The sequence below is a fragment of the Dreissena polymorpha genome, chromosome 13 (genome assembly GCF_020536995.1).
Source record: "Dreissena polymorpha isolate Duluth1 chromosome 13, UMN_Dpol_1.0, whole genome shotgun sequence".
Taxonomy (NCBI): Eukaryota; Metazoa; Mollusca; class Bivalvia; order Myida; family Dreissenidae; genus Dreissena; species Dreissena polymorpha.
This window is the reverse complement of record NC_068367.1, coordinates 27345532-27464741: the sequence shown is the minus strand read 5'-3', so window position 1 is coordinate 27464741 and position 119210 is coordinate 27345532. Positions and strand designations below refer to the sequence as shown.

At 35.4% G+C, this 119210-nt stretch overlaps 4 protein-coding genes, 2 long non-coding RNA genes and 1 pseudogene across 14 annotated transcripts in view; 3 read left to right on the top strand and 4 right to left on the bottom strand.

The window, feature by feature from the left end:
* Positions 1-5030, bottom strand: part of LOC127855869 (uncharacterized) — an 8748-nt gene extending 3718 nt beyond the window's left edge. The window contains exon 1 of one of the 2 annotated variants that reach the window (XR_008037782.1): positions 4960-5030. This is a non-coding gene — a long non-coding RNA (uncharacterized LOC127855869). Of the gene's footprint in view, positions 1-1563; positions 1961-4959 lie in introns of those variants that run through there. The other variant, XR_008037781.1, reaches the window with a different exon arrangement.
* A 923-nt stretch (positions 5031-5953) lies between these two features.
* On the bottom strand, positions 5954-14797 carry LOC127855868 (uncharacterized). 6 transcript variants are annotated; one of them, XM_052391755.1, is made up of 6 exons: positions 13862-14797; positions 12209-12384; positions 11366-11546; positions 10521-10754; positions 10007-10133; positions 5954-9479 (listed from the first exon to the last, which is right to left on the bottom strand). In XM_052391755.1, the coding sequence occupies exons 2-6, from the start codon at positions 12259-12261 to the stop codon at positions 9163-9165; spliced, it is 912 nt and encodes a 303-aa protein (XP_052247715.1). In that variant the 5' UTR covers positions 12262-12384; positions 13862-14797; the 3' UTR covers positions 5954-9162. The 6 variants fall into 6 exon arrangements, with proteins under 6 accessions (XP_052247715.1, XP_052247717.1, XP_052247719.1 ...); XM_052391757.1 differs by having other exon boundaries at positions 14593-14797; XM_052391759.1 differs by lacking the exon at positions 13862-14797 and adding an exon at positions 13000-13563.
* A 2525-nt stretch (positions 14798-17322) lies between these two features.
* On the top strand, positions 17323-20656 carry LOC127855529 (uncharacterized). The gene is made up of 3 exons (XR_008037580.1): positions 17323-17380; positions 17869-18028; positions 18679-20656. It is a non-coding gene; the product is annotated as an uncharacterized LOC127855529 (long non-coding RNA).
* Positions 20657-23981: 3325 nt separating this feature from the next.
* LOC127855198 (trafficking protein particle complex subunit 4-like) lies at positions 23982-35245 on the bottom strand. Of its 2 annotated transcripts, none has more exons than XM_052390612.1 (5): positions 35014-35245; positions 31207-31378; positions 29767-29870; positions 25082-25208; positions 23982-24620 (listed from the first exon to the last, which is right to left on the bottom strand). In XM_052390612.1, the coding sequence occupies exons 1-5, from the start codon at positions 35192-35194 to the stop codon at positions 24548-24550; spliced, it is 657 nt and encodes a 218-aa protein (XP_052246572.1). In that variant the 5' UTR covers positions 35195-35245; the 3' UTR covers positions 23982-24547. The 2 variants fall into 2 exon arrangements, with proteins under 2 accessions (XP_052246572.1, XP_052246573.1); XM_052390613.1 differs by having other exon boundaries at positions 35020-35242.
* Positions 35246-35255: 10 nt separating this feature from the next.
* Positions 35256-87677, top strand: LOC127855197 (uncharacterized). Of its 2 annotated transcripts, none has more exons than XM_052390611.1 (21): positions 35256-35409; positions 35895-36088; positions 36431-36552; positions 38072-38165; positions 39420-39640; positions 42157-42283; positions 50066-50208; positions 53288-53513; positions 54294-54480; positions 55554-55690; positions 56820-56883; positions 58223-58425; positions 58781-58961; positions 62924-63098; positions 65530-65758; positions 66265-66372; positions 67398-67586; positions 74438-74992; positions 77028-77102; positions 82564-83611; positions 83904-87677. In XM_052390611.1, the coding sequence occupies exons 2-21, from the start codon at positions 35909-35911 to the stop codon at positions 84608-84610; spliced, it is 4971 nt and encodes a 1656-aa protein (XP_052246571.1). In that variant the 5' UTR covers positions 35256-35409; positions 35895-35908; the 3' UTR covers positions 84611-87677. The 2 variants fall into 2 exon arrangements, with proteins under 2 accessions (XP_052246571.1, XP_052246570.1); XM_052390610.1 differs by having other exon boundaries at positions 77025-77102.
* Positions 87678-91902: 4225 nt separating this feature from the next.
* Positions 91903-94119, bottom strand: LOC127854536 (uncharacterized; annotated as a pseudogene).
* A 2074-nt stretch (positions 94120-96193) lies between these two features.
* Positions 96194-107097, top strand: LOC127855760 (cytochrome P450 20A1-like). Its single transcript, XM_052391563.1, has 11 exons — positions 96194-96403; positions 97211-97260; positions 98218-98387; positions 99003-99148; positions 99376-99543; positions 100009-100072; positions 100386-100562; positions 102602-102725; positions 104096-104207; positions 105799-105863; positions 106411-107097. Exons 1-11 carry the CDS (start codon positions 96332-96334, stop codon positions 106658-106660), a joined length of 1398 nt encoding a protein of 465 aa, XP_052247523.1. The 5' UTR covers positions 96194-96331; the 3' UTR covers positions 106661-107097.
* The last annotated feature ends 12113 nt before the right edge of the window (positions 107098-119210 follow it).

The following is a 119210-nucleotide window of genomic DNA, read 5'->3' as shown; positions in this document are numbered from 1 at the left end:
TTATTACTTACAAGTTAATGTTTTGTTAAAATGCTGTTTTGTATTGACCGTCTTGCATATTATATGCGATTCGTCTCAATATAAGATGGTAACACAAATTGAGCCGCGTTCTGGGAAAATAGGGCTTAATGTTTTGCGTAAAGTCTCATCGCATATTAGCCAGCGTACAGGTTTATAAGGGACGGCATTTTCCGCTTTGATAGACTTGTTTTGTTTAAATGAGGTCTATTACACAGGTGGTTAGCGTGTGGCTATGATATTGATTAGTAAAAAACATCAATTTGAATTAAAAATAATCAAATTATAGCGAAAGATCAAGTTTTCTGAAAAAAATAATTCACTATCAAATATATACATGTATATATATCAAGGTATTCAACTAAAAATGATCCGAAAACATTGTGCATCGCTTTCAACAGCTATAACTTCATCCTTGTTCAGCGATTTCCATGTGCTATTTCATATTCAACGCAGAAATGAATTTCCTTTTTGGAAATGTACATATCTTGCAATATGTTTACAAATGCTATGTCAAATTTTAAGTAATAACACGATACACAACTTGCGTGACTACTCGTCATCGAGCTCACCCGATCCAAGACTGAAATCTTCACGAGGTAAAGGGCATTTTCCGTGCAAAGTTCACGGACACCGGTACCATAATTAAATTACACGTATGAAAACACATTCTTACCGTTCTTGCCGTTACATTATGCATCAAAACTAACTGTCCAGTGCCGTTTGAAATCTTTGTTTACATACATTTCAACTAGCCGACATTTTAAACACACGATTGATTTCATTGGTCCTACGCGAAGGTGTGTCTTTACTCCGGAAGATTTTATAATTGAATCGGGTCTGATCGATGACGAGTAGGTGACGCGAGTTGTGTTTGATGTTTTTACCAATTCATATCATAACCATACGCTTACCACCTGTGATTTAATCTAGATGCCTCGATATTTTATTTTATTTTATAATTGAAACACCTGCGCGCATACTAGCTGTAAAAGTACTTTTTCCTCAATTAGTGCGAATACGCGTGTTTTTTTTTGCCCATTCCGACAAATGGTACATCAGGCGACTTTCAACCACGGCACACGATTATACGAACGTTGACGAGTGACGTCACGCGCACCTGCTAAATGACCCGAGTTTCTACTGGAGGGCAAAAAGCGCATATACAGAAGCTCTATCTCAATATCTATCTCATAGTACTGCCTTGACAAAATCAACGTTTTTGTTGATAATCATGCATAATATCAAATATAATTTTAATTATGATGTCTGAAAAGACATAAGCATGCAAGGAACTTTATTTTTGAATAATATTGTTATTATTTGTTTTTACTTCAAACGAACTCGGGAGTGGAAAACCATTTAAGAGCACATACGGTATATGGTTACCACAAAATTTCTCTACTTGCACTTCTTTGCGACCATTTGAAGTTAAAACACGTCTCAGAAATTGTAATTCTTTCAGAATAAAATAGATTTAATGAACGAAAACAATTGAGGATGAAGACAAACAACAAATAGATAGATTTTATCTTAGCAACATACCTGTATGCATGTAGTAACCTCTATATGTCTAAAAAAACTAACCTTGTTACACATTAAATAAATTTTATCGATTAATGTAATTGATTTATTTAATTGTTACACCAGTTTTGACACTCTGTGTTGCAGCATAGGTGTTAAATTGCACCTTTGTTCATCACAAATCGATTATCTCGTTATGATCGGAGACCGTCCAGACAAAGACAACAGGGTGTCATAAACCAAGGCACATTGGGTCCATGCCATAAACCACATGTAGCAGACGATTGTCTGTTCATTAAACACAATTCACGATACCTCCATGACATCTCTTGGCATTTTGAGAAATCAGTAAAGCCAAATTTTAAAGCAAAAAAGAAAAGTGGCTTCAATAAAATATTTCAACATTACAAAATGACGAAATCTGTCAGAAATGGATTAACAGGAACTAGTGCATTATATTAGCCAGTTAATTGAATCATTATAATACAGTGTTCAATAAATATAATTTTAACATATTGTGCAGTATTACCCTACGTAATTAAGGGATCCGGCAAATGTAAACTTCGCTAGTACGTGTACAGATTTTACGTTACTTCAGTGTACACAATACCATCGTGAAAAGAAGCTATCACAATATGGTAAACAAGAAATATCTTTAAAAAAAGATATACGGCGTTGATTGTGGTCGATGTTTATGAACGATCAAAAGTTATCTCTATGAGATAAAAAGTAGCGGATGCCTTTTTTCTGCGCAGTTGTTAGCTACATCATAAGCAAATCAATTACGGGGTGTTGCGCCAGATTTCGTGGCTTATTTTGCTTTATGTGATATTATTACTCAGATATCTATATTTACAGAATAGAAAAACACAAGAAACATGAAAATAAACGAGTGCATATAGGTCAGCCGGCAATACTCGAATCTTATTTAATTGCATAATTATAGTATAGCGAATTATTGTGGTCATGCTTAATAAACTGGTCTAAATGGATAAATATTTCTAATTAATTTTATCAAAATCGGTCCTTATCATGCAAATTTTGAAACCATATTAAAAATCGATGATTGACATACCACAATGATATCGCCGAATATCTTTATTTAGTATCTTTCTGATCAAAACAGACTTCAAGTGCACAAAGTTTACGAGACGGCGTTTATATAAAGATTTCTGCAACTGACCGCAAACTGACCTTGATACCTTGCGGATTGGAATGCAATGCATTACAGTCACTACGTTATTGTCAGTAAGACACAATGATCGCAACCCCTTTTGCGAACTCCGGTGATGAACTGTATATAAACTCTGACTTTCACAAAATGACCGCGTATTGACCCGAAACATCGCGGGTTGAAATGCAATGCAAGTAAGTACTAAATATGACAACATAGCCTTTAGTTTAACGCTTTTGCGCTGGTAATTATCTGAAAATAAAAGGTGAACGCACAAACTGTATTTATGTCGGAAATTGATTGTAAAACTGTTCTATCTATTGGGCCTTTTCATTAGAGATAAAATTGTTTCATGCAGTAAAACAGTGTTACAAAGACGCGGATATTTTTCCAATGTTCTGGTGTTATACTCAAATCAGCCAATGGAATAAATGAAGTGTATTCATTTGTACCAAGCCGCGGGAAATTTTATTTGAGTATTATTGGACACTAACAAAGGTCAAGTCAGGGTGAAAAGCTGGCTTATTCAGCTTACGCCGAAAAATACTTGCGTTAAAGAAATGAAATTTATAATGTGTTTATAATAGAATGCTAGACTTTAAATTATCACTAATTATCACTAGCACGGACTCTAGATGACAATATACGCTCCGTGTCACTAGTAAAGAGATTTCAATATACATGCAAAGACAATTCAATTTGCATAATATGCAGTTTTTTTTTCCGCGTTTGTATGATAAAATTTATTAACATTGGCATTCAATGTTAACGAAACGAAAATTTATTGATTGGAAAAGTATATTACCATAACATTTAAATTTTTTATGTATTCCGTTTTTGGCTTTGTTTGATAATTGATTAAATGCACCTCTTACAAGCTGATGAAAAAAAACCTATCCATACCACTAATAATTATTATCAAATTAATAAGTGTTTTATTATTTTTGCAATATCATTTATTAAAGTCTTACTATCAGAAACAATAAGGCAATTTCATTGTTTTGTTTTGTGGGATTGTCAGTATTTAGTATTCCCACCACGTTTACTCTGATGCTTATAACTACATTGTTTTTATGAAGAGGGATCGATATATATATGTGAATATACATTTATTGGTACTAAATATAATATATTAGCACTATTTTTTTTAAAGATATTCATTTTTATTTCGCATTTGTTATCAAAATATTGACGAAGCAAAAGCCCTTTATACATGCTTTACGTTACTGTAACCAGTGTTTTTGCCCTCCAGTCAATGCGCATGCGCGGAAATATCGAAATGTAAACAATAACAATCAACGTTCGTATTGACCGTGGGATGCAATCTCCCATTCGGACCCCTCGCAGATTATCATAATCGGACTCGAGAGAAATACGGATTGAATGAAGTCCGCCCACGTGATACCATTCTAAGAATGTTACAACAACAAAAACAATAACAACGATGGCGTCCATAATTCCTGTAGAGTTTGTACTTGCTCTGGCTTCAGAGCATAGAAAATCCCCATTTTCATCTTTGCAAAATGTAAACAACTCGCAAAACCGGCCATGTTTGTTTTTACTATGTAATTTTGATTCGCGTAGGCCCGCGTAGGTAGACCGCAATACCGCTTCCGAAATGTGTATTCATACTATCTCCTTCGCATTCAATCTCCTACGCAGTGGTCTCCCTTATACTAGAAGAGACCTCTGCCTCCAATCTCCATGCAGAGTTGTCGTTCCTTGCTCTCACATACAACCTCTGCCATCACAAGAAAATCCTACCAGATTCGGTAGGACGTCATTATTTTTCTATAAGTGTTATATTATGAAAAGTAGTATCGTTCTCTTTTAGATTTTCAACATATTGAATTAGTTTAGGTTCATAATAAAAAAATAAATTACCTAAATTAAAAAAGTAAAAATAACGACGGGACATTTTTTCGATTTGGTAAACATGGCGTTCACTTCTGAAATAACGAGAGCTTTTATTGAATTTTGTCCATCTTTTCAGCCTTAAGCGAAACAGATTGAATGTTTGGAACATTTTTTAGCAGGGAGAGACATAATTGCTAACCTTCCTGTAGGTTATGAAAAGAGTTTGGTGTATCAGATAATTCCAAAGTTGTTGTCAATTGTGAAAAAAGATGAACCGCAACTTGGCGCAAGCGACGATATTAGTCATCTCTCCATTAACAATCATTCAAAATGAGCAGATTGAAACTCTGAAAAAGTATGATGTAAAGGCCTGTAGGCTTTCTTACCATGAATGTGATGGAGAAGTAGAGGTAATTGCATTGCATTATCATTATTACTATTAGAAATATTATGAAGACCTCTTACCAGGAGACTTTGCATACCTTTTTGTGACTATTTTATACCAATATTTTCAACAAAACAAAATATATATGTACCTTTTTGTTTGTGGCATTTAAACATCTCTTTATGTGTGGAATGTATGTATCCCGGAAAAGTAACCTCTTGAAAAAACCCACTAATCTTTTGGTACAAATAAATCTGACCCATTCATAGTACTTTCAAAATCACACACGGTATCAACAGTTATAAGTTAAATCAAGATATCATTAGTTGATATAATGGACCAGCGTTGTTTTTACCGGTATGATAAGTGTTTTTTTTTTAAATGATCATAACATTCATATTACATTAATTTTAAGTGGTGGAATTTTAACACTTTTTAGTAGATCCAGCAATAATTGTTAATAAGTACATGTAACACTGACTAGCCTTAATTCATTGTATGACGTATTTCAAATTATTTTTAATTCTGCTTGAATAAATGATATTTTAGAATAAATGATAGATATTTATATAACATGTATATGCTTTGCTGTACTGATATAAAGCCATTGTAATTGTATTTATAGTCCGTATATATACCATATTATTATTATTCAAGAAATATAATATATATATAATAATCGATAATTATACCAGTAAACGTAGTACCATATTACTTCCACTCGGACTTGACCAAGAGTGAAAGAAGAGTTATTATTCACATCATATAATCTGTAAGTTAGCAACTATTGGTATATTTATTTATAGCTTATGGAGAAAGATATGATCCAGAATATTGCAGAAGGGGAATTCGCAGTTGTGTTTGCTCATCCTGAAGCACTTCTTAACAGTCAGTGGAAAAGTCTTGCTGAGCAAAAGACAATTCATTGATCATGTAAACGGGGTAGTGATAGATGAATGTCACATTGTAAAAGAATGGTTAGTAACTAAGTAAGATTCAAGATTTTATTAACAGCATTTTTAGAAGGCCAATTGCCCATGTGGACAGATGTTAATACATGCAATATGATAATAACATTAATAGACATATATACATTATTTTAACAAGCACTTGAAATTATGATTAAGCAAGGTTAAAAAACGTTTAAAATAATAATAACATAAGTAGTACAAGCAGTGTGCGAAATTCAAATTTTAAAGTAATATCCCAAATTCTTTTACACATTTGTATTGTATAGAAAAGTTAAATTTCTTACTGGCCCGACTATATACATTTTTAAATTCCCACTACCTCGAAAGGATTTTCACTAGCCAAAACCCTTCAAGCTAGTGCGAATTTCGCACACTGAGTACATGTATCAATAAATAATTTACATCAGGAAAAACATATTAACTGTAATTATATTTAAGAGGAGTACTCATACTTATCAGTACATAAATTAATGCATTGATTTTAACATACGTTTACTCTATAAACTAAATCTAATGTGGCGTAAACAAGAACTCACACAAAAATACTGTTTATACAGGATTTCACATGTATTCACATACACAATCAAAAACAGCAGTAAGTGAGTAGGGAATATGGGCCCCATAGAAGAGTCAAGACATATATCCTCTTAATTTCATATACAATTTATTAGCCTTTGTAGTTCAATGTAAGAACACTTCCCCTGCTCTGTGGGAAGAAATCTGGGTTCAACTCCCAGCAAAGGCCATAATTTACACATGTGTTATTTTGAGGATAAAATTTTTTTGCAGGGCATTTGTATATTTTGATCATTAATGTATTGATAATTTCTTCCAAGAATGATTTTTATTGGTATTTTTTCCCCTTTCATTATTTATGCACAAAGACAATTTCAATAGCTAAATATTAACCGTTGTGATGTAGGTATACATGTTTAATTATATATGTACACCATTTTATATGAATTCAGTCAACTTCATGTAAAATGTTTTGTGCTTGAGCTGTGAGTGCTTGTACAAGTTAATGATCACAGAAGAAGTAGACTACTAAAATTTCTAGATTGCCATTAAAAATGGAAACTTCACTGATGCATTTAGGTTTGTTTTAGTCTTTGCCTTATCTTCACTTAATACATGTATATAAAATTATGTTCATCATATTTTCTCTTTATAATCTTCAAAGCACCCTACTGATATTAATGGTTCTAAAAATGTAAAAGAGAACTCTAGTATAGTTATAATAATATTACGACTTTTGTTGTTTAAATCTTCTTTCATTATTAGGGGAAAGGAATTCAGGACAGCCTTTCAAAAGCTGAAGACTCTTCCTGCAGTGTTTAATGATGTCCCATTTATGGCATTAAGTGGGACATTACCAACCAGTCTGATGAAGGAGCTGCCAAACATATTGGGTCTCAACAACCCGTGACAGTCCAAGAAAGCCCTGACCGTACGAATATAATTCTGAAAAAACTTCACAAGTCGAAATCTGGCGACACTAATGAAATTTATGAATCAATTTTCAAAACAGGAAGCAAAAAACTGTTTAATTAAAATAATAACATTTTTCCGTACTCCAATTTCTGATAAGTATTATAAATTAATTTTAAAAACAAAACATCGAAATTGAGATGTATTTTGGCAAACAATTAATAATTAAGAAAGAAGCATTTACCATAATTTTAACGCCGAGATATTTTGAATGCAAAAAATTTAAATATGTGCTCTTTATGTATTTTGGAAAATATGTACTCCTGAACAATTTACAAAATGCCAGTTACACATGTTATAACATTCAGTAGACAACATAGTTTATGTCTTGTTTTGCACTGGAAAATAATCCAGAGCTGACCTAAAACAAATAATACTGAATTAAAAAAAATCACATGACTAGCCTGTTGGTAAATGTACATAAACTGTAAATCTTCAGTGTACAGACAGAACATATTTGTGTTCTACATAAACATGTGTTCTTGAAATGAGTAGTTGATTAAAAACACAGGTGATGTGAATGTACCATGATATTAAATTACATGTTATTTGTATGGTATTTTGTTATGCATATTTGTTCTTGCTAGGCAAACATTAACTCTTTCAGTGCGGGAACCGAATTTTGAAGGCCTGTGCAAACAGTTTGGATCCAGATGAGACGCCACAAAACGTGGCGTCTCATCAGGATCCAAACTGTTTGCTATTCAGATAGTATTCTTTGAAAAAAATCGAAGAAAATGCTAATTTTAGAAATTTAGCAGACAACATTTTAGCAGACGACAAATTTCCCAGCATGCAAAGGGTTAATGTAGTTCAGTTTGAATTATACATGTAGTCCCAATCAACAAAATACTACGCACATTTGAACGTAAAAAGTATTTCTTCTGACAACTGGCGTTTATAAAGAAACACTTTGTTTAATGTCTATATTTAGAATATCTTGATTCAAATGGAATGCACACTGAAGGTTGCATAAAGTACTGTTATAACTTGAGCACAACAACCAGCAATCCCAATACAGAATATATGTCATATAAATGTTATCAAAATGATGTTTTTTTCAATTTTTAAGCATTTTTTGCTTGCATTGTGGTTAATAAGATGTCCATAACAAACAATTTCAAAACTCTTAGTTTCAAATCAACTAATATACAGGTCTGAGGTTTAAAATTGTAGGGCACACTTATTACGTCACTCCATGTAACACACCCTAGCAGTCCTCCTCAGACGATTCATGGTCAAAATTGATAGTATGTCCATAATACAGCCTGTCTACTACTTGCTTGATCCTGAACTTAAGATCAACAGAGTTAATTTTTCTGACTGGTGAGCACAGGACATTTGGCATGCCTTGACAACTCTTCCTATTGTTTTAGAAAAAGGTCGCAAGTCCCTCAAAGAATTGGCAATAACTTCATTATCTTTTATTCTGGCTGGCGTTTGATGCCTACTAGAAACTTTCCTTACTGATGTGGAAATCTCTATTTTCTCGAAAATGTTGGACACAGTGTCTGCGGCTCTGCAACTTCTTGGCCTCATTCTTAAGCAGGTTTTTTTTCCACTTTTTGGGAAGATAGCCCATGGCTTTGGAATTGGGAATTTTATCGGCATTTACATGAAATTGGGAAAATAAAATCATTAGCTTTTTTTTCCACATGAAAAGTCCACTGATTAGGGAAATACTAAATTTGATATAACTCTTTATAATCATTCAAATTAAAAGAACTAAATCATATAATACTTTGTTAGATGTAATTGAATTGAAATTGAGATGAAATACGCATTAGACTTCTTTCTAAAAAAAAAAAAAAAAAAAAAAATTGTTTTTTTTTTTTAATTTGGAATTTTTTGCCACATTTTGGGAAAAAAAGTATACTTTTTGGGATTGGGAACATAGCCGAATTTCGGCTATAAAATCGGGCCAAAAAAACCCTGTTAAGGATGATTGGTAGCTGAAAAACTTCAGTTTTTTGCCTCATCTCAGCTTGGTAAGGATGATAGATGTGGGCTGGGAGCACTTTTTGAAGCCAGGAGAAGTCTTTAAACTCAGCCAGTATTCTTCCTGGAGTAAAACAACATAATAAACAATAAATACAGTAGTTACAACTATTTTCTATACATAACAATTCTTGCTATTGTGTATTACTTGTTTATCTAGCACTCTTCAGTGTATTACTTTAATGATTATACAGTAATAACAACAGATTTAAGGAAAACATGCATAAGCAACTTAACAAAAGAAAATTGTACATGTTATGAAATCGGGGGTTTCCGTTAACTTTTGAAATCTGTAAGTCTCTGTATTTTCCACTTTGAAGTGTTGGATTTGGGAAGTTTTGAGACTTCCTGGGATGCAATTTTGAAAGTTTTTATGAACACAACTGGGAGTAAATTACTCCCAAACTTCCTTTAACAAAAGCCCAGTCTACTCAATATAAAAACTATATGTTTTAAGACTATTTTATTAAATTATAGTGCCTGTACAAAAATTGTTTAGCTTATAGATAGATTAATGCTCAACCATAAACAATAAATAAAAAACACTTCACATGTCAAACAATACCAGCACTCAAATAATTTGAATTTTACCTAACAATACACAGTAGGTGTTTGTCAAAGTGTCTCTGTGGTGACCATTGGGAAAGAACTTCTCTGGAGAAAGTGTTCCAAGTGATGGCATGGTGAAACTAGTGCTGAACGATCCTTGTTGTGCAATCTGAAATACAAATAGACATACACATGTTTTTGATTTACAACATTTTTGAACACCTTTTAATTGAGTGTTTTTTTCCGTATAAATTTAATTTACTGTGTTTGGCACTTTGTATTAAGTGAATCAGAATCATGATATTTTTTTAGAAAGAATACCTGTTGTATTCATTCATTCATTTTAACTAATGAACAATGTTCCCCTGTACACATGTTTAATAGTGTGGAAAGCTTCTGATACCATCAATGTGAACAAAAATGCATTACTTCTATTTGCTCAGTATATTGTTAACAGATCATAATATCAACAGTTTAGTGATGCTATTGTTAACATCACTAATCAAGCCAGACAAGAAGGGGTGTAATTTTAACCATTAGCTCAAACATTACCTACCCTGCTGAACATGATATTTGAGGCAAACATGTGGAGGTCCTTGTTGTGTCTGTCCAGTGAATGATGTCCTGTTCTGACATAGATGTCCAAATTGTCACCCGTGATTTTGACAAGTGGGTTTTTTCTTAGACTTCTGGCGATGTTGTCTTCCAGCATTTCACCAGCTTCATCCAGTAGGCGCAGTTTGGATGATGTCCACATTGTCAGCCCCATGCGGTTGAAAAGTGTTAGTGCCTGCCAGTAGTCAATTGTAGAAATGATCCATATATTAACAGTAAGAGAAACTAATTAGAATAAGCCACTTTATAACTTAAAGTGTTCATTATATCATTTTATTTTCATCTTAAAACCTAAAAATGCTAATGGATTTATGCAGCAGATATTAATGATTTTGAATAGTATACAAAATCAAATGCTTTCAATAACAGATAATAACAATAATGGAAAAATCCTCATTTTTGGGTCAGGTTCCAAATGGCAAAACAAATGTATATCCATAGGCATATTGTGTAATTAAAATTTCAGATTGTTGTGAAAAGATATAAAATAAGTCCTGTTAATATTTTTGTGGTCAGAATTTGCATAAATACATAATTTGAACCACACTGTTAAAATACTTTAACGACAAATTTAGTTTAATTCCCAACCTCAATGATCATATTCCTACAGTTGTAAAAACCAAACTAGGGCCATCTTTTCCTTTATTTTTTAGCTGTGATGAGGCCACATATATAAATATCCCCCATTTTTTATTCCTTTAAATTAGTTTTCTGTCTACAGCTCGTTTAACCCCAATATAAATCCCTGTCTTAAGAAAATGTGCTTGTGCCAACTATAGAGCTTACCGAGTTATCCAAGTGCCCTTCGATGGATACAACTGTTGTGAGTCTGGGCCACGCTGACAACTTCTCATTCCTGGCATTCATGAGGATGGCATAGGCAGCAACAATCATGGCAATCTTATTGGCCGATGGGTTTTTCTCAGCTATTGCCATTGTGCAGAACAGGTCAAGGACGAACGGAAGGCTAAAAAACAACAACAAGGCAAGATGCATGTCAATTTATTATTGTGATTTATTGTGAATAAGACCTGTCAACAGAGAGGAATACTGACAATTTCTTTTGCTCTTATTTGAACAAAACGTGTAAAACGAAAAAAGAAAAAGAACGCAATTCTAAATACATCCACTTCTGACAGATAAATATTATGAAAAAGTTTTTTATATTCTGTATTTATCACACAAAAGTGAAAATGATGATCCAATAAGATAATGTGGAAGCTTTCGTTCTAATCATAAACTCACACAAAAAACAAACATGTATATAGTAATGTATACAACATATTAGAGGGAATTTTCACAATATAGAAGAAAACCTTTTAAAGACTTTTAAGATGCATAGTCATGATTGGTAGAATATACACTTCAACAAGGTATTATTTAAATGTTAATGTTTTTGTAATGCCTAAAGAATCCACTTTGATGAATGAAAATATCCTAAACAGAAGTAGGGTTATAACTTAGGAAGAACAGCTAGTGTGCTTGCACATTCAGGTGTACTTTCATGTTCTTTTCATTCATAAAAAATTACTTCGACTAGAGTTCTATGCACCCATAGGATCAATTTTTACAGTTTCACATTTTTTGTATAGATTGCTCATTAATGTATGGTAAAATTTAAGTCTTTACCTTTCTGAAATTTCCTGTAATATTTCTGGAATAATGTTTTCCCCATTCTGCATCAACTGTGAGACACTTTTCTTTTTCAGAAGAATGCTGTTAAATGCAGCATTTCTAGAGGACAATCAAGCGCAGACATTGTTGATTTGTTCCAAGAATCTTGCTTGAACTCGATTGGATAATATCTACAATAGACCGAAAGGTTACTGGTATATTAAATAACATAGTTGCTGTCTGTTTACAGAAAAACGTTTATTGTGGAAAAGGGAAATTATCTGTTTAATTTTATAGCTGGTCCTTAGAAGAATATGTACAATTTATTTGGGATTATTCTACATTTCCTTTGAGGAATCAACACCAGTTCAAATAATTTGTAAAAAATATAATTATCCCGCTGCTATTTTAAGCCCATGTTTTCATTCTACCATGATTTTAAAAATGTGACAAAAATCCACATGGTGACTTTGAAACCAACAAAATAAAATAATGCCTAATACAATATATCTGAAAGTATTTGCATTTATTTTCATGTTACTAACATGTTTGATGACAGCATAATTGGGTAAGTAGCTATGAATAAATGTGATGAGTGGTGGATACAAATTAAGACTTTCATGCTGTGGAATGTCCCTTAAGCCTCACACCATAAAGTTCATCTCTATCTAACACTATAAATCTTATATTCAATACAGATCCTGATTTAAAAAATTGTATCAATACTTCCAATATGCAGATTTAAGTTGATAAATTGGTACAAATTATAAATGAAGAAGCAAATTATTATCAGTAATTGTTAGTACAAACTAGGGCTGCAACAATATACCGGTATATCGGTATATATCGCAATACGCAATCCGCATATTGTATTGCGATATGATTTTCATCATACCGGTACGAAAATTTTACAAAAATTCATTCACATTTCGTCCAGAAAAGCCATCCGAAATAATAATAAAAAGGTCAACAAAACAAAGCAGTGAAAATTATTTTTTACGTAAAAATAGCATTCTAAAAAGTGTATTATACGGAGTAGCGTTGTTACATGGGAGCATTCATTCGATGCTTTTGAACAGATTATCGTTGAATTAATTGCGCACAGCTGTAAATGTTTCGTTCGATTCTGATTTGAGCATTATTTGTAATCCGAATTTCGGAAACACGCTTCCAAATTTGAATGCTAACGCGACAATAAAAAATTATAGCGTCAAATAAAAAGTGCTTTATCCTTTGTCTCAATAAAAAGCGCGCGAAAATTATACAGACATGTAGAACGTCGCATGGAAAGTATGGGTGTATTTTGTGTTGTATAAAAACGGGAACATCACGTCAGCTGAATTACGTGGGTTCAGTGGAAAAAACGCCCCGGTTAGGACGTTATTTCATCACATCTTTAAATAGCAACGATTGCAAAAATGTATTTGATACTTAAGAAAATTTGCGAATGTTTGTGTTTCTTATTATTCTTGAGCACATTTATACTTTATAGTAAATATTTACCAGAATTTGCGTTAAAATTTGAATTTATGGGATTATCGGGTAATTGGCAAGTTATAATTTTGGAACAAGTTAGCAATATATTGCGATATATTGCAATACGGGTTTTTGAACTGACAATATATTGCAATACGGTTTTTGGCGTATTGTTGCAGCACTAGTACAAACCTTGTTATTGGCGACAATATCCACTATTTCGTCCACTATTTCAGTGCTCCCACTTGTCTCACACAAATGCTGCTTGATTATGTCCATGGCAGTTATTGTATGGATGGCATGAATGTCATGTGGTTTCATATCTGTGTTTAAAGCCCTGGTGTAGTCATGATCTGACCCAACGGCTTTGGCCGTATAGTCATGATCTTTTGTGAGCACAGAATGACCTACAACAACTTCAACCTCTGAAGTCTCCTTGGAAGGACCTGGTATGGCCATGTCACCAAGTGAATGCCTTGCAGGTTTTTTACCAGCAGTAGGAGCATGTTTGCAACGCTTCACAGTTGAAGATAATTTTGGGGTTATGGGCGAGACTGTGCCACGCTTAAATCGAGTTGAGTCTGATATTTGAACGCCATCATTCAAAGCCAGGTCCAGTTTTTTTTACAATTTCATGAGCAGATTTAATTTTGGCGTCACACCCTCTACAAACTCCTAATTCAATTTGTGCCTCTTGATTTGCAGATACAAAATCCTTAAATGGACGCTTTAATAAATAAGAAATTGCTTCATTATAATTTGATTCTTTTTTTCCAGTCAAACTAAAAACTCTTTTGTTTTCACAAAGGAAACAATTCTCCGTCACTTTCTTCTTCGGCGTACACATGGTTATCTATCATTTCTACGTCGTCTGCCTGGATTTCGATGAGACATAACATATTTTAACATAGTTCTAAACTTACTTTATTAGCGGGCGCACTCGACTTTATTCTGTCCACTTTCCTAGTTATCAGTTATTGGTTTACACTTATAACTAACTAAGTTACAGACAATTGCTAAGGCTTAAGGAACAGAAATAAAGAAACACTTTATATTGTAAGGCGCCATTATTTTTTATCGTATCACGTTGCTCGACTATCATCACGTGGTTTCTTATGATGGCAGGGTTTTGATCCAGCTATGCTGGTTCCCGTCAAATCACTGCGCGGAGGTTGCTCTGCCTCCACAGGTTGTTCACGTTGGTCCATATTTTGGACCAACGTGATTCCAAAATATTTTACTGGTTGAAAATATATTTTTAGGTACGCACTTTGTAAAAAGTTTGTTTATGTAAAAAAATGAAGGTGGTTATGTAAAACATAAAAAAATAAACAATATTGAAAAAATGAATTTCGTTTTCCCATGACGCGTAACGGTAATCAACATGGCGGACACATTGCAACGGGACTATCGTTACCTATCTCGGTAAGTTTTATTTGTATGTTGTTTATGTATGCGATGCAATGCAAAATATCGTAAAAACATATGTCTAGCTAATGTTACATATTTTGCATTAAACCAACTGTTACTAAAATTTGTCTTGGGTTAATAATGATTTGTTTTTATTCAGTTGTTATGTGTCGCGTTGTATCAATTAAACTATCAATGCTGTGAATAGACTAAAGTAAGGTCAAAGCTCTCCCTGTAGTACAATGTAGTACACTATCCAGCGATGCACTGGTTAGAGATGCGAGTTCAAGTCTTGCCAGGGAATTGGCCTTCTTTAGTTACTTTTGATGCATTGAATAAGCAACGAAGAACATTTAAAAAAAAATTGTGTGATGATTATTTCCCTTAGTTTTCATTTTGACATTAAAATTAAAATGTCTTCTGCAACAACATTACAACATATTTTAGATGCCGTTCAAATTTTTGACCCAAATGTTACACCCAAGACAAAACAAATTGAATGTTTGCAGACAATATTGTGTCATAAAGATGTAATTGTCAATTTACCTGTTGGCTATGGTAAAAGCCTTATTTATCAATGTTTGCCAATGCTTTTATCATCTGTATCCAGTTCAACCAATGTAGTTGTTTTAGTTGTTTCTCCACTTACAATTATTCAACAAGATCAAATGCAGATTCTCGCTGAACATAACATTAAAGCTTTCCGTTTGCCTTTTGGTGATGAGTCTGTTGTCAGCAAAGATGATCAGCAAAAACTTTGTAAGGGAGAATATTCCATAGTCATGTGTCATCCTGAATCTTTACTTAATAATACCTGGGGAAAAGCTCTTCTGAGAAATGAAGACTTCACTAGCAAAGTTCATGCTGTCGTGATCGACAAGTGTCACATTGTAGAAGATTGGTATGTAGTTTTTTTCAATTTAAAGTTTGTACAATTATATTTGATCGTGATACATCTGTGAACTGAAGTACCTCTGTTTGTTTTTTGTATACAATTCTTAGTTAAATCAAGATGTTTAGTCACAATTTAATAATGCCTATGGTCTCGGATTCTGTACTAGTTAATTAGCAAAGCAGTTTTTTTCACCGATTTGAGAATGTCGTTGATTTTATGCTTACAAATACTATGCAATTTAAGTAATCATTTTAGTCTAGAATCATATTTATTTATTTACCATCAGATTATATCAGAACATACAAAAATATCCTACCTATGGACTCATTTTTTGAGAATGTAAACAGAAAAGGACACGTTTTTTTAAGCAGGCCTTTTCTGCTCCATTTTTGGAAAACGCCACACTGGAATTTTGCGTCGTAAATAACATTTTGGGATAAAAATACTTGCAAAACTGGCTAATCGCATGTAAATAGTGTTTCTTTTGTTTCTAAGAAGACGTTTACTGATAAATAACGACTATTTTTATAACATAATATAACAATTTAACAAAATATTATGAACAAGTGTGATAAGTGCAGTTTTTTTATCTGTTTTTTGAGAAAGGGCCTGGCCTTTTGGAGGTGAAACAAATCTTGTGAAACGCCAGATTTTGAGGAAATAACATTAGTCTTAAATAATCAATTTAACATATTTTACTGTTTTTAAAACAAATTCGAGACAACAGATATTTTAATTATTCCATGTTTTCTATTTTTTACACTGTATCAGGTTATCTGATATATTAAAAGGTTTACAAAAAAAATATTTTTAGAATTGGGAAATTTCTTCTCAATTGGGAAAAAAAACAACCAGATTTGCATTGGGAATGGCGCCAAATTTTGGACCCATTTCATAGTGCAGAAAGGGCGAATGCCCAAGGGAAGTAACTGCTGTGAGGAGTTTGCTTCGCATTGTGTCACATCGGTCTTACTGACAATAACGTAGTGACGTCACCATTTATGTATAGAATGACCGTTGCTTCCCTTGGCCTACTCTATCTGACCTACTCTGACTTAAAACAACTTTTATCTCCTGAAAGGTCACAGGGGCAGGTCGAACCTCAAAGACCTCGTGAAGAGGCCGGTAGGACCTGTAAATAAACTCTGATTCAAAAAAAAAGCTTCCCTTGGCTCTTGTGCAGTAAATCTGCACAGGCTTTGGAAGTAAACAAAATAAAGTATGCCAACTAAATTTATATCACATAATGTTATAAAATACCTTTCATTTAATAAATATATTTGTCATATTACTTTTTATGTAAATATGCGTTTGAAATATTTGACTTTAAAATATATTCAGTCCTGTATGATCATACAAATAGGCGCGCGACAAAGCTGTATTGACTCAATTTCGAAATTATCAAGGTAGAACTATTCTGTCCTGGATTTTTTTTATTTATTTTTGTTCGGAAACAATTTTATTTGTTTATTCACAAGATCAGACCATTTTTAGAGTGCTGTTTTTCTGAAATTGCTATCTGTCATCAAATGTCACATGTTTTCGCGACTGTTCAATGTTTGTTTAATTTCATGAATGAATAGCTAGTCAGCTATAAGTTGTTTCATAAAATTCTTTCTAATAAATTTTGGTGAAACTGAGAACACTCCGTGTATTATATTAGCAATGTCAAAATCAAGGGATAAAACATACTGGCACTCCTACAGACAGGTAAAAAAAATTGTTTCTATACACTTAAATCATGTTTACAATGCTGAGGAATCATGTTCCAGTACGCCCAATGCAACAGGCCATTTGGCAGCTATTTCTTAGGTAAATACTTATTGTTCTTTTAGTATGCAACATAAATTAATGAACTGAGAGCTGTGTACAGATGCTTTGTGTTTCTTTTCAGGTAAGCCATTTGTCTGTATAGGGTGGCCGAAACCGCGCTGATGTGTGCCGGCGCATTCTGAAGCATTGCATTTCAAATGAGATGGCCAACCAGTACAGCTGGCATGGGAGGAAGAAAAAGGCAGTATTTGGAAAACTTCCATTGGCTGATGCTGTGCAGAGTAAGTTGTCATAGTATGTGTAAAAAGATAAGGTCACAGTTAGAACTAATACATAGTGCCAGTTACGCAGTCTCGGTAGTTTTCAGACTTTACTTAAGGGGTCAATATAAAAAACTGGTTCTGTATACAACCCCGCGTTCTAGGCACCTTTAATAACTATGAGGGGGGTGTAGGGGAGTTAATGCAATCAAATGTCACAATAAGGTCTTATATCGAAAACCACAATCACGTCTGAAATTGAAATTTCATGTACCTCGTAATTAATGTCGCTATATATTTCCTTGTATGAGACGTAAAATAAATGACGTATTTATATATTATACTATATAAGGTACCCCTATACACCTTAATTCGTGTTAATATCGGGTAAAAAAGGGTATGGAGATACATGTATTTAAAGTGGGAACCCCATGACCCATTTCTTAATCAGAGACCCCGTAACTGGCCATATGTGTGAATATATATATATACATACAGAATTGCATCCGGCTGTTTTCCTTTTTCAAAAGTAGTCTTCATATTGAAATTTAAAAAGGGTTAAGAAATAATATTGGTTTATAAACTGCCCAGTATCGTTAATTCTTGCAACCCTGCTTGAACATATAATGGATATAGAATAATATGAGCCTACATGTCATTACCATTTTCAGAATCTGTCATGCGGTCCTTTAAATGCACAGCTGCAGAAGTTGAACATGAGTGCAGGGAATGGTTTAGAACAGCCTCTGACCGTGACGGTGGAAGAAAACAGAGGACAGCCAAAAAAAGTGATGAACCGTCTTAATGAATTTTAACTTGTGTGTGTTTTAACTTTTAATTTAGTCTCCTGCTGCAATTTGTTATGATGTAAAGGTCTCTTTGAACTTGAAATTAATTATTTTACACAACTTTTCTTTTAATATGCATAATGATGGAAGCAGTGTATATATTTTTTTGTTTGTTTTTTTGCCTTTATTACCTATATAGCTGTAACTCTGTGTGTTACTTAGGTAAACGTAACTTTTCAATATATTCTTGTTCTAATTGTTTTCATTTGTCTTTTTTGAAGAAAACAAGTTTCATGTAGTTTGTATTAATATTGAAGACAATATTCTCGTAATATTTTTTATTCAAAACTTTCTTGAAATGCCCATAATTTATGTCTAAGTTCAGGGGACATACAAGGTGTTTATTTCTGAAAATACTCAATTATAAAAACCAATTCCCTCAATTCATTTTGAATTTGATAAGTGACAGAACTCAATTATTTTTATTTTCAAGTGATCATTTCCTGGTGAAAACAACAAATACTTTTAATATAAGTTAATTTAAGGTATTTATAACCATATGTAAATAAGTCCCAGTAAACTACTCAATTATATATCATTCAGCAATCTATTGCTCTGTCCTACTGCAATGTATTCATTAACAAATACTGACTGCTTTATACTGCATAACATTATTAGTTCTCTTTAAAGGAATGGTCTGACTTAATGGCTTTTTTTCAGTATTTTGGGAATGTGACCCCATTCCATGAAATTGGGAAATGTTGCGTCAATATATATATTTACCTGCAGTTCAGAAAAAGTACAACTGATTAACTACAAGTCTTATTCCACATTTCACAGCTAGTATTTACCATTTAAGACTATTCAACAATAAGGAATTGCTTGACTTGATTTAGGGGGAAAAAATGTGTTCTGCCATTGAGAACATGGCCCATTACCTTAAAGTGAGCTTTCTAGTAACTTGTACATTTACATTTTGTGCCATTACTATGTTGTGTTTTTTTTTGCTGGATAGCAATTTGCTGAATTTACTTGTTACAATTTTTTTTGTGTATCGTATGACTGCTATGTTGTATTTTGCTGACAAGTCTTGTTACTATTTTTTGTGTATCATATGACTACATTGTTGTATTTTGCTGACTAGTCTTGTTACTATTTTTTGTATATCAAATGACTACATTGTTGTATTTTGCTGACTAGTCTTACTTGTTACTATTTATTGTGTATCGTATGACTACTATGTTGTATTTTGCTGACTAGTCTTACTTGTTACTATTTTTTGTGTATCGTATGACTACTATGTTGTATTTTGCTGACTAGTCTTATTTGTTACTATTTTGTGTGTATCTTATGACTACTATGTTGTATTTTGCTGACTAGTCTTACTTGTTACTATTTTTTGTGTATCGTATGACTACTATGTTGTATTTTGCTAACTAGTCTTAATTGTTACTATTTTATGGGTATCGTACATTATCCAGTTTAAAGAAAGGGTTATTTTATTAATTGCCAGGGTATATAGACCAGTTTTGATAATATGGGTGATATGAACCATTTATACATGCATGTTTGGTAATTTTCCATGTATACAATATGCGTGTTGGATACGTTGGTTTTCTTCATAATTCTCTTATTTTATTTTCATTTGCTGAATATTCTATTACCATAATACAAAACTCAAGTCATTTGGTCATTTAACATTTTGTTTCAATGTGTTACTTTTTCAGTTTCTGTACCTGTAGAATTATAGAGACTGTTTAAATAATTTCTTTTACATTTGTTGTTAGTCAATGTATATATTAATTAATTTTACACCATTAGAATAAAAATGTTGGAATTAGTAATAAATCAGTTTAATATTTTCAGTTTCAAGACAGTAGTATAATTAGCAAATACTGTGTTCCAGTTTGGTTGAAAAGAATGTAAAAATAAAATGTTGTCTGAAGAAAATTTTCTTTCATTTATTTAAGAAACTGTTTTAGGCCCTTAACACTACCAACAATTAAAAACAATTGAGGCTAGACAGGGACTGAGGAATGGTTAAAAGTATGTCGGCACCATGCTGGCTCAAGAAGGTATCGCCGATATACATACCAATGTCGGGCCAACATCGAGCCGTGTTGCACTCCCGATCTCGGGCTGATATACATACAAATGTCGGGCCAACATCGAGCCGTGTTGCACTCCTGATCTCAGGCCGATGTAATTACCGATGTCCGGCCGATATACATACCGATGTCGGGCCAACATTGCGCCATGTTGCACTCCCGTTGTCGGGCCGATGTAATTACCGATGTCGGGCCGATATTGAAATAAATATCGGGCCGATATCGGACCGATTTAAAATGTTTGCTGGGTATGCTACCATTAAATAAAACAAAGTAGAAATGTACTGTAATAAATATTGTGTATACCAAACCTACATTGAAAATGATTTTCGTTGATGTATTTTCTCGTTGGTTCATTTTGATTTATAATTTATAGAGAGAGCATTCCAGTTACTTTCCCGACTTGAATAAGGAATAATGAACCCGTTCCTTATTCAAACTGAACAGGAACTGGATTATCATTACTTAAAACTAAGTAGAAATGTATTGCAATAAGTATTTTAAATATACAACCTATATAACGTTTCATACAAGGAAATATATAGCGACATACATTGCGAGGTATATGAACTTTCAATTTCGGACGTGATTGTGGTTTTCGATATTAGACCTTATTGTGACATTTGATTGCATTACCTCCCCTACACCCCCCTCATAGTATTTAAAGGTGCCTAGAACGCGGGGTTGTCTACAGACCCCGTTTATTTATATTGACCCCTTATAGTATAGTCTGAAAACTACCGAGATCGCGTAACTGACACCTATTAGTATATATATATATATTTATTTATTGATGTTAAAGTAAGAATATGCCAGTAGATAATTCAGCTTGACTGGTTCCCTTTTTCTTATTCAGCCGCGAAAAAAAGAACTGGATTATAAATAAAATCAAACATGTTGAAATGTACTAGATTGCACTTATGTATCACATAAATGTAAAATAATGTTATATGCTTTAGGTTTTGTGGATGTGAAGTTAGTATTTGAAGTAGAAAATGCCGGTTCGGTATAAACAAGAAATCCTATGTAAGCGCTAAGAAGAAACACGAATATATAATGTAATAGTATTGAATTATTTTGTTTTGATAACTTAAGAATTGTATGCATTATTTTTCTTTAAAACCCTATATCAAATATGTTAAGCTTGAATAAGGAACGAGGAACTGTTCATTATTCCTTATTCGAATAAGGAACTAGGAAAAAGGAACCAACCTACTCTCCATTGAAAAGTTACACCATTATACACAGACAACAAAAGACAATAACTCTTATATAAGAAGCATAAGGTTCTTGTTCATGGGGGTTATGCTCATTGATATCTATACATCAATCAAGTTTCATGTTAAAATCGTATACACTTTCTGAGATATAGCCCTGGAATGGTTGTGACAGACATCATACAAAAAACGAAATGGGCAATAACTCTTTAAAAGTAAATTAAAGGTTATGGCTCTTGTGTATGTCACCTATCATCGATATATATGTATACACCCATTAAGTTTTAATATTAAAATATTGTGTAATATCTTAGATATACCCCTGAAAAGTTACAATTATATAATACAACAAAGGGCAATAACTCTTATTTAAGTAAGTCAGGGGTCATAACAGGACCAGATTGCCAATCCTGAAAACAAGCCAGGGGTCTGGCTCTGCAGGCCACCAGCGGGGTCAAGGGGCAGCGCCTTTGTCAGGGGGATAAAGGGGGGCTAAGTCCCCCGGACAAAAATTGATTTAAATCATTTTCAGACTCTTCTAGATTGCATTTCCAAGCAGTTTTAATTGCATTTTATTATAGCAAAAGAAAGATTTTTTTCCAAGAATTTACTTATATTTTTCAGCATAATATTATACTACATTAACCAAATATTTATAAAAAAATCAATACAGGAAAAATTGAAATAAAAAAATAATCATTAAAAAGTACAACCTTAGCCCATAATATAAACAGCACTAAATAATATCACATAAATATATATAATATTAACGATTTCCGCCTAAAAACTGATGCTGTTACAATAAAAAGTAATCATAAATTATTCGTCAAGTGGCCTAATTTACCAACCCCCACACACCTGTTCACGCAAAGTAAGATTCACGGTTGTTTTCCTATGTTCCAATGTCACAGTTTATCAAATTAATCGTTTATGTAAAGAAACAATAAAAATATAAAAAAGTAATAACGTTTATAAGCTTCTAAACATAGGTTACGTGGTCAAAATTTACCTTAAAACTTAGGATTTTTTCGTTGTTACTCCATGTTTATAAATGCATTGTTGATTGGAATTCACAGGATAAATACTTATGTGTCTTGTTCTGATAAAACTGGGCATAATACATGTGCGTAAAGTGTCGTCCCAGATTAGCCTGTGCAGTCTGCACAGGCTAATCAGGGACGACACTTTCCGCCTAAACTTGATTTTCGGTAAGGAGACTACACAGGCTAATCTGGGACAACACTTTAGGCACATAAATTAAGCCCAGTTTTCTCAGAACACGACACTAATAAATTTTATGATATCAGCGCAGGAGTTATCTTCTGTAGAACCGAAATAAACCAAGAATCACTCCTTACCCCCCCCCCCCCCCCCCAACAAAACTCGAATTTTTATTGATCTCAAAAGTGACCCTGGTGCCTTGAAATCCGGATTTCCAGATCAATTCGGAATATTACAACCCCTGGTAAGTGCTTGGAAATGGTTCTTGTGCATAACGCTTCACCTCACTGATATCTATCTACACATGAAGTTTCATGTTGAAATCTTACAGAGTTTTGAAGATATAGCCCTGAAAGTTTTTGACACACAACCTCACAGACTGACAACACCAAAACTATATCCCTAAGCCTTTGGCGGGTGATAATAAACTTTTGACTTTTAAAAGGTAAAAATACACAAATAAGATCTGTCATTAAGGCTGGTTTTGTGGTGGAAAGTTTCATGTGTATCTGTCACACAGGATTTCTGTACATAATAAATTGGAGGTTTCCAAATATATCACAGAGTTACTTAATTTTAAAACACAATTATTTTATCTTTAAATGGAAGAATAAATAACAAAAGTGGCAATTAACACAACTACAAAGAACAAAACATTTTATTTTATATTTTAATGATGATACAATTATTGCACACATTTGGTCCAATTTACTGACAATACAAATAACTAACATGAGAGCAGTGCGCAATGATTTATTGAAAGGTTACCATACAGTCATCTAGTAGTACAATAATTACTTCTTGACAATTCACCTGTATACATTCTCAATTATTGTAAAAACAAAAACATTGCCCAAAGCATTTCTAATTATTGAAGATCTTTAAGAATTACTATTTGTTAATATTTAAAAACGCATCTTCAAAAAGTAGAATTTAAAATTAAAATAATTTATACCACACAAAGGCTTATTTCAGGTCTGCTATGATTGGATTTTTTACTAGTACTGTTTTAACATAATTGTTTAATAATCATCAGTAAGTTTAAATAAATTCCATGCATTCATAATTAAAGTTGATTACGTTCATGTATACCCATATGCAATAAAACAGACACAAGCCCAGGTGGCACATGGCAACACTGAATATTTTAATCGCATGACTTCAGTTCAAAAGAATTCTTCTAAGCACGTCTCTAATAACAAAGTCTCACACATTACTTATTCCCAACTTTTCTGTTTGTTCAATTGCTGCTTGTAAATTACTGTCAAATAAATCACACCTGAAATGAAATAGAACATCAAGTTTAACATTCTAGGTACCAATGAGAAGATGACAGATCCAACTTATTAAATCAGTTAATTGATTTTAATTGTTCCAAACCAATGACACAATTATTTGCCCAAAAGCATGGAGAAACAACCTTTTTATGAAAGGGAATGCCTATTTATTTAATAAGATTTATGTTATGGTGTGAGTTCTTATGTGACTACTGATCATAGAACTGAAGAAGATGAGATCTGCTGTAACCCTTCTCATAATCACTTTGAAAACAACATTTTAAGCAGCTCAGAAAAAAACCGAATACATTTATTTTGTTTTGCCACAAGGCAAAATATGTTCCTTGGATGTGCTAATATAAAACAAACACATTGCTAGTATGTATTATGTTGTATTGAAAATTGAAAGTTTCATTTGGCTTTATCTAGTTCTACACATATGCAAAAAATGGTCAGCGCTTACCTTATGGGCATGTCAAGGGAGTAGAATGGGTTTTTCAGCGCAAAGTCTGCATAGACCTCATATATCTTCTTGAGTAAAATATCCACGGCTGCCTGTTTGGGGTCACCTATCACTATGAACTTTAGACCTGAAAAGAATGCACTTCAGATGGAGTGAGTGTGGACACAAGACAAAACAGATTAGATCTCAGAGTGGAATAGTGGATATGTTGTCCGCCTGTCAACATGAGATCCCAGGTTTAATTGCCACTCTTGGAGAGTCCTCATGACATTTTCTTGTGACATCAAGTACAACAAGTACTTATTCTACCCAAGAGATAGACTTGAGAGCCTGTCACTTAATCACATGCTTCAATGCAATTGAGCTTAAAATAATAGGTGCACGCTTAGACCTAACAGATAGACTTGAGAACCTATCACTTGATCAAATCCTTCAATGCAATTGAGCTTAAAATAATAGGTGCACACTTAGATCTAACAGATAGACTTGAGAGCCTATCACTTTGTCAAATCCTTTAATGCAATTGAGCTAACAATAATAGGTGCACACTTAGACCTAACAGCTAGACATGAAAGCCTATCACTCTGTGCAGCAAAAGATGTCATTCGAACAAATGTTCTAACCAACTTTCATGAATAGTGAACACCCTGGCGGCAACGTTTTTCAACAAAATGGATACATTTTCGTACACATCGAAAATATCATTAAAACAAATATCCAAGTTTCATGAACATTGAACAAAAAAGTGACTTAAAGCGTGTAAACATGTTTTTACCCTAGCCCTATAAGAAACAAGAGCACCGCCTTGCGGGTGCAGACCGCTCATCTATTTTCTTTTTAAAGGTGAAGGGACTCTCATTTTCAATCACAAAGGAGAGAGGGGCGGATTGAAGAGGGGTGTATAGTGTGGGCGTGTGGAATTTATTACATTATCTTCCAAAAATGGGAAAAAAAAAACGCAAAAAAAAAAATCGGGGGGGGGGGGGGGGAGTGAGGGGGGGGGGATTTTTGGGTGCGATGGTTGGAAACCGTTTAACAAAAAAAAAATTGGGGGGGATAAAGTATGAGGGTGTGGTGGTAATTTGTAAGATGATCTTAAAAAAAAAAAATAGGGGGGGGGGGATTCGGGTAGGGGGAGGGGGGTGTTGGGGGGGATTCTTGGGTGCGATGGTTGGACGGTATTTCAAACATTCAATAATAAAAATAAATATTTGTGTTTTTTAAATGTTTCAAAAAACAAATTTGGGGGGGGGGGGGTATAGTGTGAGGGTGTGGTGGTCATTTGTTTAGGGGGGGGGGAGGGGGGGGAGGGGAGGTTACAGGGGTGGAGTCTATTGTGGTATGTCAGGTAAGAGTAGTTTTGTCAAAGTATCAATCAAATCTAATCATAAATAAAGAAGTTATGGCAATTTTAGCAAAATTTAATAATTTGACCTTGAGAGTCAAGGTCATTCAAAGGTCAAGGTAAAATTCAACTTGCCAGGTACAGTAACCTCATGATAGCAAGAAAGTATTAAGTTTGAAAGCAATAGACTTGAAACTTAAGAAGTAAAGTGGATCGAAACACAAAATTTAACCACATATTCAAAGTTACTTAGTAAAAAAAGGGCCATAATCCCGTAAAAATGACAACCAGAGTTATGCAACTTGTCCTTTTACTGTACCCTTATGATAGTTTGCGAGTGTTCCAAGTATGAAAGCAATATCTATGATACTTTAGGGGTAAAGTGGACCAAAACACAAAACTTAACCAAATTTTCTAAGTATAAAAAGGGTACATAATTCTGTCCAAATGCCAGTCAGAGTTACATTACTTTGCCTGCACAGTCCCCTTATGATAGTTAATAAGTGTTGCAAGTATGAAAGCAATAGCTTTGATACTGTAAGAATAAAGTGGACCTAAACACAAAACTTAACCAAATTTTCAATTTTCTAAGTATAAAAAGGGCACATAATTCTGTCCAAATGCACGCCAGAGTTATATAACTTTGCCTCACCAGTCCCCTCATGATAGTAAGTAAGTGTACCAAGTTTGAATGCCATAGCATTGATACTTTATGAGAAAAGTGGACCTAAACGCAAAACTTAACCAAAATTTTCAATTTTCTAAGTATAAAAAGGGCACATAATTATGTCAAAATGCACGCCAGAGTTATCTAACTTTGCCTGCCCAGTCCCCTCATGATAGTTAGTTAACTTTGCCTGCCCAGTCCCCTCATGATAGTTAGTAAGTGTACCAAGTTTGAATGCAATAGCATTGATACTTTCTGAGAAAAGTGGACCTAAACGCAAAACTTAACCGGACGCTGACGCCAACGCCGACGCCAAGGTGATGACAATAGCTCATTTTTTTTTTTTTTAAATAGATGAGCTAAACATGCCCTTCCACCTGGTGGCCATGTTTTTCAACCTACTGGAACAATTTTTCAACTCATCCAAGATATAATTGGGACAATTCTTGTGACCAAGTTTCATGAAGATCAGACAATAAATGTGGCCTCTAGAGTTTTAACAAGGTTTTACTATAGAAAATAGCATATATAATGAAAAATGCACCACCCACTGGTGCCCATGTTTTACAACCAACTGTAACTATTTTTCAACTCATCTAAGATATCATTGAGACAAATCTCCTACCAAGTTTCATGATGGTCGGACAATAATGTGGCATCTAGAGTGTTAACAAGGTTCAACTATAGCCATATAAGGAAAAATGCCCCGCCCCCTGGTGTACATGTTTTTTAACCAACCTGAACCATTTTCAAACTCGTCCAAGATATAATTAGGATTAATCTTTTGACCAAGTTTCATGAAGATCAAACAATAAATGTGACCTCTATAAAACTTTACTAAAGCCAATGAGGAAAAATGCCCCGTCCCCTGGTGGCTATGGTAGAACCATAGAAGGGAATAATCTACATGTGCGTTCCGCGTCTATGACGCACAAATATCGAAATAGACGCATCGTTTTGAAATATGTGCGTCCACTTGGACGCATTGCTGAACTGTATCCATTAACGCATATGCAAATCACGATAAGTACGAACCATCTTGTGTACGAGTCAAGAGTGTAGCAATGAACGCTGAGTTTAACCGAATGAGGCTTGAAGACTCCAAGTCTTTTGATTGGCTCTAGTCGAGCCGCTGCTGTATAATACTAACCAATTAGAATTGATCTTTTAAATAGAATGTGTTATGATATTTTCTAGAGTCCCCGGATGAAAACCTGCTTTAACTTTGTGTAACTTAGTCATAAATAATACAGAAAAAATGCCTCCGAAATAAGGTGTTGAAGCTAAATCCAAAACAAACAAATCTAAACTTTAATAACGGTAGGTCAACGGCTCGCAATTCAGACGTAAACAACAATATTATCAAGCTCGCAATTCGAATGTTAACAATAATATTATCATCGATTTGAATCAATTTGAAATGTTGTAACAGGTTACATTTATGTAACAGATAATGTTAAAGCCTATTGTTGTGAAGGCAAACAATATAATGATAACCATGAATTTGTTTTTTTGGTTTCAACAAGTTTTTGAGATAATTAATTAAATTAATGCAAGTATAGTTATTGAGCTAGTGTGATTTAGACATATTTTCTTCGCTACTTGGTATCTTGCAAAATTTGTGACCCATTCTTTTTCAAGGTGGGCTCATTAATTTTGGCCTGGGACTCATTGGTCTAAAATCTGCAAGTTCAGGGACCCAAAGATAGTAAATTCTAGATTATTTGCTGCCATAGCCGGTACCATTTTCAAACTTGTCCATGGTATCATTGGGACAAATCTTCTGACTAAGTTTCATGATGATCCGAAAATAAATATGGCCTCTAGAGTGTTAACAAGGCTTTACTATAGCCATATAAGGAAAAATGCCCCACCCCCGGCGGCCATGTTTTTCAACCAACTGGAATCATTTTCGAACTCATCCAAGATATTATTGGGATGAATCTTCTTACCAAGTTTTATGAAGATCGGACAATAAGTGTTGCCCCTAGAGTTTTAACAAGGTTTTACTATAGCCATATAAGGAAAAATGCCCCCCCCCCCCCCTTGGCAGCCATGTTTTTCAAGCAAATGAAACCATTTTTGAACTCATCTAAGATATCATTGAGACCAATCTTCTGGCCAAATTTCATGAAGATTAGACTATAAATGTGGCTTCTAGAGTGTAAACAAGGTGTTACTTCAGCTATATAAATAAAAATGCCCTGCTCTGTTGGCGGCCATGTTTTTTAACCAACCAGAACCATTTTCGAACTCATCCAAGATATAATTGGGACAAATCTTCTTACCAAGTTTCATGGAAGATCGGACAATAAATGTGGCCTTTGAAATGTTAACACGGTTTTACTAAAGCCATTTATAGCCATAAAAGAAAAATGCCCCGCCCTCTGGTGGCCATCTTTTTTAAGCAACCGGAACCATTTTCGAACTTGTACAAGATCATTGGGATAAATCTTCTGACCAAGTTTCATGATGATCGGAAAATAAATGTGGCCTCTAGAGTGTTAACAAGGTTTTACAATAGCCATTTAAGGAAAAATGCCCCGCTCCCTGGCAGCCATGTTTTTTAACCGGACAAAAGGCGATCACAAAAGCTCTACATGAGCACAATGTGCTCAGGTGAGCTAAAAACACTGAAAATGTGCCACACAAGAAAAGAACTTGAACACTGACCAGTCATCGTCTGCATACAGTGAAGTTTGAATGTATCTGTTTCCATCATTTCGATACCAGAGCTACGGAGTTCTGGTGACAACTGGGAACCGATGGCAAACAAGCTGCAAAAGTGAAAGAACCAATGTATAGACTATACAAGTTCATGGCATGTTTAAAATTAATAGGCTACAAGCATTCTCTTTATAATATTTGCCTAAAATATCCTTTTGTTTTGGTATAAGCTTTTCAGACAAATATACAATTTTATAGATGATCATTCATGTTCTACAAATTCCGACAAGAGGGCAATATGCCCTAGTTCGCTAGTTTGCTCTTGTGAGATCTTGGGAACTGAACAATTCAAAGCAACTTTTGTGATGTTTACAAACATTTCTTAGAACTTGGTCGAAATTTCATAAGAATAAATATTATCAGCAAGTTTCATGATGATTGGACAAAAAGTGTGACTTCCAGAGTGTTAACAATTTTTCACTTAAGTCTTATAATTTGGTTGCCATGTTTTTAAATATACAGCAACCATTTTCAAACTTAGCAGAGATATCATTAAAACAAGTTGATTACAAGGTGGATTCTATTTCTTAAAAAAAAACACTTGACAAGGGACTGTGAGTGAAGGGACCGCAATTTGATGTTACATCCCGAATTCCAAACCTCTTTACGTTGTTGTTTCAAGGGACAAGCAATTTTCACTCTATCAGTGTAGAGGAAACAAGTAAACTCTAGGGCAAGAAAAGTATTAACTTAAGGGACATGATTTGAACAAAATTGGCATATGATCACCATATGATTTTACACGCCACATACCACCACATACCAGGCTTCTGGACCTGGAGCAGATTTAGAGAAGAATGTTAACAATTTTAACTACATAAATATATGAGAAACACTAACCACCAGGGCCAGGTCAGTTTTGACCCCAGGGGCATGATTTGAACAAACTTGGAAACAAGAAAGCCACCAGGAGGGGATAATTTTGACCCCAGGGGCATGAAAAACTTGGTAGACTAGAGAACGACAAAATGATTTATGACCAATATTCACCATACAAAGACGAGTAACATGCCAAATATGTATTACTTCTATGTGCGTTCGCATTAAGAGACGATAATTAGATATTGAAGTTGTTTTGCAATATAAGTCTATTTACATAATGCCACCTCTGGGATATCATCATTTTTTACCCGAGTGACATGCTTTGAACAAACTTAGCAGAAGACCACTTGACAATGTTACACACTAAATATTTAAACCCTGACCCTTGTTTTTACAGATAAGATTTTTATTTTTAATATATTTTTGCTCTAAAAATGCCCTAAAAATGCCATGAACCAGAACCATTTAAACAAATTTGAAACACGATCAACCAAGGATCACTCCTTTTTTCAGTGAAAGTTCAAAGAAAAACTCATTTACATGTATCATGTGAAATTAACTTACGAATGGAACATGCTTGCTAGCATGATTTTTTCATTTGTCGTCAACTTAGGTCTGCCAAACTTAAGGTTTATAGGAAAGTTTTCTTCATGGGAGAGCAGTTCCAAGATGTCCCTGCCATCCCAGTATTTACCATCAGTCTGGATTCCATTGATGGCCAGCAAGGTATGTCCCACTGAAAATCAAAAACAATCAAGAATTACACCACATTATATGAATTCTTTCAATGATTAATTAACAAGATCTTTTTATAATAAGCCTTTGAATTGCTTTTGCATAGGAACAACTTGAAATACAACTTTAGTATTTATCATAACCATTAACCAATGTATATGATAAGTAAATAACTCGATATTTTACAGAAGTTTACAAAACATGTGCCAAATAATTGTATGATTTAAATAAGGCCTTCAAGTGAAACAATAACACCACTGAAACAAAAAACATCTTGTATCTGAATGAACAATAAGCAGTATAGTATTATTGAGAAACAACAATAACACAGAAAGGGAAATTAGTTTTATTCATAGATATGATCCAAGATCTGTTTCATGTTTTCTGGGATAACATTACCTTAATTTTTAGGGGAACAATATTTACAAAACTGAAGAAGAGGGAAAACATGTCCAAGGTTAACTTGAACTTAGGAGAAAATTGCATGGGAAGGGGACTCTATAAGGTCCCGACTAAAGTAAAGAATAAAAACAGCCCTGAATGTTATTGGTAATACATACATGTGCACACTGTGCAGAAAAAAGATTTCAGTTTGAGAAATTGTATAACATAATCTTATTGCATGTTTATAGTCATAAATAAAAAAACATCAATTTTTGTACAAACACAATTTATTATTGGATTAATTTGTTTGACGTTGTTGCAATTGACGTCATGTGATTGTGACGTCATTTCCTTTATTTAATAACAAAATGTTTACTCCTGATGAAGGTCTAAATTGACCGAAACGTTGAGTGAATAGATTTTTTTAAAAAACAAAGAAGTTGTTTCTCTGTTTTATATAATTATTTATTTTACATAAGGGGGAAGTTATTACTGATCATTAGTTCTTCTTAAATGCTCTGAGCTTTTATGGTTACGTACAGCTCAGCGTTATTCCTGATTAACCCAAATTGAATGTAAAAAGAATAAGTCTCAAGTATAAAATCGAATTCAATCAACTTCTAAGGATTAGTTGATTAGACACGAGATCTATCTTGCAGGGGATTCCAGTGATAATCGATAGTGCATTTTTGAATATGGAATATTCTGCTTTTTCCATTGCAAAAACTTACACATTTTCATGAACCGTTGACGTGTTTGAAACTTTGGATGGATATCATTATTATGCAAGCACACCACGTCACGTAAATTGTTTTAATTTGCTAATAAGTGATCTATACATGATCTGTTTATTTGTGCCAGAAAATAGTTTATGTTGCTAATATTACCGATTTAAGTACAGCCCAGATTCTGGGCAGAAGACTTGACATTAAATATGACCTAACTAGTTGCAACTCCCAGCGACCCGTGGGGTTCATATCTGGGAGTTGGATTATTTCAACTACATGTATACTGATCATAAAAGAGGGTGGAGTCATTACATTGCCGTTTACAGTTGTCCAGTTTGATACTTTTACTTGTGAACATTAAACACCTTTGATTTAAATTAAGGCAGAGGCTAGCCATACAGCCACGTACGACTAGCCAATAGGCTGTATTGGCTAGTCGTATGGCTCTGTACGTAAAGCCTTTCCTATGAGGATTGTTTGTTGAAGCTCCTAAAAGTACACAAATTCTTCATCTGTTTCTGCTTCCTTTCATGTAATACGGTTTCTAATTTGATTCTTTATTAATTAGTCGACGTTCCTAATAAGTAAGGTGTGAACAACTGTTTTAATGAGTTTCGGCATAGATATCATGAAATTCAATGACAGCAGCCATCAAAGGTAGGTCTTAGAAATTGAGTTACACAAATAATTTAATTATGCTTTAGACAATTGATAAATACATGGTTTTATCATTTTATTCTTTCATGTTAATTTTCCTTTTATTTGTTTAAGTTATAACTTTTCTCATTGGGATGTCGCAATTTTCATTGACTTAAGATTATTTACTATATATTTGATGCATACATTTGATATTTGCATGTACAATGCGTATTTATATACTCAATAACTGTGATTTATATTGATTGCTGTAATTGTTGTTATGCGAAATAAATCTACATTTTTATATCTCCCTTTTTTACACCCTTTATATACTATGCACAAATCGCATTTCCAACCATGACCAAACATAAACCAGATTGCAAATTCTGTGACGACGACAACACGAGCCAGTCTAAAGGGTAGATTTCTTGGAATTTCACCACCTAAGTAGCTAAAGAAAATGCCTTTATTATTTTTTGGAAGGTTCATGTAGTGAAAAATAATTATCATCTGATCAGACTGTGTGGTCGCACAAAATTGTAAGTACATATATTAGCACGTTTTCTCATGACACATGGCAAAGATATCTGCACATAGATTACTCCTATATATATGAGGTTGATATAGATTATGTCCTGTAGATAATACCCGAAAAGGAAGTTAGACAGTATATATAGATAGATAGCAGGGGTGGCGAAATCTCAAAAAAATATACTTGTCCACGGACAACCATTTAGGAAATTTAACTTGCCCATTGCTGAACTACACTTGTCCGTTAATGTTTATATAAATTATAAACGCATTTATTGATTAATGTTAAATAATGTGGAATATATCAAAATGAGTATGATTAGCTTGTTTGTTTATAATTGTATTTCAATGGTACATTCATTATAGCAGTATATTATAAACAATATAAAGACTTTCTCAAACTTTAAATCTTGCGAAGCTAGTGTTATTAAAACATGTGCTGAACATAAGTACATTGTAATCTTAACAAATTAAACTAGTCCAATATATGTGGACCTCATCAGACTGAGGCTCCGCTACTGGTAGCAATTTGATTATACATGTATAAACTGGTAACCATTGAAAATCTGTTAGCCAAGTTTCTTGAAAAGTTCTGGTGCGTTAACTTAGATCATATTATTTATCATAATCTTTCTTAGTTTTTTGGGAGGTGGGCTGCTCAAAGCTTTGGGTTTCTGCTCCGTTGTTGAAGATTTAAAAAAAAAGGTTTCATCTTTACCATTAAAGTCGTCTTAAATAACAAGGAAGACCGTGTTTTGATTATCTTAGATTGATACTTTTTATTTCCGTCTGATTGTAAAAATAAAGAAACCAGTCTGTACACTGTCTAACAGTCGGGCCAAATGTTGAAAATGCAGCATGCTCCCCGTTTTTGCAGAATAAGGGAGATCACTGCGCAGGAAAGTGCACGTGTTTTAGCTTGATTGCTCCGCAAATAGCACTGACAATGTAATCGCGTGTCAACATTCGGTTTTGTAAAACTTAATTACGGCTTTAATAGAATGTATTTTTGTATACCTGGACTCGACTTTTAAAAAACTTGTTGTCCACAGACAACTTAATTGAAAAAAGTCAGTTGCCCAGACAAGCAAATGTACGACTCGGGCAACTCGGACATTTGATTTCGCCACCCCTGGATAGATGTTTTAATATTCGACTACATTTAGATCAATAAATAACAGGGCCGTACGACTAGCCACTGCCTTAATGTTTAGATGGATAACCTACCAGGCTGTTAACCCTTTCCTACTAAGAAGCAAAGAAAAAATGACTATCATAGTTGAAAAGCTGGTTTAAACAAGTGAGCCGTTTTTTGTTATTTGACTTATTTAATTAATTTTATTCACCGACTCACTCCCACCTTTGATGCCATCTCTTTCTCCAAATGCAACCACAATTTTTTCATCAAACACTTTAAGTACTAGTTCTAGTGGATAGCTAAATGTTTTCTCGACTTCTGGGCGCGTTATATTGTGGTCGTGCTGGTAAATTAAGCCACCAGCTTTGTTGATAATGTACACACTAAAAATTGTCATCTTGTTGACATTTTGTGGAGGTTTTGAAGAGTTTTTGTGAAGGGAGATAATGTCCGAGTGACGTCCCTTTATTTGGATTCGTCCTCCTTCGAGGGCGCTGCAATTCGCATGAGGTACCGCTTGTGCGCGTTACTTGTCGACCCTAGCTTCTTTTGCAGAAAATAAGCTCAAAGAACCGCATTTAGTGGGACAGATTCATGCCAGCGTCTGCCAAAGTAAGTAGTTTAAATGGATCGATGAGATTTTTATCACGGTTTCATTATATTTTCAACCCAACTTAATGCAAATCACTTTCGTTTGTTTGGTGAAAATGGCGGCCATTTGGTACCCGAATTATTTCGTACCCCACCCACTCTGTAATGACTATTGAATATGTGTATGCTTGGACTGTATCTTAATTTTCACTGATATGAACTACAATTACTAAAAAGCTTCACGCAAATATTACTTTTTTCTAGATTTGTGAAACCCCTTAATTTATTTTTAAATTGTTTGAACACTGTCTTTGGTATTGGATGAAGAATCTCTTTAAAAACTTGAAAGTTAATTAAGTACATGTAATATTGGCAGTTTGTTGTCAAAGTTTAACATATAAATGAACAAAGTAAGTGAATATTCGTGAGTAATGTTTTATATTTTTTAATCAGTTTTTAGTTTAAACATCTTTTGAATACAATTAAAATATGTTTTGGACCCTTAGAGAGAATTAACAGCATGGCAAGTGCAGACGACATTGTGACTGTAAGCTTCGGTGATGGCCAGATGCACACATACGCTCTGGACTCCGATGCTCAACAGATTGGTGCAGCAGGAAACTATGGACAGCTGAAACCCATAATCATGACCATGGCAAACATGGCTAATGTGTCAGAGGAAGTGTCTGTGTCAACACAGGTTTAACTTTTATTAATACTTCAGTTTGGCAGATGTTTGCTTTATTGTTTTTTTATGAAGTTGTTAAGAAAACTACCATTTGTACTTATTTCAGCTTCTTACTTCATGTATTATACTGTGTGGTTATATTCAGTATTTTGTATTTTGCTGTGGCTGTGGATAAAAGTTGGCATGTATGAAGGTCTACAATCTTAATAAAATATACATAGGTATATGCATAACTGTTTATGAACTTTGTGTTATAAATGACCATAGGGCAATTATTTGTTCTCTACCAGATTTTATTTTGTTTAAAGAAGAATTGTGTTGCAAGGTCCAAAAGTCTTTTTTCTATTTAAACAGGAACAAGAACTAGTGCAACAGGAGCCAGATTTGTCCGACAACATATTGAGAAGTCATCTGCTCTCCTCTAAGATTGTACGAGAAATGAGGAACCCACAGCTGTCTGAGGTGTTTGAGGATGAGTAAGTAAAAAATGCTATAATTCCTCATGAAATAATGCTTATTTAAAGAAAATGATAAGAGGTAAAATTCAACACATTATGAAGTGCAGTAATTACTCTAAGTTTTCAGACACTTAAAAATAAATATTTTTGTTTGTGTCCGAAAATTTAGATACGAAAAATATTCAAAAAGTACAAATGTCCGAAAAGTAAGAGAAATATATGTTATGGTTGTTTATCAAATATTATAATGAAATAAGACCAATTAATAAATGTGCAATAATTATATTGTGTTGTACTCGCCTTTCTTTGCTTTAAATAAAATACAACTTCACTTATTTGCAATCTCTTACCTGAAATGGTCTATAACAACGTTATAAAAATCAACCATTCTGCTTTCTGAAGACAATACCAAATGCTTTTGGGTGAAACCATTGTTTATTACAGGTATACAAGGTAATTTACCCAATAACCCACTTGTAATGGTCTATTGCCTTCAGGGCATTCTATGCCAGGTTTTATGGCCATAATCTGGTTGTAAAACTCCATGATCTAAGGTTCCCAGAAAAGAGAAAAAAGGGCAGAAATCTAGTAAACTAGAGCTGCAAAATTTACTGTCCTAAAAATTGGAGTCATTAATTATGGACGAAAACCTGTATGTCCGAAAATATAGTTACAAAAAATAATTATTGTGGCTAAAAAGGTGGTGTCCGAAAACTTAAGTGTCCTTAAACTTAGAGTAATCACCAGAATTTGAATTGGTCAACAGCTGATTGTTTTTTTTACAATTTGTGTCTATAAACACACAAGTCCAGTTCTTTAAGCCCTTGGACCACACAAGGTCCAACAGGAATACTCCCTTAATGTTCAATAGAAAATTCAGGTCAGTTATAAATTTGTAGATTTTTGGTGTGAAAATTAGACTGCAGGCGTGTAACAGTTACAAATTTACCAGACTTTGTGGTAAGAAGGTTTTGAGACTTTTGGCAGACTGATAAGACTTAACATTACCGGGTACACCATTGATACAGATAATTTTAATTTTAGGTAAATTGTTTAATGCAATATTGCAAGTGGTATTCTTACCAGACAATTTGGAAAAAAAACACAAAAAAAGACTGACTTCTGTATTGTGTTGATGGCGAGAATTTAACTAGGCAGTGTTTTTTTTCCACCATTTTGTGAATGGGGCCAGGTCCCTTTGGATTGTGAAATTTTGCGGTGTATTGACTTAAATTGGGAAATTAGTGTAGTTGTTTTTCTAAAAAATGCTTCAAAATAAAATTGAGTAAACAGTTCTTTCTGTAGTATATTTACTGAGGTTGAACTTATATGGATGGGAGATGAACAAATAATGAGAATTGGAGATCTAAAAAAAAAGATTTTTTTTGGAAACCTTATATTAAGAATTTTTAGCTCCCATTTGGGAAAAATATATACTTTTTACCATTGGGAATGGGGCCGATTACCGGACCCTATTTTGACTGAAAAAAAACACTGGTAGGTCACTACAAAAAGGTCTCTTGTTGTTTTATCCCAGAGAAACAGGTGTGTCTTATGAAATTCTGAGAGGTGGGACAAAGAGAGGCGGGGACCGATTGCTTGACAGCCTGGGATTCATGTATAACCATAAGGTAACATCAGCTGCTACACAGGCTTACCTTATAAAGCACCGTTGATTGATAGTTAGGAGCATCATTAGCTCATCATGAAAATTTTCAGGGGTGTGATTCCTTCTTCTTTGAGCTGATTTCCTCACTTTCAGTTCCAAATTTATTTTACAAATAGTTATGAACTTTGCTTAATCTATGTACAAATACACTTATCAAGAGTTGTTGTTGAACCCTGTATGGAGGGGGGTAGGGCATTTTCCTCCCCTGAGATGGTTCCTAAATATCTACCCTGATTTTAAAACTGAGCTTGATTTAAGAACTTGCTCACTTGCAAAATGTCAGCGAAAATTGTGTTGTGATTTTTTAGCTCGGCTGTTTTCGGAGAAAACCCGAGGTATTGGCATAGCCAGCTCGTCTTCCGCTGTCTGCAGTGATAAAACCTTTACATTGGCTCTCAAATCAAAGTGCTACCACCTACAACTTTAAAACTTCATATGTAGATGCACCTTGATGAGTTCTACACGCCACACCCATTTTTGGGTCACTAGGTCAAAGGTCAAGGTCACTTTGACCTCAAAAAAACTAATTCTGACCAGCTTTCATTTATTCAAAACTGCAACGCAGCCAAGCCTTGGCATCCGTTTTGCGGTTCTGTTGTTTGTTGCTGCTTCCAAATATTTGCAACAAAATTTTTGTATTGTAACTGTACTTTTCTCCATTATACATCGTAGCCTGTCTGTACAAAATTATTGCGCCTCAGGCCCTGTTTAAAAAAAAAATTAATCACAATGTGTGAAAGTAAAAAGCCCCATGCCTAATCTAATCTGTTTGTAATATAATAGTATATAACAATATGTTAAGGGTAAAATTCCTCTCATAATAGTTTGAATACATGTACAAAATTATTTGCAATTTACATTTATCATCAAATCTTTACTATTTAAATAATGAATAACAATACACAATGGTTTCATCATGCTTTATTGATGTTGTTTCATGCCTTTTCATTAATGGTGAAATTGTACGATTGCAGTAAATTACAGTGTATAGATGTATTTTAAAACATGTTTTAGCAAAAAAGGCTTTAAGGGGGAATCAAGAAGATTTTTCAAATGTTAATTAAAATTGCTTTTTTTCCTAGTGGCAAAGAAAGTTATATTCAAGCCCTGTTAAAAATATATTCTTTGATTTTATATATCATCAATAGAGTTTAAACAAAATTACGTATATGTATTAAGTTTTTATTTAAAGCTGTATAATCCTATTGGATTTCAGAGGTCCACATTGTCTGTGACTCAGCAAGGCAGGAAGGACACAGTTTACTGGTGGTGTGCGGTGCGCAACTCAAAGCTGCGGTGCCCCGCGGTTGTGGTACAGCGCGGCAAGAGTTTTATGCGTGGCAAACACAAACACGAGCATCTTGTGGGCCAGAACACGCCCAAGCCTCACATGCACAGGGTCGGGGCATTACCTTCCGATCCTTCCACACCCACAGGGTAAAGAGATATCATAGCCCCATTGTAAATCACGCTACTTAACCCATTACCACTTAGATACGTATTGTGACGCATTTGTAGTCCCTAGCTTCAAGTTTTCAAGTTTCATTTCCAACCCTTAGATACTGATGAGCAGCAAACAGCATGAAATATGAACAGACTGTGAGTTATTTGCAGGCTGTTCTGGTTTTATGAACTTTGCTTCTGAGTGGGAAAGCGTTAATCTACTTGGATAAGAATAGTTCAAATGTTCACCAAAGTGATATTAAAACTGCAATATTTTATTCCATTGGAGATCATTGTTTATGCCCACTTTAAAGAGGTCGGGTTTATTGCTTTGTTTGTTGATTGGTTAGCTGAAATGTACGTTGGATCATCATTGTTTGTACCATTTTGTTTCTTCACTTCATCTTAAGAAAAAAATGTGTAGACTGGTTACTTCGTAAAAAAGGAAGACACCTATTGAATTTGAGGTCCAAGGTCAAATTCATAGGAGCTTTTTACATGAAATTAAATATTTACAATTGTGATTTTAAATACCCAGAAAACGTCCCTTAAGAAGACTTACAAATGCCATTAAACACCATCTGAACATCCGAATCTAAAATTCATAATGATTCGAAAGATGATAGTGCTGTCAGCAATACATGGATTGTCAATTAGATTTTCTTTGCTTTCTTATTTATAAATGTGAGGAGTTGACAGCGTTTATGTTAATGATTTTCAATAAATTAAAATTCATCTTTTGATAATGAATGGGGATTAATGGAGATTAGTTTTGACCACATGGCAAAACACAGATCAATACCTCTTTTTACAAGAAAATGACATCAAATTTTCATGTCCCCAAAAGAGGGCATATAGTGATCGCACTGTCAGTCTGTCCATCCTGCTTTGCGTTTAGGTTTCGGAAAATGCTCATAACTTCTATGTTGCTTCACATGTAACATTCATATTTGGTATGCATGTGTATATGGACAAGGCCTTTCCATACACACACAAATTTTGACCCCTTTGACCTTGACCTTGAACTTAGGGTCCGCGTTTAGGTTTCGAAATATTGTTTAGGTTTCGAAAATGCTCATAACTTCTATCAAAGCGTTTATCGGGGCATATGTCATCCTATGGAGACAGCTCTTGTTAACTGATTAATCAATTGAAATGATTTTGTTCTTAAAGGGACCTTTTCACAGACTTTGGCATGTATTGAAGTTTTTCATAAAATTCTTTAAATTGATAAATGTAAACATTATAACTAAATAGCTCCAGTAGAAAAGAAGAAAGAAAACAAGTAAGTTTCAACTCGGCTCGAACTGCTGAACCTTGCATTAATAGAAAAGCTTTTTTACCACTCTGCCATCCGTGCTGTTACAATGAGTGGTGTTTTTAACCAGGTTTTCCGAAGGAAAAAACTGGTTATTAGATTGGCGAATGCGGGCGGGCTGGCTGGCCGGCTGGCTGGCTGGCGGGCGGGCGGGACAACCTTGTCCGGGCCATAACTTTGTTGTTCATTGTGAGATTTTAAAATTATTTGGCACATTTGTTAACCATCATTAGACGGTGTGTCATGCGAAAAAATTACGTCAATATCTCCAAGGTCAAGGTCACACTTTGAGTTCAAAGGTAAAAAATAGCCATAAATGAGCTTGTCTGGGCTATAACTATGTCATTCATTATGAGATTTTAAAATTATTTGGCACATTTGTTCACCATCATGGGACGGTGTGTCGCACGAAAGAATCACGTCAATATCTCCAATGTCAAGGTCGCCACGACTAAAAATAGATTTATTTTAAAACAATCTTACAAAGAGGGTTAATTTTGTTTGTTCATTTCAAAAGTTCAGTTTGAGTTGTCTCCCTTTATCAGATTTTTTTTCACAATGAAAACCTGGTTTTGTGACAATTTTGTCCCTTGTTAATACTTGATATAATAAATCCTCGCAGTGTCACAAAATATAACAATAACAACAGAACTCTCCAAATTATTCAATCGTTTCATGTTTCTAGCGCTTTATTATCTTCGTTTTTTTAATCTTGAAAAGATGCACACAATGGATATTTTAGAGCATGGTAAATGTTCAATATTACTGTTTCCTTTCACTTATCATAACTACATCAAAATTTTGTGAATCTGAAACAAAAAAATCAATTTTGTCAATGTACCAAAACGTGAACAGGTCCCTTTAAAAGTTGATTTTTGAACAGGATTTTTTTTTTGTACAATAATATTTTGTGATATAATTGTATGAATCATGATGTAAATACTTCTAATTTATTTAAACATGCCATTTATAGCCTTTCTCGATTGAAAATGTGAATTATGTGTTGCATATCATAACCCACATTAGAAGGATTAATTGATTCTGGTAAAATAACATTATGAAATAAAGTGGATTACATTTCATGGTTCAACAAGTGCTTTGGTTTCAAGAATTTGCAAAGCACCCAACCAAAACAGACATGTGCTAAAACAACTTAAAGACAAAGACTGATAAACCGATGTCTGTCCATTAGGCGGCGGGTGTCCAAGCAGCAGAAGCCAGTGTTTGGCAGGCAGGACTATGTGATCATCAAGGAAGGCTCCAAGGCTGGCCTCGATCTTCTCAAGGACAAGTTTGGATACCAGTTCACACAGAAAAAGGTACAAACAATGGCAACTATGCTAGTGTCTTGATGTATAATAGGTTTACATTTCCGTGCTTGAGTACAATGTATGTATCAAGATGAGTGAAAGTGAATGTCACCTATTATATCAAAATTCCTGTCTTTTGCTGACATATATTCATGAACATGTTTACGTAAAGAAATTCTGTACAATCAATATATTCTATTTCACTGAAGAAGGCTTTTTAGTATGAAATAAATATGTGCATTTACAAACTGCAAAAGCAATGTGACTCATTTAGTTTTTTTTTCTGCAATGTAAAAAGGCCGTAAAACGGACCCGATCCCAAAGCAAACAGGCCCAATCCCAAACCAAAACTCTAAAAAAAATCCCAATTTAAAAAAAAACAACAGGAAAACACCTGTTGTGTCAGTATTTGTTGATAAAAAAATAACCAAATTTGCCACTTTTATCAATAAAAAAAATCCCAATTCAACCAGACTCATTTCCCCAAAATTGCTACAAAAACCCCAGTCATTACATAATAATGTTTCATAGATTTGTGTGGGTGTGATCAACCATGAAACCAGGGATCTTCTTCTAATATAGGACTCTATCAATGCTTGCTACAATCACCTTCCTAAATAACTGGTCATGATTTTATCGTAGAAAAGTACACTGTAGAGACTGAAAATGGTAAGTACAACAAAGCCAACAATTTGCTAAAAATGTAGTGACTGGAAAATTTAAGAAGAATTGTTGTACGGAATGCCAGTAATTTCTTTGGTCTTTTTATATGCCTCATTGGTCTCAGACCTGCAATATGAAATCAAGATTGATCAAGTATATTCTACAAATGTTATCATCCAAAGTCTTATATTTGACTTCAGTAATAAAAACCAACAAATATGTAATATTCAATAACATTAATGTGTCTAAAGTTATCAAGCAAACTTCAAGGTTTGAGTGTCATTTTTTTCTGCTTAACTGATTGAGATATAGAGAATACTAGGTTAGCGTTGAATACAGAGAAGTTTATGTTGCAAGGCTTAGAACGCCGGAAGCGCGAGCCTTGGCGATTTGATTTTTTCAACGTGACATTTAACATAAATAGATCTAATAACCTTAACAATAATTTTAATTCAGTCATAAAAGCGCTTAAAATCTGACAAATGTAACCATGCGTAGTGATATACATGTATTTGTTCTGGTACGCAAAATAGTCTTAAAAAAATTCACACACAAACTGTAAAACAAGTAAAAATATCACCATATGCCTACATTCAATTTTACGCAGTATGAGAATTTTAACACATTACGACCGCGAAAAGAAGATTTTACTTTACTATAATTCATTTTATTTTCGAAAGAAAATGATCAAAATCCAATATGGCGGCGATTGCTCCTGACAAAATGCTGTCGATGTCAACATACATGTACACCATCGACGACCTAGTTCTGGCTACCATAACTTTAAATGTCGCTTTTTATGATTTTTAACTGGCGCGACTTTGTACAGGTCTGTCAATACTAAATAAACTGTACGCTGAAGTTTCTTTAGCTATGGAAGACCTTGACAATTTTGACGAGTAAACAGACAATTGCAGCGACTGACACTTCATTTGACAAAATATACAGGGCAATACGTTTTCCGACTTCGGACGACGAATTTAAGGACGCGCAGAACGTGTTTTTTATAAAATGTTATGGGTATGCCGTGTGTGATCCGATGCATCAATGGCGCCCATGTTAAAATCATTTCCCCAAGAACAGGGAACGACAAAAGTACAAACAAAAATCAAAACACGTAAGAACTAGTATCTTACCTTTAATAATCCTTTAAAATCCATCTAATAATCCATTTAACTCAATAATTGACGATATTGCATCTAGGGTCTTAAATAATTATTTTAGCATAGTTAAATAAAGACCCTTATGCCATTCTATCACTTCATTCAAATGAGTTTATGAACGCGATAAACTTTCTTCTTCGTCACACGCTACGTCATGTACTCTACATTACTGCTGTTCAAATGAACCGGAGCAGTTTATCTAATAATAGCCGTTGGTAAACTCGGTTGCATTTGCAGATTTCTGCATACAAACATAATTATGTTTAAACTTGCACAATGTTTTATTTATCTATGGTAAATGCCCTTATTGTACGAGAAAATAATTTAATATATAAATACACAAAGAATGGCAAACATTCCAGTACACAACAGATAAATGATTAGAAAATACCCGTGTACAAAATGGGACGTTCCCAATTCCAGTGTGGTGCTATTTTTACCATCTTATACTTTACACAGCTCTATGCCTAACGTGAATTAAATAGGAAAGCAAACATAGCAGATTATTCATGAACTGTGCGATATGTGTATGGCTTGTTGTACATTCTTAATATTTAAGTTAAATGTCAAAAGTATATGCTTTGGTTATAAACAATGCACATTACACGAAATAAGGAAAATGTGATCAATTGACAATTCAGATATGTCGACATACAGTACATGTAGAAAACATGTGAAATAAGTCGCGTTTATAATAAATCGTAAAAAAAAATGGGGAAAATGACGCAATAAGTATGTCATTTTATGACGCCATCAATCAGCTGATTCATTATATGGATGGCGAAAAATTATGTCATATGACCAGATTTAAAGGTTGAAGGTCGTATAATTTTGAAGCTTAAGTTTTGTCGACTTTGTTTCTTATGAAAAATAATTCAGTGGTAAAGTAAATATAAATAAAAAAACAACAAAACAAAAATCGTGTAATTTTATATTTTATTTCAACATTTCTTTCGGGGAATATGTCATATATATATATATATATATATATATATATATATATATATATATATATATATATATATATGGGCCGTGTCGCGGCAAAACCTGTATTCGTGACATCAGTTATGACGTTGGTAAATTCTCTGTAAAGTGACGTCAACATTTTATTTAATTTGCGCGATTTCGTCATCACTGCAACATGTGGATCTGTGTAGCTGTTTTGGACAGTTTTATATTTGTATTAAATATGAAATGATGTGATATGGATAATGAAATAGAAGTAAGTAGTATATTTTATTATTATTGGCTATTTTGCAAAATTGGTTTGATCCAAATATTTAATAGAATATAGCGAACTAGACGTGTTTACAAATTAACCACCATGTTAAACGTTGTTAAGATATTCAGTGAACGAAAATTTATTTACGTTATAACTTATCAGACTAAAAGTTTGTTATTTTTATTTGTATATGAATTATTGTAAGAGTTTATCCCAACCTTTTATTGCAACCATGGGGTTACTACAAAAACCAATATTGAACCCGATCGATTCTAATTTGTTGTGCCGATCCTAAAGGCTAAACAGTTTTTATAATTCAAAGCAAAATAGCATTTGTTATTTGTTAGTTTTTGTTTTCGATTTTTATTATAAACTCGACCATAGTCTCTAAATTATTATTTATCCAACTTCTTTATAGATTTAAATAGATTAATATGCAGGAAAGATTATTGCATAGAAGTTTGGAAGATTTTTGTCACTTATTATCCTTGTTTCGGTAGGAAATAGCTTGCATATCGCACATATAGATCTACATTGTCTACTTTGATTCAATGACTGAGTGCAAAAACAAATTTCTGTAATTTCGCGTATAGAAACACATATCGATTATTTAATGTTTGAATAATTGGCATAGACTATATACGTTTCCAGGAACTGGAAATTTATTGTCCGACCACATTGGGCGAACTCCATCGGCATCTCAGGTGAGCTCAAATTCCGATGATGGGACTTATATAAATTCCCCAAATTATCATTCATTTAGTGAGGAGGAAAACAGTTCAGCAGCAAATAGTGTTGATTGTAGAGCCAGAAATTTAATTCACCAACATGGCATTGTATGTAACAACAGTGATGAGTATGAAAGTGATGTGGACGATACATACATTGTCAGTGGTGCATGCGCCAGTGGTGACATGGACGCTGACTATGCAACTGTCAGGCAGTTTCTCGAGATCGGATGTGGTTGCAAGAGTAAGTGTACTGTTAATTTTGAAATTGGCCAGGTATACCATCATATATTGAACATGAAAGAATTGACAAAGGAAGAGAAGGATAGTATTGTCATGAGTAATCTTAAGTGTGGAAATGGCCTGACTACAAAACGAGGGAAGCCAAGGAAACGTTCGATGGTTTCGTACAATGCATTCCAAAAGCCAGTTTGCAAGAAAACGTTTATGCTGGTTAATGACATTGGTAGATCAGCTTTAGAAAATCTTGTAGACCATTATAAGCAGAATGGTCCATTGCCAAGAAACATGGAAACGTAGGAAAGAAACCATCACAAGCCGTCAATTATGATGATGTAAAACGCGTGGTTGAATTTTTGCAAAATTATGCGGACTCGTATGGTATCCCCAACCAGCAGCTCCCAGAGGAAGCGACAATACTCCTCCAATTTATCTTGACAGTGGTAAAACAAAACTAACCATTCATAAAGAGTATATAGAAAGTTGTCGCGAGGCTGGGGTTAGATCTTTACAGCGAACTGCTTTCTGTGAAATTTGGAAAAGCTGTCTGTGTCACATTAGAATAGCTTCGCCTAGGGATGATGTATGCGCAACATGTAAAGGCCATAGAAATAACATTATGAAGGCAATAGAAGAGAGTGAAAAGTTAGAGGCTGCCGAAAACTTCAAACAACATGTGATAAATGCCCAAAAAGAAAGAGAACTTTATAATGACTGTGTAAAGCGTGCCAAGGAAACAGGCATATTAAGTTCTGATACAAGAACAAACCACTATACTTTTGATTTTAGTCAAAATGTATCCATTCCTCACTTCTCGCGGCAAATGGGGCAAATTTCTTTCATGTCCCTTCGCAAAGTACAGATTTTTGGTGTAAGGATAGATGGACTGCATAAACAGCTCAATTTTTTGATTGATGAAAGTGAAACTATGGGTATAGATGGTACCCAAACACACGGACCCAATGCTGTCATCTCGATGCTGGATATGGTGCTAGACACCCACGGGCGTGGTGAATCGACATGCTCCATCCATGCGGATAATTGTCCAGGTATTATTTTGTAAAATTATCCAGTGGTAATCAATCATATGATTCATTTAGTTATATTTGAATAAATATTTCAAACATATGAGTAAATATTGTGTTCTTAACAAGTAAACATTATTTATATCTATGAATATATAGCATATGGTAATAATTGTTTGATTTTTCTTTTAAAGTTGGCTTAATAGAATGCGTAACGTTACCTTAATAACAAAGAAAAAAAATATAGTAACGTTTTAGTACGTGTTTTTAGAATGTAAACATATGGTCTGCAATATTTTACAGGTCAGAAGAAGAACCGCTACCTAATTGGCTATTTCACATGGCGTGTGATGACCGGCAGACATGACGTGATAGAATACCACATGCAAATACCAGGACATGCCAGGTGTCTGGTTGACAGTGGATTTGGGAATTTAAAGAAACTTTACAGGTACCTAAAAGTCGCCTTTGTTGTATGTGTAAGAATTTAAAAAAAGGTAAATTTTCCTTGTATGAAGTGTGTTATTTATTTAGCATGTAGAATAAGATCGAGTTTACATTTCTTCTCCTGACAATACTAGCAATCTGATCATTGAAATTCAGGAGGTCGAACATTGAGACAATGGACTCATTGACCCAGATGGTGAATATGTCCTCAGCATCCAATAAAGCAGTGAGGTATCCGGCATGGAACTGGCGGGATTGGAAAGGTTTTTTGTCCCGACTGTTTTGTCCTGTACCAGCGATAAGGTGTTTACTAACGTAGGCATATGATAATTGGTTGAAAATGTTCACACCACTGAGTAGAATTGTTAATAGTTTTTTTTCTGTATAACGGTTTTATACTGATGTTTAACGAAAAGTGTAAAATTCCTAAAGTGCAATACAAAGCGAAAGAATGCAAATGAATATTATTCGCAAATGCATCATAATTTTGTGTCCTATCCAAACGTATTAAAATGTTTGCCAAAATAGTATTTATTTTTATTTTCAGACAATATCAGTACTTCCGCATGACGACGAAAGAGCCAGGTGTGGTCACCATGCGCACGAGAGTCGGATGTCCAGAGGTCAAGGTTACAGTGGCTATGGATGGCGTCCATATTCCATACCAACGACCGCAGATTGTAGAGGCCAAACGACTCAGCCGAAACAGACATGAGTACTTGTACAAAGTTGTCAGGCCATATCTCAGCGATGCTAACAAGGATGCTGCTTGCCCTTGCCCAGAAACATAACTATAGTTATGTCGTCGCATCTATCGCATCTACGGCGAAAGTTTACACACATTATAATGTCAATATTTACAGGCGAATGACAAATAACTTCAAACTTATTCTTCACTTCTTTTTGAATATCCTTTAATGTCTGTTTGAATACATTGGTTTATTTATAACACATTTAAATAGCACTTTTTCATATCAAATGAAATATTTGTATTCACTTCTGCTCGTTTCTATAGAATTCATGGCAAACGAAGAATTCTGCATACAATATAAGCTGTACGATAAATAAATTGTGAACATGCTAAGAATAATTATAAAAATTATTAAAGATTACTCGACTCTTAATTTTTAGGAAAAGCACTTTTGGGAAATAAAAATCTAACATTTCAACACAATGATTTTTTTTTATTATTACTATTATTGGATATTGTTGGTTTATGTATTAATGGTTTAATTGATAATGTTTGTTTTGATGTGTGCATTCCTATGAAAAACTGAATGATATGTTGTGAAAATATGTGAGATTGGTTTAGAAAAAAATGATTTAAACTGTATGGTTTGCTGGTCGATGTAAATATAAGTTGACTTTGTTGCTAAGCAACGTATGTTAAATTACAGTTTAATGTTAATCACAACTATTTTTAGAACAAATAGATACCTGATAATATATTTTTAACAAAATAAATGTGTTCTTAAATGTTATTTCATGTCTTGTTTATAGGTGTGGATTTTGATGTAACATACATCTGAATGCGGTTTACTTGAAAACGTTGTTAACGTCAAAACACCTCTGCAGTGCTGTTACTAAAATAAAAATTTCTCAGTAAGTAATGGGGCTATATCTATAAATTTGGTATAATAACAAGCACAGAACAGTCTTTATCAATCCATAGAAAACAAAAAATGTGAAATTTTGTCACGAATACAGGTTTTGCCGCGACACGGCCCATATATATATATATATATATATATATATATATATATATAAATTATATATATATTTCTGCAAAATATGCACATTTTCTTCTAATGGGTGACCTTAAAATTCGATCAATGAACCAAACAATATAGACCTAATTTTAGCGCATATCGCATGACGTCATTTAAAAAGTAGTTCGTGCACGAGACAGGTATATTCCACAGTGTTGAATACAAGCAAGTATATTCCACAACGTGTTATACCGTCAATGTCGCGGTGAAAATGGGATAAAAAACATTATCAAGCACAACCCTCAAAATATTGAGGATTCAAAGACATAATTTATAGTTATAGTCCCTGAATGTTACTCAGGTCATTGCGTACAATTAAGATTGATAAAATTACTGAAATGTTACTTTCTGCTTTGAAATTGTGTTCAGAGACCTGCCATGATATCGACTTGTATAATAATATTCAGCGAAGAAAAAATCTTCCTCGAGCAAAGTGTTTGGGGACCTTTGCAATATTTTAACAACAGTTTTCCAAAAAAATGACTGATACATTTTTCTATCTAGATGTTTGCCTCAATATCAAAATGTTTGCAGGTTCTTAAGGATGGCAGGAGGTACTGGATTTGCTCCGTACGTAACAAGACAATACGCTGTCCGGCGATGGTAATACAGGACAAGAATCAGTTTACAGAAGGCTCCTTGGAACATAAACACATGCCTGGAGTCAGCCAACCTCTGTAAGATAATTTGAGTCGCGTTTTGAGAAAACTGGGCATAATGCATGTGTGTAAAGTGTCGTCCCAGATTAGCCTCCCTATGCAGTCCGCATAGGTTAATCAGGGACGACACTTTCCGCCTAACTTTGAATTTTGCTAAGAAGAGACTTCATATAAGCCAAAAATAACATTAAAGCGGAAAGTGTCGTCCCTGATTACGCACATGCATTATGACCATTTTTTTTCAGAACACGACTCATTTGTTCAGATTGGTCCTCACCCATTTTAAACCTATTTTTTTAGCTTGATTTTGTCAAAATCCTAATCCTCACCATGACTTTTTATCACCCTTCGCCCCCCTCCCCCCCCCCCCTCTCCCCCAATATAGACTTGGCGTTTTCTGTCAGACGACTGTTTGTCTGTCAAAAAACATTTTAGGCCTATATCGCAGAATTTATAGAGAATATCAACATGAAATTTCATAGATGTATAGATATCAATGGAGGAAGTGCCATGCACAAGAACCATAACCCTACATTCTCTTTAATACGAGTTATTGCTCTTTGTTTGTTTGATTGTATGATGTAACTTTACAGGGCTACATCTGAAACTATACAATGCAAGACTTACATGAAACTACATGGTTGTATATATGTATATATATTAATGAGGAGAAGTGCCATGGGTAAGAAACATAACCCGTCACTTTTTTTAATAAAAGTTATTGCCCTTTGTTGTTTTTGTATGATGGAACTTTTCAGAGCTGTAATTTAAATACAATGCAAAATTTCAACATGAAACTTCATGGGTGTGTAGAAATCAATGGGAAGAAGTGCCATGCACTTTTTAAAGTAGAGTTATTGCCCTTTGGTGTTTTTGTATGATGTAACATTTCAAGGCTGTATCTCAATTACGCTACAAGATTTCAACATAAAACTTCATGGATGTATTGGCATCAATGAGTAGAATTGGAAGTCATAAAACAATTACTATTCACTATTTAATGACTTCCATACATCAAGGGATTTGAACCCATCCATAAACAAAGTTGATTTGCCGGGGATATCAATACAACAAATTTGCTTGTTTGATTCGGTTTCCTGTGTAGACACAGTTTGTGGTGTCTTTAGAGATCTTTAGAAAACTTTAGTGCTCAAACAGGTACCCGAAAAAACCCAAATCCGCAGGTCAAAAAAATATTCAGGGATCCGGGTCAAAGTTCTGCAAACAACACTGGTTCGGGTCACAAGCTACGAAGTACAATATTTACATGTTGTACGTGTAGTCAAATAACTTCTTTTAAACAAGTGAAGTAAAATCACACCCGTTATCAGTTTAAGCAGTGTTGTTATTACAGAAAGTCATACATGAATAGAAGTGACGCTCCAAAAGCAGAAATGTCGAGTTTAATTTGTTATTCATATCCCAAAATGGTGACGGTAAAATACGAAACTTTTTAATTCTAAAATATATTGACTTCAAAGTAGAAAATGCAGTTAGAGCTTACTGTGAAAGTTATTTTGGCTTCTCTCCTCAAAATAAAACAAGCTTGATATTTGCTTGACAGGTTGTTTTTCCTGAACAACTACAAGCACTTTTGATCGCTATTCCAAGTAATACTTCCGTTTGCTAATTAAGTTCAACACGGTTGTATTTTTATTTTATTTAACTTAAGTCTTATCTGACCCGACTCGACCCAAATTTTCTCCGGCAGTGTTTTTTTTCAGTTTTGGGGGGAAAGGGGTCGGGTCCCCTGAGGGGGGGGGGGAAATTCGCGCGTAAATGGGGAAATTTAAATGCTTAGCTAGTAACAGTACAAAATCAAGTTTTACCACTATAATTCAACATACATAGAGAGAAAAACATTATTCCAAAATATATACGGCAAAACAACATTTTTTTAAATCCAATATACACATAGTAACGTAGCAATCTTGTATGCTTTTGTGTGTAAATGCTCTTGCAACATTTGGCCATTGATAATAGTAATACTATAGAATATAATACACCGATAAATATTTTATGTCATTTCAATGTTGAAGTTCGTACAGGCAATATAATTCTACCAAAATCTTCCTCATTCTGTCCCTTGTGTTTAAACCATTTCTGAGAACATCTAAAATGCGTGATTTAAAAGAATTCTGTGTTTCAACTACCATTTAAGTTAAAACAGATTGTCAAATTTATTTCCGATAGCTTTTGCTGTTGTGGGACATGGTGGAATACGTACGGTTTAAGGTAGATATCGTAAGCGAAAGTCGTGATAGTGAACTATGTACTGTTTGCGTTAAAGGAGTAAAAGGCTAAAAGAAAGTAAACACTTGGATATGGCAGTTCAGGAAAATTATAGTAAATAAATTAGTAAATAAAGACGTATTTAAATGCGGTATTGATTAAAATTGAATAACACTTCCGAGAGGGGAATTTTTCTAATATTTGAGGGCAAAATATATATACTCTAGAGATGGGAGAATGGGGCCGAATAACACCCAATATTTCATTAAAAAACCCCACTGTGTCGGGTATTTAAATTTTGACCCGCCGACCCGACCTGAAGAATATTTTTGACCCTTGTGAGCCCTAGAAAACTCCCAGAGTGGGGAATAATCCCACAACCCACTTATTGCTAGGGAGACACTATATTTGCTTTGCCACTGCAAGTATTTTTGGTTTTAATTTGGTTGACAGAAAATATTTTATGTGTTGTTAAATCGTTATGTTGACTTATGTAAAATACTTGTATGTTTGATAGCAAAGATACTCTAGCTGTCTGCGGTCTTTTTTTCCTGTTTTTTTAAGCGGCCTTTGCCCCGGCCCCATTTTGTGAAAAATAAGATAGGAACTGTTCAAATTGTGAAAAATGAGATAGGAACTGTTCAAAATTGTGAAAAATGAGATATGAACTGTTCAAAATTGTGAAAAAATGACGTGGTTGTTGAGTGAGTTTTTACTGTGCAAGGATGTGCAATAATTTTATCATGTGTTATTAATGTATAGATGTGAAATTCACATGGATTTTATGCACAATTATAGTAATACTGTTCTGTTGAACAATCTCTGAAAATAAATATTACAAAAGCACCATGTACATGTATCTCAGTCGACCAGGGGAGGTGATCCCCAGGCATGGAGTGCATCAGCAGTACACTGCCCCTGATGATAATGAAGACGAGTATGAGAATGAAGATGCAAGTGATGCGGGCGAATTAGACGACTCATCATTCAGTGAGACCCCAACACGAGGCAGTGGTGTCACGGGAAACTGGTCCAGTCATGTTCCAAAAGTTTCACAGAAACAGCGCATGTATGCTCGTGCCAGAAAAAGGGTAAGTTTGTACTGGGTACACATGTAGGAGGACATCGGGTAATCCCTGGCTGACAACTCAATGTTCAATACTAATGTGAAGGTGTAGAAAAAGGCTTATTTCCACATGTTTGTATCTCTTCGGTACACTTTGTATTATGTTTTTGCAAGATAAATTAACATTGATGTGCGTCTCTTATTGATTTGTTGTGCTGTAGCAAAAGATGCTTTTGAAATAAAGCACACTAGCCTTAAGCTCAGCATATATCTGAAAAATGTAATCATAGCTCTGTTTATCATAAGTGGAATGCACTTTTCCCTTGGTAGCTTAGCATGGAATCTTGGCTTGTTAGTCTTTTTACCATCAACTTGTCTTCACACTTTGATCTAGTGATACTATTATAGTGGTTTTCCAAATTTCCTGAAGCAATTTTTTCCCAATAGGTCTGTTCATCTGAATTATAACCTGCCCAAAACACATTTATTTATCAGTTACTAAACATAATGTAAGATAAACAGAAAGATAGATAATTAGTGGTTTTCTCTGGGCGGGAGAGAATAGGCTGTGGATAGAGCAATATAGCAATTACTTTGTAATGTCGAGCAACTAGACTTATAAAAAATACTTAACATTGTATTTTGACAATGAGGAGCAGCATATCTGCAGTGAACACACAATTTGTCATTTTGACTGGAATTTGAACAATATTAATTGCTTTTGTGAAAGGTCTAAAGACAGTTTTGTCCCTCTTTCTCACAGTCACAGTCAGTATTTCACAGTAAGTGCCCCTGTCTCATTCAGAAGGATCATCCCACGTTCCTGGGCCCGAGCTGCACCATCAACCTCACCAAGTGTGATGTGCCCACATGTAACTGCAAGATGGTCCACTGTCCGTTCTGTGACCCCAGTCACTTCATACCTGCCAAGGCAGGGCGTGTACAGGATCATCTGGAGCTGACGCACTTCGCACACGGCGTGCAGTATGATGGTAGGGGGTCTTATAACAATTGTGTCTTGCTCTGTGAAAATGGGTTTGAAAGCATGTGGGTAAAGTGTCATCCCAAATAAGCCTGTGCAGTTTGCACAGGCTAATCAGGGATGACTTTTTCGCCTTAACTTGATTTTCGGTAAGGAGGGACATCCTTTAAAACTAAAAATACCATAAAAGCGGTCTGCACAGGCTAATCTGGGACAACACTTTACGCACATGCATTATGCCCAGTTTTCTCAGAACCCGATTCAATTCAAGGGAGACATATTGTACAGCACAGGGTTGCAATACAGCAATTTCATTAATAGTATGCAGAGAAAATTGCATATTTGCACAGAAGTTTCAGAATTCCAGCACTTTTTGTTTGATATTTAGCGAAATAAGAGATAGTGATAGGCCAGTGCATAACTTTAAAGTGCTCTTCTGCTGTTTGTGTTTAAAAGCACCCAGTGTGTAAAAATAGATGAGTGAAATAAAATCGAGAATATTTGTTTATAAAGCACATGATGCGTTGTGCAATAGGTATACAATGTGGTAGTACTTGTGTTTGTTGAAATGAATGAAATTGAATTAACAGGTTTTATTGGATCTTTAATATCTCAAATAAAAATGTTTGTGGTAAAATCATATGGTTTTTATGCCCCCCCCCCCCCTCTTCAAAGAAGTTGGCATAAAGCAATTGCACTGAGTGTCTGTATGTCTGCAAGGCAAGTGTCCAGATGTCCTTTTGAGATTTTGTGTCTAAGCCATAACTTTGCCATATATGGATGGATTTTAAAGTTACTTGGCCCGAATTTTAAACATCATAAGACGTAAAACCTCTTTTGCTACAACGGAGGTTAATGTCGCACTTAGAAGTTAAAGGTCAAAATTGTGTGTTACGATACATAAGTTAAATGTGGGGGGCATCTGTTCCCTATGGACTCGTATCTTGTTTTGTGAAGTTCCCGAAATTTATTTTTATAGCTGTATTATATGCCATTTAATTTCTATGTCAAACTGGAATATCAGTGATCAAAGGCTAGCCTTTGTTTCTCTCATCATACATGCTTTACATTGCCTATGTGCAGATCTGATGATAGTGAAGTGTTTCCAAGACTGCAGTGCGGAGAGGACCTATGGCCACTACCACTGCGTGTTCTGCTGTCAGCAGATACTCAAGAGGAACGCATACGCCAGACACATGTTGAGGCATATGAGGAAACTGGTACTTACATCCAATACTCACTAACACCCTCTCAATCCTCATCTGCATGTGTTCATCAAGATCCTCATCCTAATCCTCAATATCATCATCATAATCATCATCATGATGATCATCATCCTCAATATCATCAACATGATCAACACTCTCAGTTTCATCATCACTTTCATCATCAACATCCTTGTGTACCCAGTACTTGTTTTTTCCCCGGCCATAGGGGGAGGGGTATTGTTTTGGCGTTGTCCAACGTCTGTCTTTCCGCCTGTCTGTCCGGCACTTTTGTGTCAGGAGCCATATCTTGGAAGTGCTTTGGCAGATTTCATTGAAACTTGGTATGAGTATATATATAGATAAGAGGATGTTGCACGCCAAATGGCATTGTACACCATCTGTTAATAACTGAGTTATGGCCCATTGTATCTTGAAAAAATGCTTTTTAATATAAGCTTAGAGCTTTATCTCCATTAACACATGAGCCAGAGCCAGGAAACTTGCCATAGTTGTTTCAATCATCTGGGGGTGCTTCACATTCAACACCCATAAACCTAGGGGCTAAGGTCATGGCCCTTTGTATCTTGAAAAAATGCTTTTTAATATAATCTTAGAGTTTTATCTTCATTAACACATGAGCCAGACCCATGAAACTTGCCATAGTTGTTCTCAATCATCTTGGGGTGCTTCACATTCAACACCCATAATCCTAGGGGCTAAGGTCGAGGTCACACATTGAGGCCAAAGGTAAAAAATTTGATGAATTATTCATTATTTAGTCATTCCTTTGCTATGCATCAAGGGATTCTGCATTTTATTGTCTGCAAACCCATCACAGGTTCAAATGAGATAAAAAAAAATTGATTAAAGGCACAACCCTTCACTTATACCTTTTCTTTTAGTTCTACACCTAACCATAAACAAAATTTATTTGGTGGGGGATATCAATAAAACAAATTTGCTCGTTTGTTTAGTAGTCTTACAAACAGCTTATGAAACTTAAATAGGCATCAAACTATTGATTTGATATTGTATTTCTTTTGTGTCAGGCGCAAAGAATTATTGGACCACAGTCCAATAAATAGTTCACTCCAGAAATGAAACTTTGATTTTTAGCCCTAATTTGATCTGTGTGTTTCAGGGAATACCAGACCGACTGTTAGTCCTCCCAGACTCTAAATTCCCAGATGTCATCAATGCTTATGGTAAGATAAAATTTGCTTTCTACTTACTACTTGATTAGGACACAATTAATTTGTTTACCGATACAATTCTGTTTATGGGAAATATCAGTGTGAACTTGTCTGTCTGTTGGTCAATCGGTCCGTATTAAGTGTCCGCTCTCTCATTCAAGTTGTTTTCATCTGATCTTCACCAAACTTGGTCTGATGATGTATCTAGATGATGTCTAGGTCAAGTTCGAATATGGGTCATGCCGGGTCAAAAAATTGGTCACAGGGTCACTTAGTGCGTTTTAAACATTGAGCATGGTGTCCGCACTCTAATTTTAAGTAGTTTTCATCCGTGCTTCACCAAACATGGTCAGAAGTTGTATCCAGATGATGTTTAGGCCAAGTTCAAACATGGGTCATGGCAGGTCAAAAACTAGGTCACGGGGTCACTTACTGCTTTTTAAACATTGAGCATGGTGTCTGCTCTCTAATTCAAGTATTTGTCATCCATTCTTCACCAAACTTGGTCAGAAGTTGTATCTAGATGATGTCTAGGTCAAGTTTGAATATTGGTCATGCTGGGTTAAAAACTAGGTCACGGGGTCACTTAGTGCGTTTAAAACATTCAGCATCTTGTCAGCTCTCTAATTCAAGTAGTTTTCATCCAATATCTTCACCAAACATGGTCAAAAGTTTTATCGAGATAATCTCTTGAACATTGGCCATGCCAGATCAAAAACTAGGTCACTGGGTCACTTACTATGTATTACACATTCAGCATGGTGTCCGCTCTCTAATTCAAGTAGTTTTCATCCGATCTTCACCACACTTGGTCAGAAGTTGTATCGAGATGATGTGTAGGTCTAGTTTTAACATGGTCCATGCAGGGTCAAAAACTAGGTCACGGGGTCACTTAGTGCATTTTAAACATTGAGCATGGTGTCCGCTGCTTTCTGTGAAGAAAACATGCAAAATATTTTGTGTTAATGCGGCATGTGGGGGTATTTGTCACGTCTGTGACAAAGCTCTATTTTATATATTAGAACCACTGCAATGTTTCAGGGTTTGAGATCCCAATCTGCAATTTCTAGTGTATGTGCATCATGGACAATAATTATCACCGTGGACAATGCAAAAGTAGTATTACATTTATGAATAAGAGTCCCTGCAATGTTTCAGGGTTTGAGATCCCAATCTGTAAGAAGATCCAGTGTTATAAATTAGAGTCCCTGCTATGTTTCAGGGTTTGAGATCCCAATCTGTAAGAAGATCCAGTGTTATAAATTAGAGTCCCTGCTATGTTTCAGGGTTTGAGATCCCAATCTGTAAGAAGATCCAGTGTTATAAATTAAGAGTTCCTGCCATGTTTCAGGGTTTGAGATCCCAATCTGTAAGAAGGTCCAGTGTACAGGTACACGTGACAAGCACTACCACTGCCCCCAGTGCCAGAGCCTGTGCAAGGAGCGCAGTCTCACTGTGAACCACTTGTGGAGATGTCTACAGCGCAAGACAGAGGCAGAGGCAGTCTCAGATGAAGAGGAAGCCATGAATTCTATTGACGAAAACCAACTCAATGTGAGTTTACTTTAAAAGCCATTAAATCATTTTAATTTGTGCGGTTTTATTTTTGAGTATTAGTGCAGAACAGGCATTTATGATTTGTCTTATTTGTGAGACGCATCAGGCTGGAAATGATCCCATATTATCTGCATGATCTGAATATTTTTCTGTAAAAATTTCTGTATTTTGCCCTGAGATGTTGCAAAAAAACATCATTCTTTTCTAGGTAGAAGATTTTTATTGTTGATCTCATACATTGTATTGAACTTTGGCTTACATTTGATATATCTTAAATCAAATGTTTACAAGAGGAACCACATAGAATTGCCTTCAAAATTACTCAACCATATTTTCTCCCATTCCATTTCAGCTGCATTTCTCTCACTACAAGAATTTCAATGAGTTGCCGCTGACCAAGTGTGATCAGCCCAACTGCTGTAGTGGCATGTATCACTGCAGACTGTGTCCACCACGCCAGTTTGTACCCACCTACAAGCAGCATCTTGTAGCGCACTATATCACACACTGGAAACAGAGGGTGCCATATAAAGGTCAGTCTGGGGTAGTGACTTTAGCATTTAATTTGAAGGTAAATGTAACAGATTTTGATTAAGGATTGTAATTGTAAATTGTAACGGTAATTGTAACCGTTTTTCTTTTTTTTAAGAATGTCCCCTCCCCCCCTCCAAAAAAAAACAACAACAAAACATCAAAAACAAGCAAACATTTATTCAATTTTTTATCACATCATAGATGTTCCTGATTTTTTGTATGTGCAAAATTCAAAAAGAATGTTGTACACTATTACATTTTTGTACTTGTATTAATATTTGACTTTTTGTACCTTGCACAATGTCTGTTGGGTTGTGTGGTAAAATAATTGATCAGTATTCAGTCGTAAAAATATAATCCTTAGTGTTTTTATTCAAGCACAGTGTTGGACATTAACGGGAGTCTGGTAGTGAGAGACTCCTTCACGTGAAACTCATACTCCTTGTATTTGAGTCAAGGGAGTTCGTCTGACTTTTACAAAATCACATTTGAATTATAAAAAAAATCTGTTTGTTTACTTATTCCTTTTGTGAAATCAGAATGTCCAAATGTTTGCGCATCTGAACAATATGGCCCTCATCATTCTGCTTGAACACATCGAAAAGAAAAGAAATATTGATAAATTATTTATTTTGGTTCCCTGTTGCAATTTTATTTTTGCATAAAAACTTTGCAGCACAGAGACCATTAAGATATTTTAATTTTTGTTAAAAGTTTCGAAGTTTATTCTAACAAAATTATACCACAAATAATATTAACATTTCACCTAAATAAATTTCAAAAACATGCTGTTACGTTCTTTACGCAAACTAATTATTGAAACATTTCATAAATTGAACACTGATTAGGCAGAAAATCGGGACATAACTGAAATTGGCATTATGAAAACATGCTCACACTCTGTGTAGACTGCGATGTTTGACATACGTGATTACAATGTTCAAATGCAACTCTTTGCTGATATGGTCAATGATAGCCTGCAATACTTTGTTCAGAATCTCATCATTTTTAAAATAAATAGATTTTTATCCCGCCGAAAAAAAATTCGGAGGGGATATAGTTATTTGGTCCTGTCCATCCGTCTGTCTGTGCGTCCGTCCGAAACTTTGTCCAGAGCATAACTCCAAATCAGGGATCATATTTTTTTTCGGTTTTGTCGGTCCTAGATCGATTGGGGTCATGAAAGACCGATTGAAAATCCCAAACAGTCGGTCAGATTCTGTTTGCTAAAATTCCCATGTCATGAAATCGAATACACAGTGCACATGCAAACACACCCTTATGACATTCTTATCTCGATTAGGTGTGATTAACCATTCGCTGCAGTCTCTAAACAGGTCAGGACCGGTTTATTGCACGTCAGACCAAGAATCAAAACCTTGTGAACAGCGGATTGAAGACCCATCCGGACCTTATATACTGAAAGCACGCCCTGTACCTAAACAAAACATGCCGATACATTTTCCACCAGCGTTATAATCCGGTAATATAATTATGAATGAAGGTCGAGGATCTGATCGACAGAACAGCCGAAAGTTATTTTTATGTGCGAAACTTCACATAAAATAGTACACAAGAAAATTGATATACATTGTATAAATCTTTAGTAAAAAACGTGTTAGAATCGATATAATTTGCGTACTTTGTAGTTTGTTGTTGAATAACCCACAACCGGAAAATTAGATGCGTGGTTTCAAATCACTCATGCTTTGCACTCGTGATTTAATCCATACGCATCTAAACTATCGGCCGTGGGTTATTTTGACAACAAACTATAATGTACACACATTATTTCTTAATTATTTGGTTTTGTTATTGTCAGTAGCCAACCTACGCACAGACATCGGTATAGACTTACACAGATTAATAATGTTGACAACGTTCGATGAAAAAAGTCTGATAAAAAAGCACACGAAACAACAATGAAATAGCAAATGATAAAACCAGTTGAGAAAACTCGTATGTTTCGTTAAAAAAAAATGCCTAAGGGAATTTTACTTGTACATTTATTATACCACCTTCATGAATGGCAAAATCAATGGTATATATTTTAACGTAATTTGTCATGATTTCGGACATAAATTTTCGGATACTTTTTCCCCCATTTATATCCAGATTGATGTTGCGGGAAAATATGATCCCTGCTCCAAATCTATGCAATGGATTTACTTTAAACTTAGAATATAAACAGATGGCAACTAGGAGAAGTGCAGTGACCAAGAAGCATAACTCTATCTACCTTAGTTTTTTAATTATCTCCCCTTTTATATAACTTGAAAGTAATTTTTTTTCCGGAGCATAACTCTAAATCTACTAAAGGGATTTACTTGAAACTTATATATGAAACTTGAAATATAAACAGATGGCAACTAGGAGAAGTGCAGTGACCAAAAACCATAACTCTATCTACCTTAGTTTTTTAATTATCTCCCCTTTTATATAATTTTAAAGTAAATTTTTGTCCGGAGCATAACTCTAAATCTACGGAAGGGATTTACTTGAACCTTAAAATATAAACAGATGGCAAGTAGGAGAAGTGGAGTGATTAAGAACCATAACTCTATCTACCTTAGTTTTTTAATTATCTCCCCATTTATTAATTTCAAAGTAAATTTTTGTCCGGAGCATAACTCAAAATCTACGAAAGGGATTTACTTGAAACTTGAAATATAAACAGATGGCAACCAGGAGAAGTGCAGTGACTAAGAACCATAACTCTTTCTACCTTAGTTTTTGAATTATCTTCCCTTTTATATAATTTTTAATTAAATTTTTGTCCAGAGTTAACTCTAAATCTACTGAAGAAATTTACTTGAAACTTAAAATTTAAACAGATGGCAAATAGGAGAAGTGCAGTGACTAAGAACCATAACACTCTCTACCTAAGTTTTTGAATTATCTCCCTTTTATATAATTTCAAAGTAAATTTTTGTGCGGAGCATAACGGAAAATCTATTAAAGGGATTTACTTGAAACTTGAAAAATAAACAGATGACAAGTAGGAGAAGTACAGTGACTAAGAACCATAACTCTATCTACCTTAGTTTTTGAATTATCTCCCTTTTTTTTAATTTCAAAGTAAATTTTTGTCCGGAGCATAACTCTAAATCTACTGAAGGGATTTACTTGAAACTTTAAATATAAACAGATGGCAAGTAGGAGAAGTGCAGTGACTAAGAACCATAACACTATCTACCTTAGTGTTTGAATTATTTCCCTTTTTTTAATTATAAAGTAAATTTTTGTCCGGAGAATAACTCTAAATCTACTGAAGGGATTTATTTGAAACTATAAATATAAACAGATGGCAACTAGGAGAATTGCAGTGAACATGAACCATAACTCTTTCAGCCATAGTTTTTGAATTATCTCCCTTTATTTGTTTTACAAATATTATTCTACTCTCTAAAACAAATGTTGTCATACAAGCAAACACATTTCGGCGGGGATTTGGCACTACTGTGACAAGCTCTTGTTTAAAATAAAATTGAGAAAATATATTAAGAAAATAAAAATATGTTACTCCCTTACAATGAGAACATTTAACATTTCATGGATAAACATGTGTTATTACCAAAAAATACAGAATATAAAAAAGTGTCTTAATTTTTGGACTCTCTAAAATCAGTTTTAACTCCTTAAATTCAAAAGTAGGGAGTACACAGAAATCCTTAATCAGATAAGTTATATCACTGAAGAATGGGTGTGATTTCTTCTCTTTTCAAATGATTTAATTTCTATTAATTCCAGACTTTGTTTTTCAAATTAGTCATAACTTTGTTGGGTCAAATTAAAAATAGTTTTCATAACCATTTGAAGGTTGTTTGGGATGTGGTAAGGTATTTTCCTCACCGGAGATGTTTCAAAATCACATTTCATGGTCTATGCCATTAATAGCAGATTTAGCACTGATTTGTATTTATATATTATAGTTGCTAATCCCCTATATCTGTTTGTCCAGGGTACAGCATGCTGCGTTGTTTCCAGTACTGTAACGGCGTGGACCGTAGCTACCACAAGGTGCGCTACCACTTCCACTGCCCGATATGCTGCAAGATGATCCTCACCAAACCCTCGTTTGAGGACCACCTAAAGGGCTGTCATCTGTTCAAGTTTGGAGAAAACCTACTACATGAGTAATTACCATCTTAAATGTTTACTATTTATGCCCCCCTTCGAAGAAGAGGGGGTATATTGCTTTGCACATGTCGGTCGGTCTGTCGGTCCGTCCACCAGGTGGTTTCCGGATGATAACTCAAGAACGCTTAGACCTAGGATCATAAAACTTCATAAGTTGATAGATCATGACTCGCAGATGACCCCTATCGATTTTTATGTCACTAGGTCAAAGGTCAAGGTCATGGTGACCCGAAATAGTAAAATGGTTTCCGGATGATAACTCAAGAACACATATGCCTAGGATCATGAAACTTCATAGGTAGATTGATCATGACTTGCAGATGACCCCTATTGATTTTGAGGTCACTAGGTCAAAGGTCAAGGTCACGGTGACTCAAATAGTAAAATGGTTTCCGGATGATAACTCAAGAACGCATACGCCTAGGATCATGAAACTTCATAGGTAGATAGATCATGACTCGCAGATGACCCCTATTGATTTTTAGGTCAAAGGTCAAGGTCATGGTGACCCGAAATAGTAAAATGGTTTCTGGATGATAACTCAAGAACACATATGCCTAGGATCATGAAACTTCATGGGTAGATTGATCATGACTCGCAAATGACCCCTATTGATTTTGAGGTCACAAGGTCAAAGGTCAAGGTCACGGTGACCCGAAATAGGTAAATGGTTTCCGGATGATGACTCAAGAACCCTTACACCTAGGATCATGAAACTTCATAGGTACATGTACATTGGTCATGACTCGCAGATGACCCATATTGATTTTTAGGTCACTAGGTCAAAGGTCAAGGTCACGGTGACCCGAAACAGTAAAATTGTTTCCGGATGATAACTCAAGAACGCTTACGCCAAGGATCATGAAACTTCATAGGTACATTGATCATGACTCGCAGATGACCCCTATTGATTTTCAGGTCACTAGGTCAAAAGTCAAGGTCACAGTGACAAAAAATGTATTCACACAATGGCTGCCACTACAAAGGACAGCCCATATGGGGGGGGGCATGCATGTTTTACAAACAGCCCTTGTTATTATATGCTTTTCAATTTAACTGAATTTTATAGGTGATAGAAAACTGGGTTTGATTGAAAATATAAGATTAAGTAAAAATTTTAGAAAAATTCCAATATTTTCCCATCAATAACATTGGTCTACCAGTGTCAGTTTTTTTTCCTGACTAATGAAAGTGTGTGTAGAATATTTACAAGCCATGAATCAAGGTGAATATTATAATTATTAAACAATCATGTACCTACAACCATGCAGATTGTTACACTTTTTACAGCCACATTCATTTGTGATAGTGAGTACATATTTTGATGACTAGCATGTGACGTTTAAGTATTTTGTCTGTTTTAGTCTATTTACTCCACTAAAGCATAAATAAAACAGAATATTTGTTCATTTAGTTGAATTACCGTAATTACTCTTTAAGTTTTTGTCCACTCTTAAGTTTTCGGACACCCTCTTTTTTAGCAAAAATATTTTTTTTTTCGTGACTAAGTTTTCGGACATTATTAATGTCTCTAATTTTTGAACAGTATATTTTACTGGGCTTTTCTACAGACTTTGGCCCTGTTTTTGCTTATCTCGTTACACTTTGATCATGGTCATAAAACCTGGCAGGTTGCCTGAGGGCAATGGACCATTACATGCGCTTAATTGGGTAAATAACCAAGTATACCGTTAGAAAATAATGAACAGCATTTGAAACAGTGTCATACTATTAAGGAAGCAGAATGTTTTCTGTTTTTATTTTTTTGTTCTTAATCATTTCAGGCAAGAGTTAGCAAAGCTGTGAAGTTGTATTAATTTCTAAAAGCAGAAAAAGAAGAGTTACTCACAAGAAAATAATTGTACTTTGATTTATTGCATTCATTTTAAAATAAGTATAATTTTCAGACACCTTAATATTTGTCCCTAAATTTCGGACATGAACAAAGTTAACTAATTTTAAGTGTCCAGGACATAGAGTAATTACGGTATCGAATATTTATTTCACCCGTGTTTATCGATAAAAAAAGTGTATACCCATTTGTGTATTTTTTATTTATTTTTTAATGTTATCTTACTCTGAAATCAACAAAATTCAATATATAGTTTTGCTTTTGCTTAGAGGACATCACTTGTTTGCTTAAAATTAAGATCATGGTCTTCGATAAGACCCAGAATCATTCTGCTATTTTTGCCTGGATTCATTCTGAAGCTTAAGTAAAAATAGATTTGAATTCAAATCCACTTGTAGTTAAAATTTACCTATTTTTAAGTTGATGAAACCCCTGTAAGGTCCTAATAGGTAAAAATATGTTTCTAAAGTGCTATTTTACACTTTTAATATATCAAACAAGTGAATTGTTCCCCATTGTTGAAATGCTGACATATATTCACTGGCTGACATTTTCAATGATCCCAACATGGTCAGGAAAACTAATGAGGCAGATCAGTCAATGGAAGACGACATGGAGCTAGCGGCAGAAATGTCCCATTTCCATGACAATGTGGATTACATGGAGGAGAAGCTCACTGCGCAGGCTCAGGCACGGGCCCATGAACGCAGAAAGGGCAGCGCTAAGGGATGGACCTCCACTTATGGGGGCAAGTTCAGAACCCCTAAACAGACCCCCAATAAGGACCTCGGCAAGATGTTGAAAGTATGTTTATTATGTTGTTTTTCGTTGTTGTTGTTTTCTTTTGTAAACTGTGCTTTAGTAGTATTCTCATTTGAACCTTTTTTGGGGTGATAATGGATGAAATATGGCTCTGTTTGATAAATCTGTTTCCCTACTTTCAGAAAAAGCTCATTCAAACTTCACATTATGGTGATGATTTTGGGGATGTCATTTCATGTTATTTAGTATGGTTTAGTATGGATTTTCTTTTCTTGTTTAAGCTAAAGACAATAATAGGAGTTGTAAAATTCCAGGCAACATTATGCAAGACAGTTTGGGTTGGATAAAATGTCTTCTTTATTTGTTACTAACCTGCGTAGATCATTTTAGTTTATTGATTGTATGCAGTTTTCAAAACGGGAAGTCATGACATTGGGTTCCAACCTCTTAATGCCGGTTGACTGAAATAAATGAAAGTTTTAACATTACATTAATAAATATACGCATCATATAGAAGAGCAAACACCACATTAGTTTTCTGTTGACAGGTGATCAAATCTGAGATGTTGGCAGGGCAAGACACTTCACATGATGACACAATGCAAGACACGGACCTGGAGGATGACATCTTTGGTCTGAACATCAAGGCAGATGAGGTAACTGAACAGAGAACAAGCAAATATGGACAGTCTTCAAATATTTGACTTTGTGACCATGTTAATGCCTATCTTTAAATATTTGAAATTGAGAATAAACTTGTTTGTCCATAAGTAATTGAAATTTGAACTTTTTCCTAAGTTTTTCAATTGAAATTATGCTAATGACATTGATACTTAACTACATTCTATCTTCATATATTTGACATTGGGGCAAATTTTTGACATTGGGAATTTGTTATTGCCTGAAAATTAACATTGTCCTTAGATATTTGACATTAAGACTAAGCTGTTTTTTGTGGTTTGATAATATTTGATATTTTACTTTGCTATTGTCAGCCTTTGATTTTTGACATTTAGACTTTGCTATTGTTTGCCTTAGATATTTAAAATTTGGGCTTAGCTGTTGTTTGTCTTTTGCTGTTTGACATTTGAATTAAGCTTTTGTTTCTCCTTAGATATATATGACATTGGGACTACACATTTTTCAGCCTCAAGATATTGGACTATTTTCAATAAATATTTGAAATTGGGACTAAGCTGTTTCCTGCCTCTATATGTTGACATTTTGCTTTCGGTATTGTCCATTTATATTTTTGTCCGCCAACACGTCTGTCACAAAACTTTTCAGGACCATATCTCATAAACTATATGATATCAACATGAAACTTTATGGGTGTATATATATCAATATGGGAAAGGGCCATGCACAAGAACCATAACCATACACTTTCTTAAATCAGAGATATTGCCCTTTGCTGTTTTGTATGATTTAACTTTTCATGGCTCTATCTCAGATACGTTATTAGTTTCAACATGAAACTTCATGGGTGTATTAATATCAATGAGGAGATGTGCCATGCTTAAGAACCAAAACATTGCACTTAATAATATTTTTAAGATTATACCATATCTCGAGGGATTTGCACCCATCCATAAACAAAACTTTATTGTTGGGGGATATCAATGCATCGAATTTGCTTGTTTATATTTGATGTTGGAACAATGTTCTTGACTATTTATAGATATTTGACATTGGTACGGGGGTGTTCTCAGAGAAGCTGATTAAAGCGCTGACCTCGGCCGCTTTGGTTACCACGGTACTGGAGAAGGTTGCCCTTCTCACCAACACTCGCCTTACCCAGGAGGACGGCAGGTACATGCTCTGTGGCAAACTGGAGGACCTGCTGGCAGCAAAACAGCTTGTCATCAAGGTAGGCTACACACTGTACATCAGCCAAACAGCTTGTCATCAAGGTAGGCTACACACTGTACACCAGCTTGTCATCAAGGTAGGCTACACACTGTACACCAGCTTGTCATAAAGGTAGGCTACACACTGTACACCAGCTTGTCATAAAGGTAGGCTACACACTGTACACCAGCTTGTCATCAAGGTAGGGATAACACTGTACACCAGCTTGTCATAAAGGTAGGCTACACACTGTACACCAGCTTGTCATCAAGGTAGGCTACACACTGTACACCAGCTTGTCATCAAGGTAGGCTACACACTGTACACCAGCTGGTCATAAAGGTAGGCTACACACTGTACACCAGCTTGTCATAAAGGTAGGCTACACACTGTACACCAGCTTGTCATCAAGGTAGGCTACACACTGTACACCAGCTTGTCATCAAGGTAGGCTACACACTGTACACCAGCTTGTCATCAAGGTAGGCTACACACTGTACACCAGCTTGTCATCAAGGTAGGCTTAACACTGTACACCAGCTTGTCATCAAGGTAGGCTACACACTGTACACCAGCTTGTTATAAAGGTAGGCTACACACTGTACACCAGCTTGTCATAAAGGTAGGCTACACACTGTACACCAGCTTGTCATCAAGGTAGGCTACACACTGTACACCAGCTTGTCATCAAGGTAGGCTACACACTGTACACCAGCCAAACAGCTTGTCATCAAGGTAGGCTACACACTGTACACCAGCTTGTCATCAAGGTAGGCTAAACACTGTACACCAGCTTGTCATAAAGGTAGGATACACACTGTACACCAGCTTGTCATCAAGGTAGGCTACACACTGTACACCAGCTTGTCATCAAGGTAGGCTACACACTGTACACCAGCTGGTCATCAAGGTAGGCTACACACTGTACACCAGCTTGTCATAAAGGTAGGCTACACACTGTACACCAGCTTGTCATCAAGGTAGGCTACACACTGTACACCAGCTTGTCATCAAGGTAGGCTACACACTGTACACCAGCTTGTCATCAAGGTAGGCTACACACTGTACACCAGCTTGTCATCAAGGTAGGCTAAACACTGTACACCAGCTTGTCATCAAGGTAGGCTACACACTGTACACCAGCTTGTCATAAAGGTAGGCTACACACTGTACACCAGCTTGTCATAAAGGTAGGCTACACACTGTACACCAGCTTGTCATCAAGGTAGGCTACACACTGTACACCAGCTTGTCATCAAGGTAGGCTACACACTGTACACCAGCTTGTCATCAAGGTAGGCTACACACTGTACACCAGCTTGTCATCAAGGTAGGCTACAAACTGTACACCAGCTTGTCATCAAGGTAGTCTACACACTGTACACCAGCTTGTCATCAAGGTAGGCTACACACTGTACACCAGCCAAACAGCTTGTCATCAAGGTAGGCTACACACTGTACACCAGCTTGTCATCAAGGTAGGCTAAACACTGTACACCAGCTTGTCATAAAGGTAGGCTACACACTGTACACCAGCTTGTCATCAAGGTAGGCTACACACTGTACACCAGCTTGTCATCAAGGTAGGCTACACACTGTACACCAGCTTGTCATAAAGGTAGGCTACACACTGTACACCAGCTTGTCATAAAGGTAGGCTACACACTGTACACCAGCTTGTCATCCAGGTAGGCTACACACTGTACACCAGCTTGTCATCAAGGTAGGCTACACACTGTACACCAGCTTGTCATCAAGGTAGGCTACACACTGTACACCAGCTTGTCATCAAGGTAGGCTAAACACTGTACACCAGCTTGTCATCAAGGTAGGCTACACACTGTACACCAGCTTGTCATAAAGGTAGGCTACACACTGTACACCAGCTTGTCATAAAGGTAGGCTACACACTGTACACCAGCTTGTCATCAAGGTAGGCTACACACTGTACACCAGCTTGTCATCAAGGTAGGCTACACACTGTACACCAGCTTGTCATCAAGGTAGGCTACACACTGTACACCAGCTTGTCATCAAGGTAGGCTACACACTGTACACCAGCTTGTCATCAAGGTAGGCTACACACTGTACACCAGCTTGTCATAAAGGTAGGCTACACACTGTGCACCAGCTTGTCATCAAGGTAGGCTACACACTGTACACCAGCTTGTCATAAAGGTAGGCTACACACTGTACACCAGCTTGTCATCAAGGTAGGCTACACACTGTACACCAGCTTGTCATCAAGGTAGGCTACACACTGTACACCAGCTTGTCATCAAGGTAGGCTAAACACTGTACACCAGCTTGTCATCAAGGTAGGCTACACACTGTACACCAGCTTGTCATAACGGTAGGCTACACACTGTACACCAGCTTGTCATCAAGGTAGGCTACACACTGTACACCAGCTTGTCATCAAGGTAGGCTACACACTGTACACCAGCTTGTCATCAAGGTAGGCTACACACTGTACACCAGCTTGTCATCAAGGTAGGCTACACACTGTACACCAGCTTGTCATCAAGGTAGGCTACACACTGTACACCAGCTTGTCATAAAGGTAGGCTACACACTGTACACCAGCTTGTCATAAAGGTAGGCTACACACTGTACACCAGCTTGTCATCAAGGTAGGCTACACACTGTACACCAGCTTGTCATCAAGGTAGGCTACACACTGTACACCAGCTTGTCATCAAGGTAGGCTACACACTGTACACCAGCTTGTCATCAAGGTAGGCTACACACTGTACACCAGCTTGTCATCAAGGTAGGCTACACACTGCACACCAGCTTGTCATCAAGGTAGGCTACACACTGCACACCAGCTTGTCATAAAGGTAGGCTACACACTGTACACCAGCTTGTCATCAAGTCAAGGTAGGCTACACACTGTACACCAGCTTGTCATCAAGGTAGGCTACACACTGTACACCAGCTTGTCATAAAGGTAGGCTACACACTGTACACCAGCTTGTCATAAAGGTAGGCTACACACTGTACACCAGCTTGTCATAAAGGTAGGCTACACACTGTACACCAGCTTGTCATAAAGGTAGGCTACACACTGTACAACAGCTTGTCATAAAGGTAGGCTACACACTGTACACCAGCTTGTCATCAAGGTAGGCTACACACTGCACACCAGCTTGTCATCAAGGTAGGCTACACACTGCACACCAGCTTGTCATAAAGGTAGGCTACACACTGTACACCAGCTTGTCATCAAGGTAGGCTAAACACTGTACACCAGCTTGTCATCAAGGTAGGCTACGCACTGCACACCAGCTTGTCATCAAGGTAGGCTACACACTGTACACCAGCCTGTCATCAGGGTAGGCTACACACTGTACACCAGCTTGTCATCAAGGTAGTCTACACACTGTACACCAGCTTGTCATCAAGATAGGCTACACACTGTACACCAGCTTGTCATTAAGGTAGGCTACACACTGTACACCAGCGGCAGTGGAAAATTATCAACCTAGTGCCCTTCCATTGAGAAATATTAATGATTTAATTTTAATTTACTTAAAATAATGAAACGCAAGTACTTAAATTTTATATCCTTAATAAAAATCAACAAGGTACGCAACACACTGTACACTCAGGGCATAGTCTCAAAAATGAGGTAATTTATCATATTGTGTAATTTACTTAAAATTATATATCCTTAATGAAAATCAACACAGGATATGTATTGATAGCAATTAAATACTTGTTTTACTTAAGTTTATTAACCATTATTACTGATTTTTGAATCTTTCTCAAATAATCTGAGAGAAGTTATATGTGTGATATCATAGATTTTGTTGAACAAAGTGTATCCATTTTGCTAATAAATGGAAAATCAAAGCCATATTTACCAAATGTAAACATCTTCATAACGTAATATGACAATTGCACAACTAATGTGGTTTTACTGCACTGTATAATGAAGAAATTAATTGGTTGTCAAGATGTTTGATCGCCCGTTTAAGAACATGCCTTTAACTGAACTATTTCTTTGAATTTCTCCAAATACTTTTCCAACATAAGGCTCTGTCCAATTTTTTACAGAATAGCACACAATTACTTTTTTTCTTTATCTATAGATAACAAGTGACGGATCATGTTTTCATTTCAATTCTGGTTAAAAATCTAAATAATGTTCCTTTTACAATATACAGGATTTCTAATACAAAAAACTTGAATAGATATTAGAAGTTGTTTCTTGGAGTATTACTTATAGTAAGATTTCTGTTGGGAGTTTTATGACTGATGGACCTGTGCTCCCAATGTGTTTTTACTAGATGATATATGTACGCTCATCCAAGAATGTATTTGGGTTGAGGGGTCCAGTTTTTTGCACATTCTGCACTTTGTGTGTAAGAATATAAGTTCTACAAGTTGCAAACTTGTTGGCTTTTAAATCTTGAAAGTATAATAAAAAGGCTTTAAAGTACAATAAAAAGGCTTTAAAGTACAATTAAAAGACTTTAAAGTACAATACAAATCAATAAGGTAATCTTTAAAACATTTATGGAAGAAACTGTTTGTTATGAATGTGTGTTGCTAGTATTTATAATCTTGAAGCCTTGCCTGGTGATAGTATTTATAAGATATTATGTAATTTTAGCTCACCTGAGCACAATGTCATCATGGTGAGCTTTTGAGATTGTCTATTTTTCCTTGTGCGTTGTGCATCGTGTGGCGTCAACATTTGCCTTGTTAATACTCTAGAGGCCACGTTTCTTGTCTGATCTTCATGAAATTTGGTCAGAAGATTTGTGCCACTGATATCTTGGATGAGTTTGAAAGTGGTTCAGGTTTGTTTAAAAACATGGCCACCAGGGGGTGGGGCATTTTTCCTTATATGGCTATAGTAAAACCTTGTTAACACTCTACAGGCCACATTTATTTTCTGATCATCATGAAACTTGGTCAGAAGATTTATCCTTTTGATATCCTAGACGGGTTGGATATTGGTTACTGTTGCTTAAAAAACATGGCCACCAGTGGGCGGGGCATTTTTCCTATAGCTTATATAAAACTTTGTTAACACTCTAGAGTCCACATTTATTATCTGATCTTCATGAAATTTGGTCAGAAGATTTGTGCCACTGATGTCTTTGATGAGTTCGACAATGGTTCAGGTTGGTTGAAAACATTGCTACCAGGGGGAGGGGCATTTTTCCTTATATGGCTATTGTAAAACCTTGTTAATACTGAAGAGGCCAAATTTATTGTTGAATTATCATGAAATTTGGTCAGAAGTTTTTTTCCCAGTGATATCTTGGACGAGTTTGAAAATGGTTTTAGTTGCTTGAAAAACAAGGCTGCCAGGGGGGTGCATCATTTTAGTCCCCTACCGGTTTCACCGGTGGACTTATGGTTTGCCATCCGTTTGTCAGTCTGTCAGTCAGTCAGTCTGTCTGTCTGTCACACTTTTCTTGATCCTGCAATTGAAAAGTTCTTAATATTTTTCATGAAACTTGGAACATGGATAGATGTCAATATGGACATTATAGAAATCATTTCATTTCGTTCCTACGTCAAAAATTCTGGTTGCTATGGCAACAAATAGACTAGAAATTCAAATACTGCTGAAATGGTGGTTTTCTGGATCCTGCAATAACTTTTAAAGTTCTTAATATTTTGTCATGAAACTTGAAACATGGATAGATGGCAATATGGACATTATGCATGTCATTTTATTTTGTTTCTATGTCAAAATTCTGGTTGCTATGGCAACAAATATAAAAAAAATAATCTGAAAATGGTGGAATTTCTGACAATGGTGGAGCCGGTAGGGGACTTGTATTGCTTGACAATAGTCTTGTTCTTTATATTGCTATGTATGGCTATTGCAAAAACCTTGTTAACACTGGAGTCCACATTTATTGTCTGATCTTCATATAACTTAATCAGAAGATTTGTCCCAATGATATCTTGGATGAGTTTGAATTGGTTCAGGTTGGAAACATGGCCATCAAGGGGCAGGGCATTTTTTATGCCCCTGAAGGAAGGCATATAGTGATCAAACTGTCCGTCTGTCTGTCCGTCACACTTTGCGTTTAGGTTTAAAAAAATGCTCATAACTTCTATGCCCCTTGAGATGTAACCTTCATATTTGGTATGCATGTGTATATGGAGAAGGCCTTTCCATACGCACACAAATTTTGATCCCGGTGACTTTGACGTTGAACTTGGGGTCCGTGTATAGGTTTCAAAATCTGTGTTTAGGTTTTGAAAAATGCTCATAACTTCTATGTCCCTTGAGATATAACCTTCATATTTGGTATGCATGTGTATATGGTCAAGACTTTTCCATAAGCACATAAATTTTGACCCCTGTGACCTTGACCTTGAACTGAGGGTCTGCGTTTAGGTTTCGAAATCTGCGTTTAGGTTTCAAAATCTGCGTTTAGGTTTCGAAAAAGGCTCATAACTTCTATCAAAGCATTTATAGGGGGCATATGTTATCCTATGGTGACAGCTCTTGGTCTTATATGGCTAAAGTAAAAACTTAACAACACTCCCAGAGTCACATTGATTGTCTAATCAATTTAAACTTGGTCAGAACATTTGTTTTAATGATATCTTGGATGACTTCGAAAATAGTTCCAGTCTGTTGAAAACCATGGCCCCCAAGGGCAGGGAAGTTATACTTATATGGCTATAGTTAGACCTTGTTAGTACTCAAAAAGTTACATTTATAGGTCACTCTTCATGAAACTCGGTCAGAACATTTGTTTTAAGAAATCTTGGGCTGCACAGAACTGGTCAGTTCCTTTGTATCTCAGGTGAGCAACTTTTTGCCTTTCAGGCCCTCTTGTTTATACTCATTGCAGCATTGCATTTAAATGTTTGTCATACATTTTGCAGACAATTGAAGGTTCTGAGTCAGATGCTGAGCAGGAAATGCCTTCGTCCCCAGATAGAAAGTCGGGGAGGTCTGCAAAGAAGCCTAAAAACTCATCAGTGGAAGAAACCTCTAAAGCCACCCACAAAGGAAAGGAAAAAAGCAAGAAAGAAGCTGTTGTTGCGAAAAAAAGAACTCCTGGCAGGCCAAAGAAAAAGGCAGACAGCTTTCCATACTCAGAAATAGAAGAAATTATAGAAGCATCTAAGAAAACGGATAAAGGAAAGAAAGGACCCACTAGACCTCCCAAAAAACTACCACTTCCAAAAACACTGAAATCGAAAGAGCCAATCCAGGGAGCTGCTACGCCAACCACCCCAGGACGGTACGGAACAAGGGGAGTGAAGCGTGACTACCTGGAGATGAGTAGGGGCGTGGTGGTGGTAAAACAGGAGGTGATAAGTGATGAGGAGCTGGGAGAAGGGTCTGAGGAGGACGAGGAAGAGGTGGAGGAGGAAATGACACCTCGCAGGAGGAAATCAGGGGAACAGACTGGGGCCAAGAGAGGCAGACCTAGGGTAGGTGTGAACACATGGATTTTGTGTACATCTATTTATTTATTTATTTTTTGTGCAAATGAACACGTTTAAAAAAATATTGCTTGAAGGTCAGTAGGAGCTTTCAGTGCTTATTATCTGCCATGAAGGCAGATTGCTTATTTTAGGTTTAAAGGAGAGATGTTGTTTTTAAAAGAGTGACACAAATGATTGCATTTTATAAGGAGACATTTATTCATGCATTACTTGCTTGTTGAAGTATATGTCTGTAGTTTCTATTTCAGCTGTACCAGTAAGCTGCACTTATTCCACACCTTCTTGTAGTAGAATTCATTTTTCCATGCATTTTTTATGAATGAATAACAGCCGTAATATCAATATAATATTAATTTTCATCAAGCCAAAACTTAATGCTGAAAAAAGTGACACTGTGTGGGTATTGAAATTTGTTGATTTCCAATTTTATTTAAAAAATGTAAATGAATGTATTGTGGTACATGTACTCTGTTCACAACACATTGCTGCCATGATCAACCTTTTCAATTGAGTAAGCAACGTTTTGTTATGGAAACGCAGTGTGTCACTGTGGTTGATAGGTCTGGACTACAAAGTGTTAATCTAACAGTTCACAGATTTGACAAGGAGCACATGTTCAAAAGAATGAAAGTAGTTATACATTAAAGGCACTAAAATTAAATTAGGTAATAGTGTAAACACTTTTTATTATCAATTTACAAGTGTGAATGTCATTTAATTATATCATCACAGCATCAGATCAGCACTAAATCTTAAATGTTAACAGGACAAAAATGAATATACAGCGTTATTGCTTAGACAGCTAAATTGTATAGGTCAAGGGTCAATTAAATACTTCAAAAGATTTTTGGAGTGTGAGCAGTTTAGAAGATGAGAATCCCACAAGAAACAACAGCTTGATATTAAACTATAGCAATTATGACATAAATGCAATCTTGTTTAAGGTTATTTTTATAAGAAATAAGGTCTCCAAACTTAAACAGTAGATGTGTATTCATAGATTGTAGAAAACTACACATGAGGGCCCATATATGGCCATCTTTAAAATCTAACTGAACTATTATTCCTTGGACACTTAAATTGGTGTTTTTTTAAGAATGAAGTCGATGAAAATTATTTTCCCTCTAATTGTAATGGTTTGACAGTGTATGCTGCTTGTATGGTGTCATATTAGTTTAATTAATGTGTGTAAAGTGCAGCTGGCACTGTTGAATCTAAGACATAGGGCCCTCTTTAAATGTATTGTTTGTTCAAGTCTCTAGTTAAAACATTATTTGTAGTAGGCTGAATATGTCATACTTGCGCCATTTTCACAAAAGTTTATGAAATTGGTTATTCTTTTAAGCTGACATTTAATAATGATTTATTATGCCCCCCTTCATAGAAGAGGGGGTATATTGTTTTGCACATGTCGGTCCGTCGGTCGGTCCATCCACCAGATGGTTTCAGGATGATAACTCAAGAACGCTTACGCTAAGGATCATGAAACTTCATAGGTACATTGATCATGACGGGCAGATGCCCCTATTGATTTTCAGGTCACTAGGTCAAAGGTCAAGGTCACAGTGACAAAAAACGTATTCACACAATGGCTACCACTACAACTGACAGCCCATATGGGGGGCATGCATGTTTTACAAACAGCCTTTGTTTAAAGATTAACATTTATTTTTGGATATACTTTTTGAAGACGTAATTGTTGTCAAAATTTTTGATGTCGACTTACCGAAATAGATTTTAGGCACTTTACAGCAAACTTTAGTAAGTCAATGGCATGAAAATAAATGTCGACAAAGTAAACATTAATATCATTTAAAAAGAACAGTGCCACAAAAGTTAACATTAATGGTGCATACAAATTAATGTTGATTGTCAAGTTTAAGTAAGATTCACAACCCATATATGGGGTCAGGATTGGCTTGCACGTACTGCCCAAGCTAATCTGGAGATATTTTACGCACATGGAGTTAATGAAGCCAGGTTTTCTCACCCCACGCCTACTGTGTGTACCTTTCAGAAGCAGGCACTGGAAGATGAAGAGGAGGAAGAGAGTGTTGAGAGTCTGGATGACAGCGAACAGGAGGAGTTGGACCAGGTACGTAGTCACTGCACAAACACACATGGCTCAAGTGTTGGATATGGTGTGATTACGCCGTGGTGAAATGGATATGGTGTCAGCCTAGCGACTGGGAGGTCATGGGTTCGATCCCCACTGTGGGAGCGTTCTTTAGATCTCCCCCAAAGACACCAAGTACTGGTTCTAGGCCCAGGAAACGGACTGGAGAACGTTTCGAAAAAGCCTGAGGCTTTCGATGCAATGGAGCAAAAATAAATAGGTTTAAACTAAAACTAAGTGTCAGAAAAGGTTTAGTTTAAATCTATTTATTTAAGCTAAATTGCATCAAAATGAGTTTGAAACCTTCAAGTCTGTTTCCTAGATAAAACCAGTACTTTTGTCTTTTGGGTAGCTCTAAAGAACGCTCCTGCAGATGGAACCCTTGACTTTCCAGTTTACAGGCGGGACCCCATATCCACTATGCCATGGTGAACTATTGATTGTTTAAATTGAGAGGAATAATTAATGAGCTGTTAATGATGAAGCTTTACATGACAACATTTGCACGCTGGGTATGCGAATACTTTGATGACAGATGGCACATTGATACCAGATAACAACAAAAACCATGCGCGAGAGGTAAGTTCATCATTTTGTTTTGGAGTTATATCATATAGATAAGTTTTTTTAGACAAGGCGCATGGTCGAGTTTATAAATGGTGTATCATTTTCTATTAAAAAGAAAAACATCAATGAAGAATGGTAGATTTTTCTGCAAAAAATAGAAAATTCGGCCGGAAAACAGCATTAACTGGATGAACAGTAAACATTTCAACAAAATAAAACTACTTAGAAATATTGCAAGAAATTGTTTGATATTCCAGCATGTAATCACTGTGCTTCAAATACTGAAATTTTGATAGTATTCAATGAAATATAAACAAAGAAAGAGCATTTTTTAATAGGTGGTATTCATGAAGTTGTGGATACTTTGATTCCTGATATAGGGCACTTCGGATAATAGAGTCATTCAACAAATTGGGCACTCTGATAACCGAGTTTTATCTTCTACCTGAAATGCATTTATGTATATAATGGCTATTCTTTCCAAACATTTTGAAGTACGAATCAATTTGCATTGTCAAGCCCGACACATTGGGAATCTATGCATAACGTAAATTCATACACATGTAAAATATAACCAATGGCTGTGTTTGTTTTCAAAAATCTTATTTCTATTAATTTATATAATTATTATTATTATTGCAAATTTTAAATAAGGTTCAAATGCTTATTTTTGCAGTAATATATTTCAAGTGATGACCGAAAAAAATTGTCTAAATAATAAACTTGTTTTTATGTGGTAAATTGAGATTAAGAGAATTGAAAATACAACGGATCATGTGGATCAACATGATTGTGTTCAATTGAACTTATAGCAGGACTCTAATTAAGGGGAGCAAGGGGTCTTAAAGCGGTCAATACAGCTCATAAAATCCTTTGTCATTGGTGCTCATTAGAATTGCATCATGAAGATGATACTAATGATCAGTAGCCACACAATTTAAAAGAGATTGGAAAACTCGGTTTATATTGAGCTTTACATTTCTCTTTCCCTTTTATTATCATATTCCAAAGGGATAAGAGCATGTTTCGGTAATTCGTTTTTAATTTACGTCAGAACATACATTTTTATTTATTGCCTGCTTACTATATAAGTATTCCACAGCCAATTCTGCATTTCTGATTCACTAAAAAGAGTGTTTTATCTGGTAAAAAGTGTCGAGTTATCTGGAATCGAAGTGCCATTGTCTTTGAGATGATCGGTAAAAGAAGTGTCCATGAAAATTTGGCATCCTACTCTTAAAGCATTTGAATTTTCTCAAATACGTTATTCAACTAAAATTTAACATGTAACATTAATGGACATATTGATCTTTTATTTCAAATAGTTGGCAAGTTCTTGATTTATTTCCAAGTAATTTTATTTTGTTGAAATACGTACTGATCATCGAACTCATGACGATTATCGCTGAAATTGTATTTCTTTTTTATAATCCACTGTTGTTGTTTTCACGACTTTCTTGCTCTGCAACACGAAGTACTATACCATTAATCGACCAAACAATGTAACGTGTCTGAAAACCAAACGAACAGAATATAAATGCAAAAAAGCTGAAGAACTCAACTCTTGCGCGTGACTTTTGTTGTTATCTGGTATTGAAGTGCCATCTGTTATCAAAGTATCCGCATACCCGCCGTGATTTACCTGTAACACATTTGATCTATGCTGATAACATTTAAGAATGTTGTGTTTATTGGGATTGCCATCATGTCTTGTTTGCACAATAGCCTTGTTTCTGTCATGAATATCTTCAAATTCAACAGATAGGGCTATTAAAAAAAAGCAGGGGTTGTGATTTTTAATGAAGTTTTTTTATGCCCCCGGATCAAATGATTGGGGGCATATTGTTTTTGGCCTGTCTGTCTGTCATTCTGTCCCAAAACTTTAACCTTGGTTAAAGTTTTTGATAACTTTTGCAATATTGAAGATAGCAACTTTATATTTGGCATGCATGTGTATCTCATGGAGCTGCACATTTTGAGTGGTGAAAGGTCAAGGTCATCCTTCAATGTCAAAGGTCAAAAAACAAATTCAAGGGAAGTAATATGCTTTAAAGGGAGATAATTATCTGTAACTGCAAAATGATGAAAAAAATTGATAAAGAAAAGCGTTGCAGTAGGGGGCATTGTGTTTCTGACAAACACATCTCTTGTTTTATAGAAGTTGGTGAATAGTAGATAAACAGTATGTGGGGAGGGGATGAACAATAGTTGTGGAGGAGATAAACAACAGATGGGAAAAAGACGAACAGTTTGGAGAAGATTAACAATAGCTGGGTAGGAGACAATAGATGTGGAGATGGAAAACAATAGCTGGGTAAGAGATGAACAATAGCTGGGGAGAACACAAAAGCTGGGTAGGAGATGATTGCTGTGGAGGTTAAAAACTATAGCTGGGGAGGGGATGAACAACAACTGGAGAGGACACCATTGCAATAGCACACAAGTTTAAGGTGTATAGGATGTGGTTCATTTTTAGCTTTACTGCCAAAGGCAGAAGAGCTTATGGGATGGCATGGTATCTCTGTCTGTCTGTGTGTGTGCGTTAGACTTTGCTTGTTTATCCGATAAAGTCCACAGTTTTCATCCGATTCTTTTCAAACTTGTTCAGTGTCTTCATATAAATTAGGACTCGAACCCTATTGATTTTCAGGTCTCTTGGTCAAAGGTCAAGGTCACAGTGACTCGAAATATTAAAATGGTTTCCGGATGATAATTCAAGAATGCTTAGGCCTAGGATCATGAAACTTCATAGGTACATTGATCATGACTGGCTGATGACTCCTTTTCATTTTCAGGTCACTAGGTCAAAGGTCAAGGTCACAGTGACTCAAAATAGTAAAATGGTTACTTTTTCTTGTTTATCCGATAACGTCCACAGTTTTCATCCGATTCTTTTCAAACTTGTTCAGTGTCTTTATAATAATGAGGACTCGAACCCTATTAATGTTCAGGTCACTGAGTCAAAGGTCAAGGTCACAGTGACTAGAAATAGTAAAATGGTTTCCAGATGTTAACTCAAGAATGCTTAGGCCTAGGATCACCAAACTTCATATGTACATTGATTATGACTGGCTGATGACCCCTAATGATTTTCGAGTCACTAGGTCAAAGGTCAAGGTCACAGTGACTCGAAATAGTAAAATGGAAACTTTTTCTTGTTTGTCCGATAAACTCCACAGTTTTCATCTGATTCTTTTCAAACTTGTTCAGTGTCTTAATATAAATGAGGACTCGAACCCTATTGATTTTCAGGTCACTGGGTCAAAGGTCAAGGTCACAGTGACTCGAAATAGTAAAATGGTTTTCAGATGATAACTCAAGAATGCTTAGGCCTAGGATCATACAACTTCATAGTTACACTGATAATGACTGGCAGATGATCCCTATTGATTTTCAGGCCACTAGGTCAAAGGTAAAGATCACAGTGACTCGAAACAGTAAAATGGTTTCCGTATGATAACTCAATAATGCTTACGCCTAGGATCATGAAGCTTCATAGGTACATTGATCATGACTGGCATATGACCCCTATTAATTTTCAGGTCAAAGGTCAAGGTCACAGTGACTTAAAACAGTGAAATGGTTTCTGGATGATAACTCGAGAATATTAAGGCTTAGGATCATGAAACTTTATAGGTAGATTGATCATTACTGGCAGATGACCCCTATTGATTTTAAGGTCACTAGGTCAAAGGTCACGGTCACAGTGACAAAACATATTCACACAATGCTGCCACTACACCTGACAGCCCATATGGGGCATGTTTTACAAACAGCCCTTGTTTAAAAAGAGCAATATTGAAGCAATATGTCCAGAATGACTTCCCCTTGAATATGAAAATTTTGAAATCCAGCTTGTTTACGCAATTTATTCCACAGTTTTCATCCAATTATTTCCAAATTTGTACAGTATTTTTATATCAATGAGAATTTGAACCCTATTGAATATGAGCAGTATTGGAGAAATAAGTACACAATAATCTCCCCTTGAATTTGAGAAAATTCTCCATGTTATCGCGATTAAGTACACAGTTTCCATCTTATTCTTTCCACACTTAGCCAGTGTTTATAGCAGAAGAGCGATTCTGGCCCTCATGGGCCTCTTGTTTAATAAATATCAAATCATAGGTGTGTATTACATTTTCTTCTGACAACCAAGATGAATTTAATGAAGAGTGTGTAGCGATGGACAATAGGAATTACCTGTTTAAGTGAACAGTGTAATGCCTGAGAAAAGTTAAGTGATTCTATTGTCCCCAACTCAAATGATCGAGGATGATGGAAATGATAACAAGGCATTATGTCGAACCACGAGCAAGATTACAGAGTGGCATCTACAGTTTGAGCAATTAAATATTTGCAGATGCTTGTAGTTTTAAATCAAAAGGTTTCAATGAACAATAAGTATGGAGTGGATAAATAGTTGTTAGGGATGAGATAAACAATAGATGGGGAATAGATAAAACAATTGCTGGGGAATATATAAACAATGGCTTGGTAGATGAACAATAGGTTGAGAAAAGATTAACAATAGCTGAGGACATAAACAAAAGCTGTGGGAGAAGAGATAGACAAAAGCTAAGGAATTGATAAACAATAGCTGTGGAAGAGATTAACAATAGCTGGGTAGGAAATTAACAATAGCTGTGGAGAGATAAACAATATGTGGGTAGGAAATTAACACCAATAGCTGTGTAAGACATACTCAATAGCCGTAGAAGAAATAAACAATAGCTGGAGCTGGTTATGAGGTTTTTATGAAAAAAACTAGATTTGTCTATTTTCAGTCATTTACAAAACACATATGTTTTAGGTGTATCTTTTTTAATAAATATCATATCATAAAATGTCATTTTGTGTATCACATTTCTAGTTCTCTGACAACCAAGATGAAGGCGGTGACGAGGACAGAGATATAGAAAATGAGGAATTACCTGTTGTAGAGAATGTAAAGTCTGAGAAAAGTAAAGTGATTCTACTGTCCCCAAGTCAAATGATCGAGGATGATGAAAATGATAACAAAGCATCTGGTGGAGCAATGAGCAAGATTACGGACTCAACTGTACAGAACCTCAAGACATCCAATGTGAAGTCCTCAATCCCACTGATTTCAAAAGTTGGGATTCGGACCGTGAAAGTTGGTAGCCGCAAAGTGAACGAGGAAGAAAAAGTGGCCATGGAGAAAGAAATGGAAAAAGTTGCACAGAGCCTAAAAGGCGATAACCTGAGGTGTTCACTTTGTGATGAATATCAGGCTGAGACTTTTTCTGAGCTCACAAATCATTTGAAAACGTTCCATCATGTTTACGAGCCACCCCGGTGCGATGTTTGTGAGATGGATTTCGACAATTGTCAGTCACTTGCCAATCATATTGAGAAAAAACATGGTCCTAAGATGCAGCAAACGGTGTTTAAGAGCAAAGCGTTCCCATTTCAGCAAGGCCTGATGGCTCATGACAGTAAAGTTCATGTAAATGGGGAAACGTCGTCCAAAGAAAAGAAATATGATTGTGAGACCTGCCATTTCAAAACCAATTCAAGAGCTGACCTGTGGGAGCATAAAAAGATTAAGCATAACGAGGCCATAGAGTGCAAATCGTGCAACATGGTGTTTGTCAACTATCAGACTCTCAAGTCCCACAACGAGGCCAAGCATGTTGACGATGGGGAGCTGAACTGTGAGATCTGCAACAAACATTTCAGAAGCAAATGGACCCTGTTCCGTCACTTAAAGCTGCACAACTCTGCCAAGTACACCTGTACGCACTGTAATAAGAAGATTTCCACAAAGGCCTCGTTTGAGGATCACCTGGAGACACATAAACCTGAGAATGAGCGACAGTACCGCTACCACTGTGTATTCTGTGGCAAAGGCTTCAGGGTGAAAACTAACTACGAAGATCATCTAAATAAGCATACAGGTATTTATGATGTTACAATTCATTGTGAACTAACTTTTTTTTATTTTAAAGGCTCTATAAATCCCATCTATCAAGCAATTAAACAACGCCTACACAATGGATTTCCTTTTTTTATATTTTTTACATTTTAATTTTTAAGGCAATTTTTAATACGATAAGATATGCAAACTAAATGAATCCACCTTTTTGAAAAGTTTGCATAATTTTGGCTTTTAAACGCATGTTGTCACCGTTTGTCAAAAAATATTTCTGAACGATACTTATACTTTTATGTGTATTATTTTGACTCCAGGGAATCGGCCGTATCAATGTGACCAGTGCCTCAAGTCATTTGGTTTCCGCAGCATGCTCAAGAAGCACAAGACTTTCATGCACTCTGCAGAGCGCCCGTTCAAGTGTGGCTACTGTATGAAGGGATTCAAGTTCATGAACCTGTTGAAGAACCACATGACCATCCACACAAACGTGAGCAAACACACATGTTTCTACTGCAACAAGATCTTCTCCACTGCATCCTCTTTGAAGTTCCACATGAGGAAATGTTCCCAGGTGCAGAAGCCACCCACAGAGGCCACACAGCAGTCTGGCATGGTGGTGATCTACCCCAGCGGACAGGGAATCATAACTGTGTCTGAAGCCTCGATGGTGGAGGTTGGCGGTGTCAGGCCAATGGGCATTCCTGTCATTGCTGCAACCCAGGTCCCGTTCCTGCCTGGTGAACAGAATGTCGTGATCACAGAATCTTCAGGACAGATTCTTTCTGGAGATACCCGACTGGTTGTCCCAGATGAAGGCGTTGCAATGGGTAGTAATTTGGTCACCATGGAGATAACGGATCAGTTGACTGATGCCGAAGCAATTGTAGAAGCTACATCACACGTGGCTACCCAGCTGGAGTTATTTGCCTGTAGTGAGTGCAGTGCAACCTTTCACACCTATGGTGAGGCAGAGACTCACATTACCACGGCCCATTGTGCCATCCCCCTCACCAATATGTAGTGGCAGCCTCCAGGGAAAGATCTTGGATATAAATGATACAGAGATTTGATGAAAAGGATTTTTCTAATCCAAGGAATTTCTAAGCTAGGGGCATTGTCTGCCCCCCCCCCCCCAAAAAAAAAAAATGACACCAATAGCAATACCTTAACGTACCTTAAAGTTGTTAAGATATTTGAATTACCTTCAGCTAGTTATTTCTTGACAAACTCTTCTTCACAAAACCTTAAAAAATATTTAAAACAACAAGAATTCTGTAATTAAAAGGTTTATTTTTTTTAAGAAAATGTTCAGCCAGGATATCTTGTGAATAATTTTCAGATCAATTTTGGTTTTTATGGATTGCATTTTGCACGTTCAAATAAAACAAATTAATTAAAAGAAAAAAAGATTACTTTGTGTTTGGCAAGGGCAGCAATGAAAGCAAAAATGAGCAGGATGCAGCATCCCGTTATGTCTCTGTGAATCTTTACCGTAACTTATTGTCCTTTAAAACTAGAATAGCCTATCGGGCTTTGTACACACTAGGCATGTTGTGGGAAAGTGATGTCCAAGATCGGATAGGGGCACTTCAAGATAACGCTTTTAAACTTCAATAAATTTATGTTAAGAAAACCCTTAAAACAAGATTGATCATTAGAGTGCAAAGTGTTCACTTTTATATCCATGAAAATACTGCAAAAAACGATCTTATAGTTGGGTTATTCCTCGACTTCCATTTAAACATCTTATCATGTCAATGACTATTCTGACTTTCAATAGTTTACATTGATGTAATTGGGTAATGAGTACTATATAACAAGCATTATTTCAATAATATTGTACGGCTTTTGTCCATGTTTTATGTTTTGAATGTTATTTTCTGTATAATTGACAGTTAAAATGCTGTCTTAAGACAGCTGTACATTTTTTGTCTGATAGCATTCTTTAGGAATATGTAATCTTCAAACATTTAAACCTATGTTCTGAAGTCACTTAAATACACTTTACATGTTTTCTACAATACTTACGTTTTCTGTCACTGTTGGCTATAGTTAGCACTAAAACACCTTAAATAGACCAATGATTAATATCACAGCGTGCATGAATATACATAAAGATAGAGCTTTCAATATGAAATGACTTGAAATCATTGATATGAATACCACGGACTTGTAAATAATAATAGCTATATGCATATATAGGCGTAAGCTTGATACAAAATGTTTCTTAAGTTTCTTTCGGATTTTCATGTGTGCATGTACACCCCAGTTTCATGTGAGAGTGGAGATAGTGTTTTGCCAATAGCCGTACGTCCTTTCATTGTTACGTCGGTTTTAATATCTGCGTCGCTAGTAACTCTAGAATTATTGCTGCTAGAGGGATGAGACTTAACAAACATATGTTAGAGTACATGAACCTGGGCACCTGCATATTTTGTTTCGGATTGTTTTTGGGACTTAACTAAAGTAATGGCCCTTATTTAACGACATTCTTTAACTTGTGTTGCTTGTAACTCGGTATGTTTCGCTGTCACAGGGATGCAACTTTACAAACCAGCATGTTAAATAAGTATCAACTATGGGTATCGCAATAAATTTGGTTCGGATGTTTTCAATCTTCCAATCTTCATGGAACTTACTTGAACAATTATTGGAAATGGCTTGGTTAAAAACATGGCCGCTACCGGTGGGGGGCTTTAATTTATTTTGATTTATGTAAAACTGTGTGAACTCTCTTGAAGTCGCATGGTTTACCCAATCATGAAACTTGCTTAGATAATTGTACTTAACATATGTAAGCCATGGTTCCGATTCATTGAAAAACACGGCCACCAGGGGTCATGGCATTTTCCCTTGTATGGTTGTAGTGAAGCATAGGGTACACTAGAAGTCGAAGTTTTGCCGGATTATTATGAAACTTGTTTAGATTGGGTATCCTATGTTATGCTTACGTTGCAAAACGTTGTGTGTGTGGGTTTGTGCGCTGTTGCATGCAAGAGACCTGTGAAAAGTTGAGATGGGCAACCGCGTTATATCTTTACAGCACGAGTAGAAACACATATACTCACATTTGATGAATTTAAATCTGACTGCATCGGTAATTGTTTCAATATATTAATTGCAGCTGTTTTTTACCTCGCCTGAGCACAATGTGCTCATGGTGAGCTTTTGTGATCGCCTTTCGTGCGCTGTGCGTCGTCAACATTTGCCTTGTTAACACTCCAGAGGCCACATTTATTGTCCGATCTTCATGAAATTTGGCCAGAAGATTCGTCTTGATGATATCTTAGACGAGATTGAAATATATAACGGTTGCTTGAAAAACATGGCCGTAATGGGTCGGGTCATTTTTCCAAATATGGCTATATATATATATATAAATATATATATATATATATATATATATATATATATATATATATATATATATATATATATATATATATATATATATATGGCTTAAGTACAACCCAATTAAAACTGTAGAGGCCACATTTATTGTTCGATCTTTGTGAAATTTTGCCAGAAGATTTGTTCCAATGATATCGAGGACGAGTTCGAAAATGGTTGAAAAACATGGTCGCCAGGGGGCGAGGTAGTTTTCCTCTATGGCTGTAGTAAAACCCGTTAACACTCTAGAGGCCACATTAATTGTCCGATCATCATAAAACTTTGTCAGAAGATTTTTCCCCATGAAATCTTGGCCGGATACGAAAATGGTTTCGGTTGCTTGAAAAACATGGCCGCCAGGGGACAGGGCATTTATCCGTTTATGGCTATGTATGGCTGTAGTAAAACCTCGTTAGCCCTCTAGAGGCCACATTTATTGTCCGATCTTCATGCAACTTGGTCAGAAGATTCGTCCCAATGGTATCTTTGATAAAATTGAAAATGGTTCCGGTTGGTTGAAAAACATGGCCGCCAGGGGGCGGGGCATTTTTCCTCATGTTGCTATAGTAAATTTCTAGTATTTCTAGTATAGTTTCTCAGGTGAGCGACCCTGGACATTTCAAGCCATCTTGTTTCTTATTTAACATTCTTTAATTGCAATAAAATTGTTTAATAAATAATGTTGACTTATCGGTTAATCTGTTACGTTGTTTATTGAAAATAAATTTGTATGTTTTTAGTTTTAACAAACAGTATTCTAATGAATATTGACGCATAGTTGGCGTTCCACAATCTCTGTCATCACAAGAAAACTCTTCCAGTTCTGTTGTTAAAGTATTTTATTACGAAAAGTGGTATCTTTTTATGCCCCCGAAGGAGGGCATATAGTGATCGAACTGTCCGTCCGTCTGTCCGTCAGACTTTGCGTTAAGGTTTCGAAAAATGCTCATAACTTCTATGTCCCTTGGGATGTAACCTTCATATTTGGTATGCATGTGTATATGGACAAGGCGTTTCCATACGCAGAAAAATTTTGACCCCTGTGACCTTGACGTTGAACTTAGGGTCCGCGTTTTGGTTTCGAAATCTGCGTTTATGTTTCGAAAAATGCTCATAACGTCTATGTCCCTTGAGATATAACCTTCATTTTTGGTATGCATGTGTATATGGACAAGGCCTTTCCATACGCACACAAATGTTGACCCCTGTGACCTTGACCTTGAACTAATGGTCTGCGTTTAGGTTTCGAAATCTGCGTTTAGGTTTCGAAAAATGCTCATAACTTCTATGTCCCTTGAGATATAACCATCATATTTGGTATGCATGTGTATATGGAAAAGACTTCCATACGCACAGAAATTTTTACCCATGTGACCTTGACCTTTAACTTAGGGTCCGCGTTTAGGTTGCGAAATGTGCGTTTAGCATTCGAAAAATGCTCATAACTTCTATGTCACTTTAGATATAACCTTCATATTTGATATGCATGTGTATATGGACAAGGCCTTTCCATACGCATAAAATTTTGACCCCTGTGACCTTGACCTTGAACTTAGGGTCCGCGTTTAGGTTTCGAAATCTGCGTTTAGGTTTTAAAAAATGCTCATAACTTCTATCAAAGCGTTTAATTAAAGGGGGCATATGTCATCCTATGGTGACAGCTCTTGATCTTTTATATTTTGAAAATAATATATAAGTTCAGGTTCATTATAAAGAATAAATTACCTGAATGAAATAAAAGTTTAAATAACGGGAAAATTATTGAACCACGTGGCTCGGTTATCATCACGTGGTTGAGCATAACGGCGGGAATTCGAATCGGCTATGCTGGTTCCAGTCAAATGTCTATGCGGATGTTGAGGATGCTAAAGAAGAGCTCGAAGCAAAGTATCAAGATGAAGGCTTAAACTTATGCCGCGTTGTCTTTTGTTGTGCGGTTACGTCATGATTGTAAGGGTACTATACTTTCAAAATAATCTCGCATGGAAATCATTATAAATTGACTTAGTGAAAATACTCAACATTTTATTATATTATGTACGTACGTATAAAGATGCATTTTCTATTCAAAATAAACAAGTCTTATAAACAGCGGATTTTATAGCCTTGGTAAACCTTATCGTTTATGAAGCAGAATACAATAAATCAGTAAGATGCATATTGTGGTAAGTGACATGACAAAACGTTGAATGCTAGTATACTATCCCACCAGCACACGGGCGTTATCATTCAGTTGCATTGATTTTATACGCAAAATTAATTATTATTCATGGGTAATTGTAAATCATAAAAACGGAATGTTAATGGCATTTTATGTTGCAATTTAAAAATTAATGCAATATTATGTTAGCGCAATTGTGGTTTCTTCCAACGTGTCGGGTCCGTTGTCAAAATATGCATGTGTAACATCAGATGTCTGGCCAGCCCGACTTGTAGTCATTTAATAAGACGTTGTGACAATTGCCTCTAAATGGTTGATCGAAAAATTAATTGGCCTCTATTTTCCTCCCGACAACTAGAAGTCACGGTACTTATTTGAGAGAATTTAGGGCATTCTTTTAATAGCCTCCGGAAACGGAACGAAATTGTATCCGGTGGAATTAGCTCTCAAACCCAGTGGCCTTGACATTTCGCTTGTTTTTACTTTGAAGTCGATGTTTTTTATCTATTCCTCTCTTCCGGGTGACTACCGAATTGAATGATCTAAGATCGAATCGTATCCTAGATACCATGTGGATACAAAATCCCATGTGACCATAATATTTGACCTGTATACCTTAAAATAAAAAGTTGTTTTAGTAACAAGCAAACTAGTCGCCCGGGTGTGATGGCTATACGAGTATATGTGTCGGTGTGTCGGTGTCACATCGAACCCAATTGACTGTTAATCTCTAAGATTAGACTGTAACGCATACTGGTAATAGTATTATTTTTCCACTTGTAAATACAATCGAGATACCCAAGTTTACAACTGAAAACAGTTTGACGTAGAATCTGCAACGTTTTAATCTTTTGAATTAATCACTCATTAATTTATTTTCGTAAGTGCTATATAAAACAGTTCCCCATTTGCCTTATGTTTATTCGAAAAACCAGAAAAAACTTTACTAGTATGAGCACAAATCGGTGTTTTTCTGCATATCTGTCTGATGCTGTATTTTAATTAAATTGCTTTTTTTTAAACATTTACTTAAAATGTGAAAAGAAACCGAACTTGCTTTGTGAATATTCTAATTGATCTTATTAGTTTAACGAAAATCCTCATTACGTGCGCACTTAAAAACTGCACATCTTCAACGTATATGGTTTAGTTTTACGAGAACCAAGTCTTGCTCCAGTTTGTAGGATAGTGCGCTTTGTCTTTTTATACTTCAAGATGTTTCAACCGGAAAATTAAGATACGAGTATTTAGATCTTATTGGAGGAGTGTGTACTGCACATGAACTTTGATTCGTGCATTAATATTCATAATGATAGTTTATAAAGTTTTCCAGAGCATATCAATTATACAAGGTATTCACTTAAAATTTCATAGGTAGGTACATCTGATTTGAACAGCATTCATAACTAGTGAACAGACTTGTAATTGACGAATCTTGTTGTAAAGTTAAAGGTCACGATCCGTAATTATTTACCGATTTTTAGTTATTGTTTTTCATATTTTATTTATAAAGGTTATCAAAAAACAATATGTATATGCAAATGGACATTACCATACAAAAACAAGCAATTCAACTTGTTTTGAGCTCAAAATATAGTGTCCTCCAAGTCTATTGTGTTTACAAACAATCAGTTTATTTACATCGATGTTTACTCGGAAAGTGAAAGTCACTCAGGTCACCAAAAATATATCGTATATTCTCAACGTTTTCCGGTATCACTCACAAAGTTGGTCACTTCTAAATGGTGAAAACGTTTGTAGTAATCTAATAAGTAACTTTCTGCTGGTAAAAAAACTGTTTAAAACAGAATTAAAATTTAATTTTCTTTCGGCTATTTTTAGCATACGTAAACGCTTTGAGGCTACACATCACGTTAGTTGCAAAGTTGTAAACATGTCTACCAATTATGAAACGGGTATATCTTCCATAAGTCTTGACAACGTTGCACTTAAGCTGTGTTATGAGCATTTTTTATGCACAGGAAACTGAAATCCGGTAAAAATTAGACCAGTTTATATGCATAATAATTTACTTTCTCACATTTATAGAGCCTTTAAAATTAAATCCGACCGAATGCGAAATCTTGAAATGACTGTCTGAAACGTAGTACCATTTTCTAACGGTACTGTCCAGTGTCGATTGTTATTTCCCATATTTCAGATAACGTATTTATAAATTAACATTATATCGTGAATACATATTTTCTCCTTATCTTTTTGATAGAAAGGAACACTTGCCCGAATTTGAACATAAACATCGCTCTAGATTATTCTTCCGGTACATATATTGCGTCGATCCGGTTTAAAGTCATGTAAAACTTGGAGTACATTGAAGCTTCAATGAGAATAATTCTTACATACGAGACATGATATTTCTAAAACAACCTTTGGGGCATGTACACACTTTTAATGTCACTTGATGTGTCATTATTTGCGGATTTGTGAATATGGAATACATACGATTTCAAAAAAGGAGACTGCAACTTTTATGCAATCAACGTAGGTCGTTTTGTTTAATATATAATACGGAAAAAGAGTAGGAAAAGCCAGGTTTTTGTTTCGGTCTTCAAGATGTCCTCACTGTGTTGGTATGCATTCTTTTGGATCCAAATACCTGTGCATACAAACACACTCATGCAGTCGCAGACATGATTTGCAGACGACTGGGAACACCATAATGCAAGCATCGAGTGAATTTCAAATTTTCCATTCTATCCAGCTGTTTATTTGTTGTCTTCACTTTAATGATAAAACATACCATTTCACAGATAAATGTGGACAGTTGCTTGATACACTTCACACTGAGGACAAACCAACCACTGAGGACAGACCAACCACTGAGGACAGACCAACCACTGAAGACAGACCAACCATTGAGGACAGACCAACCACTGAGGACAGACCAACCACTGAGGACAGATCAACGACTGAGGACAGACCAACCACTGAGGACAGACAACCACTGAGGACAGAACAACCACGGAGGACAGACCAACCACTGAGAGCAGACCAACCACTGAGGACAGACCAACCACTGAGGACAGACCAACCACTGAGGACAGACCAACCACTGATGGCAGACCAACCACTGAGGACAGACCAACCACTGAGGACAGACCAACCACTGAGGACAGACCAACCACTGAGAGCAGACCAACCACTGAGGACAGACCAACCACTGAGGACAGACCAACCACTGAGGACAGACCAACCACTGAGGGCAGACCAACCACTGAGGACAGACCAACCACTGAGGACAGACCAACCACTGAGGACAAACCAACCACTTAGGACAGACTTATCACTGAGGACAAACCAACCACTGAGAACGGCTGACACCCAGACAGTAGAGACTTCACTACATTTTCTGCGGACATGACACAATAACACACAATGAAAATTTATAATTAATCTCTACTTGTTATAATTATAAATATGCTGATATGTTATTTGACAACTTACACATACACTAAATTATTTCGGATATGCAGTTATGTTTGATTCCAACTGGGCACAAACAAATTACTGAGAACTTAAACACAGACAGTGAGGCCTTTACAAAGCGCTGTCTTGTGACATAACACACTGTTTTTTATTATATCGTTTCTTTTCATATCAAAAGACCGTTTTTAATGATTATGTTTATAATCTTCATAACAAATGTTTAGTTGTTAATATGTTGCAGTGGCTGGAAAAAAGAGGTATTATGGCTCAATAATATCATTTTCATGTTTTTGTATATTTCATTTAAACTTTGTTTAAGAAACAAAATGAAAAAATAGGGCGCAATAATTGTTATTATTCGAGATATTTCATAAATAAAAATACCACGGCATAGTACAAAATGGCTTATATTTTGCAATTATCATACAAAAACACTGCTGTTAGACACACACTGGTAAAAGAACACTAAACACCAATAGAAAGATCATTATTTGACACATACACACATTTTATTTTTGTCCACTTTAGAATGTTTTAAATATTTTTTCCATAGTAAAACAATTAAACAATAGAACAATGGGCGCTAGAGAGCTCGTCTGTGACACTCAAAAACTAGAATATTATGAAAAAATGCGAGCTGATACATAAAGGTTCGAACAAAAAGTGACTACTAGAGTATTAACATGTTTTTTTTTTTATTTGACCCAGTGAATTCGTTTTCGAGATCACATTACCCAGTTTTAATCTCAGCTGAAATTGTATTGGGAAAAATGTTCTGACAAAAGTTTCATGAAGATTTGCGAATAAATGTGGTCAATATAGCATCAACAAGTTTTCACAATAGTCATATAAAGAAAACTGCCTTGCCACACGGTGGCCATGTTTTTCAACAAACCAAACTAATTTTCGAACTCGACTGAAAAGTCATTAAATAAAGTGTTCTATCTATCTATATATACTGCCAAGCGCCCTTTCGAGCATTATAGGCAAAGGGACATTATCGAGTCCGTTTCCTGGAAACGGAACCAGTACTTGGTCTCTATGGAGGAGATAATGAGCACGCTCCCCGAGTAGGGAGCGAACCCACGAACTCCCGATCGTTAGGCGGACACCTCATCCATTACACCACCGCGATCTTCTGTCAAAGTTTTATTCAGATTGCACTAAGCATGTGACTTATAGAGTGTTAACAATGTTTCACTACAGCCATGTAAGGAAAAATGTCCCTTCCGTTCCGGCGATGTTTTTCAACAAACCATAACCATTTTCAAACTCAGCCTAGTTACCATTAAAACAAATGTTCTGATAAACTTCATAAAGATTGGACTATGCATGCGACTTCTATGGTGTTGACAAGGTTTTACTATAGCCATGCAATGAAAATACCCCTTCCACAGGCGGCCGTAATTCTCAACGAAACGGAACCATTTTAAAATCAGGCCAGATATTTTTAGAATTTTTGTTTATAGTGTTAGTTTTAACAAGGTTTAACCAAAGCCATATATGGGGCAATGCCCCTTCCCCTTGGCAGCCATGTTTTTCAACTGACCCGAACCATTTTCGACCACATCAAAGATATCATTAGAACAAATATTCCGACAGTATCATGAAGATTGGAAAATAAGTGTGACAACTAGATAATTAACAAGATTTTGCTATAGCCATATTACAAAAAAATGCCCCTCCCCTGGAAGCCTTTTTATTTTATCCAACCAGAACCATATTGTTTTGGCACATGTTCTGATCAAGTTTCCGAAAGATTGGCCAATAAATATGGTTTTTAGAGTGTTAACAAGGTTTTACATGGCCATATAAGGAAAACTGTCACGCCCCTGGTAGACATGTTGTTTAACCAACAGAACCATTTTCGAACTCGGCCAAGATATCACAAGGACATGTGTTCTCTCCAAGTTTTATGAACTATGGACATTTAAACGTAAAGCAAATATCAATATTATATTTGTGTAAACATGTATTTGTGTTATGAAATAATCCGATTTTTTAATTTGATAATTGATTATTAACAAACTATTTGTGTTTTTGTGTGTTTACAATTTTGAAATAAATTAAATACATCTAAATCATTTAACACTTAAATGATGTTGTTGTTACTTTCATAATAAATATTGTATCCTCTGAACAATTATGTCGTTCAAAATATTTCGCAACTGCTCATTTTCATAGAATTGTGTTTGACCGAAACACCGTCAGACTCAACCGGAATTTATCTCATGCATATCGCAGCAAAAACATTGTTTACGGGTGGTAATTTGAAGATAATGTATGAAATTATGTGCATGTGTCATAAAATATTAACAGCTTTATCAATTGTCACGCACGTGGCATACACCAGAAGTTGTAAGTCAAAACGTGAATAAGCATATGGGGAACGTTTTGCATGCATCAAACTGAGACAACAAATAGGATCACATATTAATTACATACAACAGCATACGAAGCCGTTTTAAGTTTAGTTTGTTTTTCTTGGATCCAAATATCCCGATTCGAATTATTCAAACGGGTTCTGAATATTTGAAACGTAAATAAAATTTAGTACATATGTTACTATATTTAGTAACAAAATTTGCCGTTTTTCGCGAATAACTCGTGGAAACTCGGTATTGAGCAAGTGTGCAAACACCCGGTTATTGGCACACTGTGCCAAAATCGGTTATTTGCAAACTTTCGGCTATCTCGCACCTATTGTCCAGTAACGGCGGATCGTCGGCACGCGTTGACGTTACGTAATTGGCGACCGGAGCCGGCTTTCCGTACTTTTATCTTTCATGCAACTTCAGCGCAATTTATGACGTATATTGTTTGACGTAATTTCTCTGACAAAACACACTGGTTTGAGATAAAATTCTGAATTTTAAGAACATGTTGGACGTGTGGTTTTCAACAGTAAAATATTGTTTAATGCATCGAACAAATGCAAAAAGTATTTTGCATTGCAAAAAGTATTTTGCATTGCGTGTTTATCGTGCATAATTGTAAAACTTCGATAGGAATTCAATAAAATTGTGTGGTTTAAAAGAAGTTTCGATAAAGAGATGGAATAATACAAAATGTAAGTGCAACTCGTTTCAATTTCACTGTTAAAGATATTATATTAAAGTTGTCATTGAGGTAAGCTTGTCGCTTATATTAAATTATGTTTTTATTACGATATTAATAATTTATTTCGATATAGATCTACACGATATTTATTATTAAGTTCGATATACACGACTAATTGCATATGTTAATATATTTAGTAACACAATTGGTCGTTTTTTTTCGCGAGATCAACGCGGTTTTGTTTTTTACATATCTTAAAAAAACACAACATAAACAGAACAGTTTTGTTAATAAACAATACACAAGAAAACAGAAGAAAACAACAAAGCAAACTTGACAGTAATTAAGCCGTATCACATTGCATACGCCAATGTTCGCAATACCATGAACTAAACCTCCCTGTCATACCGATCGCACATTAATTTATACCGGATTTTAATGTATCTAATACGTGCGCTGTCTTACGGGTAAACTGACGTGACCGAAAAGGCCATAATTTAGACCGTGCATAAATATAGACGTGCTACATCGTATAGCAGATAACGACCCACGTATGCTAACGATGTATATTTCAGTAGTATAAGCAACATAAGACCGCGTTCAACTTCATTGAATTGCGGATTTTAAATCGTAAATGCAAGTCTTTATTTAAGTCTTTATTTGATTTTTGCAGTTAGCTATTTCGCAATGGTTGTCATGGAAGCAGCGTTGTTGGTGGCGGTCGTTGGACTGTTGCTGTTTTTGTTTCTACGATCATCGGTAAGCCTTCTTTTTGGTAGTTTGATGATCGACTATAATGCATATTTTTAGTACAGGCAACACGATATTTTATATTAAGTCTGTTAAACATGCTGTATAATTATTTGGTATTTTCCATTAACCTTTAACCAGTTTTCTTTAAACGATAATATAACTTAAAATGAGGCATTGTACATATATTCGTTATTATACTCCGTATCGATGTACAAGGGTAATACCGGATTCACAACGGGCATTGAACTGTCTTTCAAAGCGCAACATTCACCCTTTCATACATAATGACTTATGATATGGAGTCGTACATGTGCCATGATTATATTCCTAATTTTAAATGCTTTGGTTTGTCCGTATGTTGAATAATACTATCTTTAACGTGAGTTTTAAAACTTCGAAGCTCAAAAGTAAAACATTTGGTAAGTATCTTAATTCTGTTCTTTTTAAACATTGTTAAATAATACTTCTGGGATTCAAACTGACGACGCTCAAGGGTGTATATATATATATATATATATATATATATATATATATATATATATATATATATATATATATATATATATATATATATATATATATATATATATATATATATATATACTTAATGAAGCGTCGGTGGGAGATATGCACTATTCGTCGTTACCACCATCTCAAGCACCAGTATCAATTTGATTTAGATAACCATTTGTATGGTTATGAACATTCGTGGTTTAAATGTATAGATGTTTTAAAACCTCAATAGTCTTCAATATTTTCAAAAGACTAATTAGCATGTGCCTGCTTTATACGTCGTGTGTTTGTATTTTACAGAGCAAAAAATCATCACCACCAATTCCTGGTATGCAGCCGAGCTCTCAGAAGTATGTTTTGGTAGCTGGGGTGTGGTGTATTGCAACTGAAACATATCGAGATTATTATAGCAAGCAATACTGCTGTAATGTTGGACTTTACTATTATCTTAGAAAAAGTAGTGAACAATTTAATGTTAAAAATGGGTAAGACAGACAGTCGATCGTGTGGGGGATATGATATCGGTGTTATATACAATACACAGTTGTTAAACATATGATTATGATGTTACGTGCACAGTTGTTCCAACCATTTCGCTGGTTGTATAAGTTTGTAAACGGGCGCGTTTTATAGCCTGTTAAATAGTATGTGCATCCTTGTCAAGGTGTGTCATCTGTATTTCTGATAAAAAGGCGCGTTATCAACAATTATGTTTGTGATCAATTATTCAGAGCTCAATTCTTAACGATTCTGTAGACATACCTGATTTGTGTTAAGGAGCGTGTTTCCACTTTTTCCGACCGTCTTATTTTAAGTCGTTATGACATAGAGTGTTCGTGTGTGTAAAACGAATATCCTTGTTAATTTAAGCATACGTGATGTCTGTTCATGTGATATTTCATTGCCGCGCATAATGTCATTGACGCGTGACATGTATTTGATGAAACTGTATAAGTGGCATTCCTATATGTAAGCAATGTGCATATTATCAGGTAGTTAAACACCATATTTAACCAAGGCAAGTGATTGCTTTTAATGAAACGGAATATGTGGTATCCATTTGGGTTGAATATACCGTTATCGTCAGCTTGTTCCCGTTTTAGTAATTAATTTTAACTATAAAATATGCTTTAATATGCCGTGTTCGGGTTCCGTGTTTCTTTTAAGATGTTTTTGAATGCTAAAACATCAATAATGTTGTTGTTTGTCTGTTTGGTCAGCAGTTTTCAAGTTCAAAATATCATATGTGCATTTCCGTATCTTAAGAAGTACACGCGCACAAAATTACTGCATCATTTTTTTCTCAGGGAGGGTAACCACGGAGACATATCCAAGGCTGGGAGCCTACACCAGTTCCTAGTGCAACTGCACGCGCAGTTCGGCCCGTTAGCCTCGTTCTGGTGGGGCCGCACGCGCATGGTGAGCATCTGTGAGGAGACGCTCTTCAGGCAGCACACGACCGCCTTCAACCGACCTTGTGAGTCGAGGAGTAGGTCATAAACATAGATGCAAATTGCGAACAAAGAGCATTTTTATAAACATAAATTTATTTAGTTTTTTTTTGTTACGTTGAATACGTTTTAATTTCGTATTTCAAATCATTAAAGGAATTAACAATGTTCGCAGTAGGCACTTTCAATTAGTAAAATACAAAAATGTGTTCATTTAAGATGAATATTAAGATAGAATACGTTTTTTAATTTAGAAACTAAACCAAAACGCAGATTCAACAATGTGTTCGACGTAGTATGAAATGCGCGGCATATGGGCCTGATATAGGATTATGAATGACAAATATGTGCCCGAAATATTAACTTACTCCAGAAGATTCGTTGACAAGTTTATACCGCTGCTGGATCTAGGCAGTTGCGAGTACACCAACTTTGATGCCGTATGTGAAACTGAACTATTCTAACTCTTTACTCGACCCTTTTTTGGATGCAGACGTGTTTTTTTTTCAGTATGTTTAAGCCGCTACCGAAAAAGTACAACCCGAGTACGTAAACAACAGATCAACTAGTTTATTCGACCCTGCTTTATTAGGTCAATGTTTGCAACAAAGGCAGGATCAAAATAAAACTATTTGCTTCAGACGAAATGTTCGACTTGTTTATGCCGCTGCTTGGGGCGCGAAGTCTCGAGTACGCTAACGGTGACGACGGCAAGAGCCGACGTAAGGTCTATGACAGGGTGTTCACGCACGGCTCCATCCGAAAATACATAGAACCGTTCCAGGAGGTAAACAGGTTTTCTCTGTCTTTTTTTCATAAATATGAGCCGCTGTAGTGTTGTTGTTATTGTTTGACAACTTTCCTCTGTGCAATTGCATCCTCGCTCAGCACACGCCATTACCTGGTGGCTTAGCGGCTATTCTAACTGAATAAAAAAAAATCATCGATCGGTTCATAATTTAAAACTGTTCGAGCTTATAATTATAATAACGCGCCATACTCGTTTGTACATAGGCAGCAGACGACATCGTGCGGAAGTGGACGTCATATTCGCCCGGTGAGCACGTGCCCGTGTGCTCTCACATGACGGTATTCGCACTGCGGTCTGTGCTCGCGTCGCTGTTTGGAAAGGCAATGAGTACCGACCAACAAATAAGCCAGTTCCGGAAAATATATGAAACGGTAGGCTTTAACACGTGTTTTCTAACAGCACTTGACAGTCGGGTTATATAGCAATAATGAATCCTGAGAGAACGTTTTAGAAGTGTAATTCTTGTAACCCTTAACCAGTATTATACGACAAAGGATTACATACTAGTAAAACAAACATAAGTAAATGTGCCTGGGGCCTGTCGGTGGATGATAAATCTTGAGATGAACATTAAAAAATACGTATTGTCCAAGCCAAAACGTATACACATTTATTGTGTTATACTCTGTGCGATATGCTTGACAATCTATTCAAAATAAATTTTATGAAATATATACGTTTTGCGTGATTCTTCTTCAATTCAAGAAGGGATTTTTTTTGTTATTTTGACAAACAGTAATCCTAAATTCACAATATGTAAACGCATTATGATTGATTGATAGTTTTATTACGTCGATATTTTCACATCTTATTTGTGTTAAACCGCTCATTTTCAGATATGGAATGAGAAGTTGGTGAATTCTACTGATCCGAATGAACAAGAGAGGCAACTCCAAGAAGGTGAGTTGTCGTGGAGTGGTCTCCCTTTATGCTTAAATCGTCGGATTGCCAAAAAGTAATGTCCAACATCGCTACATTTTTTTTTAATTTTAATTTCCTTAACCGACTTACATAAAGCAGCAAATACTGGTTTGTAACATTCTGTATAGTTGAAAGAAGTTTAAATACGCACCACTCAATGTCGAGACGGTCGCATTTCGGGCGTATACTAAACTTGAAGAGTGAGGCGGAAATGGCGATACACATTAATTCGTACTCTCCAGATTTAACTGTTTGCCCTTTCATGGCGGTTTTTGTTTTCCGTATTTGTCAGGCAAGCAGGAGTTATCCTCGGTGTTGCTGCAGATATTTCGCGACCGGAAGCGAAACCCACCACGCGCAGGCGAGGAGCTATTTTTAGATGTGCTCATGGAGTATACAGAGGACGAAGAGGTACAGTTCTGTGACGCGCTCGTGTACACCATCGGGGGCTTCCACACGGCCGGAAATTGTAAGCCCTTTGTTTAGTTTAAACCTATTTATTTTAGCTTGATTGTCAGGGCCGTACCCAGGATTTTTTTACTGGGGGGGGGCCCAACCGGGGAGGGGTCCCCCCTCCCTATATATATACTTTTTTTATTTGGCACTTTGCAAGGTGAATTTTAATGCTTATACAAAACGTATTTTGTGATATGAATTAATGGAATATAACAAGTAAATCAGCACATTTCGGAAGTCTTAAGCTTTAAACAGTGGTGTGAATTCACAACAATATTAAAAGCTTTAGATTTCCGAAACAGGTTTAAACTGACGATTACCAACATCAACTCTCGTATTGCTTCCACCATTTTTTTCACAAATCAATAACGTCACAGGTTTTTTTTAATCTGATTTTTTGGGAAAGACCTTGCCATTTTTGATGAAAAAAATTGCGCGAAACGCCTAATTTTTGGGTGAAATAATGAAAGTCTTAAATAATCAATATAACATTTTTTACTGTTTTCAAACAAATTCAAGGAAAAAGATAATTTAGTTATACAATATTTTTCTACACTGGATCAGGTTAACTTATATAATGAGATCGATTTGTTGTTTCAATTTTCATTTTTTTACCAATGAGCCATTAATAAGTTGATATTACTCAATTCTCGGTACTCAATTATTTTAAATACTGAATTCTGCCAAATTCTTATCTGTTGCTCGGCAAATTTATGAATCTGTTTTTCTTTTAAACAAACATGTTAACATCGTAGTCTTTTTCAGTGATTTCCTTTCAAAAATTAAAAATACTCAGTTTTAATACCTTTGTCAGTGTTTTTGTCCCGGTTCAAATTCAGGGCCCTATTCTCAATGCAAAAAGTATATATTGGGACCTAAAAATTCCAAATAAAAGGTTTTAAAAAAAACAATTAAACTTTTAGAAGGGAAAAATACATCTAGGGCCTTCTCGCAGAAAGAAAAAAACTTGCTTCGGCAATTATCAGACCATAGTCTACGAACTCCTGTAGCAGTTGCTTCCCTTCGCTGCACGTATCAAAATACATGTTACATCAACCATCGATAGATATAGCATTCATGATCACAATGGGGGACTGATCGGGGATGTGTGTACAAGGCGATAAGAAAACATTGCCTAGAGGCTTATCTCGATTGGCGAGCGTTAATCCCCTTGTTTATCAGGGACAATAAAACAAAGATGCTCTTTTGTTTTAAGGGAACGTGTACTGTGGGCCCTTGCACGAGAAAAAAAAATTGCAGTGGGCCGATTAAAAAAAAATCATAGTTCGACAGCCAGCTGGGGGGGCCCGGGCCCCTGGGCCCATGGCCTGGGTACGGGCCTGATTGTGTAGAAAGCCTTAGGCTTATTCGAAACGCTCTCGAGTCCGTTTCCTGGGCCTAGAACCAGTACTTGGTGTCTCTGGGGGAGTTTTAAAGAACGCTCCTATCGAACCCGTGACCTCCCGGTCGCTATATCCACTACACCACGGCTCTTAGTAACTCTCGTGGGCCTTTTTTTAATTTTTGACAGGTAAAGGTTAAATAGGGTGTTCGTGGAATATTATGTAAATGTTGGAATTAACAAGTAAACTTTAATAAATGCGAAATCAGCACATTTACCACAACGAAGTTGCCTTCGGCTAATGGCTTCTGTAAGTTTGTATGTAGTAAATCTAAAAACTAGCTTTCCGATATTAACTTAACTAGTCAGTTTACTTGCTTATTTTACCATTCATTTTTAGCATCCGCAGCTACTGTTTTATACCAAAATTTAAGGAATTCTTAGCTATGAGAACATCTTAAGATCGAATTACAATTTAAATTGTATTTAAAATGGGACGCCGGCTCCTACTCTCAACAGATCTACGAAAAACCTATATAATCCATGTGTAACAACGACGCTGGATCACTTTACTACAAGTGAATTTCAAATGCATATGAACATCTAAACATGTCGTCAATGGGTCGGCTTGGTTCTTTATTCCAAAATAAGTGTTTTTATAAAAGGCCTGGAACACTCCGAAGTAAGCCATCCCGTGTTTCCTCTTGCAGTGTTGTCATGGGCGCTTTACTACCTGGCCCAGTACCCGGATATACAAGAGAGAGTGTACGCGGAGATCCGGAGAGTGCTTGGAGACCAGGGCAACGTGGACCACACCAACGTTGGGGAGTTCCAGTACGTTGTGTATAGCGTTATAATCGTGACGAAGCGTTTATGTAGCCACGAAGCTTTGGTAGTGTTACGTAGTGTAGCTTAAATGTTACTTAATCAATCACTTTATCTAGCGTTACGTAGTGTTACTTGAGTTACCTAGCGTTTCAGTTAATAATCTAGCGCTTTTCTCTCTCGCCTCGTAGCGACATAAACGTTACATAGTGTTACTTAAGTTATCAAGCTGTCTAGTACATCGCGTTACTATCGTTCCGTTTCTTAACTGTTGTTAAGTGCCTTTTCAGTACACTGAATATAACGTATTGCTACATGAAACGTCACTCTTGTTACGTACAGCGTTACTGTATTTGCGCAACGTTAATTTGTTTACGAAGTTTTCTAGTTCGTCCCTTAAAGCATCACTTCCGTATCGTTGTTTTACGTAGGTGACGTAGCATTCAAGTTCGTCGAGTATACAGGACTGTTGTTACGTTGCGCTCATATGAGTCGCGTTCTGGGAAAACTGGGCATAATGCATATGCGTAAAGTGTCGTCCCAGATTAGCCTGTGTAGTCCGCACATGCTAATCAGGGACGACACTTTCTGCCTAAACTTGATTTTCGTGAAGTGTGACTTCCATGAAACTAAAAATCCATAAAAGCGGGAAGTGTCTTCCTAATTAGCCTGTGCGAACTTCACAGGCTAATCTGGGACGACACTACGCACATACATTAAGCCCAGTTTTCTCAGACTCATCTATGTACTCAACTTTTCAGTACATTGCGCTTAGCTTTACTGCCGTTACGTAGCATGACCGTGATTACTTATCATTTCAGTACGTTACCCATAGGATCAGGGTCGTTTCGAAGTGTAATTGTAGTAAGCTATGTTGTGTTAGTCAAAATCGTTACTGAGCGTTTCTAACGTCACGAAGCTTTTTAAAAGTCTATTAACATTTCAGAACTTCTTGAAGGATGAGTAACTTTCGTTATGTCTCGTTTCCTCGAATAATGTTTGCATTTATCATCATGGAAAACCTCAAATGGTGAAATTCAATATTAACAAGAAATACATGTTTTTCTGCAAAGAAATAACGCAATAATCGAGTCAAATTATTTTACGTATAAGGATCATTGAAAAGCAAGTTTCTCGCTCAAAAACTCGAGAATGTATGAAGCTATTGGAAAGCAGTCACATACAGATGCCTCATATTGAGACTGCTAAACAGTCTGTAGGGTCACGTGGTTGAATATAAGTGATACGCACATTTGTATTTTCGTGTAATAGTATATTGACAATTTTTTTCTTTTTTAAACCACTATTTGTTGAGCATATTAAATTCAGATGGCGTTATATATAAACCCGCATTGTACGTGTTGGGTTATTGTTAACAGGTACGTCAAGCAGGTGTTGGACGAGACGTTACGCTGCGCTATCGTGGTCACCTTGGCGGGGAGATTTATGGACGAGGACGTCACCATCAACGGATATGTGATCCCCAAAAACGTACGTATAAGAGAGACCAGTGAGTCGCGTTCTGACAAAACTGGGCATAATGCATGTGCGTAAAGTGTTGTCCCAGATTAGCCTGTGCAGTTCACACAGGCTAATAAGGGACGACACATTCCGCTTTTATGGTTTTTCAGTGTCAAGGAAGTCCCTCCTTACCAAAAATCAAGTTTAGGCGGAAAGTGTCGTCCCTGATAAGCCTGTGCGGACTGCATAGGCTATTCTGGGATGACACTTTACGCGCATGCATTAAGCCCAGTTTTTTTTCAGAACAAGGCTCTGGTAATCCGGAAGCGCCTAAGGCAGATATTACTTTATTTGTACTGAAATCAAACTGTCAGATCAAATTTTCGTTAAGAAGTACTATAGCTTCTGATAACCAAAAATAGATACAAAATAAATAATTTAATATTGGTACTTATTACAAGCATGCTTATGTTTAAAGAACATAACACGAAATTACCCATGTGTCTGACCGTTCGTCCGTAAACTGTCCGCATACGTTCTCTTACACGTTTTAACTTACAACATTCTATCTTGCAGGCATTTGTCCTTAAAACATGAAATCGTGCAAGTGTGATTTTTTTCTTCATACGTAAAACTAATATCACAAAGAAAATGTATACTGGCAACCAGTTTGAGCACAATTACTTCGCAACGGTAAAGGGGCATTTTCACAGATTTTGGCATGTTTTGAAATGTGTCATTAAATGCTTTATATTGAAAAATGTAAACAATGGATCTTAAAGCTCCAGTAAAAAGCATGAATACAATTACAGAAAGAAAAAAGTAACCCTCAACTTGGCTCGAACCACTAACCCCTGGAGTAAATGGAGTTAAAATCCATCGATTAGACCACTCGGCCATTCGTCCTCACAAAATGTGCGACGTATTTTATACTTTATATAAGCAATCCTCGTAGTATCACAAAATATAAAATGAAGAAATATGTGGCAAATTGTAACAATTAAAAGTTTTAGTTTCAAGTATGCCAGCTCTAACCCGAGTGGAATTTCCGGAACTTCAGATGAGTGTTCAGATGAAAATATCTGATGTTATGTTGCTATATAAATCTTTATAACAAGTTTTGTCTCCATAAGTAAGGCCGATATTAAGGGTAATGTGTAGTTAACATGACATGTAGTAAACGGAAATACAACGTACATGTATACACTTTTAAAACTAAAGAGACTACATCTTGATGTTGTAGTTTCAGGCATTAATATTTTTGCTAATAAAGTCTGAAGAAACAATAATAATGTTACAGCCATGATAAGTTGAAAGTTGGAATATGACCGGTATACTGTTCTACCATACAGTTGACATGATGACATAAACTCAACTCAAAGCTGAAATTTGGAAGTTAAAGAAAACTTTTAACACGAATTGTGCACGAGGTCAAAACGAATCTGACCCACGTCAGCTAGGTTATTAATTGTAATTCAATTGGAATAGACATTAATTATTTTATTTATTTGCAAATTTTCATACGACCCAAGTGCAAGGCAGTTTGTATTTGTTTTTTAGATATAGGTTGAATTACGAATACGGGTTTGTGATTCGTTATGTTATCTCTCTATCTCTCCAGACGCCAGTGATTCATGCGATAGGCGTGGCATGCCTCAACGAGAAGGTGTTTCCCCACCCTGAAGTGTAAGTTATCAATTTCATGAAAACGCATCCCATGTGTTTGACGAAAAATTGTTGTAAGTATCGACGAGCTTTGATAACTGGTTTTATAAACCACTTTCATTAATTGATATAGTTGAGATATTTAGTGTGATTTTTATGATTTATATGTACGGATACTTCTTCGAAGCATTATTATAGTATTTAAAGTTTTTCCAAAAACATAACATACTTTTCTTAAATTGCGAAAAAGAGACAGCTCCTATAGGTCTTTGATCTAGCTTTCAAGGTTATGTCAAATGTAAAAAGCCTCTCTAAAGTATCATTTTGTCCATCATGGAAGGTTTTCTAATAAGTTCCTTACTTAAGTTTCACCATAGTAGACGATAGGATTTACTTCCGTCCGCCGTAATTAGATTCCCTAGATTGACGCGAACCGTTTTGTAAACGCTTCTAAACAAGTAAGTTTAAAATAATAAAACACGCTTGCGTTTAGTATTGTTCATAAATCGTTTTATAACATACTCCAAATAATTAATAATGGCAACATCTGGCTTGCTTTCTACTTAAGGTTTGATCCTGAGAGGTTCAGTCCTGACAAAACCAAGAAGAGAGGCGCCCTCGCCTTCATTCCTTTCGGTTTTGCGGGAAAACGCTCGTGTCCCGGCCAGAAGTTCGCCTATGCCGAGGCGACCACCCTCGTGGTGGCCCTCGTTCGTCACTTCCGGCTGCGACTGGTGCCTGGCTTGAATATCAAGCCGGTCCACGGTCTCATAACGCACCCCAACGAGGAGATTTACGTCACAATTGAGAAGCGTTAGATCTGGCACGCAGAAAGTAATATGTTCGTGTCCGAATTAAACCAAGGAGGGCATGCATACCATGTCTATAGAAAGGAGACATGACCAACTAAGCTAAACAACGTGGTTTTCCTCCATTGCTTAAACTTTGCCGTTTCTCTATTTGCACGTTGTGATTTTCTCATGCAGAGCATTATTTTGTTAAGGGAATCATTTCAACGCGATATATTTACGAAGGCCAATAAGAGTTACAGCAGCTTACTCTGGTCATAGTGCTTCCTTTTGCCGGCATTAATTTCAGAACACATTCGACACCATAGTCAGTGACAAGGCGTTTGTTTAACAGCAAATGCACAGTGTAGAATACATGTATAAACGTAAACAGAAACGTATTTTGGATATTACTTATAACCATTTTTGTACGCACATGATATTCAATTATGTATAGGAAAAATTGATTACGCATTGTGATATTTTGCTTGATTTTCAGGACAAAAAAATGCAATCTATTTTACTCGCATTGGCGTCAGCGTAGGCGTACTTCAGGGTGTCCGGACGAGTTTTTCAGAAATGGCTATAGTGATTACATTCAAACATAAACATGTATTTCCCATACTTAAATTATCTCATTTGCCAATTTTTGTTAGTCTACTTGAAAGTTTAAAAAAAAATGGACAACTTGCAATTGTCAATTTACATATGCACTATATAGGAAGGTTTGGGAAATGCTTAAGGGATTTTACTAAAATTTAGATCTTGTAGTCTTCGTGTTGAAATGGCCACAATTGCCTTGGTGGGTTACTCTATTTTGAAATTTGTTAAAATTAAGTGCCTGTACATATATGCAACATAGGCAGAGTATAGTTTTTTGGTGAGCTAGTTTGTCATGTATGGCTGGAGGGAAATGAATTGTAAAGCAATTGTAGTGACATTTGATACATATATTACATATATTCCTTATGTTCAGAGATTGCATATTGGATCGATCTGATCAAGATTAAGGTCAATATTACAAAATATGGATACATGGATTAAGATCTCAAGACCGGATGAAGCTGTTGCGATGAAATCATATATACATAGGACCTGTATTAGTCATGGCCACTATAAGCAAATTAATTAACATAGTTTGAGCTTAAAATCAAGGTTCATGATTCAAGATTCAATTTTTATTTGCAACATGTTCAAATGGCCAATCGCCAATGTGGACACATTTTTGTACATGTAATTGATAACAACATCAACCTCTTTTCATATTTCTGACAAGTATTTAAATTATGAGTAAGCGAGGTTGCTGAACATTAAAAATAATTCATACATGAATATCAATCAATAATTAGCAGCTGTTTATCATACATACATTTACTCGTCGCACAAAAACATTGTGAGAAAATTAAAAAAATCTTTAAAAAAAACAGCTGAAAATACAGGAGACATTGAGTCTCATAGTGCATTATATTCCTTTGAAATTTACAATTAAAGGCAATGCAATAAATAATACGTGTTACATTCTAAACAGAACCAATAACGCGTTTACTTCGCAACAATAAAACATGTTAAATGTATTGCATGGAAAACAACACATAATCAAATTTCATAAAACAAACATTAAATACTATTTTTGATTCGAATAAGTACTTTATACTTAAAATTTTGATAACGTATGGAACATATGTAAGTTTTATTTACAAAAAAATCAAAAAAATCTGAGCTAGTGTAAGTATTTAACAACATAAATAGATATACGAAATGCATTGACTACGTTTGATGGGTTAATGTACATCAAATGAACAAACCCTTGTAGGTTAATCTAACTAAAAATGCGACAAGGACCAAGGCGCTAAGTTTTTTTTACAAAGATTCTCTATCAGAAAACATTAATCCTAAAATTATTTGCATATTTGGTCTGTTTCTGAAATCTTACATCTAAAATCTGTATATAAGTTGCATTCAAGCACAAAATTATATTCGTCTTCAATACATTTACAGTCAATACATGTCATATGCTCTACTTGTGTAGGATTGGGTTTAGACCATCTGTCACTTTCTATATTCAATTGAAAGTGTGCCATAATTTCCTCCGCCAAAGGCGAATGGATATATATAACTTACGGTCAGATAAATAAAATGTATATGCTCAAGCGATGCCTATGTGATTTGTGTGTTTTGCTTTTAAATTCTTTTAGTATTTTGCGGGCCCCCAATACAAAAATGGAACATCCCTGCTAAATAAAGCATATTATATCTGAATATTGACCGGAATATACTTATACACTTCATTGAATTGGGCAGCCTTATCATTGTACATAATAATAGTTCCATTCCTTATACTCCCTTATTTGATTTAAAAAGTCCCATTCAAAAACTAGATGTTGATAATTGCACATCGAAAACAGATATAAATTGAATGTTAATGTTATTCGTTGTAAGCTATAACGGAAAAAAGTAAACAGTTACACGCTGTGTATGAATCTATAAAAGCACCGGTAAAGCAACAATAAACTCTAACTTGCAAAACTGTACATCGTTGCATTTATTATAACAAAGCCCGTATTGCAACCGAATGTTAAAAGCTTTGAGTAATGTTTCAATGCATATGTGAATATAATACATTGCATTATAATTACGCATAAAAACATGTACGATGTAGTTAAAAGCCATTGTTAAGACTTGATTTTGGAGTTTTATTACTTTGATTGAGTTGTTTCCCTTGGACCATACTTGTGATTACTGTGTTTAACCAGGTATATTACTTGACCCCAGGTCATTTCCTTTTCCCACCAATTTAAAGGCTTTTCATTGGTCACAGGAGCAGTTGAAAAGAAGACTTGACTTGGTCAACATGTATAGGTGATTGTTGACTTTTTAAACTTAGATTTGTGTTTTGTCTAAATAAAACAGAACCTACCCCTTTAACGGTTGCGGATTACTATCCCTTTAATAATACGGAACTATACCAGTATTCTGACATCGTAACAATGGCACCCAATGTGGGGCAAGTGTTCAGGAGCCAAACACACCAGCGCAAACACTCCAGCGTCGAACCTAAACCAATATCTAGAACTAGCACTACGGTGATCCAGTGAACTTTGAATGCAAACTGTTTTAGTGAAATTCCAACATTAACATACGAGATTATAACTATCAGATAGAATTTTGAAGAAAGTTTGGATTTTTGAATGGTGTTCATGTGCTGAACACATCTGGTTCTATACGTTGAACACTCATGCATTTAATTTAGCACATATGGATTTATCTACAGTACCAGTGCTTAAGAAATTGTTGACTTAACGGCGAAGTTCACTGACAAATGTTAACAGTGATTCAGGGGATGAATATGTGCCTGACACATATGCAGGTGGGGACGCCCACAAACCTGAAAGTAAGGGAAATTCCTAGTGGAAAAGAAAGTACTCATGCTGAGACAACAGTTACAGAAGGAACAGATAGTACAGGTATCGTTAAAGAAGAAGAACACGGAAGTCTACTTGTCAACCTAAAAGAGAACGTAAATGAACATGATGAAGCAAGAACAGGGACCTCAGTGAAAGAGAAAGAGATCGTTAGCGATATGTATGATTCGTACATATTTTTCTACAATAACCGAAGCATTCGTCTTTTTATTAGAATCTGAGTTTGTGTTCGTGTGTCGTATGAATAGATATCGTTGCAGGAAATTAAAATGATCCGTAAATCTAAATTTAGATTCACATCGTACATGCATGATATACATGCTGGCGAATTCCACTGTACATACATTTTCGATTTCAGAATTAAATATCTGGCTTATTCGACACATGTTGTTCTTAACTTTTATTTTACTTTATATTGAAATATATGTATAAGAAGGTTTTTTTACACATTTTATATAAATTCATAAATATTTGACAAAATCGTGCAGTCCCGCTTTAAACAAATAATTGCATTGGAAATGACTTGCGAATTACTAAACATCACCGATAAGCTGCCCATCTGAACTGTGGGCGGGGCTAACATAGTGATATCGATTAGAGAAATGATGTGTGGACGGGGCTAACAAAGTGATATCATCTGAACTGTGGGCGGGGCTAACATAATGATATCGATTAGAGAATAGAGAGATGATGTGTGGGCGGGGCTTACATAGTGTATTATCTGAATTGTGGGCGGGGCTAACATAGTTTTATTTTTCGGTTTAATAGAAGTATTGATAACATTTCTATCTGCTCAACGATTTGTTGGTAGAACGTTTTAAAGCACTGCCTAAAATTATCGCAGAATATTCCATCGTTGCCTGTCTGCTTGATTTACACTCGTGATTCGACATCCCGTGCTATATGTATGAATATTTTGATATTGTTTAATTTCATCAGAAATAGTAACTTACATGTGTATACCGATATTTCTAATGAAAAAAATAATGGGATTTAACTTATATCTCCATGATTTCGATAGCAGTGAAACGTACATAATCATATCTTCTATTTATTATTAAATATAATTTTATTCATCCAATAAAGATCTATGCTACTGTCAAAACGGCCTCACACGTCGAAGCGTAGACATTTATGAAAATTTATGCAAACCAATTCGGCGTTGGTGGAATAAATAAATGCTAAAAAAGCCGACGCTATATGGTCGTAATGAAAACACAAATGTCTAAGTAGTGTCGTATAAATTGCACTTAGAACGATGTGTGTACACTGTAACGTCGATACTGGTCCCCTTGTGAACGCAAAGGGGTCGCGGCATAAACGCATGACAATGCTAAGGACGTAGTGAGAACGCAGAGAACACGCGAAAAAACAAACAAACAACAAATCATACAAAGCATAACATAACGTTTATTCGGCATTAAATAGCATATTGCAAATAAATAGCCTATACACAGTATGTGTTTGAGATAGTAAAGACATGGTACATGTATTTGAGAAGTACAACACAAAATGATGTATACAAATAGTGGGTAAAACAAAAATAAAAAAGGCATGTCAAATCATTTAAAGAATAGAATCAATAAGTCATTTACATAATGAATATATCATTTCGGTGGTGAATTTCATTTACAAAAAAAAGTTCTCATTGTTGAAATTATCGAATATATTTTCAATGCTGGATACAATTAAAAATTTAAAAATTGTTCAATTACACTGACTTAGTTAAGTAACATTATTACGTAATGCTCATGTTAAAATTACTAAAAATAAGGAGTAGATTTATTTAATCATTTAGCATTGAACATATGTTTGCTGTCTCTTTTATGTAAATTGAATATTCTAATTGATAATGATAACAAATCAATTACCTTTAGATTATTCTAATTGATAATGATAACAATACAATTACATTTTCAAAGTTTGAAAATCAGACACCGAAGTGATCTTCTTCATTACAAATAGTCAACATTATATAAAAACATCGCCTATGTTGATCAATTTTACTCTATCCAATACACTCATTCGATTACCTTAATATTTTAAACAGTAGGCAAAAGGAAATAATAATCATAGTTAATAGATTCACTTATTATTGTATCTGTTTTAATAGACATACACACATGAAGGCGTTAACAGCATATATTTTATACTACGTTACATTTGACCTTAGTTTGAGGGCTAAATAAACATATTTTGATAGGTTATTTAGTTCCTTTGTTGATTTTGATGACGTTATTATTTCGAATTTGTTCAATGTTGGCCAATGACGAAAGTATGGTTTTAGGTATTGTTGTCTTAATTCTTTATATAGGGGGCATACTAATAAAAAATGAAATTCGCTTTCTATAGCATTCATATTGCAGTAAATACACTTTCTATTTTCTTTTGGTATGTTTTCATGACGACCTTTTATTATGGCTAGATTATGTGCAAATATTCTGAATTGTATAAGTAATATTCTAAATTTATTGTTATTAATACATTTTAAATATTTTTCAGCTTCAAAGTCATATTTGAAATATCGGTATGCAGCCAGTCTATTTGAGTTGTTTATATTTGAGAACCAAGTCTGTTAATATATCCGAAATTCGATTTGTTATTATTTATAGCTCGTATTCGTTTGGGGTATGCGTATTTTGTTGCGTCCATATGGTAGCTTATCCAATGTGTTCGAGTAGTTCTTGAATCTGATAGGCCCAGTTCTTGCCGGCAGATGTATTATTACGTTCAGCATCGCTCTTAAGCAGATTATAAATAGATTTTGTCAGTATGTTGTTGTTCGGATCTATGATTTTTACCCAGTATTTAACTAATGTCAATTGGCGTTTTACATACATTGGATATCACCCTAGTTCCCCGTAAAGTCCGTCTAGGTATGTGGATTTTCTGACTTTAAGTATCTTACGAAAACATTTACAATGTATGCGTTTGATATCCTTTTCTTCATGAAAGCCCCATGTTTCGGCTGCGTAATTTGATTTGGACCCAACTAGACTGTCAAACAGTCTACACTTTTCGTCTATAGGTAATTCAAGTTGATTAAATACTGTAAACAAATTGTGTAATGCGAATTGTGAATGTTGAGCGATATGTTTTTGCGTGCGGTTCCAGTCTCCGTTTTTGTAAAGATTTACCCCTAAATATTTAAATGAATCGACAATATCTAATATTGTGTTATTTAATGTTTAATTATATCGTGTATGTCTACCTTTCTCAAAAATCATTAATTTTGTCCTTTTTTTGTATTTACTGTTAGTTTCCACCCGTTGCAGTAATTTTCTAAATCTTTAAGTAGCGATTGTAGTGCATTAGGCGAATATGACCGCGTCATCGGCGAAAAGCAGTATGAATAATTTAGCATTCTCAATATTAAAAAGGTCATCCATATGATCATTTAAACTTGAAACAATATCATTTATGAAAAATAAAAACAATAACGTTGAGCTTTGGTCGCCTTGTTTTGCACCAATATTCGACTCAAATAGTGATGTATGTGTACTTTCATGCCGGACACATGCTTTGACGGAGTTATACGTGCTCCGTACGGCGTTTACAAATTTTGTGCTTACGTTTTCATTAATAAGTTTTTGGAATATAAGAGTTCGGTCTAATTTGTCACAACATTTTTCGAAATGCACGAAGGCACACTATAGTTTTTTTCTGTTGGCTAAGAGTGTTTTGTATAATAGATTGCAATACGAATATGCAGTCTACTGTATACTTTCCTTTCTGAAAGCCGAACTGGTTTTGCGTCAATTTTTTATGTTTAGTTGACCAGTTTGTCAATCGATTTAGAAGTACTGTTGAGTATATTTTTGCCAGAATATTAATTAGGGTGACACCTCTATAGTTTTTCGCATCCTCTGTATCCCCTCCCTTGAATATAGGTATTATAATTCTTTCACCCCAGGATTTAGGATATTCACTATTTTTATACATTCTGTTAAAAAGTGCTAATATAACAGAAGAAAATTCCGGTATGGAATTTTTTTATATATTTCTACGCATATCTTGTCGATACCGCTACTTCTGTTAATTTTTTGATCGCGGATAGCAATAGTTACCTCTTCTAGTGAAATGTCTTTATCTAATTCTGGATCTGCCCTTAAGTGATTATTTTCGCGCGAGCTATTTTCGGTATTACTCCCATTGTCAGAATATAATTGTTTAAAGTGTTCATAGAGTGCCGTTGTGTTTAAATTGGTTGGGCTGTTATCTTTCTTTTAATACTGTTTTTCAATTGTTTTCCAGAATTCTCGTGGCTTATGTTTACTAAGATTTGTGAGATTATTTTTGTCTGTATGCATACATTTTTGATTGACTCGGAGTTTAGTGCGTATATATATATTTTTCGATTTGATAAATAATTGTTGGTTATGTTCATTAGATCTGTCCTTTAGAAATGTATTCCAATGTTTATTAAACTCCGCTCCGGAAGTATAACCATGTTTTTTTGCTGTGGTGAATTTTATTATGTTTTTTTGTTATTTATTTCGGTTTTTCCAAACACTTCTATCGCACTATGTTTTAAAATATTTATGAAGTTATTTGATATCTCATTAATGTCGCGCTCGTTTAAAATGGACTGTTCGAGTGAGTGCAATTGCGCTTTGTATTTGTATTTTTATAAACAACAAATCGCATAACCCCCGGCATACTGTTTGACAGGTTAACAACTATCGCACTTTTCCAAAATCTTCCTGTTGTGGTCGTTGAGAGGACACTCATCCAGTGCGACGGGGTATAACCATTTCCTATACGTTTAACATTACTTCTCTTTGTTAGACATAAAAAAAATCGCAGCAATTGCAAAAACAAATGTAAAAAATAGGGGCGATTTAATTGCGATTAAATAACTCAATGATAGGAATAATAAAATAAACAAAATGCAATTCGAAACGTATAAAAGTAATGAAATAACCGATATAAAATTTGGTTTTGGCAAATACAAGAGTTATTTGTTATTTTAGTTTTGGTGGCCATCTTGGAATGGTAGCGCTTGTCATTTCTGAACATTATTTGCTAGAATCTTGTAACTCTTTGCTTACACGTCTAATTCGACACATGAGCGACCGCATTGAATAATGAACTATGGCAAACAGAAGTTGTTTATTGTTATTAGTGAGTCAACAACTTATTTACAACACATTTGTGTCTGTACACAAATGGCAATGTGAAATAAAGCAAAATTGTCTCTTCGAAAAACGGTTTCTGGTACATCATTTATAGACAGAAATAAGTTATTGTACAGTTCTGAGATTTAAAAAATCGTTACATTTGCTAACTGGATTGTGATAAAGCTGTATTCTTCATATTCGCATAAAGAATGATCATAATGTTTATTATATAACAAAATCCCAGTGTAAATTGAATGCATTAAAAACAAAACTCTAATTAACAAACCCAGCACGTGTAGCGACGACGAAATCGATCAGTAGCATCTCAAGCGATGACATTTACGAATGCGAAAATTGTGAACAATTATTGCTGCAAGCTTCCTCGTTAACACACTTATGAAGTATAATAAGATGTACTCAGATTATAGAGTGTTCATCTGCTTCAAACCCAACGAAAAATCTTTAAGTTAATAAGTGGTACTTTAAATGTCCTTGAGCTTTGTTGATTGCAATTTAACACATCATAATTACGCATCGTAACATGCACGATATAGTTACCAGTTCATTGTTAAACATTTATTGAACTTTCTTTTTTAGCATAGCGGTTTCTTTTATCTTGCTGTAACTATTTCACGTATGTTAAATGATTGTACTTAATGCGTGTTTTCCCCTAATAACTATTTAAATAATCCATCATTTTCATCAACGCTTTTAAACCCCTGAACCTGATCGATTTTTCTTTAAATGATTTCTTTAAACATTAATTGAATTGGTGATGACTTATGAGTTACTTAACATTAAAGATAAGCTGATCATTTGAACTGTGGGCGGGGCAAACATAGTGATATCGATTAGAAACATGATAATTCTGGAAACGGGCGGAGTCACTAAGTGTCATCGTAAAAGCTTTAACAACACTAATATATCTATTGGGTCAACGTTTCAAATATAATTGTACATTTGTCGTCAAACTGCAAAAAAGCATCAAATCCCATAATAGCATGTCAGAATAATATTCTATATCAACAAAATTATTTTAACATCCCGTTTTTCAAATTAAAATTCAACGTGCGCTGTTCCGCTCAGCTTAATTGGATTTTTTCTCTTCATAAAGTCAATTTGCAATGACAATAGTTTATTACCCATATGTTGAAAAGTGAAGTCAAACACCTTAAGTGAGCAAGGAATGTTTGTGTCTTCTTGTCTTCACAAAAGAATGCTGTAGTATTATTATCATTGCTTTACTCAAAGTTTCAGAAGGTATACCTGAAATATGAATATAAAAAATGTATACAATTTACTCTGAAATTTGTATTTGTGTACAGTAAATTAAATAACGACAAAAAATATTTTATTGAAAAAAAAATCAAATTGTTTAATTCTGTAACCATGAAAACCATATAAAAAATTGTATCAAAAGACACAAATTAAATGTTTGTATGTATCACATAATGAATAAAATACACTTATGGAGTAAAGTATAAAAATATTGCTGTATATTGATCATCTACTAGTGTTTGTCTTATGTTAATGTTTTGAAAGCATATTTACGAAATATCAGTCATTTTGCACTAAACAGTGATAATACGTTATGGTCAGTATCTCGAAAAATAACAATGATAGATGCCTATTTTTTGCAGTTTGTTTCTAAAAGAATGTGCAAAGAAAATATATAGAACCTGAAATGTGATTGTTGAGCCATAATACCCATTTTCCAAGCCACTGCCACATTATATTATACATTTGACACACGTTGAGATATGGTTATTTAACATTTTTGGCCTGCTGACTTCACAAACACGATGACAAATGCACATTGTTCTTTAAGGTGTTCGTTTCATCACATAAACTGACTTTATTGCTCGGCTCTTTGGAATATTTTAACAACAAACAATGCCTTTCGTTCTCAAAAGCGACCTTATTTCACGATCACGACAATATTTGTATAAAGATGTATTCTCAACTTAAAATATTGACCAATGACATTGCTTGTGAACTATAAGCTCTCTTGATTAACTTTACGAATAAAACATTTAACACAGACATAGGCTTTTTAATAATTTATCAGCGACTTGTGAATGCAGAAAAGTGTATTGGTTCTGTGTTTGCATACGCGTGTTATCAAATAAAAAATCTTGCAAGCAGGAGTATTGCATGTTCACTATAGTATGTTCACATGTTGTCATACTGAAAACTCGTCGTACTCCGTATCGTATGCAGCACGGGAATAGTTAATTGAGAGCGAAAAATCATCTGTGCCAATAAACAGTCGTATATTAAAACAGATACTATACATAAGGTCTAGATAGTATTTAAACAAGGAAACTAAATACTCATGCAAAATCAACATGTGCGTAATCGTTCAAGGAGTATTCAGCAAAATTCATGAAGCTTATGTTATGCGTGTCATCGCAAAGTGGTAAATAAGTGGTCAATCCTAAATATCGTGAACATTTAATATGCTGTTAAGTTCATAAGCATAAATGACAAAGTATCAACGTGTTTATTTTAATCCCAAAGTTTCAGTTTCTCATCCCGATGGGGGCAATCAAAGTTCGTTTCTTTTTTAAATTTTCCTGATATATGATTTAATTTTTTTCCAAATATAATAGTTTTAAACTTGCCAAAACAGACAACCGTTTGTTATTGATGCGAAAAGGAGTGTAACAAAATCATATATAAAAAGTCACGTTTCCTTTTTTATAACTTAAACTTCATGGAAATCACGTTTTCCTGTCTTCTCAACTACTCTTCTGTCAGCAAATAAATCGATTCCTTTTGTGTTTTCTTGACATAACTTCAATTTATCGGTCCATCTTCAGAAATCAGTCATTCTATAATGCAAACAGTTTCGAAGATATTTCCATATGTAATCGGCAATGCCTTGAGTAAGAATCGTCTAACTTATTGTATACATTTGTATAAATAATATTGTATTATGATTGAGTGAATCGAACACTGGCTTCTGGGAATATGTTTATGTATTTATATTGTAGGAGATATGATTTATTGTGAAGCGTCCGAATACTTAGAGTTATAACGATTAGTGCAATCTCGCGATATTATGTCGCTGTACTAAACTATTAAAATTTAAAGCGTCACAACAGCATTTGCAAATGCGCTGTTGTAGTTGTATCATTAAACAAAAAAGTAAATTAGAGGGGTATTTGTCGGTCAGTATTAAAGCAAATAACTGCCTGGAACAGCCATCTATTTACTGTTAACGATCTTAGCAGCACGTCGTTTGCAGTCTTGCAGGCAATACAAGATTCCCTTACCTTTGAAAACCTCGAACGGGGATTTTTTTTAAGTTATGTAACTCGCAATGCATAACCAATCCGGCCCCCCTTTCGGATGAAACGCAATATCGGTATCCCTCTCGGATGCGGTATCGGTTATAAACGGATACAACCATGGTTCTGTGTGAATGGTCCTCCTCAAAACAACTTATTGTTAAAAAGGGACTCGGGTCATTGCAAGTAAGTATTGCACGGATCATTAGAACCTTTCCTCTTTGTAGTTATATGTTAAGTTGCGTTGCTACGTTAGTGATTACGAATATAAGCAACACAGTCGAAGGAATTTCCCTCTATTTAAAATGAGTTTTATGATTGATTTTTTTATGTTTTAGCGTGTTTAATGCATTCACCTGATCGCCTTGATAAAATAATTTGTATGAAATAATGGTATGTATAGTTTAAAACGAGAACCGATTCTTGACATTGTCAAAAACGTTGTCATACTTTCTGTTTGTTTGAAGCAAGGGTATCCCTCTGCAATATGTGATTATACCTACACATTCAACCTCTGGAGTTGGTGTACTGTCTACTGGAACTAGGCGTAACTATTTTAAATATTTGTTTAACAAATTTCATAAACGGTTGAACGCATCCTTAATAAGTTCTCACGCCGTTGCTGATGTATCCGAAATTTGTAATTATTTTATAAAAAGAGTTCACATGTAATTCAGACTAAATATGCGTAAGAAAATGTTTACAGAGTATAATTTATCATGAATATCGTAAAACATACATTTAC

Coding starts and splice junctions, on each gene's coding strand:
- LOC127855197 (XM_052390610.1), top strand. CDS start 35,909: ATGGCAAGTGCAGACGACATTGTGACTGTAAGCTTCGGTGATGGCCAG. Junction 58,962..62,923: donor ACAGAGGGTGCCATATAAAG/GTCAGTCTGGGG, acceptor CTGTTTGTCCAG/GGTACAGCATGCTGCGTTGT. Junction 77,103..82,563: donor AACAGGAGGAGTTGGACCAG/GTACGTAGTCAC, acceptor TCACATTTCTAG/TTCTCTGACAACCAAGATGA.
- LOC127855760 (XM_052391563.1), top strand. CDS start 96,332: ATGGTTGTCATGGAAGCAGCGTTGTTGGTGGCGGTCGTTGGACTGTTG. Junction 98,388..99,002: donor GACCGCCTTCAACCGACCTT/GTGAGTCGAGGA, acceptor TATTTGCTTCAG/ACGAAATGTTCGACTTGTTT. Junction 104,208..105,798: donor GATATGTGATCCCCAAAAAC/GTACGTATAAGA, acceptor CTATCTCTCCAG/ACGCCAGTGATTCATGCGAT.
- LOC127855198 (XM_052390612.1), bottom strand. CDS start 35,194: ATGACAATTTTTAGTGTGTACATTATCAACAAAGCTGGTGGCTTAATT. Junction 25,209..29,766: donor CTGTATGCAGACGATGACTG/GTCAGTGTTCAA, acceptor CATTCTTTTCAG/GTCTAAAGTTCATAGTGATA. Junction 24,621..25,081: donor TCCCTTGACATGCCCATAAG/GTAAGCGCTGAC, acceptor ATTTCATTTCAG/GTGTGATTTATTTGACAGTA.
- LOC127855868 (XM_052391755.1), bottom strand. CDS start 12,261: ATGCAGAATGGGGAAAACATTATTCCAGAAATATTACAGGAAATTTCA. Junction 11,547..12,208: donor TTACAGGAAATTTCAGAAAG/GTAAAGACTTAA, acceptor GTTGTTTTTTAG/CCTTCCGTTCGTCCTTGACC. Junction 10,134..10,520: donor CAAATATCATGTTCAGCAGG/GTAGGTAATGTT, acceptor TTTGTATTTCAG/ATTGCACAACAAGGATCGTT.